Raw genomic sequence first — 144,179 nt, 5'->3', positions numbered from 1 at the left:
TTTCCCTTTCTCAACCTTACTTCTCTTTACTTAGCATGTGACTCTCATCCGTCTATTGTTTAGCTAATTCACTATGAGTAATTACTAGTGCTTATAATCAATCCTTGTAGAATCAATAATATTTTATTACTTAATGACACTCGTGTACTTGCAGGCACACATCAGTACCCACATCCGAACCTTGGAACAGAAATGATACATGGTACTCATATTGTAGATTGGTAAGCTCCTCGGAGTCTAGGATTCCCCAGATTAACACTTAGGAAGCTTCTCGATTTACCGAGACATATCCTCCCCATTCATACATAACTAATTCTATCATAAGCTTCCCGAGTTGCCGAGACATATCTTACCCATACATACATAACTAATTCTATAGTGAGCTTCCTGACTTGTCGAGACATATCTTACCCATACATACATAACTAATTTTATTGGTAAGCTTCCCAGGAGTAGGCCCCCAGAACATATCTTACTCATAGAGTAAGCTCCTCAGACTTGCCCGAATCATAACTTGGTAAGCTCCTCGGGCTTGCCCAGTGCATCACTTAACCTATAGAATAAACATGGGCATAACATAAACATGCATATAAATCCAAACATGATCATTACATAAGCATGAGCATAACATAAACATAAACATGATCACTATATAAGGAAGGACATAACATACCACAATAAGAAAAATGCCCATAGACATCGGTTTTCCATCGGTGTCTATGACAAAATCATCCAGTGTCATATGTAACCACTTCGGTGATGCTTATCTTGTAATCACTTTGCACCTTTAATAGGAAATTTTTGCTTCAAGTGTGTCATATGTTCCCTAATGAAAAATTATGAAGAAATTAATAGGATATTTTTGTTAACAATTTTATCAGATTATTACTAAACAAGAGGACTTACACAATGTAAGGATCAACCTCAGTGTCATTTTTCAATACATAACGATGTACTTGTTCCTACTCCTCATGACAATAGAAGTGCACCTTGGCACCTGACAAGGACTTAGTGAGTACTGTTTCGCGATGCTTTGATGGAATCCCTATCGTGTTCATATCAGATATAAATTCTGAGCAAAACTCTACAGCTTCTTCAGTAATATAACATTCAACCATCCATCCTTCTGGTCGATTTCTGTTCTGCACATAACCTTTCAATGTTCTCATGTATCTTTAAAATGGAAACATCCACCCATACCAAACTAGCCCACACAACTTGACCTCGCTCACGAGATGAACTGCTAAGTGAACCATTATATCAAAAAATAAAGGCGAAAAATACTTTTCAAGCAGACACAACGCCATCACAATTTCTGTTTGTACATTATCCAACTTCAAGGCATCTATCACTTTGTTACATAACACATTGAAGAAGAAACAAAATATTGTGATAGCATTTCTGACATGCTTGAGCAGAACACCACGGATGGCAACTGGAAGCAATTGTTGTATTAAGGTATGACAGTCATGTGATTTAAGGCCAACAAGTTTTAGGTCCTTCATTGAGACAAGATTTTTGATGTTGGAGGAGTAACCAATAGCTTGTGTAAGAAGCCTAACACACAAATCTTATAGAAACAACAACAACAAAAAAGAGGTAAATTTATAAACCAAAAGAAATGGTAGACAATAGAATGTTACACGATAAGTTCACAACATAAGCATCCTTTATCTTAAGTTGGTCATATCTCCAGGCCACTACAGTCATCAAATAGGAAATTGGATGGAAAGCATGTATTCCCCACCAACCCTGAATTTGAGTACTTAAATTTTGATGGATTACATCTTTCATCCAACAAGTTTTAATTGGGTAAGATTGAATAGACATTTAGCTTTTCTTCTTACCATATCAATGAAAAGAATTAGCATAGGCATAAAAGAAACTTGATAGTTCAAGGAATACAGAAAACCAAATTAGCATGATACACATATATATCACCGTAAACTTGAACACGTATATGTTTATACAACTTAAAGGGTCCATCAAGCATTAAATTAAGGCTTTTTAAAATTTAGACTATAAAAACTAAAGTAGTTATTTGATGTTACCTAAAACAATGAGATCTGAATATTGTTCCTATCTAAATACATAAAATCTCAAACATTGGACTGTTGGGATGTATACTATAAGCCTAGCTTTTGTATGAACATCTATTTTGAAATATTTTGAAATAAGAATCATTTTGGTAAAATGTTTGCATCTTATATTTATATATATGTCGATGTAGTTGTCCATTAAATTTATATTGTAGATAACATGGTGTGTGGTGTCACACAGAAGATCATGTTATCAGTTCCTTATAAATTATAAATAGTAGCTCACAACCAAGATGGATAGGGACAAACCATTGAAACGACTGTAGTATAATTTGGTATTAGTCTGTCTTGACTATAAAATTACTGTTGGGACCGAAAAGTAGCTAGAGGGGGGGGTGAATAGCTCGTCGCGTGCTCGTGTGCTTCGTTGCTTGTTTCTTCAAGGATGCGCAGCGAAAATACAAGAAACAAACTACAACAATGCTAACAAATGGATTTTACTTGGTATCCACCTCACAAGAGGTGACTAATCCAAAGATCCACACACACACATACACCTCCACTAATAAACACTCCTTTTCGGTAACTACCGAAGGCGGAGAAACCCTACAAGTTCACATTACAAGAAGAAAGGGAAAGGGGAACAAAATACAACACAAGCTTACAAGGAAACACTAACCCTAGCTTTCTTCTTCAGTCCGCCTCTTGACTTGAAAAACCTCCAAGAACCTTCAAGAACTGGTGATCTGAACTTTGTGGAGAAGCTGTGGAGTCGCTAAGATGATCGGAGTCGAATCGTGTAAGCGATTACCGAAGGAATCGAACGCCTGTGGCTTAAAACGATGCCAACGGTCGGATCCCGATCGATTGGATTGCTCCCAATCGATCGGGGAGGCTTTGGATCGATCAACGGATCGATCCAGAGCGCCTCTGTGCTCTAGGAATTTGCCTGGATCGATCGGCTGATCGATCCAGGGCTTATCACGACAAAATGTACCTTCCCAATCGATCCACTGATCGATTGGGACCTCTGGATCGATCAGCTGATCGATCCAGAGGCGTTCTGTGCACTCGCGACTTCCTCCCAATCGATCCACTGATCGATTTGAACGAAGGCTTCTCACGGGGACACCCCAATCGATCGGCCGATCGATTGGGCTCTAGCCAATCGATCGGCTGATCGATCTATCTGCTGGTTTTTGCCCAAAACCAAGTCCCAAAGCCCCCAAATCAACATCCGGTCAATCCATAACCTGTTGGTTCATCATGCCTAGCATCCGGTCACCCTTGACCTGCTAGGACTCCCTCACCAAGTGTCCGGTCAATCCCTTTGACCCACTTGGACTTTTCTTCATCATGCCAAGTATCCAGTCACTCCTTTGACCTACTTGGACTTTCACCAGATGTCTGGTCAACCTTGACCTATCTGGATTTCCCCCGTGCCTAGCTTCACTCACCAGGATTTTCCTTCTGCCTAGTTTCACTCACTAGGACTTCTCTTTTGCCTAGCTTCACTCACCAGGACTTTCACCTGGCTTCACTCACCAGGACTTTCACCTAGCTTCACTCACTAGGATTTTCTCACTGCCTAGCTTCACTCACTAGGTCTTTCACCTGGCTTCACTCACCAGGACTTTCACCTGGCTTCACTCACAAGGACTTTTACTTAGCTTCATTCACTAGAATTTTCCTTCTGCCTAACATCCCAGTTAGGACTTCCCAGTCAAGTATCTGGTCAACCTTGACCTACTTGACTCTTCTTCAACCAACCTGATCAGACTCTGATCAGAGGGGAATTGCACCAAATAATCTCTCCAAATGAACAACTGCCTTGTCAAACATCGAAACCCAAACCAAGACTCAAGCTTGGTCAACCAGGTCAGCCTTGACCTGAGGGGTATTGCACCAACAATTACACTAGTACACTATGTGTGCATTGAGCAGGACCATCTGAGGTTGTTCGATTTATATTGACTACATAAAAGAATAGAACCTCTATTATTATGAATGTGCGTTCTCTTAATCCCTATATAATAACAAGCACGTATACTTAATATTTATTTTTTTAACTTATCAATGGGTGAGATTTATTCGTTAAATCAATAGGCCCGATGAGTTCGGAGATAGTATTATTTATATGGTGTGTAATACCCACGAAATTATAAGATAAGTATATGGGTATTATTTTTCTTTAGAGCATAGAAATAAAAAGAATAAAAGAAAAGGGAAAATAGAAACCAAAATAGAATAAGAAGAGGTGAGGTCAAGGATTGAACCTTGAACCTTCCACAAATAATAGAGATAAATTGATGTATGATAACCACTAGAATAATGAATAATATATGGATAGAAAGGAATGAAAATTTAGTTAAAGGTGAGAAGAAAATAAAAGAAAACTAAGCAAAAGAGCAAGAGAAAACCAAGTGGCTTACCTCCTCTGTTGGAGCAATCCCAATGGTCCGCGGGACCATGTGTTTTGGTGTTTGGGCAAAGGGTTTAAGTTAGGTTTACCCTTGTTATTTGATATGTGTACTTGAGTTGTGCAGGACTGCAGGTGACACATGTGACTCAGGTTGACGGCTTCGGGTCCGGTGAAGGATGGAGCATCCGAGGGACCATGGACAAGGCAGCAAGGACAATGGCCGAGGGAAGCGACTTCGAGGCATACGCGAAGGATGGCATTGGAGACAAGCCGCGGGCTTGGATGCATCCGAGGGACGAGAGCCAAAGGAAGTAGGCTTGAAGGCAAGAGGTCAAGGCTGCAAAGAAGAGTCAAATGAGTCGTGAGGGTACGAGTGCATGAGAGATTGTACTCGGAGTAAAATCCTAGTTTTAGGGTTTTACTGTAGCGGCAATGTAGCAGTTACTGTAGCGCACTGTAGCAGTTACTGTAGCGTACTGTAGCAGTCGACTGGTGTATGGACCAGTCGACTGATGCACTGTAGCAGAGCCGTTGAGATAGCCGTTGGGCTGGCATCAGTCGACTGGTGCAAGGACCAGTCGACTGGTAACGGGCAAATCAGGTTCTGATTTGTTCCAAGCTCTATAAGAAGGAGCTTGGTATGGCCGGCCAAGGCGACGAAATTAGACTTGGTTAAGGTCTAATTAGTAGTCTACAAGTGCTCAAGTGTTTGTGGAATCCAAGAGGTCTTGGTGTGTTGTGGTGAGGTTTCTCCACCCACAAGGAGCGACTTGAGATAGTCGGAGTTTGCCGGGGGCTAATCCACCGACGGATAGGGATCGTCCACCTTACGGACAGCCGTGGAGTAGGAGCATCATCTCCGAACCACGTTAAACGAACGTGTTATTGGTTTGCTAGTTCTTTTCTTTGTCTTTAGCTTTCGTATTCATTGTTTTAGTATTTGTATTTCCGCTTGCGCACTAACGAATACGTAGGAAACGAGTTTTGGGGGTGCCGTCTATCCAACCCCCCTTCAAGCCGGCCACCGATCCTCCAACAAGTGGTATCAGAGCGAGGCCGCTCTCCATTGGACTAACCGCCAAGGAAGCAAAGATGACCGGCTTGATTGAACCGCCAAAGCTTGAAGGTAGAAGCTTATGGGACATCACATATTGGATGATGAAGATGGAGGTCTTCTTCAACACGGATTGGAACACCATGATGGTGGTCAAAGAGCCGTTTGAAGTCCCGAAGGACAAGAAAGGGAAGAAGCTCCGACCACGACATTGGACGGAGGAGCAAACCTCTCGGTCAAAGGCAAACGACAAGGTAATATCTATATTAATTGATATTTTACCTTATGACGTAATGAGCCTTGTAGGTAAATACGAGAATGCTCACGATTTGTGGAGCAAGATAAAGAAGGCTCAATGGGAAGAACCTATGCATACACAAGAAGAAGAAAAATCCGAAGAAACGGATGAAGAAGCTCAAGTAGAGGAGGAGCAATCGGAAGGTGAAGAGCACTCAACTTCCGAGGAGAAAGAGGAGAAGGATGAAGAAATGCCATCCACTAGTGTGGATGAGGAGACATCCTCAAAGGTTGAAGAACAATCCAAGACAAGCGAAGAAGAAGAAGTCTTGGAAATCAACCTAGCAAGCACCTCCACCGAAGTGAAGTCAAAAGACCATATAATATGCTTCGGGTGCAATGAGAAGGGGCATTACAAGAGTAGATGTCCATTGGGTAAGAAGAAGGTAACTCCTAAACCCAATCAAGTTATTTTGAATACTAACATGGGTTGTAGGAATAAAGAAGCCCAAAAGAAGGAGAAGAAATGGCACATAGTGTGCTTCACGTGTGGTGAGCGGGGTCATTACCACACCAAATGCCCAAAGAAGAAAGAGCTCAAGAAGTTGGCATATTTGAAGATGTGGGAAAAGAAGTGGAGGAAGAATGGAGGCTCAAGTCAAGGGGGAGCTCCAAAGGTAAAGGGTAAGGTAAGCCCTAATTTAAATTTGAAGTCAAATTTAAATTCCTCCATGCATGCTAGGAATAATTCTTATTATTTACCCATGCAAAATTTTGGATTTAAGTATCATGATAGGAATAGGGGTAATGTAGATAAAAACCCTAGGAGGCCAATTCATGAAAAACCTAGGAATGGTAGACCTAGGCAAGTTAAATTCTCATTACCTAAGGAGAAGAAGGTAATAGAGAACCAAGGCATTAATCCCAAGAAGGGGAGACATATGCCTAGAAATGATAGGTCTAGGAATGTCCAAGGTGGACAAATTAACTCTAGGGTTAGGAACCTAGAGAAGGAGAATCAAGCTTTAAGGGGAAAGCTTGATAAGTTAGAACAATTCCATAAGAGATTCACTATTGGATCTAAGGGATTAAGTATGGTGTTGGGTAGCCAAAAACCCAACAATGATAGATCGGGCTTGGGATACCGATCTAGTCCCTCCAAGGTCAAAAGGAGACCATGTGCTAGGGTGGCACATGATAAGGGCAAGGGAGAGTCATCTAAAGCCAATGAGAAGAAATATGCTAGGGTTGCATATGATTATGGCAAGGATGATGTGTCCAAGATCAAGAAGATAAGGAGATCTTCTAAGGGACATCATTGTGGTTTGGTCACAATAGATGAGTCACCTAGGGAGGTGACTAAGGTAAAGAGCTCTAGGGGGAGCTCAAAGAGTCAATTTGAGACCCATGGCCAATGGATCTCAGGTGGGTACTACTTGGGAGTCTAGAGGAGCCATGGAGTGTGCCAAATGGTTTGGAGACGAACTTGAGTCTCAAACCTAGGGATTTGGCACACATGGATTGTGTTTCATGCAAGAAATATGACATTTGGGGTCATATAGCATGATAATTAGTTTTGAATGTATAGATGCCATATAAACCAATGCTAGGGATGCATTATGGGTTGGTATGGGCAAATACATCAAGAGGAAGCTAAAACTAGGACTTTAGGTCAAGGTTCAATTGAACTATTTAGCTAGTTTTAGATTTTGTATCAATCTTGTGATTAGTGATAGATACATTTTGTAATGTATTTTTCCCAGGTGGACACTGGTACAATAGACCTCTCCACAAAATTTAGGAATTTTTGGAGGTCTAGGGAATTTCTGGTGCATTTCTGAAATTGGCCTGAAAAGACTGATTTTTTCAGAAATAGGGTACCAGTCGACTGGTACAGATACCAGTCGACTGGTAACAGTGTTTTTGAGCACAGAATGTTTCTGTAAGCTCATTTTGACGACACCAGTCGACTGGTACCAACACCAGTCGACTGGTAACAGTAAATTTCGACTACAGAATGTTTCTGTAAGGTTCTGTCGAAGGGGGCAGTCGACTGGCACTTAGGGCAGTCGACTGATACCAGCCTGAAAGTGTTTTTCAGCGCTGATCTTGACCATGTCAACTTGTTTAGATGTATGGGATCCAAGGGGGATTAATACATGAGTTTAGGGTCAGTTTGGATGAGAAATTTTCAACAATTGGGATATTGTTGGAGAACTTTTTGGATGTTAGGCAAAGGGGGAGAAGTAAGGTTTAAATTGGGAAAACCTTAAGTACCTTTGTGTAGGGGGAGCCTTGGGATAGGTTCTTAAAAAGCCCGTGGTAAAATCCTAGCTCAATGGGGAGCGTAGGTGTAGGGGGAGCCTTGTGATAGGTTTCAATGTAAGTCCATTCGGCGCTTGCCAAGTGTGTAGCCTTGGCAATGTAAGTCCATTCGGCGAAGTAAGTCCAAGTGTGTAGCCTTGGCATCGTAAGTCCATTGTATTAGCATGTTTGTTTTTCTATATGTTTTCCCTAACTTAAACGTATTGCCAAACACCAAAAAGGGGGAGATTGTTGGAGCAATCCCAATGGTCCGCGGGACCATGTGTTTTGGTGTTTGGGCAAAGGGTTTAAGTTAGGTTTACCCTTGTTATTTGATATGTGTACTTGAGTTGTGCAGGACTGCAGGTGACACATGTGACTCAGGTTGACGGCTTCGGGTTCGGTGAAGGATGGAGCATCCGAGGGACCATGGACAAGGCAGCAAGGACAATGGCCGAGGGAAGCGACTTCGAGGCATACGCGAAGGATGTCATTGGAGACAAGCCGCGGGCTTGGATGCATCCGAGGGACGAGAGCCAAAGGAAGTAGGCTTGAAGGCAAGAGGTCAAGGCTGCAAAGAAGAGTCAAATGAGTCGTGAGGGTACGAGTGCATGAGAGAATGTACTCGGAGTGAAATCCAAGTTTTAGGGTTTTACTGTAGCGGCAATGTAGCAGTACTGTAGCGCATTGTAGCAATTACTGTAGCGTACTGTAGCAGTCGACTGGTGTATGGACCAGTCGACTGATGCACTGTAGCAGATAGCCGTTGAGAGAGCCGTTGGGCTGGCATCAGTCGACTGGTGCAAGGACCAGTCGACTGGTAACGGGCAAATCAGGTTCTGATTTGTTCCAAGCTCTATAAGAAGGAGCTTGGTATGGCCGGCCAAGGCGACGAAATTAGACTTGGTTAAGGTCTAATTAGTAGTCTACAAGTGCTCAAGTGTTTGTGGAATCCAAGAGGTCTTGGTGTGTTGTGGTGAGGTTTCTCCACCCACAAGGAGCGACTTGAGATAGTCGGAGTTTGCCGGGGGCTAATCCACCGACGGATAGGGATCGTCCACCTTACGGACAGCCGTGGAGTAGGAGCATCATCTCCGAACCACGTTAAACGAACGTGTTATTGGTTTGCTAGTTCTTTTCTTTGTCTTTAGCTTTCGTATTCATTGTTTTAGTATTTGTATTTCCGCTTGCGCACTAACGAATACGTAGGAAACGAGGTTTGGGGGTGCCGTTTATCCAACCCCCCTTCAAGCCAGCCACCGATCCTCCAACATCCTCTTCCTCTTGGTTAAGAGAAGAAGCAAGCAAAAGATAAATTGCCTACTTCCCTCCCTCTCTCTATTTTTGTGGGAATTAAAGGAATGAGGGAAAAGAGGAGTTGAGGGAATGAATGAAGACATGTTTCATTTGCAAAGGAATAAATTGATTGGGAGAAGAAAAACAAGAGATTAAATTCTTTTTTCTTCCTCCTTCCTTCTCCTTCTTCATTCTTCACCGAAACCAAGAGCCCCTCCCTCTCCTTATTCCAAAATCTAAGCTAAGTTCCTCTCCAAGAAAACTAAATTTTGAGAAGAAACCTTCAAGATCTATCCCTTCCAAGCAAGAGAAGCAAAAGGAGGTGCAAGAAGAAGAAGCTCTCTCCTTCCTTGGCACTTAGGATACCTTTTTCCTTAAGAAAAACCACAAGCGAAAGGAGGTAAGTTTCCCTCACCTGTGGTACAATAGCTTATGTATTTTCTATGAGATTTGGTTGCCTAAAAACCTAGGATACCTTCATGAAATTTTCGGCCAAGACAAGACTAAAAAGAAGGACCTAGGAAATGTAAAGACCTAAATTTTGACATGCTCCATATGCTTCTTGTACATGTATCTTATGGTAGGGATTTATCTAATGTTCATATGCTAGAATGTTTGGTTAGAACTTAGAGTCATATCCCTAGACTCTCAGCCAAACATGAATAAAGGAAATAGGTAAGTTAAGACTCAAACCAAGCATGCTCCTTTTTGTTTTATGATATGTACTTCATGATGAGAAAGTTGTTAACATGATATGCTCATGCCTATATGATGATTGAACTTTATTCCATGCTCATAAGTATTCGGCCATGATAGGATTAGGGGCCTAGAAAAATTGTTAAACCTAAACTAATCATGCCATGATCCTCCTTAAGATATGAAATTAATATGACATGCTCATGTTGTAGTGTGGTTAGAACTTGTTTTCATGCCCCATGAACTTTCGGCCACAACAAGTTTAAGGGCCTAGGGAACTTAGAACCTAACCTAATTATGCTCATGTTGTTCCTTGTAATAATTGCTATGAAATTGATTTAGGGTTTTCATGTTTTTATGACCCTTGAAACCTAGTTCCAAGCCTTAAAGGTTTCGGCCACAACAAGTTTAAGGGCCTAGGAAACTTAGAACCTAACCTAATTATGCTCATGTTGTTCCTTGTAATAATTGCTATGAAATTGGTTTAGGGTTTTCCATGCTTTTATGACACTTGAAACCTAGTTCCAAGCCTTAAAGGTTTCGGCCACAACAAGTTTAAGGGCCTAGGAAACTTAGAACCTAACCTAATTATGCTCATGTTGTTCCTTGTAATAATTGCTATGAAATTAGTTTAGGGTTTCCATGCTTTTATGACACTTGAAACCTAGTTCCAAGCCTTAAAGGTTTCGGCCACAACAAGTGTAAGGGCCTAGGAAACTTGGAACCTAACCTAATTATGCTTATGATGTTCCTTGAAATAATTGCTATAAAATTGGTTTAGGGTTTTCCATGATTTTATGACACTTGAAACCTAGTTCCAAGCCTTAAAGGTTTCGGCCACAACAAGTTTAAGGGCCTAGGAAACTTAGAACCTAACCTAATTATGCTCATGTTGTTCTTTGTAATATTTGCTATGAAATTGGTTTAGGGTTCACATGCTTGTATGTTGATTTTAACTCAATGTAATGCTTGATAAGATTCGGCCATGATAAGTTTATAAGTTTAGGAAACCTAGAACCTAACCTAAACATGCTCATGATGTTTCCTTATGGTATATGATATGATATTGGTTTAGGGTTCACATGCTTGTATGTTGATTTTTAACCTAAGTCACAACTATATGTTTCGGCCACTATATGACATTAGGGTTAGAAATCTAAATATGATTCCCATGTACCTCACATGCAATGTTTTATGATGTGGTAAGAGCTTGCTATGTTTCTATGTTTAATTATGTATAATTATGATCTATGTATGTTGGTAACCCTTATGTTGGCTGTGTGCCCAAGTTATGCATGCTATTTATGATGAGCTGTGTGCCCAATTTATGCATGATATTATGATGAGCTGTGTGCCCAAGTTATGCATGCTATTTATGATGAGCTGTGTGCCCAAATTATGCATGCTTTTATGATGAGTTGTGTGCCCAAACTATGCATGTATTTATGATATGCTGTGTGCCCAAATTATACATGCTATTATGATGAGCTGGTGCCCAAATTTTGTATGGTATGATATGATAAGAAATATGATGTGTAAGAAATAATAAGAACCATGATATGTATGACATGCTACTTTACTTTATATGGCTTGTACCAAGGGTGGGCTCCATAAGTGCCCCGGGGTCGATGGACTAAGAAACGGGCCTCGTTAGGGATGAGCTCCTAAGTGCCCCTAGGTCGATGGACTAAGAAACGTGCCTAGTATGTATGCCTTGTAGGGTTCAAGACTTGCTACCTTGGACCTACATAGGACGCGCGCATTTATGTATGTGGTACAAGCCGGGGCCCTAATCATGTTATGTTTATGTTTAAGTATGTATGTAATAAGTTTTCAAAAGACATGTTGCATATATTTTTGCATGAATCATGTTTTTGAAAGTCATCTTGCATAACACTTTATGATTATGTTACGATATGCCTTGATGCTTATGATTATGATATGTTATGCTAGGATGCACTTTATGATTATGTTATGATATGCCATGATACTTATGATTATGTTATGCTAGGATGCACTTTATGATTATATCATGATATGCCATAATGCTTATGTTTATGTTATGTTATGCTAGGATGCACATTATGATTTTACCATGATATGCCATGATGCTTATGACTATATTATGTTAAGCTAGGATGCATGATATGATATGCCATGATACCTTACGATTATGTTACGATATGATGCTTCTATACATGATATGATGAGTTGTCTTTATGCTTTATGCCTTGGAGATTAATTTATGCTATACGGTTTTTGTGAGTAGGAAAGGATTTTACTGAGCCTTGTGTGCTCACAGCTTACTTTCCTTGTACCACAGATAAGGGCAAAGAATGGATGTACTAAGGGAGCAACAGGAGGGGGCAAGAAGGACGTGTGTAGTAGTGACTCGGCTAAAGAGAAAGACCTGCTTCTAGTTAATAAGAATTATGCTTATGTCTCTCTTTTATGACTCCATGACATTTCATCATACTCTTTAGTATTATGACTTAAATTTATGTTAAGCATGTTTTGTGACTCATATGATAGGTAGTTAGTGATGATGATTTGAAAAGTAAAGAAAAAGTTTTTTTTTTTAAAATATGCTATAGATAAGACTTCCGCTGTTTTAAGAAGAAAAGATAAGTAACCCCCGTTAGCTTGAGCAGGAAGGGGCGGGGCGTTACATGGTGTGTTGTTGATTATAGAAGGAATCTGTGTCCTAATTATTTATGTTGATGATGCCCCCTTGAGGAGCTCATAAGGATTATCATGTAATCCCTGCAGGTGGACTTAGTCCGTCATGATAATAAAGTTGAGTGGTACTATTCTTGGAATCAGATGTTAATTAATTAATTTTTCAGTAACTCATTTAATTAACGGACATACGATATCTTAAACACAGAGAGTTTAACGCACTCATGATAAGAAGGATCCCATATTGTAATATGGGATTGGTGCGGTAGTTTAATAATAACTCTTTAGTGGTATGAGTTATTATTGATGGACTTGGGTTGGGTGTTCGGGCCGAACACAGGAAGTCCAAACCCATCAAGAGGCCTAAAACAATTCCTCCTCTAGGTCCCTGTTGTAGCCTCTATATAAAGCCTCGCATCCACCCATAACTTAACTTGGTTTGGTTTAACTTAACTTGGTTATAAAAAGAGAGATTTTTTCTTAACAGAATTTTGTTAATTTTTTTTTTCTTTGTAACCAATGGCAAGCCTATAAAAAGGAGTAGGTGGTGGCCGATAAAACCTAATTTTCCTAATTCTCTTTTCCCTTGCTTGTGGCCGGCGACACCTCTCTCTCCCTCTAGGGACGACACCCCTTTCCCCCTCCTCCTTGCTTAGGGTCGGCGCCCCTTTCCCCTTTCCTCTCCTAGCTAGGGTCGGCGCCCCTTCCTAGTAATCCATTGGTGGCCGGCGGTAAGAAGACGAGGAAGAATAGGAAGAATAGGAAAGAAGAAGGAAAAAGACTAGAAGGTGCCCCATCCTAGAGCCTCCTTTTATAGCCGATGGTTTGGAAATCGAGAAGAGAAGGAGGGTAGTGTTGTCATGGTAGATCGTCACCCACACGATGTTCAAGAAGAGGAGAGGAATATGGTAGAAGATCAAGAAGTCTTTAGCTACAAAGAAAAGGTACAACTAGTTCTTTAATTCCGCTGCGTAACTAGTTTTGTTTTCTTCGTATCAATTTTGAATACCAACACAAGAGGCCAGCGATCTTGTACTTCGATCAAGGTGTGCTTTGATTCATTAAGAACTTGCTTGATTGATCAAACACATGTCTAATCGAACATGCAGGTTGCTAGGAAAAGTTCTGTACTTGTACAATTTTTTGTTACAGGGAATTTAAATAGAACGAAATTTCAGCGCCTTCAAGTGGCATCAGAGCAAGTTTTCTAGTTCTATGTGATTGGTTTTCGGTTAAATTATGTATTGTTTGTACATAAGTTTAGGTCGGATAATAGTAGGATGTGCTAGATAGATTAACTCTGTGGTTGTAGACATCCTAGATCCAACTATTATGGCTTTGTGTGTTTGTGTATGATTTGAACCCTCGGGCATGTCGAGGTTGTTTATGTGTGCATGATTGTAATAATTAAATACGTTCGGTTGCCGTATTATTATTATTTTTTTACATTCTGTTCGATCTAGATTACATGTAAATTCCTTTATGGAATATATGATCGATAAATATAAATTTTATTTTTGTTGCGGTTTGTATCCTTGCTATGCATGGTGCTATTTTGAGGACTGGAGGCACGGCGGAGAAGGAAGTGAGATAGACATGACGGCTTGATCCATTGGTGGCATATTGGAGGACAGCGATCCATTGGCGGCATATTGGAGGACAGCGTTGGATGATGCCATAATAGTTGGAAATTTATTTTCATATTTATTACCTTTATATGTTGTTTGTGTGTGATGTGATGATGCTATTTTTATGTGCTATAATGTGTGTGCATGTTAAAATTCCTTGATTTAAATAACTAAGTAGGAGAATGATTATTTAAATAAATCTCACGGTCTCCATTATTGGTTTGTAAGTTATGTATTCAAACTTACGCGTTGGCTTTAAGTGTCTTCCTCCATATCAGATGAGTTTGTTTATGGATCACTAGATCAAACTTCCTCTATGGATGATTATAGGAAATTAATTAGGTATGTGTGATCTTCTCCATCTGAAGGGGCACAATTCTAATTAATGGACTAAGTATCAAGTAATGGTATATACTTAGATGTATTTAATAGTATCCTCCCCATCGGAGTCACTGCTATTATTTGTGTGACCGAAGATGAACCAACTATTAATTTTATTTGTCATAAAGTTAGGTTGACAAGATAATAAAATTAATGGGTAAAACCTCCTCTTACAAATGTTTGAATTAGTATACGTCCACACTATTGTGGCATACAAAATTCACGGTATTTTAAGGTGTTGGTGAATTTAAATTATATTATTTAAGGAATCAATATTATTTTAAATTCTAAAGTTTTGACCAAATATTTTATTTTGTGATTCTCAGAATTTCAAAATGGCTTTCAATCCTCTTGTTGTTATTTTAAAAGAAAATAAACTTACTGGTCCAAATTATATTGATTGGAAACGAATCTTGGACATTGTCTTAACTGCTGAAGAATACAAATTCGTACTTCTTGAAGTATGTCCTAGCGTGCCTGATACGGATTCTAGTGAAGAGGAGATAGGGAGACATAGGAAATGGGACAAGGCAGATGAGATGACGCAGTATTACATTTTGGTTTCTATGTCAAATGTGTTGCAACATCAGCATCAGGCCCTACCCACTACCTATAACATGATGCTCAATCTCAAGGAACTCTTCGGACACCAGAATCGGGCTGCCAGGCAAGAGGTCATGAGAAACTTAATGACGACCACCATGACTTAGGGGGCACCCGTGAGGGATCATATCCTCAAGATGATGGCTCATTTGAATGAGATGGAAGTCCTTGGAGTTGAAATCGATAGGGAAACCCAGGTCGATGTCATTCTCCAAACAATGCACCAAAAGTTTTGAGCAATTCCACCTGAACTACAACATGAACAAAAGGATTTATTTGTTGCCAAAACTTCTGACAAAACTCCAAACGACAGAAGGGTTATTTCGTCAAAGTTCTTAAGTTCACATTGTTAAAAACATTTCTGCCTCTAATCCGAAAGGCGGAAAGAAGAAGAAGAAATAAGTTGATTCAGCAAAGAAAGTGATTCGACCTCGAGGGACTGGGTTGCAGGCAGGTGTGAAGAAGTCGAAGGGCAAGTGCTTCACATGCAAGTAGACTGGACATTGGAAGGTGGACTGTCCTCGCAGAAAGGAGAACAATAAAGGTATATCTTATTCATTAGTTGTTGAAACATGTTTAGTGGTGTTATCAACCGATACCTGGTGTTTAGATACGGGGTCCACTGATCATGTCTGCAATTCATTGCAAGGGTTCCCGGAAACCAGACGACTACATGAAGGGGAGATCACTGTCTACATGTGCAATGCTACGAGAGTGGCGGCTGTTGCAGTGGGAGATATTTATTTATCTTTTGTTAGGAATAAAACTTTGATTTTGAAAAATTATCTTTACGTACCATGTTTTAGAAAGAACTTGATTTCAGTTTCTAAATTATTTATGGATGGATATTCTGTTTCTTTTGATGACAAAGTAGTTTTCAAGAAAAATAGGATGGTTATCTGTTCTGGTACGTTGGTTGGTAATTTGTATACTCTTAATCCAATAACTCCCACGATGCAACAAATGAAAATTAATAACACATCTTCTAATTCTAATAAGAGAAAGCAACCTTCAGAAATGAACCAAACATATCTTTGGCATCTAAGGTTGGGGCATATTAACTTGAGTAGGATTCAAAGGTTAATAGCCGATGGACCTTTGAGTTCATTGGTAGTGGAAAACTTTCCGACCTGCGAGTCTTGCTTGTAAGGAAAAATGACCAAGAGGTCTTTTAAGGTAAAGGGGTATAAAACCAAAGAAGTGTTGGAATTGATTCATTCTAATTTGTGTGGGCTTATGACTATCCACGCAAAGGTGATTTCAAATATTTTGTCTCTTTTATAGACGACTATTCGAGATATGGGTACATTTACTTGCTGCGCCGCAAGTCTGAGTGCTTTGATAAGTTCAAAGAGTATAAGGCTGATGTGGAGAAACGTCATGGTAAAAGTATCAAGACACTACGGTCTAATCGTGGTGGAGAGACCTCTTAGGAGAGTTTAGGAGTTACTTGTCAGAGGCCGGGATTCAATCCCAATTGTCTGCACCTGGTATACCCCAACAGAATGGTGTGGCAGAATGAAGGAATATGACTCTTATGGAAATGGTTAGATCAATGATGAGTTATTCAGAATTACCAAATTCATTTTGGGGATATGCTCTAGAAACGACAGCGTACATTCTGAACTTGGTACCTTCTAAGTCAATACCCTCTACTCCCACAGAATTGTGGAATGGGTGTAAGCCTAGTTTGAAACACATTTGGATTTGGGGTACTCCAGCACATGTGCTGAAGGGAGACGCTGATAAGTTGGAATCACGTACAGAAGTTCGCTTGTTCGTGGGATATCCTAGAGGAACGAAAGTTGGTTTATTTTATAGTCCTAAATATCAGAAGGTCATTATTAGCACTAATGCCCGATTTTTAGAAGAGGACTATATAATGAAGCACAAGTCCATGAGTAAAATTGTTCTTGAGGAAATAAAAGAGGACACTTCTATTTTAGTACCAACGATACAAGATGAGATATCACAAGTAACTGCAACACGTGTCATAGATGTTGCACAATTACAGGTAGTTGTTGGTGCAATATTCCCTAGGTCAAGGTTGACCTGGTTGACTAAGCTTGAGATGACTCAAGTTTGAGTCTTGATGTTTGAGTTTCGATGTTTGACAATACATGGAGACTGATAATACATGGAGATTACAGGTGGAATCGTTCGTTTGGGGAGATTGTTGGTACAATTCTTCTTTGGTCAAGGTTGGCCAGTTAGATGTGAAGAAGAGCCATGTAGGCTTGGAAGAGGGATCAGGAGCATCTGGAGGAGGAATCTTGCAACAAGCCTACGCTTTTCTTCTCTATTTTTGAATTTTTGAACTTGTATCTAATTCTTCACCATCTAAATATGATTTCTGGGTGTAACTCTATATCTATAGAATAAATTCTTAATTCTAGGATTAGGGATTAACCCTTTGTGATGTGAATGCTCTTTTGATTGATCTGTTAACGTTTGATCATTTTTATTCAATGATGAGTTGATTTGTGGTCTTGATCTACTATATAAACATGCTCTCAATACCAAAAATATGATATTTATATACCACAGGGATTTTGGGATGAACTGAAAGGAGAATCCAATCCTCTGACTCATAGAAAACTGAGACGTAGAGAGTTAGCTACGAAAGTAGATCAGTATGCTGCGATAAGCAATGAGCTGTCATTGATCTTAATAGATCAATCCCAATTCAGAGTCATAAAAGTAGGAGAAGGGTTATTTAAGGTTCGTGGGATCTAGTGATAGGTCTCCTTAGGGAAGCAATCCCTAATTTCAACCAATTTGAAAGTAGGCGATAAATTGGAATTGATACGCTAGTGTAGTTTCAAATATTTACATCGGATACATATAATACTCTACCTATATAAATCAACATTTAGGATAGGAAATTAAATATAGATAAAGTGTTTACTAACATAGTTGTGAAACTAAAGTCCTAGAATTGCCTTCACTAATCGTTATCCTTTGATTTACGCTGCCTTCCTACTACCTTCTTGATCAAACTTTTCTATCTCTTTTCTTTTCACTCTAGTCTTTTGATTTTCTTGTTCTTAACACTCTACACTAGTTAATATTAGTCTAGACAATTAAATTTGATTAGTAAGCTAGTACTCAATCATCAGTCCTTGTGGGTTCGATATCTTTATTACTTGACGACGTCTCTATGCACTTGCGAATTTATCACACATCAAGAGGTCAAACTCCAACTTGTTCCTTTCCACCACCAATGGGATTTTATCATTTTTCACATCTATAATTGCTTCGGCACTGGCTAAGAAGGGTCTTCCAAGAATGACGGGTATATGAGGGTCTTCCTTCATTTCCAACACTACAAAATTAGTTGGTACGAAAAATCCTCAATTTTTTCCGAAATATCCTCTAAAATTCCTAGAGGATATCGACAAGAATGATCAACCAATTGTAGGGTCATTGTTGTTAGTTTGAGGTCTCCCAGACTTAGCTTCTCACGCATAAAAAATAGCATCATACTCACACTAACTACTAGATCGCAAAAAGATTTATTTATCTTTTTGTCCTTGATGAAGCATATAGTAGAAAAACTTCTTGGGCCTTTTAGCATTTGAAAATGCTCATTTTTAATTATAGCACTACACTTTTTAGTGAGTACAATAGTCACATGACTCTCTTTATTCCCTTTGTAAGAGATGATCTCCTTTATGAATTTTGTAAACTGTGGCATTTGGTGCATAACATCAAGTAATGACATCTCCACATAGATTTTCCTTATCATCTCCAAGAATTTCCCAAATTCTTCATCTTGCTCTGTCTTAGCCAAGCATTGTGGGAATGAAAATAGTGGTTGATAAATCTAAACCGGAGGTTTTATCAAGAAGTCTTTTTTTGGCTCCTTTTATTTACTTGACCCTTCTTCTACCATCCTAAACATTTTTGGTGTATCAATTCTCTTGGCAAGATCATTTGGTATATTCTTCATGCTTTCAGTTAAGTCTTACAACACCTTCCCACTTCTCAAGTTTTTGACATTACAATGTTCCACCAGGTTTATCTCCGGTTGTCCTAGAAATTTTTATGGAGTTTTTGAAATTGAACTTGCCAATTGATTCTCTTTATATTATTGGTAAGAGAATCAACCAAAGTCTTCAACTCTTTGATCTTTTTTTTTTTAATGAAAAGGTAAATAGGATATCATCAGAAAAATCACATACATGCTAATGATGTTAGTTAGAGCCCTAGAGCCAATCATTTGATGATTGTTGTATGGACTCGTTGTATCATATTCTTATATATATAAAGGCATTTGTTTATGGTTTGTAAAATACTGAAAATAGACGAATATTAATAAGGGAATTTTTCAGAATTTTTCGGGAATTTTTCGGAGCTCGTATGGACGAGTTAACGAGGATAAAAACGGGGCCCGGAAAAGCCTGTTTAGGCTACCCATTTAAGCGAGAAAATGTTATTTTCTTAATTCCTTTTTCTATTTTTCTTTTCTTTATTTTCTTCCTTTCTCTCTCGCTGAACCCGCGTGCTCGAGCCATCCCCGACGACGCCGCCCTTCCCTCTTCTCCTCTTTGCCCTAACCGTCGGCCACGGCAGTTCCTCCTTTTTCTATCTCTTCTTCTTTTCTCCCCCTCGCGTCTGATCACAGCCGACACTGATGCCTTAGCCTTCTTCTACACCGAACCTTTCCTCTTCCTCTTTCCTCGCGACGCCCATCTCCACTGCCGCCAGCTGACGCGGATCACCGACCCTAGCGCCGGCCACCGCGTGCCCTAGCCGAGCCCTGTCGACGCCGCTGCCCTCTCTGGACCGGAGTAGCGTCGCCTGTGCCCTAGCGCTGCCGCTACCGAGACTCCTTGGCCGAGTTTCCTCTGTGCCCTAGCCAACCCGACGCCATTGCCGACCACCTCGTGCCCAAGCTGAGCCTTCTTCCCGCACGAAGCCACCACAACGATGCCCGTCTCTTTGCCCTAACCTCAGCCCGCGACACCCTTTTGTTTCAGCTTCCTCTGCACGGCAGAGCACCCCGGCAGAGCACCACCTCTTCCCTTACTGTGGCATGCCCTAGTTTAGGTTACTGCCGTTGTCGCATTACTGCACCTCACTGTTGCCGGCCACCAGGTTCTGCAGAGCCTTTCCTCTGTGTCCTAGGTCCCTGTTGAGGTAAGATTAGGTTATTGTTGATGTATTTGTAATCTCTATCGTGACTTCACCTTGAACTGAATCATAGGGAAGGATTGCAGCAGGTTGTTATGTACTGTGCATCAGCATTCAGGGGCTGTGAGGGAGAGGAAGGCTTTGCTGTGAAATATTCTAGCAGTAAACTTTGGACTCCGGTGTGAAGCACGACTGCGAACCGAGGTAAGGGGGTAGGGACCTGATATGTTTTGTAGTTAGACGATCATGTATAGCTTGATCAAATGTATGGATTAGAAAGTAGTTTAGCTATTTGTTTATAATTAAATTAGCAAAACTGTGCGATTTAACACAGGAGTTTGACGCGAGACGAGTATCTCGATTTATCGGATTGGACCATTTCTTATCGGAGGCGGGTACTTTGACTTATGTCTTTTGATATGCATAATAATGTGTTTAACATATAGCAATGATTGTGTTATCCATTTGTTTCGGTTGGTCACTACATGATATGTTACATGTTTGCTTGTTTACTTATTATGCACTGTATGTTATTATTTATCTGATCATACATGCTTTAGGTAGTGACCCAACCATATGATATATTATGTTCAGGACATAGGGTTTATTTGATACCCTATCTGTTTGTGTACCTTCCATTTGATTCATTGTCTTGTGGTACACATTTTATATTTATGTATGGAGCATGCTATGCTATTCGTGATATTGTCATGTTTAGTGTCATGCATCATCTTGCATGATTGTATGCTGTGTGATTGTTTGCTCCATTATTGTTGAGCACATCGCCAATTACATGTATCTGTACACACCACCACTCATGGGTTAGTGGTATATCAGACAGGTGTGTGGCAGTTCTGCTGTTTGGCTCCGTTGGTCTGGTGACTCAACGTGGTAGCCGGCAGACAGTTCCGCTCTGTTTGGCTCCGTTGGTTTAGTGTAGCAACGTTGTAGCCGGCAGGCAGTTGGACTTTGTTTGGCTCTGTTGGTCCGCTCATGGGTAGTGTGACTCAGCGTGGTAGCCAGCAGAGACTCCTCCTCGTCATCGTGTACAGGGAGATGAGAGCATTGCGCTCCCCCATTTATTATTTCGGGGTAGGGGTATGTGTGTACTCCGACAGTATCCCGTCCACTCGGTCACTCATCAGGGGCAGTGATGTCAGAGTGCACGGTTGTCACAGCTCTACCCACTCGGACTCACCATTGTGTGTGAGATGGCTGACTGACGTCAGGGGTGACCATGTCATTGGCATCATATGCATGATGCATTTATTATTTGTGTTTGCTGCATTTATATGGATGCATATGATTGACATGCATACAGGATTATGACACCCTCGGTTTGACGACCCTGTTACCTTTATACCTTGGTCCTGGTTAGTACAGTTTTCTCCTGTTTCTGTTTCAGTTGCATTTATTCTTCTCGTATTCAGGAGACTGTACGCATGATTAGTATTGTCTGTTATTTACTTTATTATGCATATCAGTTGTTACCCGCTGAGCGTTGGACTCACCCCCGCCTCCGTTGTTATTTTCAGGTTGATGCTGTCAGGAGGCAGTTCCAGTCGCTAGTCCCCATTGCACGTAGTGCTAGTCCTCTGCTGATCACGAGTTGTTATTTTAGTTTTCTCTATCAGACTATGTTTTGGTCTTGTAATGTTTTACTTATGGATCTTGTGTGGATTCTTATCGTTGATGGATTTTGGTATGATTTGGATATGTTTTACTCCATGCCTGCCTGGACGGCAGAAGAGGTGAGTTTGTCGAATTTGTGTTTTACGAGTGTAGTTGAGTAGGGTTGTTTTCGAGTCATCGTATTACTGTTCTATTTGTTTACTATTAAACTGCGTGGTTGTGTTAGCCAGAGGCTGAAATTGATATTAACTGCGTGGTGATTGCTTTATTATTATTATTATTCCAGCCGCATGTGGCTGAGGTATATGGTGATTGTAGAAAGTTTCAGATTGTCCGTCGTACAGGAGAGATGCTGCCAAAATTTCTTCGGACAGGGACTCCTCCGGGGCGTGACATGGTTATTATGCTTACTTGTATTGGTGTCAAATAACTAAGTATAATAGCGTCGTTGAGTAGAAGGTTCTTACCTATATCAATCGGTTAGTTAAATCGATAGTGAGATGATATAGGGAACACTACTCTTAATCATTCCTAGTCAAGTATTAACATTCAGGGACAATGTTAATGCGACGAGACTAGCATGTAGGTCAACTTGATGACTTGATCTCACAAGTCATGGATATGGAGATATCAGGTTAACACATGGGTATGCATTGGAGAATGCATACTGAATGACCCGCCATGAGAAAGTATCATGGATCGTTATATGAGTGTCATATACTTTCTCATGTGGCTATTAGTATGACTATTAGTCCTTGGACCTGAAGTCACCATGGTTCCCTACATAAGGAGTTGCATACTTTGGCTTCGTCAAACGTCACCCGTAACTGGGTGGACAATAAAGGCGATTACTGAGTATGTAACAAATTATGTGGAGAGATGTGAGTGATGTAGATGGGATCTATCCCTCCTATATGACGGGAGTGACATCGATATTCTTGATAGAGTGAGACCACTAAGTGCATGGCCATGCCCAAATGAGTCAATATGAGATGTTGAGCTCATTTGATTGAGTGAGTTTACTTGGGATTCAAGATTTAGATTGATTAGAGGATGACACGGTCTATGCCTCACATTAATCAATCTAGATGTCGAGGATAGAAGGACACTTATCATATATTGTGAAGAGTCACAATTAGTAGTCGCAAGGTGATGTTGGATTTCAACATTCTTATAACTTGAGTAGTAATGATGTGTTGCTAGATACCGCTCATTACTTATGCTTCTAAATGAGTTTAGGAGCATTGCCAATGTTATAAGAACCTATAGGGTCACACACAAAGGGCAATTAGATGGAGATTAGGTTCATTTGATAAACCTAAAGGATTAGGTACATGTGATGAATCAAATTGGATTAAGAGTAATCCAAATTAGGCTAATTGAGTTGGACTCAATTTGGTTCATGTGTTAGATGAGTTTAATTTGGACTTAGATTCATTGAGTCAATTTAATTCAATGAATAGAAATTCATTAAATTAAAATTAACTTGAACCAATGATTAGATTTGATCAACCATGGGAGAGAAGTGGTCAAGTTTGACTTGACTTGAGAGAAAGATGAAGAGTCAAGTTTGACTTGATCATTTGCCACCTCATTGGTGAGTTGGCAAAGAGTGGACCAATGATGATGCTCCACATCATCATGGTTTCTTAAGTGGGATGCCACCTCATGGGAGTTACCAAGAGTTGTGACTCTTGGTATTCCATGGAGGTTATTAACCTCATTCATGTGGTCGGCCACTTATGATTTTGGGTGAGTTTCATTTCTTTTTGTGTAACTCTCATCTTCTTCCTCAAGCTCTCCCTTCTCTCCCTCTCCTCCACCTTGGCCGAACCTTTCAAAGGTGCTAGCACACCCTTTTGTTTGGTTTCTCCATCTCTTGCTTGTGTGGATACACATAGAGGAGTATCTACTTTGATACTCTCAAGATCCGGCGAACCTTGGACGAGCGGGATTAGCGAAGGGCATCGCATCAAGGGTAAAGCTCTTCTCCTTTATAGATCTAGTTTAGATCTAGGCTAGAAACTCGTACTCGAAGTTTTACATAAATTTTATTTCTTCGCACGGATCCGGTGGCGGGGTTTCTCGGTTTCCGCAACGCAAAAAGCGATTTTTGCGGCCCAAAAAACCCAACAATGGTATCAGAGCCACGTGCGAAGAGCGTACGAGTTTTTGTTTGTATTTTTATGAAAAATATCAGTTCTGTAATATTCTATAAATTTACTATTTTTATAGATTTTATGGGTATTTTTCTCGTAGAAGCGAAGCACAAGAGTTTAGACACTTGTAGGCTTCGACTACTGAGAAAATTTTTCTGAAACGGCAAGGTTTCGCCCCCAAATCGTTTTGGGACAGTGGGCTAAGGCGCTGTAGGATCGCTTAGGAACACTCACAGTGGTTATATCGCGGGTAGGGGTGCTGCCCCTAACCCCGTAAGGGACTTCGTTCTGCGATTGCGCCCGAAAATCGCTAAACGGGACCGGCGGGAATTTTTACTCATAAAATCATAAAAATATTAGAAAAAAATTACAGAAATTTATGGAAATTACATAATTTAGAATCGTGTATCATTTTGTGATGGTAATGGCCCAAAAGACCCCAATTTGATTGGAAATTGTGTGTTGTAATTCATAATACGGCCTGCGTGCCGTCATGTGATTGTGCGTGTTGTATATTTGATACGCGACCTGCGCGTCGTGCCTTTCTATTTATTTATTCCTATTGTAAATAGTTTATACTTGAATGTAACTCGAGTTTCACCTTTTGTAATGTACAAAATGAGGCGGTGGAAGGTTCACTCGAGACGGAGTTACGAGGAGGGTGAGAGCAACACAAGGTGGTCAAAGGAAGGAGCTTGAGAAGTTGTTGACCTTAGGTTGACCATTCGATCTTCTCATTGGCTTGAGAAGATCATAGTAGGGCCATGACTAATCACAAAATTAATTAATTGCTTGTGTGTGTATATGTGATGCATGCTAGATTAGTAATTAATTAGTGCCTTAACGATTAGATTAGATCTAAGTCGTGCACATGATGCACCTCCACGATTATATTAGATCTAAATCGAGTATATGATACACATCGTCGATTAGATTAGATCTCAATCGCGTCAACTCAAAAATACCTACCATGCCGTGATACCTATCACTACCTCGATCACATGTTGTTATTGAATCTGCCAAAGCATAGCAACACATATTATCTTGATAGGGTACGGAGGGACAATCTTGGTCCCGCCTATCAACGCATGGGTGAGTAAAAACTCAATTAGATTGAGTACAACTAGTTAAATCAAGTTTAACTGTAGGCATTTATCCAATAGTTGGAAGATGGGACAAAATCACGTTTATATTAACCCTTGTGCGTATTAGCCAAAGCTAACTCGAGTTTTAATATAAATGCAAATCTTGATCCTATATACAAGAGTTGCATAGAGATGTAATTGGTAATTAGTTACCTACCGATCATACTAAGTCTTGGGCGATTTAGCCAAAGTTAACTCAGGGCATAGTATGATGTGGATCTTATCCCACATGAATTATAGAATTCAGTGGAAGCATCATTTAATTAAAGGCCTAATTAGATAATTAATTAGAATATGATATTTATTTTCTGTATTTTTCTGTTGTAGATTACCATGTCATTAAACACGAACTCCTTCTCCCTACGTTTTGTCCTCGATAAGGACAAGCTCAATGGAGCTAACTTCATGGACTAGTACAGGAACCTGAGAATAGTTCTCACACAGGAACGAAAACTGTACGTCCTGGAGCAGCCCATTCATGAGACACCTCCTGACACTGCCACGCGAGCTGATCGTGATGCTTACAAGAAGCATCAAGATGATGCATTAGATGTGTCCTGTCTCATGCTCGCGACCATGAACTCTGAGCTTCAGAAGCAACACGAGTTGATGAGCGCTTATGATATGGTTGAACATCTTCGTCAACTATATCAAGGACAAGCGAGGCACGAGAGATTCGAGATCTATAAGGCACTGTTTCAGTGCAAGATGCAAGATGGGACTCCCGTAGGCCCCTATGTACTCAAAATGATTGGGTATATAGAAAACCTACAGAGGTTGGGATTCCCACTTGGCTAAGAGATGGCCACTGACCTGATCTTGCAATCCTTGCCTGATAGCTATAGTCAATTTGTTCTAAATTATAACATGAACAAAATTGACAAGTCACTGCCCGAGCTACTTAGCATGTTAAGAACTGCTGAGCTCAACCTTAAGAAGGTTAATCCCAACTCTATTCTGATGGTTCATAAACACAAGGGCAAGGGTAAGCCCAAAGGTAAGGGAAAGTCCCAAGCCAAGGGCAAAGGAAAGGCATTGAAACCCAAAAGAGGGGTTGCCAAGGATGCTACCTGCTTCCACTGCGGTCAGACCGGGCACTGGAAGAGGAACTGCAAAGTGTACCTGAAAGATCTTAAGAAGAAGAGAAGTGAGACTTCCACTTCAGGTATATATGTTATAGAAGTCAATCTATCTATTTCTTCATCATGGGTATTAGATACCGGATATGCTTCTCACATTTGTACTAATGTGCAGGCGCTGAGAAATAGCAGGGCATTGACAAAGGACGAGGTGGACCTACGAGTAGGCAATGGAGCACGGGTTACTGCTGTTGCTGTATGAACTTATCATCTATCTCTGTCTTCTGGGCTTGTATTAGAATTAGATGAATGTTGTTATGTGCCTGCTTTAACTAAGAACATAATTTCAGTTTCTTGTTTGGACAAAAAAGGTTTTTCATTTATAATAAAGAACAAATGTTGTTCAGTTTATTTAAATGATATGTTCTATTGTAGTGCACCTCTGAGTAACGGACTCTATATTCTAGACCTTGAGAACCCTATCTATAACATAAGTACCAAGAGGTTCAAGACAAATGACATGAACCAAACCTATCTCTGGCACTGTCGCTTAGGTCATATAAATGACAAACGCTTATCCCAACTCCATAAAGATGGTTTGCTGGACTTATTTGATTTTGAATCATATGAGACATGCGAGTCATGCCTTCTAGGCAAGATGACCAAGACTCCCTTTAGTGGACACAGTGAGAGAGTGACTGACTTATTAGGTCTTATACATAGTGATGTATGTGGCCCTTTCAATGTCACTGTTAGAGGTGATTGATTATAGGTACTTCATTACATTTACTGATGACTTCAGTAGATATGGTTATGTGTACCTGATGACACATAAGTCAAAATCCTTTGAAAAGTTCAAAGAATTCAAGAATAAAGTACAAAACTAGCTTGACAAGAGTATTAAGATACATCGATTAGATCTAGGTGGTGAATACCTTAGCCATGAGTTTCGTGACTATCTAGCTAAGTGTGGGATTCTATCTCAACTCACTCCTCCTGGAACACCACAGTGGAATGGTGTATCCGAAAGGAGGAATCATAGCTTATTAGATATAATACGATCTATGATGAGTCACACAGATCTTCCCATGTATCTTTGGGGCTATGCTCTAGACACAGCAGCCTTCATTCTCAACCAAGTTCCATCTAAAGCTGTAATAAAGACACCATATAGGATATGGACTGGGAGAGATGCTCAGGTGTCTTTTATGAGAATTTGGGGTTGTGAGGCTTACGTTCGACATCAAGTCTCGGAAAAATTGGGACCCAAATCTGATAAGTGATATTTTATTGGATATCCCAAGGAAACGAAGGGATATTACTTCTACATTCCCAGTCAACACAAGATAGTTGTGGCTAAGACTGGGGTATTTCTAGAAAGGGATTTTGTTTCTAGAAAGACTAGTGGGAGTACGTTCGATCTTGAAGAAGTTCAAGATGTGAACCATAGCACTGAAGCCTCGATGGAAGTTGAACTGGAACCACAAAGTGTTGTGGATGATGTTGTTCCACAAGGAGTTGAGGAACAACAACCAGTTCAAGTAGACCTACCTCTTCGCAGGTCTGATAGGGTACGTCGTCAGCCTGAGAGATATTCATTTCTCTTGTCTGACCATGATGACGTTGTGCTCATTGAGGATGAGCCTACCTCCTGTCAAGAAGCTGTGATGAGACCAAATTCCGAGAAATGGCTAGAGGCCATGAGATCCGAGATGGAATCCATGTACACTAACCAAATATGGACTTTGGTTGATCCACCTGAAGGAGTCAAATCCATTGGGTGTAAGTGGGTCTTTAAGAGAAAACTGACATGGAAGGACTTATTTATAAGGGTCGCTTGGTAGCTAAAGGTTTCAAGCAAATTCATGGTATTGACTATGATGAAACCTTTTCTCCAGTAGCGATGTTTAAATTCATTCGGATCATGCTTGCTATTGCAGCGTACAACGATTATGAGATATGGCAGATGGATGTCAAAACCGCGTTTCTGAATGGAAACCTGCTCGAGGATGTGTACATGACACAACCTGAGGGTTTTGTAGATCCACAGCATACTAGTAGAGTATGCAAGCTGCATAGGTTTATTTATGGACTAAAGCAAGCTTCTCGGAGTTGGAATCTTTGATTCGATGATGCAATCAAACAGTTTAGTTTCATCAAAAATAAAGATGAACCTTGTGTCTATAAGAAGGTTGTTGGGAGCACAATTGTCTTCCTTATATTGTATGTGGATGACATACTACTCATTGGGAAAGACATCCCTTTGCTGCAGTCTGTCAAGACTTGGCTAGAGACTTGTTTCTCAATGAAGGACTTAGGTGAAGCATCCCGCATTCTAGGCATATAGATCTATAGAGATAGATCTAAGAGATTTCTTGGCCTAAGTCAGAGTACATACATTGACAAGGTACTACTACGGTTTGCCATGCAAAACTCAAAGAAGGGATTTCTGCCGATGTCACATGGTGTGAGTCTTTCGAAGACTCAAGGTCCCTCTTCTAGAGAGGAGAGAGACTGCATGGATCAGATCCCTTATGCTTCAGCCATAGGATCTATCATGTACGTCATGCTATGTACTCATCCTGATGTCTCATATGCTTTGAGCATGACGAGCAGATACCAGTCAGATCCAGGTGAAAGTCACTGGATAGCAGTCAAGAATATTCTTAAGTACTTGAGAAGGACTAAAGAATATTTCTTAATATATGGAGGTGATGACGAGCTAGCTGTAAAGGGTTACAGTGATGCTAGCTTCCAAACTGACCAAGATGATTATCGATCGTAGTATAGGTTCGTGTTTTGCATAAATGGTGGTGCTGTGAGCTGGAAGAGTTCGAAGCAGGACACAGTTGCTGATTCTACAACAGAAGTCGAGTATATTGCTGCATCAGAAGCAGCAAAGGAGGCAGTTTGGATCCACAAGTTCATTACTAAGCTTGGGGTGGTTCCTAGCATAGCTGATCCCATAGAGCTCTATTGTGACAACAATGGAGCAATAGCACAGGCTAAGGAACCTTGCTCACACCAGCGGACCAAACACATACTACGACGCTTCCATCTCATTCGAGAGATCATCGATAGAGGAGATGTGAAGATTTGTAGAGTACCCACTGAGACTAACATCGCAGATCCCTTGACCAAGACTTTGGCACAGAGAAAGCATGATGGTCACACTAGGTCTTTGGGTCTTAGAGCCTATACTGATTGCCACTGGTGCTAGTGGGAGATTGTTAGTTAGAGCCCTAGAGTCAATCATTTGATGATTGTTGTATTGACTCGTTGTATCATATTCTTATATATATAAAGGTATTTGTTTATGGTTATTATGCTTACTTGTATTGATGTCAAATAACTAAGTATAATAGCGTCCTTGAGTAGAAGGTTCTTACCTATATCAATCGGTTAGTTAAATCGATAGTGAGATGATATAGGGAACACTACTCTTAATCATTCCTAGTCAAGTATTAACATTCAGGGACAATGTTAATACGACGAGACTAGCATGTAGGTCAACTTGATGACTTGATCTCACAAGTCATGGATATGGAGATATCAAGTTGACACATGGGTATGCATTGGAGAATGTATACTGAATGACCCGCCATGAGAAAGTATCATGGATCGTTATATGAGTGTCATATACTTTCTCATGTGGCTATTAGTATAACTATTAGTCCTTGGACCTGAAGTCACCATGGTTCCCTACATAAGGAGTTGCATACTTTAACTTCGTCAAACGTCACCCGTAACTGGGTGGACTATAAAGGCGATTACTGGGTATGTAACAAATTATGTGGAGGGATGTGAGTGATGTAGATGAGATCTATCCCTCCTATATGACGGGAGTGACATCGATATTCTTGATAGAGTGAGACCACTAAGTGCATGACCATGCCCAAATGGGTCAATATGAGATGTTGAGCTCATTTGATTGAGTGAGTCTACTTGGAATTTAAGATTTAGATTGATTAGAGGATGACACGGTCTATGCCTCACATTAATCAATCTAGATGTCGAGGATAGAAGGACACTTGTCATATATTGTGAAGAGTCACAATTAGTAGTCGCAAGGTGATGTTGGATCTCAATATTCTTATAACTTGAGTAGTAATGATGTGTTGCTAGATACCGCTCATTACTTATGCTTCTAAATGGGTTTAGGAGCATTGTCAATGTTATAAGAACCTATAGGGTCACACACAAAGGGCAATTAGATGGAGATTAGGTTCATTTGATGAACCTAAAGGATTAGGTCCATGTGATGAACTAAATTGGATTAAGAGTAATCCAAATTAGGCTAATTGAGTTGGACTCAATTTGGTTCATGTGTTAGATGAGTCTAATTTGGACTTAGACTCATTGAGTCAATTTAATTCAATGAATAGAGATTCATTAAATTAAAATTAATTTGAACCAATGATTAGATTTGATCGACCATGGGAGAGAAGTGGTCAAGTTTGACTTGACTTGAGAGAAAGATGAAGAGTCAAGTTTGACTTGACCATTTGCCACCTCATTAGTGAGTTGACAAAGAGTGAACCAATGATGATGCTCCACATCATCATGGTTGCTTAAGTGGGATGCCACCTCATGAGAGTTACCAAGAGTTGTGACTCTTGGTATTCCATGGAGGTTATTAACCTCATTCATGTGGCCGACCACTTATGATTTTGGGTGAGTTTCATTTCTTTTTGTGTAACTCTCATCTTCTTCCTCAAGCTCTCCCTTCTCTCCCTCTCCTCCACCTTGGCCGAACCTTTCAAAGGTGCTAGCACACCCTTTTGTTTGGTTTCTCCATCTCTTGCTTGTGTGGATACACATAGAGGAGTATCTACTTTGATACTCTCAAGATCCGGCGAACCTTGGACGAGCGGGATTAGCGAAGGGCATCGCATCAAGGGTAAAGCTCTTCTCCTTTATAGATCTAGTTTAGATCTAGGCTAGAAACTCGTACTCGAAGTTTTACGTAAATTTTATTTCTTCGCACGGATCCGGTGGCGGGGTTTCGGGGTTTCCGCAACGCAAAAAACAGTTTTTGCGGCTCGAAAAACCGAACAAATGATAAGGTCGGTCACAATCATATCACATTCGAGCAACTATCAGATCAGTGTGAGTACTCGTCTTATTGTTTAGTGGGTTGGTGTCATACATAAGGCAGAGCATCTTTCACATGGGCTAGTATATATGTAGATACACCAACCTACATCCACGTCAACACATCACAAACCCAACATAATCGTACATATGTCACAAGCGTACATATCTCGCATCAACCACACACATCCATGAACTCTATCACTGTCCGTACTATCATGTCAGTCAGGGCATCTCATCATCCACGATTCATGTTATCCATGCATCCTCCCATATCTCCGGCCATCCTCTGTCGATCTAGAGGTGATCATTAAGCATCCAAGTCACGGTGTGAGAGTCAATTGTGTACGGCTGCCACTAGCCATCCGTCTTAAACTCCTCGCCTCTCCTTGATTCCACATAACTCTAGCAGCCCATCCATGCTCTGGCCCTTCATGTAGCTCCACCTTTGATCCCCTAGGAGTCTTTGACAATCGTCCATTAAAGCCCCTTGTGCTCCGGTGATTAGATCCCGACCTGTATCATTATGACTCTCCCTTCTCCTTGCTCACTGTTGCAGCCCCCCTTCCTCCATCCTCCTCTCCGCCAGCCCATCTCACTGTCGTCTGGCCATCTAGTTGCCTTGCCGCCACTTTGCCAGTGAAGAGCACCTCTAGCTGCAACCATATGGTCCCTTCATGTCCTTCGGATTGTCCCCATCAGCTAGGGACAACGCTATGATGATCCACCATAAGATGAAGTCCATGGTTGAGGAAGCCCCTGCCACCGGCAGCTAATGCAACAGTGCTATTCACCTGTGTTGATGAGAAAGTCTAGCCAGCTAGTGGTGATGTGTTAGAGCTCAGGCCCAAGGCCCATCCCTAATCCTCCACTTTGATTTGGCTCCAAGCTGTGAGAGGGAAAAGAGGAGAGAAGGTTTGAATTTCAAACCTTTGAAAACTGCCGCCCACTTCTTGAATTTGATCATGACCTCACAGTTGGAGTGTGTTGGTTGATACACCTGGATTCTGTTCTATTACCCTGTACAAAAATTTTGTACAAGCACAGAACTTTTCCTAGCTACCCATGTGCTCTACTGAAGTTAAACTTGGATTGCAAATGATGCTTAACATTATTAATCCAAATTACTCTTCAGAAGTTAAATTTGGATTGGAAACGATACTTAACATTTTTACTTCAAATTTAACCGATGTGATCTTCCTAAGTTAAACCATATTGCAAAAGATGATTAAATATTTATTTCATAGATCAGCTTCCAGGTTAAATATGGCGAGGCACTAGACTTTCTTGGGTATGAGATCATCCACCACTTCCTAGACAAAGTCTTTCAAAGAAATTCGATGTTTAAACTTCTTACAGTAACCCTCGGTTTAACTAAAGAGACCTCAATAGAAGCACAAGATCGAAACATGAAATCGAAACACAAAATCGATAACATAAAATCGATAGCCTCTTGTGTTGGTATTTCAGGATCCATTTAAAGAATATGAACTAATTATGATGCGGAAACTTATAATTAGTTATACCTTTCTTTGAAGATTTAATAACCTCTCGATCTTCTATTGTATTCCTTGTTGGAAAAAGAAAAACTATTGGAGAAGAAATAAAAGGAAAATATGGGAGACAATAATATGGAGGAGGAGGAGACTCTCTATGTGGAAGAGAATGAGAATAAAACAGAAAACTCAACTTGTTCATTCATGGAAAAGAAGTACATATTTATAGGCTTATTGGATAAGCACTAATATGAGATAATCATGATATTTAAAAATAAATAAATAAATAAATTCTATCTCCACGAACTCTTATCAATTCATCAAGTTCTATCTCTATCCTATCTCTAGTCAAGACTTGCCACATCACCATTTTATCTCCATAAAATTTTATCAACAAAAAAACAAGTTTAATTTTCAACACCCCATCTTAAACTTGATTTTGTGACTCGAGATACCAAATTGTCGACACTGGTGCAAGCAATCATATGTGTGGGAAAAGAAACATGTTCGTAGAGCTTGATGAATCAGTTGGTGGTAATGTATCCTTCGGAGATGAATCAAAGATTGAGGTAAAAGGCAAAGGTAACATTCTCATCCGTTTGAAGAATGGAAAACATGAATTTATCTCAAATATTTTCTTTGTACCAAATATGAAGAGCAACATCCTAAGCTTAGGACAACTTTTGGCAAAAGGGTATGATATTCATCTAAAAGATGGTATGCTCATCTTGAAAGATCATATTGGTTGCTTAATTGCTAAGGTGCCTATGTCAAAAAATAGAATGTTCTTACTTAATATTCAAAATGATGTCGTCAACTGTCTCAAAGCTTGTTACAAAGACATCACTTGGCTATGGCATCTTCGATTTGGACATCTAAATTTCGGAGGACTAGAACTGCTTTCAAAGAAGGAGATGGTGAGAGGACTACCTTACATCAAACATCCTGATCAAGTATGTGAAGCATGCCTACGTGGGAAGCAATTTAGAAGAGGTTTTCCAAAGGAGTCAAGTTCCAGAGCTCAAAAGCCTCTTGAACTTATACATACAGATGTTTGCGGTCCAATAAAGCCAAGTTCACTTGGTAAGAGTAATTATTTCATTCTTTTCATAGATGATTTTTCTCGGAAAACTTGGGTATACTTCTTGAAGCAAAAATCGGAGGCCTTCGGCATATTCAAGAAATTTAAAGCTACCATAGAAAAGGAGAGCGGTCTCGAGGTCAAAGCTATGCGTTCTGATCGAGGAGGAGAATTTACCTCAAAGGAGTTTCAAGAATTTTGTGAAGCCAACGGAATACGACGACCCTTGACAGTTCCAAGATCCCCTCAACAAAATGGAGTGGCAGAAAGAAAGAATCGAACCATCCTTGACATGGCAAGGAGCATTCTCAAAAGCAAGCGGCTACCAAAGGAACTTTGGGCAGAAGCGGTTGCATGTGCAGTATACTTATCCAACCGATCACCAACAAGGAGTGTGTGGGGCAAGACACCACAAGAAGCATGGAGCGGAAGGAAGCCTGGGATTTCTCATCTAAAAGTTTTTGGAAGTATAGCTCACGTTCATGTGCCTGATCAATCAAGAAGCAAATTGGATGATAAAAGTAAGAAGTTTATTTTTATTGGTTATGATGCTAACTCAAAAGGGTATAAGCTATACAATCCAGATACTGGGAAGACAATCATCAGCCAAGATGTCATATTTAATGAAGAAGAAGAATGGAATTGGGAATCTCGAAATGAAGATTATAACTTTTTCCCGTGCTTTGAAGAAGAAGATGTGGAGCAACCAAGGGTAGAGCAAACAAGAGAGGAGCCTACTACTCCACTAGTAACACCAACATCAAGTACTCAAGAGAATTTATCTGCATCAACTTCAAGTGAAAGAGTACCATGCTTTAGAAGCTTACGGGAAATTTATGAGGTAACTGAAAATCAAGATAATCTTACTCTATTTTGTCTCTTTGCGGATTGCGAGCCTATAGATTTCCAAGAAGCTATAAAAAGAAAAAGGTGGAAAGATGCAATGGATGAAGAAATCAAGGCGATAGAGAAGAATGACACATGGGAGTTAACGACACTTCCTAAAGGACATAAGGCGATTGGTGTGAAGTGGGTGTACAAAATAAAGAAGAATGCCAAAGGAGAAGTTGAAAGATATAAAGCAAGATTGGTGGCAAAAGGCTACAGTCAAAGATCTGGCATTGATTATGATGAGGTATTTGCTCCCGTTGCTCGATTAGAAACTATCAGACTAATCATTGCTTTAGCAGCTCAAAATAAGTGGAAAATACATCAAATGGATGTAAAATCTGCTTTTTTAAATGGAGTTCTTGAAGAAGAAGTCTATATTCAGCAACCATCAGGTTATGAAGTTAAAGGACAAGTAGACAGAGTTCTAAAATTGAAGAAGGCTCTCTACGGGCCGAAGCAAGCACCAAGGGCATGGAATAGCCGAATAGACAAGCACCTGCAAGAGAAAGGCTTCATCAAATGTCCTTATGAACATGCATTATACATTCAGAGTAAGGATAAAGATGTTTTAATTGTATGCCTATATGTCGATGACTTGATCTTCATAGGAAGCAATCCAAGTATGTTTGGAGAATTTAAAGAAATGATGACTAAAGAGTTTGAAATGACTGATATTGGGCTCATGGCATACTATCTGGGCATTGAAGTGAACCAAAGGGAAGATGGAAGCTTCATCTCACAAGCAGGTTATGCAAGAGAGATATTAAAGAAGTTCAGGATGGATAATAGTAAGTCTATAAATACCCCAGTAGAATGTGGAGTCAAGCTATCAAAGCATGATGAAGAAGAAAAAGTTGATCCAACATTTTTTAAGAGTTTGGTTGGAAGTTTACGATACTTGACGTGCACAAGGCCTGATATTCTTTATGCTATTGGACTTGTTAGTCGCTACATGGAAGATCCAACTACTACCCACCTTAAGATCGCTAAGAGAATTTTACGCTATATCAAAGGTACGATAGATTTTGGATTATTTTATTCAACATCTAACCACTTCAAACTTGAAGGGTATAGTGACAATGATTGGGGTGGAGATATAGATGATAGAAAGAGCACTACAGGGTTTGTGTTCTTTATGGGAGATACAGCCTTTACTTGGATGTCGAAAAAGCAGCCTATTGTCACACTTTCTACTTGTGAAGCAGAGTATGTGGCTGCGACTTCATGTGTTTGTCATGCTGTTTGGCTCAGAAATTTATTGAATGAGTTAAGTTTACCACAAGAAGAGGCAACCAAGATACGAGTTGATAACAAGTCTACAATAGCACTAGCAAAAAATCCAGTCTTCCATGATAGAAGCAAGCACATCGATACGCGCTTTCACTATATCAAAGAATGTATTACAAGAAAAGAGGTGCAAGTGGAATACATAAAATCTCAAGATCAAGTTGCTGATATTTTTACCAAGCCACTCAAATTTGAAGACTTCATCAAAATGCGATATTTGCTTGGAGTCACAAAATCAAGTTTAAGAGGGGGTGTTGAAAATTAAACTTGTTTTTTTGTTGATAAAATTTTATGGAGATAAAATGGTGATGTGGCAAGTCTTGACTAGAGATAGGATAGAGATAGAACTTGATGAATTGATAAGAGTTCGTGGAGATAGAATTTATTTATTTATTTATTTTTAAATATCATAATTATCTCATATTAGTGCTTATCCAATAAGCCTATAAATATGTACTTCTTTTCCATGAATGAACAAGTTGAGTTTTCTGTTTTATTCTCATTCTCTTCCACATAGAGAGTCTCCTCCTCCTCCATATTATTGTCTCCCATATTTTCCTTTTATTTCCTTTTATTTTCTTTTATTTCCTTTTATTTTCTTTTATTTCTGTTTTTCTTTTTCCTTTTATAATTAGTTATACCTTTCTTTGAAGATTTAATAACCTCTCGATCTTCTATTGTATTCCTCTCCTATTCTTGGACATCGTGTGGGAGACGATCTACCAAGATGAAATCCATCCAAACCTTCTTCTTCCTTCCAAGCTTTCTGCCACCAAGGGATGTCACAACTAGAGAGCTTCCTTTCTCTTCTTCTTCACCTCCAAGTATCCAGCCACCAAAAGAACTCCAAGCTTTGATGCCGCCGGCCACAAAGAAGAAGAAGAGAAGAAAATGATGAAGAGGCCAGCCACCAAGGAAGGGAAGAGGAATAGAAGATGTGTTCTACCATAAGGCACCATCTCCTCTTCTTTTATAATCCTTGGTGAATACAAAAAAAGAAAGTTTAAAAAAAAATAAAACTTCCTTTAATTCCTTTATCATGGCTGATAAAATTGAACAATTTTCTCTAAAATGTCTTAAAATTCCACAAATCTCACAGGAGGTATTGACATTATTAATAGAATTTATATTCAATGAGTTTAAGTGTTTACTCATGACGTCCAACCTTGTTGCCATAAAATCCAAAGAATTTACTATATGCATCCCTGAAGCTTGTTTAGGGACACTTCTCTCATTAGCACATTGATGATAGTTGAATGTTACACTCTCAATGATATCTTTAGCTTCTTCTAGTGTTTTATTCATAATAGCTCCATAGCGACTGAATCGAGTGAAACTTTAGTGGCATAAAAAATCCTGTGGCTTTATATCTATCCCAGGACTCAAATAATGAATCCCCATCCTTTTGATGAAATCAATTATGAGATGTCGCATGTGAGCGGTTTTAGTTGAAGGGTAATACTTGGTCAAAATCTCAATCGCATCGAATCCATGTTGCTATGCTCTTAGTAGGAAGTGATAATAGCCACATCTTACCCTTATCTCTTAATGAGAATGAGAATAATATAAGTTTGATAGCGACCGTAGAAGCCCCATTTTGCTTTAAAGTTTCACATATTTCTAGAAAATTCTCCAAATGTAGATTTGGGTCTTCCATAAGCGCTCCACTAAATTGACATTACTGAACCATGTGTATTAAGGTTGGTGAGCTCAAAATTGTTGGCCTCAATTGTTGGTCGAGCAATGCTAGATCTTAGTCCTCTCAAACTTGGCATTGTATAATTGCCAAGTGGTCAGTTATTATTATTCGCCATGATGAGTTTCAGGGGTATTTGATTTTGATCCATTACTCGTTGTTCACTTAGTCTTCGATGAAATGTTTGGTCAATCTTAAAGTCAAATGACAACAATTCTCCTAACCTTATGGTTATGTGCATGAACTGAATTGATTCCCCTAAAAAGGAAAAGAAACAAAGTTAAAATGAGGGTAAACAAATGAAAATGAAAACTATGAAGAAAAGTAGTCTAATCCAATCAATTTGTTATTCAACTAATATTAACCAAACTAATCCCTGGCAATAACATCAAAAACTTGATGTGTGATATCTGCAAGTGTATGGAATATCGTCAAGTAATAAAAGATGTCAATCTCACAAGGACTAGTGGCTAAGTACTAGTTTATTAAGAAAATATGATTGTCTAGACTAATCATGAGAGAGAGGTTGTTCAAGTACTTGAGATCTTAGAAAGAAGAGTAAAGAATATAGTGACGAAAGAGATTTGAACAAGAAGAAAGAGAAGGGAAGGAGAGTGATCTGAGAGTATTCGATAGGAGAAAAGCAATTTTAGGATTTCGATTTCACCACAATGATTGTAAATATCTAATCTATATTTGGTTTCCTATCCTCAATAGTTTTTTATGTAGGTAGACTATTCTAAGGTATCCGATGTGGACTTTTGGAACTACACCGGTGTATCCATTCTAATTTATTGTCTACTTTCAAAGCTACAGAGCTGAGAGATTGTTTTCCTAAGGAGCTTCTATTACGTGATCCCATAACCCTCAAGTTGGCTTCTCCTACTTTGTGGTGATGAATTGGAACTGATCCATTAAGATTCATAACAGCCTATTGCTCCTCGTGGCATACAGATGTACTTTCATAGTTGACTCTCCATGTCTCAGATTTCTACGGGTTAGAGGATTGAAATCTCCTTTCGATTCATCCCTAAATCCTCGTGAGATACAAATCTCATACTTTTAGTATTGAGATCATGCGTACACAATGTATCCAGACCACAAATATACATATCATTGAATATATAAGAAACAATCTAACATAATAGATTTAGCAGAAAGGTGTCTACATATCATATGGCTAAACTCTAATCATAGAATCAAGAGTATACTCTATAAGAATGGAGCTACAAAAGGAGATCATCATTCAACCAATTACAATCAAGACCAAATTCAGCTAAAGAGAAAGAAGCTTAGTCTTGATGTGTGAGATCATCTTCAGATGCTCCCCGATCCAAATTCTGGGTGTGAAGGTGTCGAATCCCCTTGGGATCATCCTTCGAAGTCTTCTTAGGGCCCTTGGACGACTCCCAATTGAGATCTCCTTCCTCCTCAAAATTAGCTTTTATACCATTTTTCCAGGTCCTCAACAAAACCACACAGCGGCTGGCACGGCTGATTGTGGTGGGCATTGTGACCTCCGTCGAGTGGCGACATGGCTATGCCAGCTAGCATTTTGTCTAGTATGGCTAGTTATGGTGGCTTATAGAAAACTTCTGGAAATAAACCATGGCCAAATCAGCTGGCACAACCTCCCATGGTAGGGTCTATGATAAACTAAAATTGGGGCACGACCCTTCCAAATTGGCCATGACCGTGGCAGCTGGGATGTCCTCGGAAGATGGTCTTTGGCTTTGTTTTCTCTCCTTTTACACCCTATCCAAATAAATAAATGAGAGTAGTTCTCTGAACTAGAAAAGTATCAAAATGAAGTACAAAGAAATAAAAATATAAAATATATGCATATAAAATGGGACAAGATATGTGTCAAACTATAATAAAAAAATCTATATGAAATGTGCACATCAATGCCCTTTGAAACAACAACTTGATAAATCATAAAATTTACTAGTGTAATCCCTTATGGATAAACAAAGCTTGGAAACACAAGTAAACATTCTGAAGAACCAATTGTTGGTTGAATGAGATCGTTACCTTATGTTAACACAAAGGCTAATGGAATGAATCCAAGCTCTTAGAATCTGAAGGAGTTTAGGGTGTCAAAATCTGGAGTTGTCTCCTTCACACAACGATGATGTAATAAGGGCATGACAAACTCACTAAACAAGACAAAGAAGGTTTCCCCATCTTGGGAAACGAGTTTGACAAGGACATAGGGGATGCCACTACACTAACTAATTGCCTTTCTGAGGCTTAGGAAGAGGAACACAAGGTTGATAAAGAATTTGAAGCTTTTAAGTCATCTAAGCCAGATGGGCCGAAAGAGAACAACAATTGATGACTCGCCTAGAGTCCAAAAATGCCACCTATTTCCAACTAGGGTTTGAAGGAGCATTGGCTCAATTTAAGGAGCATGGATATCCCCTAGCTAGTGAATCAAATGATTTTCCAGATCAAGCTTGAGCTGTTGAAGAATTTCCTCCTGGAGCATTCTGGACTAATTTTTCATTTACCGATAGTATGTTCCTTTACTACATCCTGCAATTACTATTGACAGTATGCATATAGATGCCTATATATCTAAATGGAGTACGTATGAACAAGCAACATGTTTTAACTATTGATTTTAACTTGATACTATACTTGTATCAAGTTGATGTTGACATGAAAATTGCATAAAATAAGAGTGTACCAAATGTTTACCGACTTTGAATCTTACATTCAGAGTTGTTGGTCATCTAGGAAAAGATATATAAAATGCTATTATAGACGTTCTTGCAAAGATATCACCATAATATATATAAGGCCTTGAGTAGAAGCATAATTTTGCCCACTTCTTGATTTTCACATGTAATCAAACTTCAAACATATATATAACTTCTCCCCGAGCAATATATACCAGCCACCATAATATGAACATAGATTGTATACATTCCATGGTCTTAACAAGGGTTTTTCCTTGGCATCTACCGGTAAATAAGACCCCATTCTAACTTTGCGTACTATGCAATAGAGACCTTCCCATTTAGGTCCTAGTTTTTCCCTTGATCCTTCAAGCAAAACCTTTTGTAAAATAAGGTCACCTATCTGAAAAGAGTGGGGATGACCTTTTTATTGTATGCCTAGGCAACTTGAGATCGATATCGTGCATCTTGTGTGAATTCTTGCATTCTTTTTTCTTCCACCAAGTCCAGCTCCTCATGCCAAGGAACTCCATTGCCTTCCCATGCATACACGGCCACTTGAGCGGAATCTAACACCACTTCTATGGGCAATGCAACTTCTACTCCATACACCATATAGAAGGGGGTTTCTCTAGTAGTTCCTTGAGGTGTGGTTCGAAAAGCCTACAAGATGAAAGGTAGTTCCTCCACCCAAGTTCCAGCCACATGCTCAAACTTTGACTTCAAACTATAGACAATCTCTCGATTGGTTACTTTAGCCTAACTGTTTCCTTGGGGGTAAGCCATAGAAGTAAAAATTTATTCAATTCGAAGTTCTTTACACTATTCGAGTATCCTTTTCCCTTGAAATTGGCAACCATTGTCAAAAATTAATCATCAAGGAACACCATACCTGCAAGCGATGTTTTTCCACATAAATTTAATCATAGCTTGTTCAGTGATATGGGCTAATGCCTCTGCTTCCACCCTATTTGAGAAATGATTGACAACTATTATGATGAACTTCTTCTAGTTTTTCCTTTGAAAAAATGTCTCACTATGTCAATTCCCCATTAATCAAGCAAATAAGAAGGAATTGAAGACTTCATTAACTTGGCTGAACTAGTTTGCTAATTCTAGTGTTTCTAGCAACTTTCACATGCCTTCACCATCTGCATTGCATCTCTTCGCAAAGTAGGCCAAAAATATCTAGCTAATAATGTCTTTTGAGCAAGAGACTATCCTCCTAAGTGATTGCCACAATATCCTTTGTGTCTCTCCTCCAATACATATTTAGTTTCTTGAAGTCCCAAACATCGTAACAATGGTCCTGCACTAAACTATTTGTATAATATCTCTTATAAAAGATAGAATTTTTTACTCTATGTCTGAGTTGTCTAGCAAGGATTTTATTTGTGGGCATCGTTCCTCCTTGAAAGAAATTCATGAATTTGAGTTGTCTAGTGATACTGGGCTTGGATTATCTTCTAGTTGTGACATCAACTCTACTTGATCAATAATTTATCTTAAAGTATACTCTTCCAAGGAACTAGCAAACTTTACCAACTCATCAGTCCATGTATTGTCCGCCCGAGCAATGTTCTTCAATGAAAATTCTATAAAATGTTCCTTGGTTTTCTCCACTAATTCACAATATCTCCGACATTTGTCACCTTTTACTTCAAAAATCTTGTTTACTTGATACACCACCAACTGTGATTCCATACGCACAAAAACTCGCTCTGCTCCCACATTCTAAGCAATTTCAAAGATATTAACAAAGCTTTGTATTCAGATTCATTATTAGAAGCTTAAAATGTTAATTGAACAACTAGCTTGATTTCTTCACCTTGAGGTGGGATGAGGATAATTCTTACACCTCTGCCTTCTTTGTTCAAGAAATCGTCAGCACATATATTCTCAAGTTCATTCTGTTCTACACGAAGAGATTCCACCAAGAAGTCAACTAGGGTTTGTACTTTGATGGCTGAATGAGGTTGATAATTGATATTGTATTCATTGAGATGGGATGCCCACTTTATGAGATGCCTTGTAGCTTTAGCATGTGTAAGAATTCGACCAAGTGGTGCATCTGTTAATACGGTGCATCTGTTAATACAACTATGAGATAAGATAAAAAAAAAAAAAAAAGATTTCAAACGTTTAGCGGTTAGAGTCAAATCCGTATTTAATTTTTCCAGGCTGGTATATCGAAGTTCAAGGCCTTTGAATAAGTGGTTCACATAATATACAGGTTACTAATTTCCTTCATCTTCCTGGATGAGTACATAACTCATCGCTATATCTAAAAGAGCTAAATACACTAGAAACTTTTCACCGAGATGAGGCTTGGCTAGGGTAGGTAGATGTGCCAAATATCTTTTATTTCTTAGAAGGCTTTGTCGCAATATTCATCCCATTGAAATCAGGTAGCCCAGCATAGTATTTTGAAGAAAGGAAGACTCTGATTGGTGGACTAAGATATAAATTTGTAATAAAAAGTGTCATCCACGATAATGAAGCTTACTTTATTTTGATCAGGGGATCTAGTGATATCCTTGATAAACATCGAGTATTGAGATATATGGATGTTTTGTAGTGGAATCGACCAATTGGTCGATGCGCAGGAAGGGGTAACAATCTTTAGGACAAACTTTATTCAAATCTCAGAAATTCACACAAACATGTCGCTTTCCAAAGGGTTTAGGGACCCAAACTACATTAAACAACCAGGTAGGATGTTGTACTTCTCAGATATACTTATCGTCTAATAGTTTTTTTACCTCTTCTCTAATAATTTGATCTTGATCAATTTTGAAATGTTGTCACTTCTATTTGACTGGCTAGGCTTCTTGTGCAATTTGCAACTGATGTTCCATTACTGATTATTGCATGTATTTCCTTCACATATATAATTATTTCATACTGAAAACTTTTCCAAAAGATAATTATTGAAAAATACACTTTAACAGATATTTTCAAGTTTTAGTATTTTGAAAACATTTAGAATGATAAAATATTTCAAAATTATTTTCTAAGTACTCAAAATATTTGACATAATTTTTCTAAGTACTTGAAGATACTATTTTTAAATGGAATTTTTATAAAACATATTTCCTTTTTCAAAATATTTGAAAGTAAGAATAATTTTTTCAAACCATGAATCTTGAAAGAAAATATCAAGCTTAATTATAATTAAACATTTGAAAATGCAAAATTTACGCAAGGTTAATTGTTTGCTTATAGTCCCAACATATATATTATCATTTTTAACCATTAAATTTCCAACAATGTAATATATATATATATATATATAGATTTGCATGTATTTCCTTCACATATTAATGATTATTTGAAGTATGAATTGTTGAGGCTTAAGTTAGTAAGCCTCTTCTAGTTTATTTTATTTGATTATGCCCTAACCTAAATAAATTAGCAAATATAATTAATAATAGATTATTGTTTCATTAATGCTCCAAAGTGGTGAGCTTTGACCATGTAATTTTCTGTATGATAAATAATTTAAGCTAGTTTGACTTGTGTTTATAGCATATGTATCAATTGTGGACTTAGAACAAGGAATATAAAAGCTCAAAGAGCTTCGTGATTCAACACAGTCGAGTTGGTATGGTGGATGACTCGATATAGTTGAGTTGGTTGGTTGCCTAGTTCATTAACTCGAAGGTCAAAGATGTAGACTTGTAGATGAGGGGTGAAGGATATCATTGGTGTATTTGAGAGACTGAAAGCTAAACACTAGCTAGACTCTGAGGTAGACTTGGTAGGGCGATGGGAGAGGGATGACATATAGATAAAACTTTGAAAGCTTTGTGCATTTGAGTTACCGGAGGCCTAATGCATGTGTACTCTGCATGGCCAAGAAATGAGGTGACTTATAGGTGGAGGTGAAGGATGACGCATTGAAATAAATTTGGAGAGCTTAGTGCATCCAAGAAACTAAGGATCTAACACAAGGTGGGATTGAGGAAAACAAAAGGCAACATGGTTGAAGACTTAGAGATTATGAGAGATTATGAATCATGTGTAGTATTGGGCTTTGGTCTTTGAGAAGAGTCATTAGAGTGATCTGTGGAGCTAGATAGGAATAGATTACCTAGTGGCTTGTGTAAAGCCTTCAACTAAGGGGCAACGAGTCTTAGTTGTAGTGCAACTTAGCAAGATCTTAAGAATTTCGCATTACAAAGGTGCAAGTCAAGTGAAATAGGGATCAATGACTCAATTCAATTAACTATAGAGAGTTTAGTTGACTAAGGAGTTGACTAAACATGAGATTTTAGTTAATAAAAAGGTTCTGTTGTAGAAACAAACAACTAGAAGTTTGATCTAGTCTACTAAAGAGTGTAGCCATTTGTTACTTATTAGTCATTTGTAGCTAAGCAATCAACTAAAGGCTTTTTCCATTGGACTTTGAGGTGAGGAAATTGGTGGCATAGGAGCCTTATATAAGCTCTTCAAGAATCTAGGCTTGGTAAAGGGCGCGTTTAAATTGTCTTGATTTTTCAATGACCAAGTCATCATGCTAAAACCTCTCCAAGGCTTTCCAACCAAAGCGAAGTCTTCTTTCAACAAGTCCATGGTAATCTCTTCTTCCTAACTTTAGCATTTCATTTCTATTGAAGAGGAGTGTAAGAGGCCTGTCCTATTGTCTCTTGTAGAAGAGAGACTAATAGTGGATTGATCGGGAATGACTCATTTGATGTGTCATAGATCATGAAATAGGAATAAATTCTCCAAACCACATAAAACTAATCGTGTTATAATTTTTTACTTATTCTTATTATTAAAGTGAATAATATTCAACACAATCATCTAACTCACACACGAGCACCCTATAAAACTATCATCTACATTTACGTTTGTATGTGAAAGTTTATTCATCCTTTCTCACTAGCAGGTGCACGCATTCATATTCTTTTTTACATATTCTTAGCATCTGCTAGAGAAGGAATATCTCATTGAATGATGCTAAATTACTTGGGTTGGGGAGAAGGCTCACTTAAACTCTCTAAAATCCTAATTATTATTTTAATTTATAACTAGATCTAAGCTCTCTCACTTACATGCTCTCTCCATCTAAGATTAACTAAACCTTAAAATGTTGTAGTCGGTCCTTCTTCTCTCCCTTAAGATCCAAGACAGTAGCACCTGCTCGCTGAATGAGGGATCAAGCTACACGAACAAATTGTTAGAAATGTGAATGAAATTAAAAAGATGAATGGAAATGCTCTCCCAGGTGCACAAGAGTTTAGTCCCACGTTGAGGAGTTTGTGACTTGTGGTTGATTTATATGTTTCATAAGTATTGATATTGTGAACATATGTATGGGAGACACACACTCTCTCTCTCTCACACATGCATGGGGCAACAGGGGTGCAAATTTAAGACTCGGATTATACTGAATTAAGTTTTCTCGTGTGCAAGCATGACTTACACTCGTCGAATGTCGGATTGGTCAAGGCAAAATTTGCTTATTGATGCATGCAATGACGATAAATATTCATTTACCATGGAGGTATATATAAAGAGGCCCTCATGACCTTGAACAATCAGAAGCAAGAGAAAGAGTACTTTCTCAATTTGCCACGATTGACTAGTACTTGATAGTGATCGTGGTATGTTGTTGTATCGTAGGAAACAGATATTTATCGTGACCTCTAAGCATCAATTCGACACTTTGTAACTCGATAGCTCGGCCAAGGCAGCTCAGCCATATAAGGCAGTTAAGCTATACAAGATAATCCAGTCATCTCAAGCAACTCATCCTTTTCTACTCCATAGTTCAAGCTGTCTAGATAGAAAGTCTGAATTATTTCTATAATTTCAATTTAGATTTTTTCCTTATAATCTCCGACAATAAGATTATCTAACACAAAACAAAGGGTGTGATACCTATTGTGAATTCCACAAAGATATGACAATATAAACTTCATAGTTCAAATCATCTTCACAGAGAGCTACACTAACCTAATAAAAATTGAAATCACTAACATCCACAACGTGGTAGTGTGTGCTGCTTTCGTGGTCTTGATCTCAACATGCTATGCCATGCCATGTACTAGACGGTTTCACAAGCGCTGTAAGGAAGTTTGATAGAGATGCTAAGGATTCTGGATAGTCCACGAGACTGCTAATTAAAAGGTAATTAAGTAGCTAAAGAGTACAATAGATTATGTGACATATTATATTGTGGCCTCCAATAACTCTGTAGCGTTAGATGAAAGTCGGTTAACCATTCATTTACTAATGAGTACCTCATAGTCATTGAGGTTTTGTTGACTAACCTCAAAAATGAGGTTTTTTTAGCCTAAAAAAAGGATAGAATGACTTAGAAATTTATTATTGGTACAATGACCATTTCTCTTGGTACAGAAGCTTAAGAAAGCTACTGTCAAGTTCAATTCAAGATGGTCATAATTTAGGGACACATTAATAAATGATAAATTCATTTAATCTTATTAATTAACTTTAAAATAATCCATCTGGCCCCATGATCACTAGGATAAATTAGAAATTACATATAATGGATAGTCAAGAAGTCCAGTATCCTTTAATTACACACTCCATCTGGAGAAAAAATTTCTACAAATACATCATACCTGAGGATCGAACCGTGAGTGCTTAGGTAACAACCTGAATGTCCTATCGCGACACCATAGCCCTAGGAATAAAATAATAAACCCAGTTAGTTTCATTGACTAGCCCTAGGGGTGACCAGCCTGGCCCACGGAATTTTTCCACATGCCACCAGAGTAAATCAAGAAGCACACACAGCGAGCAGCCCAAAGCCCAGTATTCGTTGGTTGCACACTCCTTTGGAGAAAAAATTTCTATAAATATGTCATAGTTGGGGATCGAATCGCGGGTGCCTGAGTGATAACCTGAATATCCTACCACAGAACCATAATCCCGAGGACACACTAACAAAGGATCATGTAAGGAAGGTTAGATGATGTGTTGAATAGTTGACAAATGATGAAACATAACTTGACTCATGAAAACTCCCTATTCTAGGTTTAATGAGCTAGTATATTTTGAGTACAAAATATTTTGTTAGGTACCTAAATTTTACCATACAAAGGGTCATTATGTTAAAACAAAACACTCTTGGTTTATCTATCTATATCTAAATAGGGGTCGATGATACAGAACCACTTTAGGATGATATAGGACCACTTTAGGTGAAGATTATCATCGTTTACTCGAATGAGACAATATATTTAAAGAGAGAATCGAATAATTATCATCCCAAGGTAAAAGTAAATGAGTACCTACAGGATAAAGAGTGAGAGCAAATATCTTGGTCCCTGTTTTTTTTTGGATCATGGGATGGATCACTTATAATTGCGGTTGGATCGTAACAGCGATCCAGTCGCAATTAGTTACGATCCCTTTCTGGGTTCACCGTTCACTCCAGGTTATAATTTGGTTTGGAGAGAATAACCGGAGGGGCCCCCCCTCGGCATCCAGCAACCTGACCACTTGTCCACCATCGGTGCCCTCCGGGCAACCTGCGGTCGTCCTCTCCGAACCAAACTATAACCTAGAGGGGACGACGAATCCAGAAAGATATCATAATCAAATGTGACCGGATCACGACAATGATCCGACTATAATTATAAATGATCCATCTTTTGATTAAAAAAAACCAGGAGATCAGCTCTAATCAAAGTGAGCAAATTGAGTGCAGCAGCGCCAATAATTCAAGAGCTTAATTCTAAACATTCATGTAAAACATATGCACAGCCATAAATAATGCTGAGTAGCAAATTTATAGCCAACATCAAGTTTCGTCCGTCAATCTTCTTCCTAATAATCGTCTTCAGCCACTGGCATAACAATCTTCCTCTCTTCCTCCTACGAGTAGGATGGTTTCAATATAAGATAAATTTATACTGCAACATACCAAAAATTTGATATACTAAAACTTCAATATATCAAAAAATTTAATATATCAAAAAACATAAATCTCATACTAGTAATCTGAAATTGCGCCAAACATGCATTTTGTCCCCATATTTTAATATTTTTTGATATATTGAAATACCGAAAAATTATAAATTTCATACCAACACCAAAAATTTCAATACAATATTATATACCATACTAAAATTTTTGAGATACTAAAATTTTCAGAATAAATAATATATATGAATATGGTATATACGATATACTAAAATTTTTAATATTTTTCCTAACCTACAGGAATCTTCAACCATCGACGCTAAGATGGTCAAAATTCTGACTGCCTATTTCCAAATTGATTGAACCATGAGCTCTTCTTCAATTATGCAAGTCATAAAAAGACAATCTTCTTGTATTTCAAAGAAATTCATGATTGTTTATCATTGATAGGGGTACATAAAACCTTAAGAAAATATATTACAGCTTCAAAACTATTTTTGACTACATCGACAAGCCATTGTGCCAATCAACCAACTTAGAACAAAGATCATCTTGATTTTTTCCGCCAGTGTTCAGTAGGAGTAATACCTTTTGAAATCTAAGTTCAATCTAAGCTCAGTGGTAGCAAATTTCCTGGGGCAAACTAATAACATACTCATCGCTCTTATGAGGGTCCCAAAGTTTAATCAGTGTACACCGCATGTTGTTTATAGTTACAGTTCATATACAAAATGAAAAGTGAAAACACAGCGTTCCACCATAACTTACCACTCTTTTGACTATCAAAATTAATATGGAATGAGATTGAAAAATGATTCTCTTCTGCTTAGGCAGAGTTACATGCATCATTTATAAATATGGTACCGCTACAACAATGGACCTCTCCAGTGATGATGCTACAGTATGTTATTTACAATGATGTGCCGCTAGCTGTTACTGGTTCTAATCTTGTAGACTGTCAAATATCCTGTTTGAAAAGATTTTTGAAAACAAGCTGTTATTCATCGATAGAACTCTTCCGCATCACTAGAGCCAGTATTAGTACCATGGAGAAAGAAAAGCATACCATTACAATGCAAAGTCAATGTTTGACGCTAGAAAAACAAAGTGCCACTTCAGCTTGTGCTTGGAGTTCTCCCAAGGCTTTCACAACTTCTTCCCGGTTGATTATTTTCTCATTATCCTCTTTAAGCAATTTCCTTAATCTGTGCCCACGAAAAGGAACAGATATAAATGAAGTAAATCACAGAATATAGTTTCAAATAGCATTTAGGGAGATAAACATGAGAACTAAATTAACACAGAAAAGGAAGATGAGCATTAAAACAGTATATAGAGCAAGGACACGGGCACTGATCAAGCGAGCAACACTGGAATGTTTAAGTATCACTTGGTGCCTATAGCAAGTGAGGGTTATCCTCCTTTCAATTCTCTAAACCCCTTTTCAATTGTGTTAGATTATTTTTTAACATGAGGTAGTTATCCTCCTTTCTCCATTAATGTCATACTAATTTTGTTTGATTTGAGGGTTCGATTTGGTGTCTCACATCAATTGGTACAGCAACTCTCTGGTAATTCAATTATTATAAGAGCCGGACTTCTAATTCACTATTCAATACTTAGCATCCCTTGCACCATTTCATCCAAGTCTCTCCTTCAACATCCACTCCGTATTCACAAGCTACCCACCTTTGCAGCAACAAGGAATTAACATCCCTCCAGCAACAAGAATCTTCTCATGACTCCTTAAATGAGCCCTTTGATGTTGTAATCTAAGAATCTGTTGTTATTTTTACTATTTCAAAAGTGAAAGACCCTTAATTAAACCTCAACCCCTAATTGAACAAGAGGACATTTATAATCGACTTTTATCGTGGAACACTCAACTTTTTATTACAAGTGATCCCAGACCTAGGACATAAAAACCCCTAAGCAAACTCTAATACCTAACTCCAAAAGAGCCCCTTGATAAATTACCCTATTCATAAAGTATTCAACATGACCTTAATCATATAATTGCTAGAATTCTTGTTGTATTTAATGACCCTTATCACCTAAAAAGCACCCTAATGATCCTTTTCTTGACTTCCCAAAAGACCCTTAATGATCCTTTACTTGAGCCTCCCAAGGAACACCCACAATCTTTTAATTCAAGTATTCTTAAGAACCAACTAACAGTCCTTTATTTAACGTCCCTAAGACCCCTTAATATCTTTTGCTTAAGCTTTCTCAAGAGCTCTCTAATAATCCTTTACTTAAGCCGCCTTAAAAAACCTCTTAATAATCCTCTACATGAGTCGTCTCTCTAATGTAACCACCTCCTAAAAAATACTTATTTGACTATCTTTTATTTCAGTCTTCTGGAAAGCACTCTAACAAATTCATCATATTTAAGGTTTTCACAAGCTATTGACCATAACCCAAGCCTAAGATCTAAAAGAGCAAGAGTAGGAACAAAAATTGAAAAAAATTGCTGATAAGACATTGATGGGTATGTGTCCATTCTTAGTAATTTTTTGACTTAAAGCTCGTCAACATATTGATTTGATTTCTTTGTCTATTTCTATCTATAAAATTGAGTTCTACTAGGTATATGAGAGAAACATATGTCGACGCTAGGAGGAATAAGTTGAGTAATGATTGTTCCAAAAAAACATATGGATGCACCTTGTAGAAAAAAAAACATATATATATATATATATATATATATATATATATATATATATATATATTCTTTAGCCTTAAAAATCCAGTAAATAGTGCTACAAAAGCATTTGCAATCATCATTCACACTATGAAAAAGAATGAATTTTGCATGGTTATTTAATTTATCAATTTATTTTAATATTACTTTAATTTTTCAAATAAAGAGTATGGTAAATTAGTGAGAGGCATTCGAGCCTTCATCTTTCCATTTTGACTTTGTCACAAAGGAACCATAGAGAAGACATCCACCTCTAGTTGAGAAGAATACTTCCACTTAGTTTAAAGGAAGACTTAAACAGAAGAGAAAAAAGTCAATACTTAAACTCACAAGAATCAAAATCAGAAAGCGACATGGGTTTCTCACATATTGAAGACACAACTGAGAAAAACACGAAGAAATCATGATCAACAGACTTAGTATTATCATTACTACTTTTGCGGAAACGATGACAAGAAAGAAGTTGATAACTCACCTGAAGTCAATTTCTTCTCAGTTCGAGAGAACATCACACTTAACAGTTTAAATCCTATTTTAAATTATTAAGATGTTTAAATTTTTATAGTTGATTATATTTCTTGAAAGAGAATTTTGCGAACCATTGAGACTTTTAAGGAAAAATTTTTACAATTTATTGTAGGTGAAATAAGTCATATTTTTATAAAGAACAAATCTCATTGTCAATTTACTTTATAAAAGGGGTCAGAATCTCACGTATTAGATTCATCCTTTTGCTAATAATATTTACCTGTTTGGTGAATTGAGTTGTTCGGGTTTTCTTTTACGGTGCAATTTTCCATGCTACATCAATGCGCCATAAGATTAGTTGTCCATTGATCTCAACTCTACATAAAATCTTTAACTCCTGTACTTTCCTCAATTCAAGTTTTGAAGTTACAGTTTCGATGGGCCATAAGGTTATTTGTCTATCCATCTTAATTACTAAATCGCTTATTGAAATTACATTTCATATATTTAGTTTTAATTCTACTTAACTTGAAATCTTTACATTTATAGTTCTTTCAGTTCAAGTTTCAATATTATTTTATTTACACTCATCATTTAGCATAATATTACTTATGAATAGCATCTAGAAAGGAAGATTATCTCTAGTTTCTAAAGTACAAAAGCAATTATTTTAACTATAATTGGTTAAATTGAATAGTAGATATATATAGTTAATTGAGTTCAAGTCAATTATTCTACATGGCTTAATTATTCAATCCTTTTACTAATGTTAAAACTACATTTCATATATACATCATATTCAATTTTAGTTTTTAAGTTTCACCATTATCCCAGCTCGAATTTATCCTATGCACACTCTTGATTAGCACAACATCATCTGAAGATAATAAAAATTATAACTATAATCATTATAAAGTTTGTTATTTTACTCTATCAAAAAATAGAAATCAATATAAAATATGAGTACAATGTAACAAAAGAAAAACAGAGATTTTAATCTAAGAAGACAGTAGATATTACCTTTGGACAATAGCTGTATCTCCATGGCCAGTAGAAATAATTAACAGTGTGTTTTTAGGCAATGCATTGTGTAGCTTTTGTACTTTATCATTAATCCCAGATAGAATGTCAGTCAATTCTGAGCTTACTGAACCATAACTTATGGCTGCCCTGGCTGACTTTTTTTTACATGTCAGGGATGATATAACCTCAGCAACTCGATACTGTAACCTTTCAACATCCTGAGCTTGCTTCTGAAAATAAGAGAATAAGCTCGTAAAGCGGGTCCAGATAAAGCTTACTTTATCATTCTTGACCTGAAATGAGAAATCAAAATGAGATATACTTTTGATTTAACAATGTAGCAAGAATGAAGTCAGATGCAAGAACTAATATTTTGAACCTGTTTTATAGCTTTAGAAAGTGACTCAGAATCTGATGCTACTGGAATTGTATTGCATAATTCATCGGAATACTTCCTAAGTATAGAAATATCATCAATGAGAGAACAAGTTTTCCCATTTTGATGCAAAATAGAAACAAGTTTTCTACGAGTGACTTGTGGGGGAGAGCCAAAATCAGGTCCTGGTGCAACAGAAGCTAAGTATATCAGCTACTCAAAACAATAGATTATCAAAATGGAAACACCCTTTAAAAGGTAAAATAATGGACTTGGAACAAATTTCTGACATTTGTCTTTAAAAACTGAAACAATCAGTACAAATGCAATGAATGCATGACAATTCAATTATATCAACCTCAAAGGAACATAAATTCAGCCAACAACAAGCAGTTCAAATGATTACAAGCCCAAAAAAGACTCTTAACAGACAGCTCTACTTCAAAATTTACATTAAAATTTGCAAATTTGTACCAGATTATACAGAATTTGGAACTCTGGCTACAGCACATGAAAATATCCCTTCAAAAAGAGAAATTTTAAAGGTGGCTTTAACTCATAAGCAAACCAAATCATTAGCAGAACTTACCCTCATATATTAAACACTTAAAATCATCTCCTTGCATACAACAAGAAACCATGCTAGTTCCAAATATTTGGGATCTACTATATCAATCTTATCCCTTCATTGAACTCTATGCAGGCTTATAGGTTTATATCTTTAGCTATTTGGATCTACTATATAAACTATCTCTACATTGTATGCAGGCTAATATCCCTTGCTATCTTGATCTCTTAAAACTTCATGCAATTGCATAAACTAGAAATACTCAAGTAAAAAAAAGACCACTCAAAATATTGCTTGCTACAGGCACAATACAAATCACGATTCAAGTGTAATTCAGTGTCAGTCGTCATGACCATAATGTATTATTGTGATCGCTAACCAATACCAATACTAGTCGACACATGTAAATGTTATTGTAATTCCCTTGCTAACACAATTTTGAAAATACTAACTGAGGTAGAGTCTATCGCAGCTGAAACTGATCAAGATAGGCTCATCTAGTGATTCATCATTCAAGTCTATCTACAGGGTCAAATGAAGAAGATCAAACAATAAAAAGAGAAGAGGGGAAGCACCAACCAAGGCACCAGTAACAACCAAAAAGAGTGACACCAAAGTAAAATGACTTAATTTGTATCAATATCTTCTACTTGTGTCTATTCTAGCTCTAGTTGCCTAGTTCAAGTCTTAACTTTTATTGTTTAACAGAGATATATTTATAAACACATGGAGAAACCAATTTCAATATTAGATATCTTGAGATCATCATTTAAACTGGTCTTAGAAAATTAGGGTTGACCTCACTAGGATGCTACATGATCCAATATTCTCATCTAATGTGCTACCCTCATTTTGATATATATATTCATTATCAAAAATATATGTAATATTTTTGTATCTTTCTATTCTTAATTTAAATTCAATTAACTTTCAAATTTATAGGCTTGTATTTGGAGGTAACCAAGCTAAGTAGATTATCGTTCAACAAAATGGATCTTATCATACTTTGAAGCAAGGGTGCCAAGTTTTGTCACAGTACATTACTTGTCTGGACAGAGTTCAAAACGCCAACATGGGAAGCTTGATACAATTACCCAACTCCAGAATGTCATCTACCATCAACTTTGTTCTGAAAAACCACAAGTATGTCACCATACTATAGTTAACAAAAAAAAAAAAAAATACTCTAAGCTCATTATAATTGGTAGGCTTAGACCGCAGGCATCTAGTTAATGCAGTTGTTTCAACCTCAACAAGCTCAAAAATTTCCATTTTAACAGCAAATCCATGAGGCCGAGAGTACCTTAATACTTGTGGTAAGACCATGCTACATGAAACCCCAAAATCACCTTTAGTAGAGGTTATTAACCCATAATTCATACTCAGCTAGATCATAATCCAAGAAATGGAATTACCAAGAAAGGAGAAATAATAGTGATTCCTATCTAGGTGGTCTTAAGCCCCCACTATACTACATATTTGAATTGAACAACTCAATTCAAACCAGGATCAAAACACATGGAAGATAGATGAAATAACTAGCGCAACCAATAGAAGGTATTGTCAAACAGTCCCACTATCCTTTAGAAGAGATATAGCAAACATGCTTTCAAAAGGTTAACTAAAATGTACACCATTCAGTTACATAAGCATTTAGTAACTGACAAACAATACTATTTCATATAAATGATAACAGATAAGTGACTCGCTGATTCAATGTACCATTTCTAATCTTCAGAAGTGCCAAATCCATAGCAGTTTTTGCATCCTCAATACTATCATGCCCATTTCCTGAAGCCTGAATCTCTCGCGAAAGAAATTTCCGAGATAGAACTCGTAGAGCTGTCTTGTAGCCACCAGGCCGGTGCTTGTACAAAATAGCAGTATCAATTACCAATTCATGAGATATCTTCAATGCTAAAAGGTCATTCTCAAGAGAATGCCCAACAAGAATCGTTTCTTTGTTCACAAGCTTCAGGAAGTCTCCCTACAAATCAAATACCCAGCAGCTAAATCAATTTTTAAAAATACAAATAAAGACAGTAACAGTTGACAAACTTTTGAAACTGAAACAATATGCAAATCATATTATCGAAGTTAGGAATTTAACCAGAGAACAATAGACATTTCTGTTAGACCTGAATATCCCCAAGTGTTGTTGTCACACCATTTAACATCTCACCAGTAATTCCACTAAACCTGCATGAGTTAAAACCTTACTTTCTGGAAAAAGGACTAATGTCATTAAAAAGAAAATAAGTGCAGGATATAAACCCATAGAATAAGCAACATAAATGGCATATTACTAAATATTATGACTTATACAATCACAACCAACTTTAAAAATCTTCTTGAAATTTAAAAATGGTGCAAGTGAACAGCTTCTCCTTGATATAATTGGAAGTTTTTTCACTGCAGAGAAGTGCATATAAGGATCCTTTGCTATAGGAAATCTGTTAACGATGCTGCAAGAGTCATCATTAACAAATAAATAATGACTTTGTGCTTTATGCAGATTCTTTCAGATGGGTCATTATTATATATCCTTAACCTTTTCTTCGTACACCACTACTCCTAAAATATTTAGTAAAAAGCCAAGGGAAACTAAATGAGTCATTCTAAAGAATACTTTTCAAAATTCATAGAGATTTTCTTTTCATAAGGTTAATAGAACAATCCTATTGAGTGCTTATTATGTGGATTTTAGTTATAAGAAAGAATATTATCAAAATAAGCAGCAAAAGACTTCCCAATGAAAGAGCGTCGAGCTAAATTCATTGCCTGCATGAAAGTGATCAGGGTTGGTATTCAATGCTCCCAAGTGGTAAGGTATAAACACTTGGGAGCATCAAGTGTTTAGGTGAACTCGGATTGCTCAGGGACTCAACACAGTCTGGTTGTTTTGTTCCATTGGATGACTTGACATGGTCAAATTGGTTGAATTGTGCTTAATGGTTCGGAGGATGAGGTGAAATCAAATGCAAGCAAAGATGAATGGCAGAGTAACTAAGTGATTGAAGGCCTTACAAGGTGTAATCTAGAATGAGGAGTATGAAGCGGTTGTTGGTTTGATGGATTGATGCCCTAATGGGGGATAAACATCATAGGTGACGCTTGAAAGAACACTTAGAGAAGCTTAGAGAGCTTGGTGCATCCAAAGGACCAACGACCTAATGCAATATGAAATCGTGGGTGAGGCATGAAGGATAGCATGATGGAGCAAGCTTTGAGGGATTAGTGCACCCAATGGACTAAGGATTTGACACAAGGTGGGCTTTAGGGTGATGAAGAGCATCAACAATATTGAAGACTTGGAAGCATAAGAGTTGTGAGAGATTAAAGTGATGTGTAGTATGGGGCTTTCAATTTTAGACAAAATCAACAAAATTGATGTGGGTACACAGGTAGGAGTAGAGTAGCTAATGGTTTGGTTGAAGCATTCAAACGAAGAATAACAACTCAACAAATATAGTTAGAGCTTGAATGCTTTGATCAAAACTTATGTGTAGGCTTAAGGTGAGGTAATTCAAGTGAAGGAGTGATCTCTGTGCAAATTTAGTTGACTAGAGATGAGCAAAAGGGTTTGAGGGGCATAATTTTTCATTGACTGCCTAGTTATTTGTTGGTCACATATCAACTACTCTTATAGTTGAATCAACTAGAAATTATTCTTGACAACTCGAGGCGAGAAAAATAAAGCTGTTTGACAACATCTATAAAAGATTTTGGAGAGCTTTAAGCTAGAAATATTCATAAAAATTGTTGTTGTGTGCTACCAATGCTCAATGGTTTCCAGGATCTTGAACAAGGTTGAAGGCATCAACTCAAGCTTAGTAATCCCTCTTGTATTTATTAGCTTTTATTATTCGTTGTATTTGAGAAGAGTGATCCTAATGTTCAGATTGTAAGAGATTTACTCCATAAAGGGGTAATTTAGTTAGGGGTGGCACATCGGATCTGTCATAGGTTGTGGAGTAGGAGTGGAATCTCCTAACCACATAAAACTAAATGTGTTGGCATTGCTCTATTTGTTTCTATTATATTTTTGCTTAATCTAAACTTAGATGCTTGATCATATTATTTGAGCAAGTATGCTAAATTAGATGAACTTATCTAGATTCATAAAGTTTACAGAAGTCTGACTCTAAAAAAGTCAGCACATTTTTGTTCAAGAAACCTCAATATGCATTGCATCAACAAATTATTGCATCGAGATGACCTACATGGAAGAGTTACAACTTCAAAAAGAGTGCATTTATGTACTGATCAAAAGGGTAATTGAGCTACTAATATTACAAGGTTATGATTTTAATAACTATGCAAATAATCAAATTAGGGACAACTGACACAAGACACCATTTTTAGCTAAATAAAATTCAACTCCATGACATCTATGTACTACCTAGTATTATAATCCAGGATATTGTTGAAAGGTTTAACTAGTTTGTCAAGCACCACCTGGGAAGAAAAAAAATTGGGTCAGTTCATATTATTATTTGTGTAGAATAGAAAACATAGCATCAAAAATCAAGGATGGCATGACAAAGAAATTAGAGCAAAAGTACCATCCATAAAGTGATAGAGTATGACAATATGATAGTTCGTAATCACAGGATTCATGTCATTAAATCAAAATTTATATTATAAAAGACATTTTGATAATATAGCTCATATTCTTTATCTCATTACATTGTTCAAGGAAAGCATAGGTGTGAGGATTAGACACTGTGAACCCAACTCCCAACTCCTTAAAGTGAGATTATAACTATAAGGATAACAATATGATTTTCTTTTGTTCAATTCAGTAACACTCATGGTTTTTGTAAGTAAAAGATAATGTGATGGTTACAAGAGAAAAGAACTTAATATTATGCTACCATAAAGCATTTTGATAAACATAAATCTTCTTTTATGTTATTATTTGTTTTGAATCTTACAATTTTGTAAGTGCAAATTTACCTAGAAGGAAAATGAGCAGATGGATAATAGAGAGAATGAATTTCTAAAATTTTCTATCCTTTGTATTACTAACATTCAGAGAGAGGCTGGAAAACCATATACATGAGGCATCTCTCTCATCCACCATTTTGATTTTGCCAAAGCAGGCAGCAATCAAATCCCTCTTACTCAACAAGATATACCAACCAAAGTCTCCTTGTGAAACAATATCCACCCGCAACTCTAAAATGCTAACCAACCTTGCAAGGGTCAGAGCCACAAGAAATAAACCTCATCCTCAAAACCCAACACTAGACACATAAATACCAAACTTGTGGGTCGATCAGTCTAGGCAAGCAGGAAAGATCCATCAATGTGGGTCGAGACATCTCAGCCGGTAAGTCAGTCTAACAGGCTTAGTGAGCCAATTGATTCAGCCATATCAAGGCTTGACACTTCAGGCTATTTGAACTCGGAGGTCTAGTAGGTCAAACGAGTCAATAAAACAAGATTGGTTGGTTGTGTAGAATGCACAAAATAAGCCAGCAAGCCAAACAGGTAGAATAGGTCGGATACACAAGGAAGTTTAGGCCAACCAAGCAGGTTGGTCGGGTCGGACAAACCAATCGGGCAGGACAAGCAAGCCAATTTAGTTAGGGGGATAATTGGGTCACACATGCAAACTGGGAAAAATTAAATGTCCAACTATAAACCCAACGCATTAAGAACCCAACTTGAAGCCCACTGAGGTTGTGCTTATAAGGATAGCAACATGGTTTTCTTTTACCCAATTTGGCATAGCTCACAGTTTTTATGAGGATAAGATGATATGACATTTGTAAGAGCTATGAACATGATATTTAACCGCATGTAAGACATGGAAATTCATGGATAAGACATGACAATGCTAAAAGGAGATAGCAACAGGGTATTTGATGAGATGAGATGACACTTGTAAGAGAGAACATGATATTTAACCATATGTAAGCCATTGTAATTCATGGATAAGACATGACAAAGCTAAAAGGAGATAGACTCAGATCCTCAATTTGAAATCTCCCGATCTTCAAGATTTCACACAGCCGCCATTATTGCCATGGGTTTCAACTTGCCTTTGTAAATCTTCAATCGTCATCATGTCTTGAACACTACCGTCCACAGTGCTTGCCTTCCTCAATCAAAACCTTATTGCAACCGCGACCACGATCACGACGACCCTCCATTGAACCTAACGCTCGACTTCCTCAATCAGACACTGCCGACTTCGATACCAATTGATGTCGGGCAGGATAGAGAGACAAGACAGGAAGGAAAATTGGGGAGAAAGCAAGAAGAGAACCCGAAAAAATACCAAAGAGAACCCATCGTTTGCTAAAAAAGAAAACTTTATTAATAATTGAGTGATGATTCCTCATACAACTATATATGCATTTATATAGACTCTGAACCCTAAGACTAAAAAAGGAAAGAAATCCTGAAATATGGACCTCAATTTCAATCTTACAGAGAAAGAAAAGATATCTTTCCAAAAAAAATCAATTGATAGAAATTAAAATTAACATAACAGGATACTGATATAAACAAACTAGGACCCAAAAATATAAGAAATACCAAAATTACCCTAAATACCATGAAAATAGTAAAAATAGCAAAGATGCCCCTGCCTAAACGGTAGAATTTGAGTTCAAAATTTGGTGGTTACGGGTTCCCCTTATCAACCATTTGAAGTTTGGATTGATCCTGCATCAATTTTCCTCCTCTTGCTGCCCTGACAATTGCAACCACCAACCAGCTGCTTTTGGCAAAGCCAAGAACAGACCGATGGTTTACCTTCCTTATTTTCTAAACCTCCTAATATCCTTGAACGAAGATGTTCGTATATTGGCCAATTAAAGGTGAGAATTGGTGAATATGGTTGACATTGGGAAATGACTAATTATATCAGACGATATGGTGTTTATGGTTGATTATTTAGGGCTGATTTGTTAGGGTGTTTCACCTACCTTATTTCATCAATTAAGGGAAAGGGTAGATATCCTATTTAATTTTATTATATTAGTATTTTAGGTTGGTGTGTCTATTTTAAGAAGAAAAAATGTTGTTTGATAGTAGTAGATATCTCGTTTAAAAATTTAAATTATATCGAGGTAGTGGAATTTAGATTGGATCTATATTCTTCGACTATAGTTGATTTTAAGATTTTTGTGTTATTATCATTACTAGAGACTTATTAAGATTGGATCTATCTACTTCGAATATAGTTAATTTTAAGATTTTTTATGTCATTATCGTTATTAGAGATTTATTTTAAATTTTTTAAGTTATTTTTCATATTGTATTTGTAGTACACATTTGAGTTAAGCACATAAGGTAGTGGTCGCGAGGGGTCGCTTGCGGTTAGTATCTAGTTGTACGAGAAGAGTATAGCACTGATAGGACTTTGGCCCATACATGAGATGATGTTATTAATTGAGGACATTGGCTCAAGTTATTTTTTAGTGGATTTATTGGTGATCAATTTATTAGATATATATTATTGGTGATAGGTTTATTGTATGAAAATTTAAACGAAAATGATAATTAAAAATTATCTTAATTTGTGATAAAAGATGATAATAATAATTGTGATTTTAAATATTAACAAATAATTATAATAGAATGATACTTTACTATATATATATATTGAAGAACTTGTGCTTAGGGCTGTAAACGAGCCGAGCCGAGCCAAGCTTTGGGGTGTTCAAGCTTGTTTGATAAGGTAACCGAGCCGAGCCGAGCCGAGCTTAAAATGAACCAAGCTTTTGAAATGAGTGTTCAAGCTTGGCTTGGTTTATTTTTTATGAGCTTGAGCTTGTTTGAAGCTTGGCTTGAGCTTGGTTCGTTTAGATGTTATCAAGCTCTCAATTCAAGCTTGGCTTGAGCTTGATTCGAGCTTGGTTCGAGCTTGGCTTGAGCTTGGTTCGAGCTTGGCTTGAGCTTGGTTCGAGCTTGGTTCGTTTAGATGTTATCGAGCTTTCAATTCAAGCTTGTTTGATTGTTTGAAACTTTTAGTTATTTGATTGGTTATTGAGCTTGGAAATTTAAATTTATTTATTTATTTTATTTTATTTTATTATTTATTTAGCATATTGAAAAGAGTTTTATTAATGAATATGGTTCGTGAACATTGTTCACGAACGTTGTTCACGAACGTTAACGAGCTGTTCAAGCTTGTTTGTTTAATCAATCTTGTGTATATTGAACGAACATAAACAAGCTCTTACCAAGCCGAACACCAAGCTTGTTCACGAACGTTTGGTTCATTTACAGCCCTAGTTGTGCTTTACTACTTGATTTAGATTAAATGCATCTTTTCAAATTACCTATTTAGCAAATTTATGTTCATCAGAGGAGACCTTTTGAAGTTATATTTGATTTCAAATAGTATTTAGACTTGCACAGAGATCCTCGATTTGCTACTTCGTTTTATTTTGTTGTACTATTTTGTTTCATTCATATGTTCTTCAGTACTATTAGATTTTATGTACAAAAATGATAAATATACATGCCTAGTTTGTTGAACTTTTATTGAACTTCTTGATCATCTTGAGTTAATAAATGTTTATATGGCTTTTGGTTTCCCATTATCACATTGTCACCAAGTGTGTACCTCCTAGTAAGTGGAAATTATACCCTAGGGTGTGATATATTAAAAAGTACTATTGGTTTCTCTATTTGAAATTGTAAGGTTTGAAAGTAAAATCACCAAATATGTGTAATATTATTTACCTTAGTTCTTGCTGAGTGTATGATCATTGACTTATATGGTTTTTCAAATATAAAGAGCTGATTTATCCCAATTAAGTAGAGATATGTGCTATGTTAAAAGGTCTCCTAATTCAGTAGTTACACAATATGATTAATTATATTCTAAATCATTTGTTCTCGTACTAATGTCTTGTTATCTTTATTTGTTCACGTAGTTACACAATTTGCTTACTTGGGGCATCACGATAGGCGTCTTGAAATATGCTTTGATACTTGGACACTCCACTTAGCCCATACCTATTTGGACAATGACAATTCAAGTGGACATGTAAGTACTATATTGGATGTGTGAATTTTTTTTAAATGCAGAAGCGTCAGTTGTTAACTCCACCCATGGCGAATAATCTCCGTTATGGCAAGTCCCAAACTCAGATAAAGGAGAGTTGTGTTAGGTTGCTAACCAACACTAAAACAAAGCAAATATTATGTATGGAACCATCAAAGTATAAGCAATGTTAGTTGCTTAAGCAAAATAGTACATGACGTATGTGAGCCAAAACACATAATAAACTAAATTAGTAGAACATCCTATAGTGTACTTTTGATTTTGCGTGGTGAAACTTAAGTAGACCATCTTTTAGTTTAGTCATTCACGGTGTTATTGTAACATAAATAACTCACAAGACCTAATGAACTAAATCTTTAATCTTGGATTCTAAATACTTCTATTCAATATTACTCAACAAAAACAAAACATTCTCAATCAAAAAAAAAAATTTGTTTTGTTAAACAATGAACTCTCTCTCAAAACCCAATCAAATGTTCAGATGTAAACAGTGAAAAAAACCTTGTCCCAAGCAAAGCATTAATCACTCAAACTGATGGAGAGTTATGTATATGATGAATAAACAGTCTAGACGAACTATAAATTTCTACAAGGATTATTGAATCAAATGGTACATAACAATTAAAAGGATATCTGAGGATCAAGACTTGTGTGGTAATGGAAATGAGAACTGATCCTGATGAATATGTTAATACCCAATGTGCCAAAGGGAGCTTAAGGAACTACTTTAAAACATTTGTTATTCAATATCCAATGATATCAAAATCAAAGCTTAAGTTATATAAGAACCAAAGTAGCATTTGTAGATAAGCCTCAGCTAAAAAGACATGCAAATTGGTTCAGGGGAGTAGAAATAATGTAGAAATATATGAACTAATGATCCATTCATCAAATAACTCAAACCAGTCAAACATTAAGGAGAAGACATAATGAATCTGAGAAACTTCCACTATACTTATAATGAAGTTATTAATAAAGATATATTTAATATGATAAGAGTGAACTGCTGAAACAAATGTTTCTAAAATCTTTTAAGATCACTATACCCCCCAAGCTACAAAGAAAAAATTTATAAGATTGTGACATATCCATGGTTTAAAATTTTGACCCGTACTAGAATTTCAGTCGCCGATTGGAAGGATGTGGTTTCAGTATCATATCGTACCATGCTAATGCGGGTACTTTTTTTACCTTTTAAATATAAATGTACTTTTTTTACCTTTTAAATATAAATGTATATTAATTCATTTATATTTGATTATTAAATATGCTCTATATTTCCAGATGTTCAGTTCATATTTTAATATTTTCTACATATTTAAATTTTATAAAAATTATTTAAAAAATAAGTAATTCCTAAAATTCAAAACTAAATCTAAAATTATTTGAAAGGCTCAAAGATAATTAATAAAATTATTTGCAGGATTTAAATTATTTTTTGAATGTATTTGTAAAATTTTAAAATTTATTTGAAATGTTTAAGAATTATATTTATAAAAATAGATTATTTTAAATTTATATTCAATTTTCAATATATATTAAAAAATTAAATTATTTTATAAAATATTTTATTATTTTTAAAATATTTTATAACTACTATTAATAATAATTATAACTATTATATATAATTAATAGTTTATTTATAATTTTAAAAAAAAATGTCACCATAGGGTCGTCGCGACACCATATATAATTAATAATTTATTTATAATTTAAAAAAATGCAACTGGTGCAATCATATGACGGTCAATAAGGGGCCACCGAGCACCTCGACCCCCACGGAGGGTCGTTGCAGCTTGCAAGGTCTCCACGACCTCGCAATCATGATGTCGGTATGTGTCAACGTCAGTCCCATCAGAATGGTAAATATAGCTCATTTCAAACATTAGGCATAATCATCCATATTTATGGGTTAGATTGTCAACTAATTAAGAAAAAGATATTTTAAAATGGTAAGACAATGTGTGAGATTACTGAAAAAAAAATACAATGTTCCAGATCAATTAGGTGTAGCTATAATAGATGATAAAATGAGAGGCAATAAGTTAAGATGATATGGATTATGGATAAGCGTGAAGACAACAAATAGTCTATATAATTCGACAAGTTGACTTAATTAGAATTAAAGATGTGAAAACTAATAGATGCTAAAATGAGAGGCGATTAATTTTTATTGTTATGTTGTTGTTCCACTAAATTTTATGATGAAGTGAGGATGAAGAAAACCCAGAGAATGATCTTCAATTGAACAAATTCTGCAATATCAATTTTTCCAATGATAATCACAATTAGCAATTAGAAAATTGCTAAAAATACACAAGGTGTTGAAACAAAGGCAAAAAAACATATTTGTCACAGATAAAATAAAATAGTAGATGAATAATTAGACTACCTCTCCTTCGACATCCACCAATGTTATTCTTGTGAGTTCAAACCCTTCAGTTGTTACACACTGACAATAACAGCAAAAATGTCAGTTTTGAAATAAGAAACTTAAAGAAAAAAAAATTAATAGCATACACACTCACACCAGAATCAGATATTGAATTAAAAGATATAAAGGAAAATAAGGACAAAAATATTACACAACAAACAAAAAAAGTATAAGATAGGATGAAAATTTTATATCCAAGGTCTGAAAGTACCCATAGCTAATTAGGGTTCTAGGATCAAGCAGGGTCAATACTACAACAATTTCATAATTTGGCAAATAATAGGGCTACCATTAAAGCCTATACAGTGATTTCCCATCAAATGAAACAGATTCAAATTATCTATAGAAAGATAGTAAGGTCAGTTTTGAATGGTTATTCAACTTAGTAGAATATTTCCTAAAATAGTGTTGCTTTAAGTCTCACTATATTTAATAAAAGAGATAATTGCATCAAGTCTAATAAGAAGTTATTATATAGTTCCCATGTGCCCAAGATGGTATAGTCAATTTACAACCAAATTATCAGCTACTATTATCATGCATTAATGGAGTTGTGCTGATAACTTCTAGTGCCTACAATATAATTATGAACTTCACATCAAGGCTGAAAAGATCATTTCTGCAAGTTGGCACAAACAAAATATCTCATTCCAGATTTCCAGACTAATCAGAACATGAAAGGGATCAAGACCAACCCTCACATCTAAACCCTGTTTCCATGAAGAGTCAGTTCATCTGCAACAAACGAATGCAGGAGTTATCCCAATAATCACTCTCTTTCCACAAGGACTTCTACCCCAATAGATGAACACGAGACCAATTGACTCTCAACCATATTTCTTAATGAGTGAGGCTTCCTCTAGGTCAAGTAATCGAGGTGAGGCAAGTACATGGCAGTTTTTCTACTTGTGAAGCTTCTCCAACTCTAGCAATGCAATGTGAGGCGAAACAAGAACAAACTAACTAGTTTTTTTTTCTCCTTGACAAGAAGGGACATGAGATCAAGACAACTGGAATTTCCCCTCCTAACTCATGACTAGAGCCATGTGTTGGCACAACATTGAAATAGTATTCTTATGGTCGAGGACCAATACCCTTGGCTCAAGAACCTTGCTTTACTACATGGCCCATGGCAAGTCTATACCTAGCTAACCTGTTGGTTATATAAACCTACTTTTCCATTTTCTACGTTTCTTACATATCTATGTGACTGCTATCTCAAACATGAAACAAATTACAAGTGCAGTAGAATCCGCCTTGGATACACATGATAGATCAGCTCTGTAAGGTTACTATCTTATGGATTGAAGTATATTCCTAGCAAAAGGAATGGCTATAATTGCATGTGGATCTACACTGTTTCCACATAATCTTAGAGCCAAAAATTAATATTTCAAAGAAAATGTGGCAAAAGGCGATTCGCTCACCCTAGCGCCCCCACCAACCCGTCCCTAGGCTAACAAGGAGGAAGTAAATCATAAGTGGTTACGGGTGCAGTGGCCAAGGCATGGGGGAAGGCATGCTCAAACACGCCGAGTTTCGACCCAATGACCTAATGTGGCAACACCCCATGTCTCAACCACCACACCGCCCAAGGGGACAATACTTGGAGACAATGCTAGTGCAACAGATAGCTTAGCAACTTTCTTCTATAATGATATATTTATGTTACAAGAACAAAGTACATGAAGTTAGCATAAGAGGACAGTAATCTATAGTCATATAGTCATATCCAATTTCAATGAACAAGAAAATTTTAGCATAGGTCAAATTCTCTTAAAATTGATCTCAGAATATTTCAAAATGTGGAATTCATCAAATTTAAGTGTCCATAGAAGTATAATGGATTTGTATTTTGCACAAAGCTTCCTTAAAAAATCTCTACACAAACTAGTTTTCCATAGGGTAACATTGCCTGCGAAATAAAATACATCTGAAGAAGCTTAGAAATGCAATTCCAAATCCAAAAAATTTCATGAATGGAAATCTGAAAAAAGAATACAATTGAATGCCAATTTTCCATCTCCAAAATAAAAGAGGGGCGTAATCTAGAATTTAACAATTAATTAATGCTCCCAAATTTGTTTGTTACCATCTCACAGTCAAGTGCAAGAATTTCATGCAATGGAGAACCTGAAGGAGATGGAAGTGTAGTGATAACACCTGCATCACAAGTTTTTCATTAGATAGAAATATAAGCACTAAAATACACAAAAATAAATGCCTACCTGGAAGATTTAAGAAATATCCATTCTCCTCAAGTTGCTTTTTAGAAAGAGTATAATAGTGGATAGGAAAAGGCAGATCCTTTATGTTTGCCAGAATAAAATTGTTCCCTGACCAAAACAGGATAACTTATGATGTAAGAACATAACAGAATTACAGATAACACACATATACAGAGAGAATCAGATGCAACGATGTGCAAGACCCAAGGGAAACAAATTAGTATTTACCATAGGCATTAAGTATTTAGAAAATAAATGAGAAAAGAAATTGATGATCTATTTAAGAAGGAAAGGTTCTGTTTGTAAGGTGATTGTAAAAATACACAGGAATTGGTTGAAGGAAGATAAACATTCAACAATAGCAGTGGTCAAGAATGTCGCAGGAGTGCACCATTTCACAATCGGGAAGTTTGTACCATGAAAGTATCATGTTGAATGGCATCTGGGCATTCCATGTCACAAAGTATGCTGATAATAATATCACCCGAAGACAAGGACGCTCAGTACATTCTTCCACCAAATTACTCAAAGAGATATGCTGGAGAACAAATCAGATCCTTGCTTAAATGAGGCTATACTATAGAATGTGTTACAATCAACTTCCAGTTAGGTTAGATGAATAAACTTAAATTTGATATTGTTGAGACCAAACCAAATTTCCAAACCCTGAAAATAATCAAACCCAAGTTCTCAAGTATAGTTCACAGCTTAAACTTGAGTCATAAGAGTTCATACTTCTAAGGCACAGTGACGTGCATGCACATCTTGTTGGAGTGTATACTAAAAGCCTAGCTTTTGGTATAAACATTTATCTAGAAATAAGAATCACATTGGTCAAATGTCTACATTTATGATAAATGTAGTTGTTCAATTAATTTATATTGTAGATGACATGGTGTGTGGTGTCACACACAAAAGATCATGTTATCAGTACCTTATAAATTATAAACAGTAGCTCACGACCATGATGGAAAGGAACAAACCATTGGAAGGTCGTAGTGTAATTAGGTATTAGTTTATCTTGACTATATAATTACACTAGTACACTCAGAGTGTATTGAGTAGGACCATTTGAGGTCGTTTCTTTTATACTGACTTTATAAAGAAACAAAGACCTCGGTTATTATGGAAGTGTGTGCTCTTAATCCTAATGTAATAACAAGCACATATATTTGATATTTATTTCTTTAATTTATCAATGGGTGAGATTTAGTTCGTTGAATCAATAAACCCGATAAGTTGGGAAATGGTATCACTTATAGTGTGTGTTGTTGATTATAGAAGGAAACGTGTCCTAGAGATACTAGGTTGATAATGTCCTCAAGAGGAGCTCATAAAGATTGTCATGTTAAACCCTGCAGGTGGACTTAGTCCGACGATAATAAGGTTGAGTGGTACTACTCTTGGACTTAGATATTAATTAAATGAGTTGTCAAGAACTCACTTAATTAGTGGACATTCGATATCTTAAACACAGGGAGACTAACACACTCATAATAAGAAGGAGCCCAAATGTAATTTGGGATTGGTGCGATAGTTCAATAATAGTTCTCTAGTGGAATGAATTATTATTGATAAAATTAAGTTGTGTGTTCGGGCGAACACGGGATGCTTAATTTTATCGGAGACCAAAACCAATTCCTCCTCTCGGTCCCTATCGTAGCCTCTAGTATATGAGATTTATACCCACCGCATACCACCTTCTTACCCATCTGGGGCCGGCCAAGCTAGCTTGGAACCCAAGCTAGGGGCCAGACCAAGTGGATGAGTTAAGTTGGTGGTCGCCAAAACTTGGGTCCCAAGCTTAGTGGCCTACCACTAGAATATTAAAAGGATTTTATTAAAATTATTTCTCATGTGGATATCATGTTTTTAAAGAGAGTTTAAAATTAAAATTTCCTTTTATAGCTTTCTACAAAAGATTAAGAGAAGAGATTAATCTCTTTCCTTATTTGTAGTTTAAAAGGATGGTTTTAATTTTGATAAAACTTTCCTTATTTGTAAATCATCTATATGTTTAAAGAGAGTTTAAAATTTGAAATCTTTCCTTATTTGTTGATTAAAGGAGGATTTTAAATTTTAAGAAAACTTTCCTTTTTAAACATGTTCATGATTTAAAGAAAGTTTAAAATTAAATATTCTCTTTATAAGTTTCTACAAGAGATTAAGAAAAGATTTGATATCTTTCCTTATTTGTAGATTAAAGAGATTTTAATTTTTAGAGATAACTTTCTTTTATTCACATGTTTAAAGAAAGATTTTAATTTATTAAATTTCCTTTTATAAACCAATCATGAAGGATAAAATTATTGAGAAATTTTTATAAAATTCCGGAAGCAAATAAGGAAGTTTTAATTGGTGTTTAAAATTTTATTTGCTTGAGTTTTTTTTTCTTATGGCCGGCCATTATAAAATTGAAAAGAAAATATTTTAATTAAATAAATTTTCCTTTTCAATGGCAAAAGAATTAAGGAAGTTTTATTAAAATTTCCTTATTTGCCAAGATCAAGGATTATAAAAGAGGGGTAGAGGAGGCTTCAGGCTAACGAATCTATTCTATTTTTCTCTCCCTCTTTTCTTCTTCTTGTGGCCGGCCCTAGCCTTTCTCCTTTCTTCTCTTTTGGTGGCCGAACCATACATCTCTTGGAGCTCTTGTTGGTGGCCGGACCTAGGAAGGAGAAGAAGAAGAGGAGGAAGCCTCATCTTGAAGATCCCTTGGAGTATTGGTGGTGATCAAGTTCTTCTTCCTTAGAGGTGGTTCTTCTTGTGGCCGAACCTTGCTTGGAGAAGAAGAAGGTGCATGGTGGTTCTCGTCTCGGAAGATCGTTGCCCACACAACGTCCGAGGTTAGAAGAGGAATACGGTAGAAGATCAAGAGGTTTTTCTAAAAGGTATAACTAGTAATTTTTCTTTCCGCATCATACTAGTTATTTTTGGAAATAATACTAAATACAAGAGGCATACGATTCTAGTGTTTCGAATTTGTTTTCGATATAGTGTTCTTTTATTTTTCTTTTCCTTGTGATTTGATTGTTCTTTTTGGTTAACCTAAAGTTATTTTAGGAAATTAAATATTAGCTTTCCATAAAAGGTTTTGTCTAGTCGATGGTGGTTGCTCCCATATTCAAGAAGGCCATGTGCCTCGCCACGTCAGTACTGGGAACCAATTATGGAAATTAATATTTAATGGAATTAATAACTTAAGGTGACTTGGGTCGAACGTGTTAAGTTCCGCAGGAGATCCAAGTCAAAACCTAAAAGAAAAAATAGATTAAGTTTTGGATCAAACGTGTTAAGTTCCGCAGGCGATCCAAAATTTAATTTAAAAGAACACATGGTAGCTAGGAAAAGGTTCAGACCTTTGTACAAAATTTTTGTACGATGGAACCTCTAGGTTTTCCGAGTAGCAACCAACACATCTATTATGAATATTTGTGACCAGCAGGAATTTTGTAAATGGAACCCACAGAGGTGCAGAGAAAATGAACTGACATATGAGAAATTGAAGAGGATAAGTTGATAATCTGTGCATTGGGCACAAACAAGCAAGTTATTTAATCCTTAAATTATATCATTCTTAAAAATATTTTATATGATTCCAACATTATCAAACATTAAACTTGTAGACTTTGCCCAAATTTTCCATATTCATAACTTGATCTACCAATTTTATAAATTCCTATAACTTCTCCCTGCAATACTTAAATCATTTGAGCTCTAAAGTAGTAAGTCAGTATTTCCATTTATAGTGAACCTTCATAAATATTTTAGAGGACAAAGTAAAATTCTCTCTATAAATAACACAAGTTTTGATTATCAAATGATTAATTTATTTAAAACAAATTAAAGAAATACAGTTAAACAACATAGCATATACTGCAATTAAAAGACAATGATACAAGATGAAAATATATACAAATATAATTTTGGAAAAGAAATAAAATATAATTTGCTCATTAGATGATTAATTTGTCATATAATATGGTTTGGAATTATATTTGTCAATGAAAAGTGCTGCTGAAAATATGTAAATGAACAAAAGCACAGAAAATCTAGGTTCCCTAGAACCCAGAATTAGTGTCCATGCTTTTAATAATAAGTAATTCATAAACTAAACTAAATATTAATCTAAGATTTAGTGGACCAACGTGCAAGCGTTCTTCTGAGTATAACTCTAATGATTCCTAATTTCAATTATACAATCAACAAAAGTATTTAAGAAGTTATTTTAACAAAATGATGTATGTCTATTCCTCAAAGTTAGCTATGAAGGCCATGATTGGAAGTAAGATCACCATAGAGGAAGCTACTAAGTTTTGTTAGAGATATTTGAGGTAAGAATGTGGCAAGAGGATAAAGGATATAAGAATGATAATGGTGTTGAATGTTGTCCATTATGGACGAAATGAAATTTAAAGAGAAGTATATAATGCAAACATTAAAAATTACTGAGATGGAAATATGTCATCAAGCAGGAGGGATGAATTGCTTGTTTGAGAGCTTGAAATACTTAGTTGGTATGAAAATAAACAGTTGTTGAAAACAGCTTCTAAGCATATTAGCTAATACAGTTCACTCTAGCTTAAGAGATGAAACTATCTGATTGGTCCAGCAATGGAAGAACCTTAGATCACCAATTCACAGCTATACAGGTTTAATGTTTGGTTACATCCTGGAGTATTGGCTTCCAACAGGAACGAAGTACACTGAAATGAATTTGGATGTGTTGTATTGCTTCAATAATACAACAAATATGCACATTAATCGAGGAAGAGGCAAAAGAAAAGTTGTTTAGCAACAATTAAACATGATAAAATTTCATTTAAATATAGATGAGGATATAATAAGAGATCGAGCTCAATGGTATGGAAGGATTCATAAAGCCGAGATAGTTGTTATTTTATATTGCTTTGATCATGTTCCATTGGCTTGTTTACTTCCAAAAATAAACATATAGAAATTAGATTGCTAATTGTTGACTCTTGGCTCATTTTAAAGTTCAAAGCGTCTTATGAATTTAAATTGATATTATTCTTTTAAGCCTCCATTTGTTTTACCGTAGCTAATTCATGAAAAAGTTCATGCAGTTTAGGTTTTCCAAAATTTGAAAAAAAAAAAAAATCATAAAACACTAAACTAATATTCTTGAATACAAATCTATAAATAATTATTAAAATAGCAATTAGAATGAATTTCATAAATTATATAAAATATATAAACAGTATAAATTAATTTTAATTGTCTTGTAACTAATTTTAATTATTTTTTTATTAATACTTATCGAATTAGAATTAGATAACTTATTATAATGTATCATATCAATTAATAACTAGTCAATTCATTTATAATTATAAACTTTATTAAAATTCAAAATTGTGTAGGTTAACTTTATAACATAATTAAAAGGATGTCATAATGTTATAACATAATTAATATATAGCAGAAATTATAACATAATTAATATATAAATCATAGTTACCAATTAATTAAAAAAAACCTTCTAAATAGAAGTTATAGCATTAAAACTTCTTAGTTACCTAAATCAAATTTAATCCTTACATTAATTACAACTACAACTTGATGGCTTATAGTCGATAATATTGTAGTTAATGTAATTAAGTTTATAACTTTGTATTAATTAATCCCCCACCCCCTTATAGTTCCTGACTCTTCCTGAGACATCCAACTAGAAAACCTTTGTCTTCATGTGATGAGCAACAGCGCATGCTCCTTCCCCAATTGACACTACCTTCTCCTCTTTTCCAAGTATTGGTGCAACTACATCTGCACTCTTCTCCATCTTCCTATGATGAGAGATGCCGCCACCTCCATTCCCCTTGGCTGATTCTTTGAGTTTTTGATTAATAAGTGCATCCTCCTCTAACATATCCAACAATATAGCATCTTTGGTATCTTTCATTGTACAGATCAATAACAGATGATTCTAGGAAAATCTTATCCCATACAGCTGGTTTTGTGTTAGCACTGGCAAATCACCAGCATCAACTAGGACTAGGTTCCTTGTTCTCATGGAGTGATCAATTTCAACTATGTGATATGGTCATATCCATATTATCATCATCATCATGGTCAACAAGTTGTGTTTGTCACAACTAATTTGCGATTGACTACATGGATCTTCTCCCTGATTAGATCCTATGTACAATCTTTTCATCCATTGAGCTATACACAAGGGTATTCAATTAAGTCATTTTTTATTGCATTAATTAAAGTTTTCTCTGGTACTCTTTCATCCTTTTACACCTATTCTAATTTATTCTATCATATTCCTACTAGATTATTAATCTTGCTAAAAAGAAACTTACAAAGCTAAGAATATCTAATATATGCACCCATAATAGAGTAATATTAGAAACCAAATAAAATTGTTAAGTAAACCAAGTACCATATAGACAAAAACTAAATATTAACCTTAAGTAAACCAAGTGCCATATAGACAAAAACTAGACATTAACCTTAAGTAAACCGAGTAATTTAAATTTTTTTTATCCCTCTTATAGTTCAATGGACAGAGGATATTCCTTTAAAACCAGCCAAAACAAATCTTACTAAAGAAGTTATTCCATGCGGTAAATACAAAAAATTGGAGTTAACAATGACCATTCATGATAAGTGCTATGCATCAAGGTGAGATGGAAAATCAAAGTGTATATTGAAAATTGGTTTGATGCCACTCAAATAAATCCCCTATTGCTAAAATACCACATCACTTTGAAGCCAATCAACACTTCCATCCTACATAGTGACTAATTGGAACCACTAGAATCACTTGTTCACCATTCAAATGATATCCATTGGCATGCACATCTTTAGGATAAGAGCATGGATAAGACAAAAAACAACAATTGAGGGCCTGAGTTGTTCAATGACAAAGGAAATGAATAAAGGAGAGCATAGGTAATCATTTCATTTGTAATTTTATCTCCTTTTATTGTATTTCTCCCTTGTTCCTGTTTCATGCTCCATCAAGAAGCTTTCTTGTTGATAATGCATGAGGCCTATTTAGTATGTGTCATGTACCAATGCACCACTCATGCCATAAATTGAAATAATATAAGTCATTAACTGAAGCAAACAGTGATAGAGTTAATTTGTCAATGAAATTTCTCCCTCTAGTGAGAGAAAAATGAAGAATTCATAATGTTAAAGGGATTGCTTAAGTAAATAAAACATTGATAGTATAGCCTAGCAAATTTGACCAAATTAACCACAAAAAAAGTAATTAGAAATCCATAATATCCTCCAGCAAGTCTAACCCAAATAGAATTATCATCGTAATCACATACAAACTAACAGAAACTTTAATAAGACCACCCTACTCTATCAGCCAAGTGCAAAGTTGCATGCCCCATTGATCTTAAGCCTTCCGTACTTTTTAAACTTTGACAGAAGCAAATATCTCTAACACCTCATTCTAATGATCTGAAGCACAATCCACCCTTACAAACATCATAAGCACGTATTTTGAATATATCTGTGAGGAAACAAGCCTCCATTTCTTTGAAGGTCGGTTTCAAGCACAGGAACCTAGCAACTTGTTAGAAGGCACAGCAGTAACCGAGATTTGCAGTAGTTGAATCTCAGTAGTTGAAATAAGTTGTAAAGGAAAAATGGGAAGCAAGATGAACACATCATTAATTTATCAATTCAGATGGAGAGAAAACAAAATAAGCATCATATTACACTGAGAATTAGTACTTGCCTTGTCTAATAGCTTGAATGGGTGGCATGGGCCTTGGATCAACTTCCCCGCGCTTTCTTTTCACTTTGCATGTTAGGAGGGCATCAATAGTTTCCAACTCATCCAAGTAAAATTGGCATCTAAACAAAGTAAATTTAATGAACATAAAAGCTATTCAGATAGATGGGGTTAAACTATTGCGGTTAGATTTGAGTATCCAAGTCAGAGATGACCATTTGAATCATGGTTGACATTTCAGCAATGTAAAACAGTAAATAATATCTTGATTTTGTGAAGAGAAGTTGTCTGGATCTAATGGCATGATTAAATATTCAACCACAAACCTTAAAGCTAATGCTGGCTTAGGCGTACCACAATATTTCTTTAGGGCAGAAAGTAGGCCAGTGTGTGACATGTACAAAGCTGCATCAAGGCCTGGAATGTGGAGAAGAATGACTTTCCTTATAAGTGGCTTGTTCTGATAAAAGACAGATTGATTAGAGACTGGTGAGAACATAGACGTAGGTCATGTTTTACTCAAAAAAAATAAATCAATCAGCAAACAAGCACTGAGCAGAATAGTGAAAGAATTTAATGCTAGACTTCACTCAATAAGAATTTTATCAAAAGAAATATTTATCATTCCCTTATTAACCAGAAAAGGGCATAAAATACTAGGACTAATTGTCAGGTCATCTTATGGGAAATAATTTAGTTCAAATAATAAAAGAGATCTTCAACCAAACATGCATGTCGAGAGTTCAAGGTATCAAATGATATACAAAAAGTGGTAGTTTTCTGGTCAGGACAGTTACCTCAGGCTGGTCTAGTACTTGTATATTCATACCAATCAGGATAGGAGGATCCAAAAGGGAGGAGGCGACAACAGCATGTTAGAGGAGACAAAACAGGGAGCCAGTAAGGTTACTAGGAAGAAATGGAGCCACAGTATGTCAGGAGTCGTTGGTGACAATCAAGGTTTCAATTCTCATTAAATACATATAAATATAGCACCAGATTGTAAGATAACCACCTGGTACAACCATATAGATATAGCACAGATTGATTGTCTAGTCATTGTAGTAACTTCAGTGCTAATGAAAAAGAGCAGGACAATGAGAGATAGGGATGTAAATGAACCAAACGGTTCACGAACTATTCGGAGCTTGATTCGATAAAAAGCTCGTTCGAGTTCGTTTGTTTATGTTATCGAGCCGAGCTTGAGCTTAAGGACATTCGGCTCGTGAGCTCGCGAACATGTCCGTTTATAGACACGCGAGCTCGGGCTCGAGCTCGGCTCGTTTAAAGGGCTCGAGAATATGTTTGTTTATAGGATCGTGAACGCGTGCTCGAGCTCAGCTCGATTAAAGGGCTCGCGAACATGTTCAATGATGTGTTGAGTTTTAAAGTTTAATGTAATAGTTTGGGATGTTCAATGATGTGTTGAGTTTATATTATTTTAGTTGTTAAATTTGTTGAAAATTTATTCAAATGAGTTTTCGGGTTCACTTAACAAGCCTGCAATATGAGCTATAAAACAAGCCTTAAAAAGAGCCAAAAAAACGAGCTCTAAAACAAGTCCGAGCTCGTTTAACGAGTTAGGCTCGTTAACTATGATAATCGAGCTAATAACGAGCGGAGCTCGAACTATTCGCGAGCTTGGTAATTCCAAAACGAGCCGAGCTCGAGCCTTGTGATAAAAGTTCGATTCGAGCTTGAGCCGAGCTCGAGCCCGAATATAACTTAAACGAGCCGAACTCAAGCCTAATACTGTTCAGCTCGGTTCGGCTCGTTTACATCCCTAATGAGAGAAAGAAAGAGAAGAAAACTGCATTCCTACAGACACCATGCCTTCTCCTTTGCTCACTGGAACTGCCACTACCCACCAATCTCCTTGATGGTCCAAATGATGCCAGTTCTCACCAAGAGTTTGTGTTATACCAGCCTCTAAATGTGAACCAGTAGGCATAATGGAACATGGAAATTTTGGTTAACATAACCCCATTGAAAAGCCAAAAGGATCCAAATACACAAGAAACTGCAAATAATATACACAAGTATAGCCTATACCAATTCAAGATAAATACATAACAAAAATTATGAGTCCTGCAATTCCAAAAATTATAGGACATAACTTGTCTTCAGATACAACAAGAAGGAAAAGGATAGAGCACTTATACTTTTACAAAAACCCAAGATGGCATGAGACCATCCCCAATGACCCAAGTTACAAGTCCTTGAATATCCTACATCACCAGACGAAGTCAGATTTGGCAAAGTATGAGGTTTCATATACAAAATATTGTAGGCATTAACCTGAAGAGTTAATGTTGAATCTGAAGGAACTTTATATATAACATCTGCTTTTCCCTGCAAAAGGGCAGTATAAAGGATATGAACTAAAATTTGAAAAAGTAACTTTATGAGCAAAAGTTGTCAGCATCTAGATAATAAAGATATAAATGTTTGACTTATACCGAACTCCCACTCCAAACTTGATGCCAGCAATAAGAAATTTAAAATAAATATATCAATGCATTTTTAAACAGCAACTTCTCAACCAGGCATGTGCCAAAAAAAGAAAAAAAAAATATCAGTTCATTTAAATTAATTTAGATAGACCAAAATGACTTACAAACCCTAAATTACCCTATTTGGTAGCTTGTAACTCGTAGGTCAATCACTTGCTTTACAAGTGGTAAGCATTTTAGATAATAATTACATGCATCTTACTATTTTATTAAGAATCTGGACCCTTTACTGACTTTGGTGAAACCCAAAATAAAATTATGTTAATGTCTTTTTTTCTATTCATACAAAAAATAATTCCAAGACTTATTAGTAATTTCCACAGACTCATCAGGGATCTAGAGTTCAAGACTTAGCTGCGTTGTATTATTGAGAATTTTCTCATTAATCAATCAAAGATTTAGAGTTCGAGACTCAACTGCGGCGTATTATTGGGAATTTTTCTAATTAATCAATTAGGGATTTAGAGTTCGAGACGCGGCGTATTATTGAGAATTTTTCTCATTAATCAATTAGGAATCTAGAGTTCAAGACTCAGCTACGACGTATTATTTAGAATTTTTCTTATTAATCAATCAGGGATTTAAACTTCAAGACTCTGCGGCATATTATTGAGAATTGTTTTCAATAATCAATTAGAAATCTAGAGTTTAAGACTCAACTGCGACGTATTAATTGAAATTTTTACTATTTTATTAAGAATCTTGATACATTACTAACTGACTCTCAATTAATTTGGTGAAGCCCAAAATCAAATGACGTTAATGTCCTTTTTTCTTTTCATACTGAAAATAATTGTAAGGTTTATTAATAATTTCAACAGACGCATCAATGAGGCCGCTAGAGTTCGAGACACAGCTATGATGCATTATTGGGAATTTTTGTCATTAATCAATCATAGATTTAGAGTTCGAGACTCGGCTGCAGTGTATTATTGGAAATTTTTATCATTAATCAATCAGGGATTTAGAGTTCGAGACTCAGCTGTATTATTGAAAATTTTTCTCGTTAATCAATCAGAGATCTAGAGTTCGAGACTCGACGTATTATTGAGAATTTTCTCATTAATCAATAAGGGAATATGCACTGTTTCTTTTTAATCCCACATCTTAGGATTAGCAACACCGCGAGCGGAGAAGCTTCTATAAATACCTTGGGTCAACAACATTAGAAAGCATATTTTTCTTGGCTTTTTTGGCTAAGATCAAGTGTCATATTAAATTAATTTTTTACGAGGGAGAGTCCAATTTAGATCGTGTAGAATTTGTTATTATCAGTTTAATATCTGATATAAAAAATTAAATTATTTTTTTATAAGGGAGAGTCCGTTACAGTAGCTTGTTACGAGGGTTCTCGAGTGTCGCCTTTACATTGCACTACTGCATGGGTCTAGCGCACCCTTATCAAGTCCAATTTATGGGCCTGGGTTACTAATTTAGACGTATTCATGTATTATATTACACATGCAACACGTGTGCGCGATGGCTAGTATTACTTAAGTTTAAATACATAATCTGTTATACATTGTCGATTAATGTAAATCATTACATTTCATGTGTTCTACAATGTGCGATTCACACATTTTTTCCTATGTTGATGTATTATTTTAATGTATGTTCATTAGTCAATTTTACCAACATAAATATTTTTAATAATTTTAGTATCAATACCATGCATGTGTGCATACAACATTTGCCCTATGCAGTGAGTTGATTACATACCACCTACATATGTTCTTTTTTAGACCTTTCATCTCATTATACTCAATATGGGAAATGTATTACAAGAGACATGCATGGTTGATTGGTTGAGAAATTATGAAGATCTCATCATGCAAATCATTAAACTCTCTGGTGCAAGATTTGGCAAAGTCAAATAGAATAAAAGATCAAACAGTAAGAAGTAGAGAAAGAATGTAGCAAGGATGATATGATTTGTGTTGCAATGTAGAAGGTTTGAAGCAAACTAAAAGAGGTAAACAAACAAGCAGCGTCAAAGTAATATGTAGAAAGAATAGAATATTCCAACAATTAGATTTGTCTTGTTCAAGCATATGGACAAACAGGTTACTTAGAAAACAAAACAATGAGGAGACAATCTTTTCACAAAATAAGACTTAGATACTAGAATTTATAGCTCAAACAAAAGTAATTGATTCAAGCAAGGTTTAAGTATTACATATAGTTCTTTGCAGAATTTCAATCAAATGGAAATGATACAATTATGGTACAATGTGCCAACACTTGGCTTGCTTCAAACGGTGTCAAGATCAACTTAAATAAATATCAATTCTATAATCCTTTTCCACTTAGCTTGTTTAGCTCCAATAAAGGACTATAGCAATAGGAAGGTCACTTGAATTAAAATGTTATATCAAGTTGCACCAAAAATATCATAGTAATGACTTTACCTTACAATATCAAAACAAGTGTCGTGCATTGATGGAAGTATTGGTTCTTATATATCCTAGCGACACCAACTGCATAATTTTTCAAAATCCAAATTAAGTAATGCTCTCATGACATTAAGTATATTAATAAGTTTCTCCACAAAACTATGATACATAAGTGTATCATAGTTAATCATTAGGAGTTGAACATGGACTAAAAGGGCAGGTCGGTGCACGAAACTCCCGCCATGCGGGATCCCGCGAAAGGATCTATTGTACGCAGTCTTATCCTACTTTTTGCAAGAGGTTGTTTCCAGGATTTGAACCCGTGACCTTTTGGTCACAAAGCAACAACTTTACCATTGCGCCAAGACTCCCCTTCATAATGAAAATTAAACCAAATTCATGATATAGATGCATATTGACGTCTTCAACACTGGCATCACTCCTCCCCTCTAGTGCTAGAACAGCCCATTTTTTTATATTCCTCACCTCTCTTTTTGTTGTGTTTCATATTCTCCAATAATTGACTTCCAAAAAAATTGAATAATGAATCATGAAAAGATAGTTTTCCCACATAAGATAATTTCCTTGTCTCAACCAGTTTCATCCAAAATGGCTAAGACAAGTCAAAGCATGTTAGTTTTGGACGGTACCATGACCTATGTCAACAGTAATGACACATTGACATTTACACTTGCTGATACAGTATTAATGAGAGTCAATGGCTGAAACAATACATCTCATTCATGCAACCAAACATTGATGAGCACTAGAAACCATGGGCTCAAGTAAATCTCCAGCTTAGATTCCAATCAAAGAGGTATACTAGAACCAACCTCTCTATGGAACATAGTTATTTAAGGTGTGAGGTGCCTAAAAGCGCATAGGCGCATACCTTACCGAGTTACCGAAATAAGGCACTTCGGATATAAATTTTTACAATTCAAACATATATAGGGAATTTATGCTAAAATATTTCAATAATAAAATTCAAATCTTTCACAAACTATTAAACAATAATGTAAATATACAATTCACTAACATTCAAATATTGAAATAGTTTATCTTCATAATCAAAATCAAACTTCAAATTAAACTTGTGAGGAATAAAAACATACCGTTATGATGAAACAAAAGGAGAAAAGTAAGAAAATATAGCCAAATCCAAAAGATCGATGTTGATGTTCATGTTGTAGGCGAGAGAAGAGTTCACGTTTGACGAGAGTAGGGAAAGTTGATGTTGATTTTTTAGGGGAGATAAAGAGTCACGCAAAGAGAAAATCAATGAGTTTGCAAGGGACTAAGGGAGGTTGATGTTCATTTTCTAGGAGAGAGGAAGAGTCACGTAAAAAAGATGTGTCGCATGCATGCATGCAACCAAATTAATTTAAAGGATAATTAAAGGTATGGATTGGGCTTTTAATTTTTATTTTTTTTTTAATTTCAATAAGGCAAGGAAAATCGTGCCTAAAGTGTGCCTTAACCTTTCAAAAGGCGTGCGCTTAAGCGCGCTTCATTCAAGTACTGCGCCTAGGTCACTACCCAGGCGCAAATGGCGCTCCTAATTGTGCCTAGGTGCAACCATGCGCATGCTTTTCACAACTATGCTATGGAAAATTTGACAAAGTATCATTTTCTACCTAGTTTCACAAACAAGAATTAATAGGAGCATAGTTAAAGAGCAAATTGAGACTATGACGCAGATTAATCCACTCAATTTGAACTAGAAAAACAAAAACTCTGTAGCAAGCTCGAATGATCCACTTGAGAACAGCCACTACTATTGCTAAGCCAAAAATAAGACAAGAAGAGAAGAGAGGGACACAGTGATAAATTCAAGTTGTAACTTTCTGCCTGTTTGTGCTTGTGTCTTGTTTTATTGATCTCTCGATATATGCATACATATGCAAAACCGGCCACAATCAAGCCATACGACTCGACACTTTCTCTGCTAGTGAGAGTTGTGCTCCCTACTAATAAAAACATTGACTCCCCAGTCACCACTACCATGTACAAGTTAATTGAATATAACAACCACTATCAAAATATAAAATTTTATCTATTACTCTCTATCATCTTGAATGCATAACTCCAATGAGTAGATCCATTTCTTTGCATACACATCATTGTTGTGAATAGAGAATAATATTTCTGACACCAAAAAAAAAAATTAGAATAATACTTCGAACTGAGTTGATCTCCTTCCATCCATGAGTTTAGCGTTTGGAAGGATGCCTCATATATCCATAAACATGCATATATCCATGTTGTAAATTGCAGGGTTCTTCCTACACTTGCTCATGTGAGACTGAAGAGTCACATACTCACATATTGCCTTCCCCAACTCAACTCTTCAACTTGTTTGAAGAAATTGAAGGTACCTATGATGGGGCGTGGAATCCTTGGGTCCCAAGTTTGATGGTAAGGAGTCAAATTCACATCAATTAAAATCTACATCACTATATTCCACCAAAATTGTAGCTTGACTAAGAGCTTCATTTACATCAGCATTTTGGGTCTGGGCATATGACCAAGGGCCCAGAAATTACTTCTGCTATCCGCATGCACCGCCAAATGATGTAGAAGGTCAATCTCAATCCCAAATAGCTAGCCAACCACTAGGTGGAATGTCACATCTATTCTAAGCATGCCACCATGTCATGAACTAACCATGTAGGGATTAAGAGACACCGTCTGCCCGCCCTATCTTGACTGTCGCCTAGTTCAGTGAATCTAAGATTGCTAGATAATGTCACAAAATAGGAGTACAACATCAAGCCAAATCTAAAAAAAAATACACAAGAGTTTCCAAATCAACTACGCACATAAGGAGAGAGAAGTAAATCAATCAACCTTCCAAGAAAAAAGAAAATCAAACAAAAAGTGAATATTACTGAAGTAAACAAAGAGTAAAGTCAACCATAATCACCATTAGATTCCAAATCTAGCTTCCTTATAATATTTTCTTAATCTTGTCATTGAATTGAAAATCATATACAGATGAACATGAAGAAAAAAATTGAACCCATAGAAAAATAGAGCTGAAAGGAATAGACCAATCCAGTTATTGGGTAAACATTGTAGTAATCTAAATGCTATCGAATACTTCACGTAATACATAGGCGATCCCGTCCTAAAGTTTATACTGCACACCAAAAAAGATGCCTCGTACAAAAAACATGAAAGCCGTAGTTTTCCACAAGCTAGTACGGAGTAGCTGATTAGTTTTTTTTTTTTTTTTTTGGTTCACACGATCTGGAAAAGCAAAATGAGCCAATCAACACATCAAAACCACACATCGGTCTTTTTGTTCAAACAATGGTAAGAAGCCTATCAGCTCAAATCAAACCAAAATTTTTTGAAGATGTTCCGCGTTGGAAGATGGAAAAGGAAAGGAAAACAAAAAAAACAAAAAGAGGAAGTAGAAGAAGAGAAGAGAAGCGTACTTCAGGGCCATAGACGTCGAAGTATTGGGCGGCCAAGCCGCCACCGCTGTCGTTCTGTCGCTTAGGGCATTCGGAGCATTTGGAAGAGGAAGAGGCCGAATCCATACGTTCTCGATGGCGACGAGAAGCCGGGTGGAAGAGAGGGTTTTTGATTGTTCCGGGTCTGGTTAATTTGGGGTAAGTTCCCATTTAAAATTGGATTCAGATGAACCGGCCAGCATGGAATGTTGCAGGTCCAGTGGGCCGGCCCGCAGTGGGCTCGGATTGGCCGATGGTTGAGAAGAAACCCGCGTGTGCGAACGGGCGCAAGCGTCGAGCCTGACAGCGGAGGGCGTGGTGGACGTGCTGGTGCTCGCGCGGCAGTGCGACGACGCCTGGCTCCACCTCCGCTGCATGAAGCTGATCGCCGAGGACTTCGATGATCGTCGACTGATTCGTGCAGAGGCAGAAGCGGCGGCGGAGGAAGAGGAAGGAGCAGCGCGTGTACCCGGAGCTGAGCAAGGCGATGGAGTGCCTGCAGCACATCTTCTCGGAGGGCTTCGGCACCTGCTATGGCCTCCAGAAGCTCGTCCACCACCTCGCCATATGCGACCGGAAGAAGAAGCCGCACTTCTTCCTGTGATTCAAGCGCCTCTGGCAACTCCTCCACCTCCACGCCTCCATCTGCCTCCAGCCGGAACCCAGCCTCGCCCCCCTCTGCTCGTGAGCACCAAAAACAACGATTTTTCCCCTCTTTCCATATCAACTAACAGGTGACATTTGATTTTCTCCCCCAACGGAAATGAGTATCATAGTATTATGGAATAAGAATGGGTATGAGCTTTGGATATCATTCTTAAAAATAATATTTGGTTAGTTAAATATTTTCAATCAGAATGAATCTAAATTTTCTATTTTACTCTTAAAAAAAATAAAAAAAAATAGATAGAAAAAAAAGTTGAATGTGACAGAAATATATGATGAGAGAAAGTGTGATAAGAAAAAATGAAGAGAAGGAAAATGTGATGAGAGAAAATGAGGAGAAACAGCGTTATAGGAGAGATTGAGAAAAGAAAATGTATGATAAAAGAGAAAGTGTGATCAGAGAGAAAGAATTATGAGAAAAAAATGAAAAGAAAGAAAAGTGTGATGAAAAAAAAATGACAGATTAAGGAGAAAGTATGATGAAAAAATGTGATGAGAGAAAGTGTCATCGGAAAAAAATGAAGAGAGAGAAAGTAGGATGAGAGAAAATGAGGAGAGAGTGTGTTATAGAAGAAAATGAAGAGAGAGAAATTGTGATGAGAGAAAATGTATGATGAAAAAATGAGCAGAGAATGAAGAGAGGGAAAATGATAAGAGAATGTGTGTGATGAGAGAGAATATATAGAGAAATGATAGAGAATGTGTGATGAGAGAGAATGAGAAGAGACAAAGTATATTGAGAGAGAAAGTGGCATGATAGAATGAGGAGAGAGAAAATATGATGAGAAAAAACAAGGAGAGAGAGTGAAATGAAAGAAAAATTGAATAAATATACTAAGGGTATTTCCGTCCAAAACTTAATTCTCATTTTCATTCCATCAAAACCCAAGAGAGGGGTAGGTTTCATTCATACCCAAGTTTTTTTGTTTCATTCCAAAATCTTGATTACATTCCGATCAACCAAAAACAAGATTTGGGAATGAATCCAAACATGAAGAATTTGATCGGGAAGAACTTCAGGCAAAGGTAGTGGCAATAATAAGGTTTTGTCTTACGGATGATGTGATATACCATGTCATGAATAAGGAGTCACCAGTAGCAGTTTGGCAAAAGCTAGAAAGACGGTACATGTCAAAATCATTGACAAACAAAATATATCTTAAACAGAAATTATTCGGGCAGAAGATGATAAAAGAAACCGATCTGAGTCAGCACATTAACGTATTCAACCAAATTGTGAGCGATCTGAAGCGAGTTAATGTGAAAATCGAAGACGAAGACAAGGCGTTGATATTGTTGAATTCTCTATCTTCATCTCCTACGTACGAAAATTTGGTTACTACTTTGATGTGGGGTAAAGAAACTCTCAAATTGGAAGAGATCATAGGTTCGTTGCTAGGTTTTCACCAAAGGAAGAAAACAAGTGATGGTGTTTCTCAAGGAGAAGAATTTGTGGTAAATAGCAACCAAGAGCATGGCAGAAGTAAATCTCGACATGGATCTAGTAACGACAACAAGGCTCGTTCTAAGTCGAGAAGGAAGAAGGTGATCACGTACTACAAATGTGGAGGCAAAGATCATATCAAGAGAGATTGTCTAGAGATAAAGAAACATGTTGCAAAGAACAAAGGTAGTTTGGCAAAGTCTGCAAACATAGTTGAAGAGGAAAATTTAAAGAGCGGTGATGGAGATATGTTATCAGTTATATAAAGTTCGGAGCAACTAACGGATGCATAGATTTTAAACTCTGCATGTTCATATCGCATGACTCCAAACAAGAATTGGTTTGACAACTATAGGACAGTGGATTCTGGTTCAGTGTTGATGGAAAATGACGCGTCATGAAAAGTTATCAGCTTAGGGAACATCAAAATCAAGATGTTTGATGGTGTGATCAGAACTTTATGTGATGTCAGATACATCAAATCTAAAGAAGAATTTGATCTCACTAGGCACACTGGATGATATTGATTGCAATTATAAATCAATGAGTGGGGTGATGAAGGTCAGGAAGGGAGCTCTGACGGTAATGAAAGGACAAAAGGTAGCAAGGAATATCCACAAGTTGATAGAGACTATAGTTGTAGGTGGAGTCGCCTCGGTGGATCAAACAGTACAGTCTTATTGCATATGCGGCTAGGACATATGGGTGAACATTGTTAGATCGTAGAGTTCGCTAGAGGGGGGGTGAATAGCAATCGTTAAAAAATTTGTTATTAAATCGAGTACGCAACGGAAAAAGGCACAACGCTAACACAAACCAATTTTACTTGGTTCGGAGTCTTCGTCAACTCCTACTCCAAGGTCCGCACATGAGAGTGCTTTCGGTGGACAATCACTAATAGTTCGCAAAAAATGATTACAGAATAAGTACAAGAACTATGAAAAGAATACCGACAACAATTGAAAAGAAAATCGAGCCGCAGGTTGTTGGAGAGGCTTCGCAGCGTCGCAGGAGCAGAGCGCAACAAAGCAGTCGTAGAAGAAGTTGTTGTTTGTAGCTTTGGAGGAAATTTCCTTTTATAGGAGTGCTCCGGGCACTCGGATGCCTTCCGGGCGCTTGGACTATGACATTGGCCCAGCCAATCATCGCGCTTCACTTGGCGACAAGATAAGTTTTTTGCACTCCGGACGCCCGGACTACCATTTTCCAGCACATCAATTTCCTATAAGAAAATGTTAGTTCGAGTTAAATACAAATTATACTACCCTGCAAAACAAAGTGACCGAACAATTATATTAAAAAGGGTAGTAATTGTTGGAACCTCAAGGTTGTTTTGGTATGATCAACAAGTTAAGTTTGGTCCTGTGTGTGTTTAACCTTGTGTCTAAGTGTGCAGGAGCTTAGGAGCACAGACAGTCAAGCGGAAGACGCAGCTAGCGAGAAGGACGGCACGCGGTGCGTCCGAGGGACGAGACGCTGCGGAAGAGTACACCGACGGACGAGAAGGAAGCGTGTGGTGGTTCCGAGGGACGAGAAGCCGGAGCGGAAGACTGCTCGAGGAGCAAGAGACGCAGCTAGCGATAAGGTCAACACGGGATGCGACCGAGGGACAAAGATTGTGGATGAGTACGCTGGTGGACGAGAAGGAACCACGCGGCGATTCCGAGGGACGAGAAGCCGGAGCGAAAACCTGCTCGAGAAGACCGGAAGTTGGGTTCGGGTAAGCCTTATTCCGGATGGCAGAGATCACCCAAGCGAACGGAAGACTCGGTCTGAGGTAAACGGAGCCTGAGCAGAAGACCCGGGCTGGAAAAAGTCAACGGGGTTGACTTTTCCCTCTGGGCGCCCGGAACCCTTCCGGGCGCCTGGAGTTGACTTTTTTACCAGATCGTGTCAAATGCGATCTGAACGTTGGGGGATAAAGTTTTATCCCACAGGGCACCCGGAATCCCTTCGGTGCGCCCCGACCAAGACTATAAATACAGTTTTGGTCCAGAAGTTTTTCAACAACTCAAGCAATTCATTCTTTCTACATTTGTACGTTTTCTCTGTAGTTAAGCTTCTATTTTCTGTGCTTCATCGTTGTAAGAGGCTTCTCCGCCTAAAGAAGTTTTTAGTACGATCATTTTCCTTGGATTAACAACCTCCCCGGTTGTAACCAAGTCAAATCTGGTGTCTCGTCTTTTCTGATTTACTTTCTGTTTAGCGAATTTATACAAGTGTTAGTTTAAGAGTTTGAGAATGGTTTGCTTTTTATTTTCAGGCTATTCAACCTCCCTTCTAGTCGGCCGCCGCGATCCAACAGTAATTAGATTCTGTCTTACCGATACCAGAATCTAGTCACGATCTCAACTTAGATTTCCGAAATGGTTCTAAGTTGGATCGACGCCTACTGTTCCCTCGAATGGGGAATGCGTCCTCATCAAGTCACTCCCCTCCAGTGACTTACCTTAACCTACCTACCAGACATCCGGTCAGTCCGTCGACCTGTTTGGACTTCGTACCAGCTATCCGGTCAGCCCGTCGACCTAACTGGGTTTCGTGCCAACAATCCGGTCAGCCCCTCGACCTAGCTGGGCTTCGTGCCAACTATCCAGGCAGCCCGTCGACCTAGCTGGGCTTCATGCCAGATATCCGGTCAGCCCGTCGACTTTTCTGAACTTCACACCAGCTATCCTGTCGTCCCGTTGATCTAGTTGGATTTTTCCTGCACACTCAGTCAAAGTGTTAAATTATAACATAACTAACTTAATCTACTTTGTCATTCATCAAAACTTGAGTTAGACCGTTAGTGCTAACCGCATCAACAATCTTCCCTTTTTTGATGCAATGACAACCTGGGTTAAGTTAGTGAAAAATATGTAAAAATAAATAAACATATGATATGGTTTAAGTTAGTCGGATTTTTAAGTATCATTTGATTTTTTTTACTAACTTAATTCATCTAACTCTCACCCTTTGATATTCATAAAAAAAACATAGAAAGGATAGAAATAAGCGACTAAAAAATTACAGTAGAGAATGCTAACAAAATCCAGAGTTACTTGGGAGAGTTTTAACCTAACAAAAGCATAAGCTTTCAACTTTTATATCAGAAATAATTTTCAATATCTACTAAAGTTTTCAAAATAGCTAAGTTTTTAAGTTAACTTGAAAAATATTTTCAAAAGTGATTTTTGCAAAATATTAATGCAAAAACCTACTAACTTTGTAAGTTAACTTATTTTTGTAAGTTAAAGTAATTTTCAAAATAAGTTTCAAAAATAAGTTTGCAAAAGCAAGTTTCAAAACAATTTAAAAAAATGAGTTTGTAAAAGTAAAACAATTTTCAAAAATAAAACAAGTTTCAAAACAATTTTTAAAACTAAATTTGCAAAAGTAAAGCAATTTTTAAAATAATTTTAAAAAATAAATTTACAAAATTAAAGTAAGTTTCAAAAATAAGTTTTGCAAATTTAAAATAATTTTGTTAAAGTATTTTTAAGGAAATGAAAAATACTTTTCAAAAATAGTTTTGCAAAAATATTTTCAAAGAAGAGAAAATAATAATTTGAAATAATCCTCCCCTGAACTTGACATTAAAAAAATCCTCAACTGTGTAACCATTAGTTACTTACTGACTAACAGAAAATAGTAGTTTTCACTTGGTTAGTCAGGTTAAGTTAATTGTATTCAGTTAGTGTTTGAATGGGCTGAAATAATTAACCTAATTACTATTTATTTGATATTTTAACGCTCAGACTTTTGTTGATGCACTGATATAAGCATCTTAAGTGTAGACAATCTGTCTATGCATCTTACCTCTTTCTAAGTTTAGAAATACACAAACAAGGTAGTCCTAATATGTTGGTGAGATGCTCAAGTCTTAGATCTATAGGAACATGCATTCTAAGGATTTGATCTAGACTAAGGCTAAAGTTGATTTTAAAAGTCTAGAAATAGGGAAGTTTTAGAAATATAAATAAAAAGTTTTACCCTAAAATTTTAAAGAAAATTTTGAAAACAATTTTAAAAGTAAGAGTCATAGTCTATTAAGCATAATGTGACAACTCAATATCTGAAGTGAAAATAAGTCAATATACAAGGACAACGATCAAGACAAAAATACACGGAGATAATAGCAACCTAGTCTACTGTGATGATGAGGGTGGTCCGGAACCCAAAGATCGTAACATCTCTATCAAATCAGCGTGACGAGTCCGGTCATCCTCTCGAGAGCTGGATATGTCCCGTCGAAGATCGGAGACATCCTGCCGTATATCTCGTCCAAGATCGGAAATCTCCTGCCCCATGTCTCGTTGAAAAATAAACACCTCATGTTGGAGACTAGTCATAGCTGTCTCAAGGCCGGTAACTCAATCAGCTAGGGTGCGAGGGGCGGGACGTGGTGCTCGAGGTGGAGGTGGTGCTGGAACAGGGTGATTACCAAAAATCACATCCATGAACTCATCTACCCCTGCCTCCTCCCCCTCAACATCTGGTTCGTCGTCCAAGTCAGGCTAGGGCTGGGCCCCCCTCCGCCAAGACAAAATACCCTCATCATCTATATGAATGCCTCCTAAAGAAAAGTTTCTAGACCCTACCATGTCAAACTTAGTCAGGGCTCTCACATCACCTCTAGTGACATCAATCTCTAATGATGCAAGGTATGCGGTCAAGATGTGGCAGTAGGGCATATGAACCCGTCTGCTCGTGATGAGTCCAGCTGAGTAAATAATGACATGAAAAATATGTAGACTAATGTCTATATTGTTAGGATCGTTCGTACTCGGCTAGAGAGGGGGGGGGGGTGAATAACCGACCCCTAATCTTCGTTTCTTTCTACAAAACGTGTTAGCGCAGCGGAAAATACAAAGAAACGAAAGAGAAGAAAATCAAACCTTAACACAAGGATGTAACGAGGTTCGGAGATTAGGGCTCCTACTCCTCGGCGTGTCCGTAAGGTGGACGAGTCCAGTCAATCCGTCGGTGGATGAGTCCCCAGAGAACCGGCTAATACAATATACTCCTTGTGGGTGGAGAAACCTCGCCACAAACGTTTGCAACAGCAAACAAAGAGTACAAGAACAGTAAGAAAAGCAATACAATATGAATACAATAGCACTCTACCAATTGCTTGCTTTCTTGTCGACTGGAGGTGAAGCGACTCACAACCCAAACGCAATGACTGTCGACGATCGGAAGCTCACGCGAAGCTTGAGGCGAGCTCAATCAAAGCTCGATTGAGGCGAAGCTTTGCGCGGAAGAAAGTGTTCTAGGAAAGAGAAGAAGTCTTTTTTCGCGGCGACCTCGACCCCTTTATACCGCGAAGAAGATGAAGAAACTGCCGTTGCGTCGCGGCGCTAGAACCTCGATCGCCTCCCTGGACCGATCGTGAAGAAGCCCATTCGTCTCGATCGGTCCGCCCATGGACCGATCGAGGGACCTCCTGACGGCGTGGGGACCGATCGGTTCCTGCTGATCGGTCCCCGATCGATCGAAAGCTTCAGAGTTGGCCAACTCTGCAGTGGAATGATCGGTCCCCGAACCGATCCCGCGTCCTGATCGGTCCCGGGACCGACCGATCAGCTCAACGATCGGTCCCCGGACCGATCGAAGCCCACGTAACCATGATCACCTTACATTTGTCATCGATCGGTCACCGATCGATCGGATACACGTACATCAGGGATCGATGCTCACAGACCGATCGAGCTTTTTTGCCCAAACCAAGTCCCAAACCTTCCAATATCCGGTCAACCTCGACCTTGACTGTTGGTACATCTGCTAGCATCCGGCCACTCCCTCGACTGCTAAGACTCCCCACCAGTGTCCGGTCAATCCCTTCGACCCACTTGACTTTCCTCTTGCTCAAGCATCGATCACTCCCATGACCTACTTGACTTCCCATCACCGGATGTCCGATCACCTCGATCCATCCTGGATTTTCCTCGCCGGCTTCACTCACCGTGACTTTCACCTAGCTCACCACTAGGGTTTCACACCGCCCAACATCCGCTAGGACTTTCACTGGCTTCACTCACGGGACTTTCCAACCGCCTAACATCCAGATTAGGACTTTCCCTTCTCGGCTTCACTCACGGACTTTCCACACCGCCTAACATCGGTTAGGACTTTCCCATGTCGCTTCACTCACTGGACTTTCCACACCGCCTAACATCCAGTTAGGACTTTCCCATTACTGGCTTCACTCACTGTGACTTTCCACCGCCTAACATCCACTTAGGTTTTTACCTGCCCGGCTTCACTCACGTGGACTTTCCACCCTGCCTAACATCCCAGCTAGGACTTTCCCACTCTGCCAAGCTCCTACTTGGACTTTTCCCCGTGCCAAGCTCCCTGCTTGACTTCTCCGTGCCAAGTCTCCATACTTGGACTTTCGCGCGAAGCTCCCTGCTTGGACTTTTCCATGCCAAGTCTCCATACTTGGACTTTTCAGTCAACCAGTCAATCCTTGACCTAGGGTTGCACCAATAATCTCCCAACCATCTATTCTTGTCTCACATCAAGAATAGAACTCTCTCACGAGTGTCAAACATCAACATGCAACTCAACTAGGTCAACCTTGACCTAAGGTTGCACCGACAATCTTCCCAAGTCAAACATCAAAATACAACTCGAGTCAAGTCACCTCGAGTCGGGTCAACCAGGTCAACCTTGACCTAAGGTTGCACCAACAATCTCCCCCTTTTTGATGTTTGACAAAACCCATAATCAAGTTAGGTTAACCCGATAACTTAACTTAGGTTTTCCAACCATCTTCCAATGTCCAATGTTCTTTCCTTGAACATTCTCTGGACATTCTCCCCTTAGGTTAACCCGATAACCTAACTTGGGTTCTCCAATAATTCTCCTCCTTTTTGACACACGTCAAAAAGAATTCTAATGTTCTTCCTCGAACATTCCTTGACATTCTTCCCCTAGCTTAGGTTAACCCGATAACCTAACTTGGGTTCTCCAATAATTCTCCAATGAACACTCTCCCCTTTTTGACACACATCAAAAAGAAAAAAGGAGGGTATCAAGGTCAAGAGTTTCTTCCTAATGAAAGTCCCATACTTTTCATTGAAACTCTTAATTTCCCCTTGATACTAAACTCAACAATCAACTTAGTGATAATCCCATATCACTAATCCTCAAAAGTCTTAAGGAGTAAAAACTCCCCCTAAAGGTCAACTCCCCTTGACCATTGCACCAACAATGTCTTGGAGAGTTTCAAACCTTTAGAAACCCGAAACTCACTCCCAAAAATTGAAATTTCAGACACCTGCTGAAAATCAGAAACTGGCACGCACTGATCGGTCCTCAGACCGATCAAAAAGCCCCCTGGATCGGTCCCCAGACCGATCCATGCTTCATTGATCTTTCGCCACCGACTGCATCAGCATTTGCACGCCCTGATCGTCACCAGACCGATCACGGATTCCCTGGATCGGTCCTGGTGACCGATCCAGGAACCCCTGGACCGATCAGGACTTCCTGATCGGTCCACAATTCTGATATCAGAGTTTCTGAATTTCCTTCCCGAAATTCAGAAACTCCTAGAAAATTCCAGAAAATTCGAAAAATTGTGAAATTTTGAGGATACATTCCTCATATCATACACTATCATGGAAAAATAGTTTTCTATGAAAATAACTTCCATTTTTCAATCTTGATATAAAGTTCAAAAACTTTGAAATAGTTCAAGTTTAACTCAACTTTGTATCACAATGTTCAATGATGAATGCAATCACTAGGAAAGCTTCATCAAGGTTTTTCAAATCAATTTTGAAATGATTTTAAACCCTTTAATTTAGGATCATAATCTTAGGACTATATGTACATGACTTGTACACAAGTTTTCCCTATGATCCTCCATTTCTTGAATTAGGCTCATCTAGGTACAAGAACTATGCACCTTGATCCTAACTCATGATCCTAATATCTCACACACATCTAAAGTGTATCAAACACATCCATGTCAATTTTGATGTGAGATATGAGTTTAGGTATCTTAGACTAAGGTCTCATGCATTTTCTAAACACAAATTTGATCTCAATATCAAAATGTGTTTTTCATCCTTAAATCAATTCAATTGATTACTAATGCAAGAGATGATGACATGGCATAAAATGGTATCATAAATGAAAACATGTGACAATGTCATGATGTCATGGCATAAAGTTTGAAACTTAAATAAACATGACATAAAAACTAGCCTAAGCATTATCATGACATTTCAAATGATAATAAAACTAAACATGATGTCATGACATGTGAGGGCAAACAATCATGGCAAGATTTAGCATAAATAAATATACCTAGATTACCTATCTAAGTATCCTTAACCACTTGGCTAACTTCAAATTTAATCCTAGATTGCCCCAAAATGCCAAAATCCTAATTTTGACACTTCTTGAACTCTAGATTAATTCATGTCACTTAAAGATCAAATTTATCCTCAAAACTTGGCATGTTTCATTTTTCCTCGAGAGTTCTCTAGATTTTCCCAAATTGTGCCAATTGAGATTAAAAATGAAATTTCCAATCTTTAGGCACATTTAACTCTTCAAAGGAGTAAATGATAATTCCATTTCATTTTCAAAAGTTCTCAAAACCTTGAAAATGCTCCTTGAGTGTCAATTTCCTCAAAGTTGGGTTAACTACCCTTCTAATCGGAGTTGACACTCTCTAACCCATCTATGGGGTAGAGAAGATGCTCCTAGGAACCCAATACCTATTTGAGCTCATTGGGTTCACTAAATATTCACTAGGGATAACTTCCCTAGCAACCCTCCTAATGACCCTCTTAGGCTTTAAAGCCTTGGTCATTTGGGACTCATCAAGATCAACTCTAGGGGTGACTCCCCTTGTGACCTTGGTGGTGGTCTTCCTAGCCCTAGGTTTTGTTCCATAATCGAATGGAACATTGTGGTAAGTGGGCTTGACCACTTGGGACTTAGATTTGTGACCCAAACCTTTCTTGTCCTGGGACTTTTGACCCTTAGGCCCTAGAGTTGACTTCTCTAAATTTTTAAGGGCCTTTTCTAGGGTATCAAGCCTTGACCTCAAGACTTGATTCTCCTTTTCTATTACCTCAAGTTTTGATTTGTCATTCTTTCTTGAGGTGTTCCTAGGCATGTGTCTAGTTGATTTAGGGTTTCTACCTAGGTTTTCCTTAACCTTAGAAGTGTTAATCCTAGGGTTAGCATTCCTAGTAGTATCCCTATCTAGGTTGACATGTTTAGCACCTAAGCACATGTATTGATTTCTAGTGTTAACATGCTTATCATTATTGACTAATGCAATAAAATTACTAGCATGTATCCTACTAGAATTGCACGAATGAGCCTTAAAAGATACCTTAGGGTTTGCCTTAGCTCCCCCTATCGATGTGCATCCCTTGTCCTTGTGAGGTTTCCTCCCCTTCGGACATTGGCTCCTATAGTGTCCCCGTTGCTTGCATTGAAAGCACACCACGTGCTTCTTGCCTTTGCGTGTTGGGACGCCGGCTTCCTTGACCTTTGGTGCCGGTGGAGTCTTTCTAACCCTCTTTGGACACTTGCTCTTGTAGTGCCCAAATTCCCTACACTCGAAGCACATTATGTGTAATTTGCTAGAAATTAAAATGCTTGAGTTACCTAGGGTTGAGGATGGATGAACGCTCTCATCTTCATCCCTTCCGGAGGTAGAAGCTTCTTCTTCTTGCTCCGATCTTGAAGAGGAACTCTCCTCCTCTTCTTCTTTAGATGTTGAGTGGCCCTCAACTTCTAAATCTTCTCCTCCATGATGTGAGCTACTTGGCTCACTTAGCTCCTCTTCATGGCTTGAATTTGAGCTTCCCTCATGGAACTTGGCCAAGTTATCCCATAATTCCTTGGTATTGTTGTAACCTATCTTACACAAGATGTTAGTAGGCAATGAAAATTCAATTATTCTCGTTACCTCTTCGTTGATTTCGGATTTGTGAATTTGTTCTCTTGTCCACTCCTTCTTCTCAAGTGGTTTTCCTTCCTTATCCACCGGAGGAGTAAAACCTTCTTGTACACAAAACCAATTCATTATGTTAGTCACAAGAAAGTACTTCATCCTTACCTTCCAATACGCGAAGTCGCCACATTCGTAGAAGGGTGGAATGGTGATGTCTTCTCCATAGAGATCCATTCTCTAGCTTTGCTCCCACGGGTGTTGATCCGTCGAAGAGCGGCCTCGCTCTGATACCACTTGTTAGGATCGTTCGTACTCGGCTAGAGAGGGGGGGTGTGAATAACCGACCCCTAATCTTCGTTTCTTTCTACAAAACGTGTTAGCGCAGCGGAAAATACAAAGAAACAAAAGAGAAGAAAACCAAACCTTAACACAAGGATGTAACGAGGTTCGGAGATTAGGGCTCCTACTCCTCGGCGTGTCCGTAAGGTGGACGAGTCCAGTCAATCCGTCGGTGGATGAGTCCCCGGAGAACCGGCTAATACAATATACTCCTTGTGGGTGGAGAAACTTCGCCACAAACGTTTGCAACAGCAAACAAAGAGTACAAGAACAGTAAGAAAAGCAATACAATATGAATACAATAGCACTCTACCAATTGCTTGCTTTCTTGTCGACTGGAGGTGAAGCAGCAACTTCACAACCCAAACGCAGCAGCTTGTCGACGACTGGAAGCTCACGCGAAGCTTCGGAGGCGAGCTCAATCAAAGCTCAGTTGAAGCAGAAGCTTTAGCAGCAGAAGAACAGAAGTTCTAGGAAAAGAGAAGAAGTCTTTTTTTTTGTGCAGCAGCAGCCCTCGACCCCTTTATACCTGTGAAGAAGACAGCGAAGAAACTATCCGTTGCGTCGCAACGGCTAGAACCCTGATCGGTCTGTGGATCGATCAGGGAAGAAGCCTCGCTCGCTGCCCCCGACAGTCCATAGATGCGATCAGGAACCTCCGACGGTCGTGGGGACCGATCGGGGCCGATCGGGTCCCGGCATCGATCGAAAGCTTTCCGCAGAGTTGGCCAACTCTGCGTGGAACTGATCGGTCCGGACCGATCCCATGCGTCCCGATCGGTCCGGGACCGATCAGGCTCAACGATCGGTCCCGCGACCGCAAGCCCATGAACCATGATCACCTTACTTTGTCATCGATCGGTCACCGATCGATCGATACCACAACGTATCACTGGATCGATCTCGCAGATCGATCCGAGCTTGGTTGCCCAAACCAAGTCCCAAACCTTCCAATATCCGGTCAACCTTGACCTATTGGTACATCTTGCTTAGCATCCGGTCTCCCTTGACTGCTAAGACTCCCCACCAAGTGTCCGGTCAATCCCTTGACCCACTTGGACTTTCCTCTTCGTGCAAGTACCGGTCAACCCTATGACCTACTTGGACTTCCCATCACCGGATGTCCGATCACCCTTGATCCATCTGGATTTTCCCTTGCCCGGCTTCACTCACCGGGACTTTCACCTAGCTTCACTCACTAGGGTTTTCACACCGCCAACATCCAGCTAGGACTTTCTCACCGCACCGCTTCACTCACGGACTTTCCAACCGCCTAACATCCAGTTAGGACTTTCCCACTGCCTGCTTCACTCACCAGACTTTCCACACCGCCTAACATCCCAGTTAGGACTTTCCTTCTGCCTGCTTCCCACGGACTTTCCTCGCCTAACATCCAGTTAGGACTTTCCCATTGCCTGGCTTCACTCACGGGACTTTCCACCGCCTAACATCCAGCCAGGACTTTCCATCTGCTTCACTCACGGATTTCCACACTGACTAACATCCCAGTTAGGACTTTCCCACTGTCTGGCTTCACTCACCAGGACTTTCCACACTGACTAACATCCCAGTTAGGACTTTCCCACTTGCCAAGCTCCCTGCTTGGACTTTTCCCGTGCCAAGCTCCCTGCTTGGACTTCTCCAGTGCCAAGTCTCCATACTTGGACTTTTCGCGTGCCAAGCTCCCTGCTTGGACTTTTCCAGTGCCAAGTCTCCATACTTGGACTTTTCAGGTCAACCAGGTAAATCCTTGACCTAGGGTTGCACCAATAATCTCCCAACCATCTATTCTTGTCTCACATCAAGAATAGAACTCTCTCACGAGTGTCAAACATCAACATGCAACTCAACTAGGTCAACCTTGACCTAAGGTTGCACTGACAATCTTCCCAAGTCAAACATCAAAATACAACTCGAGTCAAGTCACCTCGAGTCGGGTCAACCAGGTCAACCTTGACCTAAGGTTGCACCAACATATATCTAGTCTATAACATAGGGCATATAGTAAGAATGAGTGAAAATGACACATTATTATAATGTCGCGAGTGGTCAGTGGCAAAATGTAAGAGACCAAGACCCTATAAAGGGCATAGTCCTGAACTATAAGGGAGACTAACCTAAATAGGGTAACTGTGGGTACTCGTTCTTCCCTCAAAAAATACGAGTAAATCGTATCAAGTGTAATGTGTGAGTAGGGATCACCAAATGGTGAATCCCTAGGGGGATAACACTGAAAAGTGCATGCAGAAGGACGTAAATCTAGAAAGGTACGGATGACAGGGGGGATACCATGATATCAATACCAGCTACTCTAGTGGTGTGTATAAGGTCATCTACTCTAACTAGGTTATTGTACAGTTCAGCACATAACCTATATTGACTGAATTGGTACAATAAACCAGATGATGCAATCTGTAGTACTCAATGACTTCTACAGCAGGAATGCATAAACATGTAAAAAACTGTCTATCTAAACACCTAGTCCAGATAAGCATGTAGATAATATTAGAAAACCTAATCTTAAGTTCCTCAGTCGGAAACATAGGGTCTGTACTAGCAGTAGAGGGTCTAACACCAAATCTAGAACATTTCCTAATTTATCAAAGAAAAACTAAACTAAACAAAAAAATATTAAAATAAAGCAATTTAGAAACTTAGGAAAAGAAGGAAATTTTATCGAGACATCATTAATGAAGATAATAGAAATAACGACCTCGGTTGTTTCGCAGCAGCGTAATAACTGAAGGAGAAAGTAAAATTTTAAATTTGATCCCTCTTGAGTTAAATCTGGTGAGAGCCTTTGCAAGAGTGGAAATGAGATGTGCAACGAATTGGGGGGGCCCTTGCCGCCCCTTATATAGGGTGATCCAGGTGCCCGGATCACCTCCGGGCGCCTGGAGAAGGGTGTCGGGGCAGGGCGCCCCGAAGTGCTTCCGGGCGCTTGGAATGCAATACAAGGGGCACCCGCCCCTAGTTTCTGATTGTTTTTTTTAAAGTTAAAATAATAACTTTTTAAGAAAAAAATAATTCTAAAAAATTTTTAAGTTAAAATAATTTTTAAGAAAATTTTAAGTTAAAATAATTTTTATGAAAATTTTAAGTTAAAAAAATTTTTAAGAAAATTTTTACGTTAAAATAATTTTTAAGAAAATTTTAAGTTAAAAAAATTTCTAAGAAAATTTTTAGTTAAAATAATTCTTAAGAAAAATTTAAGTTAAATATTTTTTTTAAAAAAAATTTAAGTTAAAATAATTTTTAATAAAAATTTTTAAGTTAAAATAATTTTTAAGAAATTTTTTAAGTTAAAATAATTTTTAACTTAAAATAATTTTTTAAGTTAAAATAATTTTTAAATTAAAATAATTTTTAAGTTAAAATAATTTTTAAGTTAAAATAATTTTTAAGTTAAAATAATTTTAAAAATAAAAATAATTTGTAATTTAAAATAATTTTAAAATAATTTTTAAGATAATTAGTTATAATAATTTTTTTAAGTTAAAATAAATTTAAAATAATTTTTAAAATAATTTTTAATATTTTTAAAAATAATTTTTAAGTTAAAATAATTTAAAATGATTTTTAAGTTAAAATAATTTTTAATATAGTTTTAAAAATAATATTTAAGTTAAAATAATTTTTAATATAATTTTTTAAATAATTTTTTATTTAAAATAATTTTTAATATAATTTTAAATATAATTTTTAAGTTAAAATGATTTTGATCCTGTCCGAATGCTGAACCAACGGACGATGGGCACGTGGCGCTCCCCTGCTGCTAGTGTGGATCCTCGACTGGTTGCACGAAGCTCCGGCGAACCTGCACAGAAGTCGGGCCGGGAAGGGGTTCCCGACGGCGACCCTCCGACGCTCAAGTCAGGTAAGCAAACAGTGGAAGCGGCTCTCGAAATGTAAAAAACGCGTACCTCCGGCGAAGGATGAGGGCCTTTATATAGGGCAGCGGAGAAGCGAATGCACACATATCGAGGTGTACACGTGTCCGTGGCCATACCCCAGTAAGGGCTTGTCAGTGAGCTTACCTGACCCATACTGCCACAGTCCAAGCATGTCCTCGATGGGACAGAAGAACCCCACGTCGCGTGACTTGGAGTATGACCATATCACGAAGCATGCCAGCTGTCAAAAGATGTCCCTTGTCTTTTTCCCCGGACTCAATCCGTGCGCCCGACCGGCTCACGTCCGCCTTCCGTCCGACCGGTCATGTATGATGATACACTTGGGAGATTATCGGTAATGTGCTTTGTGGCGCCTGTTAGCAGTATTCTTCATATCTTCGGCCGAGCGTGCTATCTCAAATTGATCCTGCCCAATGAGCGTCGGAACCCCGACTTCCATAGGGGTGCTTTTTGCCCTCGGCTAAACACCGGGCGACCGCCCGGTCGATCAGCCCCCTTTCTCCGGTCGGCCTAGCTGGTCCGACCTTCTTCTATGGACCGTCCGGCTCTTTGACCTCCACGCGGCGCTGACCCCTTACAACGAGGGTCCCCTGTTCTTATCGCCGGATCACTTGCCTCCCCTTCAAGTCTAGTCGAAGGAGGCGATTAGTCCGACTGACTGGACTGCGAGTTTGGCCGGGCGGCCAGTATTATCCGATCGGCTTATCGCAGAGATGGCCTTGAGTGAATCACCAGTGGCCTTCATCGGATCTCCTCGTAATCTGCGCCAATCTTCGACATTAAGGCTGAGCACGCGTTCATTAAATGCTTTGAATGGTCGAATGCCACGTGGCGCAACGCCATCATCGTACGACGGCGATGGCATGGTGCTTTGATGTGATCGAAGCGATTCGAAATGGACGGCCCAATGCACGCGTTGATTCCCGTGACCTGGATCCGACGGTGGAGACCGCCCGGCCTCCCCCCTATAAATCCTTCGTTTGATCCGCCACTGCCTCATTTCTCCTCATGCGTGCCCCCAGTTGTTCGTATCGTTTTAGAGCTCCGACGATTCCGCTTCTGTTTTCCGACGACCTCCGGCGTCTTCTTTCCGCTCCTTCTCATCGTAAGGCCATCTTTCCTTATTTCCGGTGCTTTCCTTACATTCCTTTTCCATATTTTCATCCTCGGGATATCCTTTCGTCCGTTGTCTTCCTCCTTTTGCCTTTCTGCCTTTTTGATTTCTCCCGCCCGGCTCATGGCTAGTTCTTCTCATCCTGAAGACCAGTCCCTCGGCCCATGGTACACTACCATGCAGTCCCGATTCGAACAGCGGGACTTCGATATTTTGACAGACAATTTCGAAATCCCATAGGATTTCGAAATTCGCTTAGCTGGTCCTTCCGCTCGGCCTCACAGGCCGCCGCGCGGAGCCTTCTGTGTCTTCCGCAACCAATTTACCACCGGTCTGCGGTTCCCTGTACATCCTTTCATCGTAGATGTTTGTAATTTTTTCGGTGTGCCGCTCGGCAGTCTAGTACCCAACACCTTTCGTCTCCTCTGCGGTGTTGTTGTTTTGTTCAAGATTCACAACGTCCCCCTCCGACCGGAGGTCTTCTTTTATTTCTACTACCCCAAGCAAGCCGAGCCGGGCACCTTCATGTTCCAAGCTCGACCCGACTTAGTCTTCTTCAATAAACTACCTACTTCCAATAAGCATTGGAAGGATTATTTTTTCTACATCCGTATGCCCGATCGGGCCAACTTCCCGACTCAGTGGCAGGTCAGCCTACCTCCCACTCCCGAGCTGAAGAAATTCAAGACCCGACCGGACTATCTCCACGCTGCAAATATACTAGCCGGTCTGCGACTTGACATCAACAAGCTTCTTCACGAAGGAGTGATGTACATCTTCGGCCTGAGTCCTATACGGACTCCTCTTCCGACCGGATTCGGTAAGAATTTTGCTTGGACATTTGCTTTAATTGCTAACTGATTTCTTTTCTTTCTCCTGCAGCTGACATCGTCATGGATTCGGTGATGGCCGGCGTTCTGAAGAGAAAGGCGGCGGCGCTAGAGGCCGCGACGGCCAAGGAAATGGAAGCGCTGGGTATTCAGCCGGTCGGCTCCCATGAAGGAGAGAGCGGAACTCAAGCTGAGTCGGCCGCTCAAGCTTCTCAACAGCACGTGGCCAGCGGAGCCATCTCTCCCGGAGAACCAACTGCCCCTGAGAAAGGTTCCGCTCGGGAGGAGGAGCAGCCTCTGCAAAAGAGGCGCCGAGTGGAGACTCCCCTGCGGTCGGCTACCTCCGCGGTCCAACCATCCGAGCGGGTCACTGCGACTGCTCGGGGCAAGGCGCCAGAGGCCGAAACCATTTCATCCGACCGGACGCCTGCTGACTGGGACGAGCCAGCTGCTCCAGTTGAGGCTACTCCGATCAGCACTCTTCCGCCTGCTTGTCATTCAGTCCAACGCTCGACCATTCATTCGCAGTTTTCTGCGCCGGCTTCTGATCCCCTTCCGACTACCGGTTGGACGACCCCCAGCCACGGCCGTACTATACGAGTATCTCTTCACCTCCCGACTGAAGAGCTGCTGCCCGAGGCCAACCGCCCGACCGCGCCCGAGCACACCATCACTTTGAAGGGCCCTCTAGCCGAGATGTGGGCCGACGCTCGGGAGCATGTCGCGCTGATCCCCCTTCGCAACTTAGCCAACAGCCACATGCAAGAGGCCACGGGGGTAAGTTCGTTCTCTAAAGTTTTGCCTGTATTTTTCCGATCGGCTGTTAACAATTTTCTTTTGCCAGCGATGGATGGAGGAGATCACCGTCTCCAATCGCCTAGCCATGGTGGACGAGGAGTTGAGACAACTGAAGGCGGCTAGCGGTCCGTCCGACTCTCAAGGCCCCTCGTATGTTGAGCTGCAAAAGGAGCTGAAGAAAGCTCAAACTCTGTTGGCCGCCGAGCAGAAGAAGACAGCCGATCAGGCCCACGCCCTGGCCGAGTCTGAGCGACAAGTCAAGTCGCTCGACACAAAAATAACTCTGGCCACCACTCGGAAAAATACAGCTATCTCCGATCTGGAGAAGAAGAACGTGGAGGCTCGGGGCCTGGAGCTGAAGATCAAGGAGTTGACAGAGCAGCTCGACCGGGAGAAGGCGGGCCGCTCGGCCGACGCAAGCATCAGACGATCTGAAATTTGAAGGAGGCCCTTGCCGCTCTCTGGCTTTCAAAGAATATCAAGATGCCGAGCCGAGCCGGATCGCTGCCTTAAGACAGAGCTACATCTGCTCGCCTGAATTCTCGGAGAAAATATGCGAGCGGATGTACACAGCCTTCGACTTGGTTATGACCGCCACCACCACTTATCTGAAGTCCAAGGGCCTTCTTCCGGAGTCTACTACTATTCCGGCCGACGATCAAATGGCACTTCAGAATAACATCCCCCGGGACCTCTATGATTATATTGAGTAGTTTTCTGTAATTCGGCCATTCGCCCGGATATTATCCTTTTTGTAATTGGGCCGCTCGGCCTAAAGCTTTACCTTTAATGCAATGTTTTCCTTGTATTTGCTGTCTCCTTTTATAACCAACATGTGTGTTCATCCGCTCGCCCATTATTACTTCTCGTGCTCCCCCAAAAGGGATTTTAACAAAGTAATCGTCGTGATTTCCCCGCTCGGCGAAATATACCGTGTTCTTTGATGGCAGAGCTCGTTTACCAAATGCCAAGTAGTTTTGGACACTGGGCCAATCGGAGCGTAGAGACGATCGAACGGCATCGAAACTGCGTTCCTCGGGACATTAGATGCTTTACTCCGCTCGGATGATTTATAGACGCCGGCTCGTCTCTCGATATTTAACGTCGGAACTCGACGGTCTTCCGCTCGGATGATTTATAGACGTCGGCTCGTCTCTCGATATTTAACGTCGGAGCTCGACGGTCTTCCGCTCGGATAATTTATAGACGCCGGCTCGTCTCTCGATATTTAACGTCGGAGCTCGACGGTCTTCCGCTCGGATTATTTATAGACGCCGGCTCGTCTCTCAATATTTAACGTCGGAGCTCGACGGTCTTCCGCTCGGATTATTTATAGACGCCGGCTCGTCTCTCGATATTTAACGCCTGAGCTCGACGGTCTTCCGCCCGGATTAGACGTCGGCTCGCCTCTCGATATTTAACGTCGGAGCTCGACGGTCTTCGGCCGTTTATAGACGCCGGCTCGCCTCTCGATATTTAACGTCGGAGCTCGACGGTCTTCCGCTCGGATTATTTATAGACGTCCTCGTCTCTCGATATTTAACGCCGGAGCTCGGCGGTCTTCCGCCGATTATTTATGACGCATTGCCTCGATATTTAACGCCGAGCTCGACGGTCTTCGCCGGATTATTTATGACACCGCCGCCTCGATATTTAACGCCGGAGCTCGACGGTCTTCCGCCGGATTATTTATAGACGCTCGTCTCTCGATATTTAACGCCGGAGCTCGACGGTCTTTCGCCCGGATTATTTAGACGCCGGCTCGTCTCGATATTTAACGTCCGAAGCTCGACGGTCTTCCGCTCGGATTATTTATGACACCGCTCTCTCGATATTTAACGTCGGAGCTCGACGGTCTTCCGCTCGGATTATTTATAGACGCCGGCTCGTCTCTCGATATTTAACGTCGGAGATCGACGGTCTTCCGCTCGGATTATTTATAGACGTCGGCTCGTCTCTAGATATTTAACGTCGGAGCTCGACGGTCTTCCGCTCGGATTATTTATAGACATCGGCTCGTCTCTCGATATTTAACGTCGGAGCTCGACGATCTTCCGCTCGGATTATTTATAGATGCCGGCTCGTCTCTCGATATTTAACGTCGGAGCTCGACGGCCTTAATGGCTAATCTTTAACACAGCCGCTCGGCAGGAATGCTAGCCATCCTTTTAATTCATTTCTGCTTCCTGCATTACAAGGACATGGGCGACTAGAATATACACAAATATGAGTTACAGCAGTGCACCTTTCATCCGGCACGATAAGGCTGGAGATGATTCGCACTCCATGGCCGATCCAGCTGCCGTCCGTCCTCATCTTCCAGATAGTAAGCGCCCGAGCGGAGCCTTTCGATAATCTTGAAGGGGCCCGCCCACGGAGCTTCAAGCTTGCCGACGTCGCCAACCGGCTTGACTTTCTTCCAGACAAGGTCGCCGACCTGGAATGATCTGGGGATTACGCGTCTGTTGTAGTTTTGCTTCATCCGTTGACGGTACGTCATTAGCCGGACGGACGCCTTGGCTCGGTCTTCATCAACTAAATCCAGCTCCATGTTCCTCCACTCGGCGTTGCCTTCATCATAATTCTGGATCCGGGCGGACTCGACGCCGACTTCAGCGGGAATCACCGCTTCGCCGCCGTACACCAGATGAAAAGGCGTGACGCCCGTTCCTTCCTTGGGAGTCGTTCGGATGGCCCATAGGACACCCGGCACTTCATCCACCCAGCTTCCTCCCAAATGGTCGAGCCGAGCGCGCAGAATGCGAAGAATTTCCCGATTGGCTACTTCGGCTTGACCGTTGCTTTGGGGATAGGCTACATATGTGAAGTGCTGCTCGATGCCGTAGCTTTTGCACCAGTCTTCAAGCAACTTTCCTGTGAACTGCCGTCCGTTGTCGGAAATCAGTCGGCGAGGGATGCCGAACCGACAGATGATGTGTTGTCATATGAACTTTTTGACCATTTGTTCGGTGATCCTGGCTAGCGGCTCGGCTTCCACCCACTTGGAAAAATAATCCACCGCCACTAGTAGAAATTTCCGCTGTCCGGTCGCCATAGGAAATGGACCAACGATATCCATTCCCCACTGGTCGAACGGACATGAGACTGTTGATGCCTTCATTTCCTCTGCCGGTCGGTGATAGAAGTTGTGGTATTTCTGGCACGAAAGGCACGTCGACACGGTCCTCGCGACATCTGCTTGTAAGGTCGGCCAGAAGTAACCGGCCAACAGGATCTTCTTAGCCAGCGATCGTCCGCCCGGATGCCCCCCACAGGATCCTTGATGCACTTCTTGGAGGATGTACGCCGCGTCTTCCGGGCTCCCGCATTTCAGTAACGGGCGAGAGAAAGCCTTCTTGTAGAGTTGATCGCCGATGAGTGTGAACCGACCGGCTCTCCTCCTCAGTAGCTGGGCCTCATCCCGATCGGACGATATAGCACCCGAGCGGAGAAACTCCATGATGGGAGCCCGCCAGTCGCTCGGAGATGTGAGACCCTCCATCCGATCGACGTGCGCCACCAAAGATACTTGTTCAATCGGCTGCTGTCTGGCGATCGGCGTTATTGAGCTTGCGAGTTTGGCTAACTCATCAGCCGCTTGGTTCTCCGCTCGGGGTATCTTCTGGGTAATAACTTCTCTAAAGTCGGCCTTGAGCTTCTCGAAGGCTTGAGCGTAAAGCTTGAGCCGAGCGTTGTTGATTTCAAAGGCACCTGTCAGCTGCTGAGCGGCCAATTGGGAGTCTGAATGGAGCGTTATCCGTCCGGCCCCTACATGCCGGGCGGCCTGTAAGCCAGCTATGATGTTGATCTCGCCTCGGGAAGTATTACTTCTATTTTCTTCTTCCCGAGCGGACGGTCGGGACCGTTCTCTAGACATCCGCCGATCGTCCCGCCTTGGAGAGCGATGCCGATCGGGAGTCTGTTGTTGTCGCCTGTCAGCTGTCGCCCGATCGGCTTCATGAGTTCTCTGTCGCTTGTCGACTGAGGGAGACCGTCGACCGCCATTCCGGGGAACGGGATGAGCCACGAAGGGAAGACTTCGACAATCCCTTGTGTTGTGCGTATCCGTCCGGTGGAAAGACCAGAACATCGGGGTCCATTTCTTCTTTGGCTTGGGCCGGGCGGCATCTACCTCTTGCACGTGAGACCTGGCATGGGGGGAGCGGATTGCTTCGGCCCTCGGTCCTCTGGGCGACTGATGAGCTGCGTGCTGTTTCCGCTCGGCAGGTGGAGCCCGCTCGGTTGGAGTTTCTTTTTTCCTGGCTGCTTGCACTTCTTCCACGTTGATGTATTCGTTGGCTCGGTGTAGCATGTGATCATAGTTTCGGGGCGGCTTCCGAATGAGCGATCGGAAGAAATCCCCATCCACTAGGCCTTGTGTGAAGGCATTCATCATTGTCTCCGAGGTGGCCGTTGGAATATCCATGGCCACTCAGTTGAACCGCTGGATATAGGCTCTGAGCGGCTCTCTGGGCTCTTGCTTGATTGCGAACAAACTGACGCTGGTTTTTTGATAGCGCCGACTGCTTGCGAAGTGATGGAGGAAAGCCGTTCGGAAGTCCTTGAAGCTGGTGATGGATCCGTCCGGCAACCTCCGAAACCATCGCTGAGCTGATCCGGATAGGGTGGTAAGGAAAACCCGACACTTCACCCAATCTGTGTATTGATGCGGGGTTGCCGTGTTATCAAACTTGCCCAAATGATCGTCCGGATCGGTGGTTCCATTGTATTCGCCGATCGTTGGGGGCACGTAGTGCTTTGGCAGAGGATCCTTCAAGATGGCTTCTGAGAATTGGCGATTAATCGGCTCAGGCGATGCGTCCGTTTGGGGGGCTTTCCCTTTCCTGTCATCTCGTCTCGGCATTTCATCCAAAGAAGATCCCCTATCTCTATGAGTGGGTACGGCTTCGGGGGTGCGGAATAGGGCCCGGTGGAATGCAACGGTGGCTTGAGGTGCTTCCGCTCGGCCACCAGAAGTAGACGTTGCTTGCTGCTCCGGCCGCTCGGCCACTGATTTCTATTTCTGCTCCACAAGCTTGGCGGCCCTCAACTCGACCAGGGCGTCGAGTTCCTCCGTAGAGAGCGTCACTATGTGTTGTCGTCTAGTCTCGTCCATTGCTTCCGTTCGGATGCAGGAGCGTTCCCACCGACGGCGCCAAATTGATCCTGTCCGAATGCTGAACCAACGGATGCTGGGCACGTGGCGCTCCCCTTCTGCTGGTGTGGATCCTCGACTGGTTGCACGAAGCTCCGGCGAACCTGCACAGAAGTCGGGCCGGGAAGGGGTTCCCGACGGCGACCCTCCGACGCTCAAGTCAGGTAAGCAAACAGTGGAAGCGGCTCTCGAAATGTAAAAAACGCGTACCTCCGGCGAAGGATGAGGGCCTTTATATAGTGCAGCGGAGAAGCGAATGCACACATATCGAGGTGTACACGTGTCCGTGGCCCATACCCCAGTAAGGGCTTGTCAGTGAGCTTACCTGACCCATACTGCCACAGTCCAAGCATGTCCTCGATGGGACAGCAGAACCCCACGTCGCGTGACTTGGAGTATGACCATATCACGAAGCATGCCAGCTGCCAAAAGATGCCCCTTGTCTTTTTCCCCGGACTCAATCCGTGCGCCCGACCGGCTCACGTCCGCCTTCCGTCCGACCGGTCATGTATGATGATACACTTGGGAGATTATCGGTAATGTGCTTTGTGGCGCCTGTTAGCAGTATGCTTCATATCTACGGCTGAGCGTGCTATCTCAAATTGATCCTGCCCAATGAGCGCCGGAACCCCGACTTCCATAGGGGTGCTTTTTGCCCTCGGCTAAACACCGGGCGGCCGCCCGGTCGGTCAACCCCCTTTCTCCGGTCGGCCTAGCTGGTCCGACCTTCTTCTATGGACCACCCGGCTCTTTGACCTTCACGCGGCGCTGACCCCTTACAACGAGGGCCCCCTGTTCTTATCGCCGGATCAGATTTAAAATAATTTTTAAGTTAAAATAATTTTTAATATAATTTTTTTAAAAAATAATTTTTAATATAATTTTTAAAATAATTTTTTAGTTAAAATGATTTAAAATAATTTTTAATATAATTTTTAAGTTAAAATATTTTAAAATAATTTTTAAGTCAAAATAATTTTTTACATTTTTAGTTAAAATATTTTATAAAATAATTTTTAAGTTAAAATAATTTTAAATTAATTTTTAAAAATACTTTTTAAGTTAAAATAATTTTGAAAATAATTTTTGAGTTGAAATATTTTTTAAAATAAATTTTTAAGTTAAAAAATATATATATTTTTAAATAATTTGAAATTGAATTTAATATAATATTAATTTAATTGGATTTAATTTAATTTAATTTAATTTAATTTTAATTTAATTTGATTTAATTTGATTTAATTTAATTTAATTTTATTTTATTTTAATTTAAATTGATTTAATTTAATTTAATTTTAATTTAAATTGATTTAATTTAATTTAAAATTTAAGTACTTAGTCATCTCACCCGATCTAAATTTTCAATTAGAGAATCCTATAATTTTTGTAAGATAAAGTTAAGTTCAATTTCTAGAGTTTGGTTTAACTTTGTGTTACATTCAGATTTAGTTATGGGCTCAACAAATAAGCATTCTTTATATAAACTTTTCGGCTATGGTGAGTCACCTAGATATCACTAGAGTAATCATATCTTCGAGGTTTTCCAAATAGTCCTATCCACTGAACTTAGTACAAAACCTTGGTCTAACTAGTTAGGATCTGTAAGGGGTAGCTTCAGTTAGTTCCACTCAACCAAATGCACCAGGTCGAAGTTATATCTTCCTGGACAGGCATAGACTGAGCTTCCATAACCTACTATCATCCAAAACTTCACCAGTACCATAGGTTAAGTTAAACTTAGTCTCTTTTTAAGCTAATGCTAATTACCCTGCCAGATAGGTTATTTTTGGAGGTGTTAACTAATTTGGAACCTCCCCCTGAATTATTGATTTGGATTTAGGTTTTAGTTTTGGGTTTATGTCGATTACTTTTATAATTATAATATACTTGATTATAATCTTGATTTAAATTGGTTTTATGGTTATTTCTATTATTTGATTTTGGTTTAGTTGATTTAATTTTATAGTTAGAATTTAGAATTGGGTTTTTGGAGTTTACATAATATATTTTATTTTTAGGTATATAATATTGATTAATTCCTACATGCATGGTTAGACATGCTTTCGGAACCTAAGCTTTGGTTTGTTTTTTTTTTATTTTAAGATACAAGTGAAATAAACAATTTATTTGTTGAGCTAGACTTGTATCCAAGTCCAGATTTGTTGTATACTCCTTTTTGATTATTTAATATTAAGTCCAAATTTTTAGATCTAGTTGTGAACTTTTCTAATAACCCTTTAAGTTTGTTAATTTTAATTTTTAGTGTTGAATTTTCCTCCTCAAGTTTTACGCCTTGATTTGGATTTAATTTTTCAATTTGTTCCTTGAGTTGTTGGTTTTCCTCAAGGAGCAATTTATTTTGATTTTCTTGTTTAGTTAATTTTCTATTTAAACATGCAATTACTTAAAAAAAAACTTTTTGCTTAAATTAAAATTTACCTCCTCGAAACCTTCGGAAACGAGTACGAACTCGTGGCTCGATTTAGGTTCGGACTTGTCTTCTGATTCGTCCTCCGATTCTGATTCGCGGGCCATCAGGTGCTTCTTCTCTTCAACTTCCGATTCCTCTAAAGATGATTCGTCCCACGTTGCTTTGAGTGCCTTCTTCTTAGTTGTCTTAGTTTTGTCGTTCTTTAGTTTTGGGACTCGTTCTTGTAGTGACCCTTCTTGTTGCATTCGAAGCAGGTCACATTCTATGGTTCGGTAGTGGAGTTGATCTTTTGTAGGTCTTTTCTGCTGAAGTTCTTTTTTCTCCTGGTGAACATTTTTCTTACCAAGTTCACCAGGTGTTCTTCGTCTTCTGAGTCTTGATATGACTCACCTTCATATTCAGGAATGGTTCTTGACTTTTCCTTGGAGGAACCTGCAAAAAGAGCAACACCTTTCTCGGTTCTGGCGTTAGTTTGCTCGTGTAGCTCAAGTTCGCAAAACAATTCACCTAATTTTAACTTTGAAAGATTCTTCAGAATTTTGTAGGCATCCATGATCGATGCCCACAATGCATTTTGAGGAAACACATTTAGGGCGTACCTTTTAAATCGCGATTATCCATTTAGTGGTCGATAATATGAAGCCCGTTGAGGATGTCTTTGATCCTCCCGTGGAGTTGACTCGCGGATTCTCCTTCCTGCATCTTAATGTTAAACAATTTATTTAAATAAAGATATCGTTTGATTACCTTTGCATCGCTAGTTCCTTCGTGCAGTTCGATAAGTTTGTCCTGCAGTTCCTTCACATTTTCGTGTGAGGCCACTTGGTTCAGCTCCTCCATTGTTAGGCCGCATTGTAGAGTGTTGAGCGCCTTGAAGTCGATTTGGGCTTTCTTCTTCATTTTTGGATTCCAATGTTTCGGGTTTATTGGGTTTCCAAAGTTGTCGACAAGCGCCTTGTAGCCTCTGGTGATGCTAAACCACTGGTTGAAGTCGGTCTTTAAGTAGACTTCCATTCGTTTCTTCCAATATGGGAAGTCGTCGCCACTGAATAGGGGAGGTCGGACGATGTTGTAACCCTCGGTCTGGGCCATGAATCCTGCACACAAATAGAGAAAAAGAGAGAGGACCCCAAGACTTGGTCTTAGATTAGTAGTGTGAGAGAAAGAAAAATAAAAAGTAGATCCAATTGAATGTGTGTGTATGTCAATGAATCAATTTCTTCAACTACAATTACAATAGTAATTGAACTCAAACTCAACTACTTTTAGAAACCAAATTTGCATCCAATTCATTATCACAGTCTAGTTCAACAATTAGACATCAAAAGCTCAAACGAAATAATATCGAACAGAGGTAAACAGTCAATAACTCAGATTAAACTTCTGATATTAAACTTCATCACAATCTCCACATAAGGTTCATTTAAATTCTTGAATTGAAAACTAAGCAACCTTGTTGTAACGTAAACGTCTAATTCTAAAACAAAACAATATTGAAAACTAATTAAGTAGACAATCAAGATTCAATTTGCAAAAGTTCCACAAGTTCAGGATTGCAAGTGGGACCATTAGAAATGGGATTTGAAAGAAAACTCAAATAAGAACTAAAGTAAGAAATGCAAACAAGAATTAAGTACAATCTATCTATCAGATCTGAAGATCTGAGCAAGTTCAAGCATAATTCATATACAAAAACAAAGAAAGTAAAACCCTAATATATAGCATTCCACAACCAAAATCCCGGAACTCAAATCCCTTTACTCTGTTGTAAAAATAGAAATGCCATCGGAATCTCCCATCAAACATTCAACAACCAATCTCAAACCTCCAACTATTACCAGGGAATGATCACAGCTCTTGGAAACTTCCCTCAAAACTCACATCCAACTGGCAATCTCACCATCCGAAGAACAGAGCAAGGATTCTGTGAATTTACAAACTGGATCGAATGGCCAAGTCGACACAGCCTTGCTGCGGAATGAAGATCGGAAAGGGATCAGTAGCTCCGGGAAACCTCCCTTGAAGCTCTAGTGGAAGTGAATAATGTCGATCTGGAACCTCCCTCGATCGGGTATGCGACGATGAAGCAGAACCCAAATCGTGATCTGGAAACCTCCCTCGATCACTCTCTGATCACCGGAAGATGAATGTTGGCAGCTGATTATCGTCGTTGTTGAAGAAGGTAAGCTCTCGGATCTGATATGAGGAATGGGAACTCGGCGTCACGGCGGAGAAGAAGACGCTACAGTGGAGGAAATCACGAACGCCAGCCCAGGAAGCACTCTAGCTTCTCGCGGGTTTTAAATCTCCTCAGATCTGATCCAACGGCTGAGATTCTTCAGAGCTTGATCAATGGTAGAAAATTGCCTAAAATATGATCCAGAAGTACTGATCTTCATCTACGGTCCAGATCTACTCCTCATTACGTTGGATGGACCAGATTCTCAACGGATGATGTAGATCTACTCCAATCTTGAATGAACGACTATGAATGTTCTGGAGCTTGATCGTCTCATTAAAACTCCGATCCGAGCACGAATTCGTTCAAATTCATCCAAGTCCAAAAACCCTTGATGCCTACAAAATAATAAACAAATATTAGCATCAAATACCATGAAAATAGACTAATTTACAATTAGATCCAAAATCATATGCAATTATGAAATATGATGTAAATACGAGATTAAGCTATGAATAGACCAATACAAATATGCATTATGATTCAAAATAATATAGCCAAAATCATGGTTATCAAATCCCCCACACTTAATCTTGGACATCCCGTTCAAGTCAAGAAAACTAAAAATCCTACTTAAATGGCACCCCCTAAACAAATTCCTAAACATAATTAGAAAATAAAGAAAGTAAACCAACTAAGATTATCACATTCCAAAATCTCAAGCATTCATGGACTTCAAACGTTACTCTTGATTAGCAACCTAATAATTTCCATCAATCATGAGTCAATTAAAATTGATTTCACACTAAAAACCTCACAAGATAGAATTGTGTTGCCCTCATCCTATTTAACATGTAATCACAAAAATGGAGGGCGCTCATGCTACTTGTGCTTCTTGCACTACCATATGCTTGCTTGTCTTCTACTCTCCACCATGATCATAGATATCAATCACATTCATAAAGGTTAATCATGGAAATGAAAATCTAAGAATATGAATTAAGTACAATTCAAAACATTAGTTGCAAGAAAAGAAAGAATTAGCAACAAGGAAAAGATAAGAAAGAAAGTATGAGTTTTAGTTCTAGTGGAAGACATTGATACAAAGAATGCTATATAAATGGATACTTGGCCGTACTTCCTTCTTCCTCTTCATTCCTGAACTTACTTCCCAATAAATAGCAACCTGAATTCAGTTCAAATCAAATCTCGAACACAAATTACAGCTTGGCACAGAATCTAGCAACTTTATTTTGGTTTTTGCATCTTGATATTTTCAGAATTTTAACCTTTCTTTCCTCTCACCAAGCCTTGATCATTAATCCTTCTCAAATGTCTCATTAAGCATCAATTTAACGCAAGCTTGAATCCAAATGTTTGCTGATCAGAAAACTCAAAATTAATACAGCCACTAATATTTCAGAAACTAAATTCATCTTCTCTATACTTATTCACTTTTGCTGGCTTAATTCGTATTAAATTAATGAAACAACATGGACCATACCTCCCCCACACATAGATCTTTGCTCGTCTCGAGCAATGAGACTCAACAAATGCTCAACCAACTTAACAATTTCAGTAATTTCACAGAATTTGGCACATTGCTAGATTTCAAAATTAATGCATTTCATTACTCGTTTAATCATCAATGGATCAAGATAATGAATCTGTAACAGCCAATATAACGAGTTAACATTCAAATACTAACAAAATCCTTCCCAACAAAAGTTTAAAATAAATCTGCAACTTCACATTAAACCTGAATTAAGTATCCAGTTCCTGATACAGAGTAAATTCTGCAAAATTTTCCAGAAAGTTGAGCTTAAGAAGATGGTACAATTGGTATTGAGTCAAAAAAACTTGAGTTCCATTAATTACTAATCAGAAATATCAAGGAAACTTATTCCAAAACTGTCTTCATGAAATCAGAAACAATTTCTTGTGTTAATGAATTTCAGCTTCTTTTCCATCATTTTTACATTCTCCATATCCACAGCTTTCCTATTACATTTAATCCTTAGCAAGACCTAACCCAATACATCTCGAATTGTACCCTTAAAGACTGCAAATTCAGAATTCTAACACAACTGCAGAATAAATAGATTCTGATTTTCAGCTTCAACTTCCTATTTCCAACTTTTGTCACTGTTCTGTATCAAATAATCAGCTCAAAAATCTTAGAAACTCTAGATAGAATAGATTAGCTTGTAACAAGACAAGAACACTAACTGGAATTCAATTTTTCAGTGATTAGCTTACTCAAACCCCCAATTAGCACAGCAACTACAGGTTTCTAAATTTCATGTACAACTTCTAGATATTATCAACTAATCATCACTTAAGCTCCAAAAATTCCCATTCCTTTCCATCCAGCTTCTTAAGATCCTTATCAATTCATTCTCCGAAGATTTCCAGGTTTAAACAATTCTAGCTTGTCATTCAATCACTTCTTTTCACTGGATACCATGTCAGCGACTACAACAATGTCTATGCTTGTTTTTTTTTATTTAACATATTTTTCTCTCCTAACTTGAAATTCATACTAACATGCTGAATTCTGCACTGTAGTTTTAACTGTCATCCTGAATCTGATTTACTCTTACTGAAATCCAGAATTGAATCTTCATAATGATGCCAACTTAAGCTATAAAGATTACAGTTTACAAAGAAGTTTCATTGGGTGCTAAAATGATCAAATACTAAATTCATAGTAGTACTAACCAAGAGACAAATAATTTGGCACCACACAGGATTTGCCTTTCAGTATTCCTGTTCCAAACTACGACATTTCAGGAACTTCCAAACTCCAGTTTCCTCTTAGACCAACACAACTTGATCCTTCACTTGCTCTGGTTCTTCTATATGTGATAAATGTATCATGTGTCAATAAGGTAGCCATTCAGCTTCCATTTGTTGCTTAAAAATATATGTTCTTCACTTGGCTTCCACTGATTTGAGTACTGCTATTAGGATTTTGGTACAAACTTGATACATCATGGTCAAATTACAGCAACTACACTCAATTCCAGTTTCACTTTCTGCATTGCACTTAGTTCAATTATTTGCCAAGTATACTCCAATAATCTCATTAGCATTCCATAATTTCTTAATGACATATATCATCAACACCTCAAATGCTCAAATAACTTCTAATATTCCTGCTAAACAGCAGCCTCCAGACTTCAACAAGTTTCAAAATCTGCTTATTCAGTTTAATCCTTGAATGAACTTGTCATTCTTTCCAAAATTATGATGATCAAGCCCCTTAAATGTTTCTTCATTAATTCTAATAGAATGTTGAATTACAAGATCAAGGAATACTTGGATTCCATTGTAAATTCGACATTCATAAAAATCTGAATTTTGAAATCAGCTTATTGTTGATCTTACTGTTCTCTGATCAAGCTTTGACATTTAACCCCTATAAATAATCTTGTTTACATTCTCTTAATACAAGCTTGAATACCTTTGATTCAGATCAAAAAAATCAATCTAAAACAGATCTGTTACATCTTTAGCGAATTGGACAATTTCAATTTCTGTAATGCTTTCATTTCTGCTTACTGTTATCAATATTCTTGAACCAAGTTACTGCCATTGTCTCCTTTCTAGTAAGAATAATATTTCAATTTGAAGTACTTCACAAAGGGAATGGTGCTACTATTTAAATTTTGAATGTTGATCCATAACAATCAGTTTCCAGTGGCTGCACATGCTCATTGTCACCAGCAGTTTCCTTGCTTTCAGTTTCTACATCTCTGTCAGCTGCACACTGCCACAACCAGATTTCCATAGCTCTATACAAGATCTCCATAGTATCAATTTCTGGAATTCCAAGTTGTCTCATTAATCCTCACTTGAGTCTAACTCAAGTCTCCTCACTTGAGTCTAACTCAAGTCTAATTCAATCGAGTCTTACTCAATTAATCTCATACAATTCAAATTCAATGGATCATATTTCATTAATTTGAATTAACTCTTTGAGTCTAGTTTAAATTGGATTTAATCCAACAATTAGATCCAATTGAGTCTAACTCAATAAGTCCAATTCGGATAAGACTTAATCCAATGATTCATCATATGAACTCATCTCCAAATCTACTTGTTCTTTGTGTGTGACCCAATAGGTTCTTGTAATGTTGGCAATGTACCCAAATCAATATTTAGATACATAAGCAATGAGTGGCATCTAGCAAGGCATCATTGCTACCCAAGTGACGAGAAGGTCAAGATCCGACCTAACCTGTTCGTGGCTATTATCTTGTATGACTTGGTCCCTCTATCCTTGATATCTAGATTGATCAATGAGGCATAGACAGTGTCATCCTCTTATCAACCTTTGTGTTTCTTGATCTCTAAGTAGACACACTCAATCAAATAAGCTCAATATCTCATATTGACTCATTTGAGCATGCCCATGTTTTCTTTGTGTCCTACTAATCAAGGGGTCCACAGATTTCGCTTCCATCATATGGAAGGGATAGATACCATCTACATCACTCACATCCCTCCGCATAATTCATTGTATACCCAAAGATCGACTTTATTGTCCACCTTGTTACAGGTGACGTTTGTCGATACCAAAGTACACAACTCCTTATGTAGGGAACCGTAGTGACTTCAGGTCTAAGGACTATTCATACCAATAGTCACATGAGAATGTTTATGACTCTCATATAACGATCCATGAAACATTCTCATGGCAGGTCATCCAGTATATATTCTCTAATATATAACCATGTGTCAACCTGATATCTCATATCCATGACTTGTGAGATCAAGTCATCCGTTGACCTACATGCTAGTCTCAACGCATTATTATTGTCCTTGTATATTAATACTCGACTAGGAATAGTTAAGAGTAGTGTTCTCTACAATATCTCACTATCAATTCAACCAATTGATATACTATAGATAAGAACCTACTACCCAAGGACATTATTATACTTATTCAATTGGCACTGAACTGAAATAAATATAATAACCAATTTTATCTTTTATTAATAATGATATATGATATAAAATGAGTCATTTACAATCATCTCATAATTGATACTAGGGTAATACTAACAAAGTGGAACTAACCGAAGCTACCCTTTGTGGATTCTAACTAGTTAGACCAAGGTTTTGTATTAAGTTCAGTGGATAGGACTATTTGGAAAACCTCGAAGACATGATTACTCTAATGTTGTCCAGGTGTGTAAGATATCGGAAAATTTAATTAATAAGGTTATTTTGGAAATAGCTTTATAGAATTTTTTCGAAATTTTTAGAAATTTTCTAGCAATTTTTCGAAACTAGTACGACGGGTTTTGAGGAGACAGATTTATGGGTCCGGAAAAAGCCTGTTTGGGATACCCGTTTAAGTGAGGAAAAATTTTAATTATAAATTCTTTCCTTGTCTTTACCCAAACCTATCGCCGAACCCTTTTCTCCTCCTCCTCTTCCCCGATCGCGAACTCTCTTCCTTCTCTGTTCTCTCTAGCAGAAGAGCGATGGCGATGGGAATGGAGCTTCGATCTTCGACGATCTTCCTCTGTTGGCATCGGCATCCTAAGCTTAGATCCAGCCGGTGTTTCTCCTCTCTAGACTGTCGTCGGTAGAGGAGTTGCTGTTCGACAAGTTTTGCGAACGATTGCCGAAGGTGCTGTGGCTAGGGCATGGTGAGGAGCAAGATTGCGTCGTCTCCCCGCCAATCGACCTTCCCTTTCCTCTCCTCGCACTGCTCACAGAGGGATTCACCGTCGGATCGGACCAAGCGACGCCATCGGGAGGTGATCAAGAAAGGTAAGGCATCACCAATTCTTACTCCCTATTCCTTGTTGTGTTCTTCTTCCGGTTTTGGACTAGGAGGGAAGTGTCGGATCTATGTCTTGTTGTATCCCTTGATCAGATCTCGGTCCTCCTCTTCTTGCGGCCGATTGGGGGATTTGGTTGAAGAAATTAGGATCAGTGAGGCGTTCTTGAGCTGTCAGGCAGAGGCTAGAAGGATTGTTGTGTGATCCGTGATCTCCACTTGTTGATTCCTCTACCTGATCCGATTGATTCCTTCTTGATCCGAATTGTGGAGTGGAATCCAGCACCTTGCTGTTCTGTGGACTTTCTGGTTCCGACAGCAAACCCATCAAGCAGCCATAGCCGCTGTGATTTGAGGTAAGGTGTAGGAATTAGGTATAATTGGATTATTAGATGGTTAGTTGAATTTAGAATAGCACATGTGTAGATCATAGTGTGATTTGATTATTTTAGATGGATGATTATGTGTTGAATTCGGTATGATTTGGATTATGATTAGTTAGGGTTAATGACTAGATTGATTTAAGTTTAGATTTCTAATCTAATTGGTGATTAGGGATTAGATAACTAATCTTAATTAACCATTAGATTTAATTAGATAAATTAAGGTTGTGTTGATTAGGGTTTTTGCCCTAATTTAGTTTTAGGGATTTTATTTAACTATTTATTTGTATTTAGCTAAATAAAATATGCATATATTGTTTGACGCAGGATTCTGATTCGAGACGAGCGTCTCGACTTTGGATTGCTTGACAATATCTTTTATTTGAGGCGGGTACCCTTTGACTTATCTCTTGATAGTGTCTTATGATATATGTAGTATATATATAATTACTAGTAATTGGTAGATTTATCACTTCCCTGGTTATAGTTTATTTGATACCTGTTACCTGCTTCTACTGTTAGCTATTATACATTAGACTTATATGCTCTTAGTTATTGTTATATGTATCGATGCTCTTAGAGGTGATGATATGTTGTGCTTCTGTATACTGGATTAATTGCTAGACATATTGAATATGTGATCTTGGATTTATGTTGCTTATATCATGGTTATATATGCGTTTATTTTTCTGGCATATATATATGGAGGAGGATATGTTCAGGTATGACATACTGTAGCATCATGCACCATTACGCATGATTGCATGTTGAGAGATTGACGACTCTATTATTGTTGAGCTCATTGGCCAGCTACATGGGCCTGCACACAACGTGACTACTACATGGGTAGTGGCACATCACCCAGGGTGTGTATGGCAGTTAGCTATGTAGGGCTCCGTTGGTCCGCTCATGGGTAGTATGATGCAGCGTGGTAGCAAGACAGGGATCCCTCCCCGTCATCACGTACCGGGAGATGAGAGCATTGCGCTCCCTCACTATATTTAAGATAGGAGAATAGGTGTACTCCGACAGCATCCCGTCCACTCGGTTACTCTTCAGGAGTAGTGATGACAGAATGCACGGTTGTTACAGCCCTACCCACTCGGTCTCACCATCGTGTGTGAGATGGCTGACTGCGTCAGAGGTGACCAGGACATGTCATTTGCATCATATGCACAGATTGCATTTATTGTGATTATTTCATATTAGATGATGTATTTTGATGACTGCATATGATTGACATGCATACATGATACATGCTTATTTGCTCTGACTATTTTTATCCATGTATGTTCACAGTCATATGCTCAAGCCTCGCAGGTGAGTATAGTTTATTTCAGTTATGTATTTCTTATTATTCTTGATGTAGACTGTATTACATGCTTATTGTTAGTTACTACAGTTTATTCAGCTATGCATATCTGTTATACTGTTAGGAGACTGTACTATAGGTTATTAATGGTAGTTGTATGTTACTGTACATATCTATTGGTTATCTGCTGAGTTCTTTGAACTCACACCGTTACATTACTACTTTTCAGGTTGAGGCCGTCGGGAGATTCCAGTCGCTAGCCTCTTTTGTCGCGAGGATTTTTGGCTGTAGACTTTCGTATTCGATTTTATGTCTTTAGGCACTTATGATGTGGGTTCTTGTATTGTGGACTTTATATCGACTATTTGGGTTTGCTACTTTTGTTTTTCCGCTGCAGGTGTTTTCATTACTTCGTGGATTTTATTTCTTCGTTGTAGTAGAGTAGGATTTATATATATCTACGATGATTTCTTTATCGTCTTTTCTTTTAGTTATATTTGTTGTCAGCCAGAAGCTATATATTAAACTGCGTGGATTGTCTATATAAACTGTGTGGATTGGTTATATAATTGCGTGGATTGTTTGTTATTTGTATTGTACTATTCCGGTCGTGTCGGCCGAGGTATGGATATATGTATATCAGGATTCATATTGTCACCCGCACAAGGGAGATGCTGCCGAAATTTCATCGGTAGGGACTACCTAGGGCGTGACAAGGTGACTCATCATACCTCAGAAGTTTATCCAAAGAATGTCTATTTGTTGAGCCCAAAGCTAAACCTGAATCTAACACAAAGTTAAACCAAACTTTAAAACAGAACTTAACTCATCTCATAAAATTATAGGATACCCTGATTGAAAATTTAGATCGGGTGAAATGACTAAGGACTAAACATTAAATTAAATTAAATTAAATTAAAATAAAATAAAATAAAATAAAATTAAATTAAAAATAAAATAAATTAAATTAAATTAAATAAAAATAAAATAAATATTTCATTTAAAAATTATTTTAAAAACTTTAAAAAATTATTTTAAAAAGTCTTTAAAAAAAACATTTAAAAAATCATTTTAAAAATAATTTTAAAAACATTTTAAAATTTCTTTAAAATATTATTTTTAAAAAAACTCTTTTAAAAATTCTTTAAAAAATCATTTTACAAATTCTTTAAAAATTATTTTAAATTTTTTTTAAAAATTCTTTTAGAAAATCATTTTAAAAATTATTTTAAAAATCATTTTATAAAAACTTTTAAAAAATAATTTAAAATTTCTTTAAATATTATTTTAAAAATTCTTTAAAAAATCATTTTAAAAAATTCTTTAAAAAATCATTTTAATTTTTTTTTAAAAATTATTATTTTTAAAAATCATTTTTAAAATGCTTTAAAAATCATTTTAAAAAATTCTTTAAAAAATAACTATTTTAAAAATTCTTAAAAATACTTTTAAAAACTATTTTAAAAATTAATTTAAAAATTCTTTAATTATTATTTTAAAAATTCTTTAAAACATCATTTTAAAAAATTCTTTAAAAAATTATTTTTTAAAAAAAAACTCTTTTAAAAATTATTTAAAAAATCATTTTAAAAATTATTATTTTTAAAAATTCATTAAAAATCATTTTAAAATATTATTTTTTAGTTTTTTTTTAACTTCTTTAAAAAATTATTTAAAAAATTTCTAAAAAATCATTTTAAAAATTCTTTTAAAAAATATATAAAAAAACTCTATGAAAAAATTATTCTTTTTAAAAATCATTTTAAAAACTCTTTAAAAATCATTTTAAAAAATTATTTTAAAAAAAATGCTTTTAAAATTCTTGAAAAATTATTCTTTTTAAAAATCATTTTAAAAATTCTTTAAAAATGATTTTAAAAAATTCTTTAAAAAATTATTTTAAAAAAATTGTTTTTAAAATTCATGAAAAATTATTATTTTTAAAAATCATTTTAAAAATTATTTAAAAATTATTTTAAAAAATTCTTTAAAAATTTTTTTTTTAAAAAATTCTTTAAAAAATCATTTAAAAATATTTTAAAAATTATTCTTTCTAAAAATCATTTTAAAAAATCTTTTAAAAATTCTTTAAAAAATCATTTTAAATATTCTTTAAAAAATATTTTAAAAATTCTTCAAAAATCATTTTAGTTATAAAATTATGTCAAGTTTAAGGAAAGATTTAATTATTTTCATACTAATTTTCCCTTTATTTTGAAAGTAGATTTTTAAAAAAAATATATATTTTCCTAAAAATATTCTCAATGTATTTAAAAATCTGACTTATCTTTACAAATTTAATTTGATAAATCTATTTTTAAAACTAACTCTTATAAAACTAAGTTTTGAATATTAGATTTTACTTAGTTTTAAAAATTAAAATTTTCAAACAGAGTTTTTGAAAATTAGATCTTACTTGATTTAGAAAATTGATTTTGAAAATTAAATTTTACAAAATTAGTTTTGAAAATTGCATCTAACTTAATTTTTAAAATTAATTTTATCTACTTAATGTTGATTTTATAAACTTAACTTTGATACTTGAAAATTAAATAAAATTAGTCTTGAAACTTACAGACTTAGGTTTAAAAAGAGTTTCAAGTTCAAACTTAGTTTAAAATTAAATAAAATTAGTATTGAAATTTAATAAACTTGGTTTGAAAATTTTACTTTTGTAAAACTTATGTTTAAAAATGTGTTTTAAGTTTACAAACGTATTTTGAAAATTATATTAATTTTAAAAAAACTTTAAAAAATCTCTCAAATTTTATTAACTCATTATTAAGTTATCTTGCTAAAATTAGCTATTTTTTCAAAACTTAGCTATTTTCAAAGGCTAAAAGCTAAAGTTTAAAGCAAATTGTTAAATGTTTTATATGTTTAGACTCCCCCAAGTCAATCTGACTTATATTTGTAGACTTCCTTATATTTTTAATTATCATTTATTCTATGTTTATTTTTTTATGAATGACAAAGGAGGAGGGTTAGGTGGTTAAGTTAGTTAAAACAAAAAAATACAGAATCAAGACTAACTTAAAAACCAAATTGCTTGTTTTACTTGCATATTTTTTACTAACTTAACCAGGTTGTCATTGCATCAAAAATGAGGAGATTGTTGATGCGGTTAGCACTAACGGTCTAACTCAAGTTTTGATGAATGACAAAGTAGGTTAAGTTAGTTTCATTTGTGTTCTAACACTCTGACCGAGTGTGCAGGAGAAGCCCAGACAGGTCGATGAGCTGACCTGATGTCTGGCATGAAGCCCAGCTAGGTCGACGGGTCGACTGGATAGCTGGCACGAAGTCCAAACGGGTTGATGGGCTGACCAGACGTTTGGCACGAAGTCTAGCTAAGTCGATAGGCTGACCGGATAGCTGGCACGAAGCCTAGATAGGTCGAAGGGCTGACCGAACGTCTGACAGGTAAGTGAAGGTAAATCACTGGAGGGGAGTGATAGTGAGGACGCATTCCCGGGAAGGGAACATTAGGCGTCGATCCGGACCACTTGCTTTTCCTTCAACTTTCAGGTTAATAGATAGAGGGAGTGTTGTGTCGCTCAGAGATCCTAACTACCAGTCTCACTCGAGTTTGGATTTCTATATGAGTTGTTGGTTTATTTTCTGCTACTTACAGTTTTGGTTTTCTTTTTGTATTGAATGTTTATGTTGTTGGTTATGCTTTTGGTTAATTTAATATGTTCACATGTACATGCATACATACGCATCAGTTGTTATGAGTTGTGATTTTATATTACATCGATGTTTATTTTGCTTGACCTGAGTTCGATATTGTATTTCTCATATTATCACTAGAGGGTACCGTCTGATTTGGTACATAAGTATATCCTCGGGGTGTGACACAACCAAACCGATTGAATTTTTCTATGAAAACTGAACAAATTGAACCGATTAACTATCGGTTAATTCAATTTTCGACTAAATTAACTAAAATTTTAAAACCAAATTAATCAAATTTAGCTTTTATTTAATTAATTATATTTTTAAATAAAAAATAATTAAATTAATATCCTTATTTAGTTTATTCGGTTTAACTGAATTATGAATTTTAAAACTAAAACTGAATCAAATTAATCAAAAACCAACCCGAATTAAAAAAATAATTGAAAACTGAATTAACTAAACCAAACTTCTAAATTTGGTTGGTTCAGTTCGGTTAATTCATTTTTAACAAATTTTTGCTCACCCCTAATGTTGTGCAAGCGTCACAAGTGAGGCTGTGAGGGTAGCGGTGGTGACGAGCGATCAAATGAAGAGGGGAAGAGGTATCGGGTAGCAGCAGGCAGCGGGCGGCAACATGGATGCGCGATCATGCAGGTGAAGTCGTGAGGGGAGTAGTGGTGGCGAGCAACGATCGATGAGCGACGAGCGCGGGTGAGGCATCTCCCTCGCACAGGTGAGAAGGTGAGAAGATAAGAGATGGCACAGTAACACATAGTTTTTAATTGAATTTTATTTTATTAACTCAAACAATTCTTAATTTAAATGAGATACTTTAAAGAGACTTTTATAAATCCTAATCAAATTATCACACACACACACACACACATATATATATATATATTAATTATTGATGCAGATGTGATTAAGGGGTAGAGGAGGGATTTAGAGGAAAGAGGAGGGCATTTTGGACATTTGACAACAGTTAGGTTTTGGTTTTAAAGCTGGGCACTGTTCACCCGCAGCGGGGGGAATCAGTTCGTGCTCCTAGCTATCGCCCGCCAGGGAGAGGTTTTCTCCCTCTCAAGCCCTCCGCCAGTGCCGACAAAGCAGCCAACGCTCCCTTCCCCTTCTACACATGTCCTCTCCTCCAGTCTATTCACACCAGCACCGCTACTAGGATGGGGAGAGGGGTCGTCTTCGGCTCGCGGCTTCGCCGCCATCAATCCCTTGCTGCACGCCACCGCGATCCAGCCGACAACATCGCCTACTCCTTCGTCGCCAGCGGGCCGTCATTCCCTTCCCTGCTTCCCTTCTCCTACGACTACGCCAGTGAGGAGCATCGGCTCCGCCTCCAGCGGCCGGCGCACCCGCCAGAGCTGCCGCAGCCTCCCACGGCCACCGCCGCTGCATCCAGAAGTCATCATAGCCACCAATAGCCGCCTCTGCCCGTGTCTGGCGTTGTACAGCGACCGCCGTCGCCTTTCCTAGCCGCAGTGGCCGCCACCTATGACGGCTGCGGCAGTGGCAGCCACTGCCGCAGCCATCATCACCCTCCGAGCAGCCGCCATCCGAGAGCCCAGGTATCGTACTATGCCTATATGCCGGCCTGCGAGCCGAGAGTGTGCTCGACCTTCGTGCCGCTATTGTATGTCGACCTGCGAGCCGAGAGTGTGTTCGGCCTTCGTGCCGCTATTGTATGTCGGCCTGCGAACCGAGAGTGTGTTCGACCTTAGTGCCGCTATTATATCCCGGCCTGTGAGCCCATGGAGTGTTCGGCCTTCGGGCTATAGTTGCATTCCGGCCTACGAGTTGAGGCGGTAGTCGGGCCGTACGTTGTCCGGTGGATCCATATCGTGTCCGGCTTCGAGCCACCGGAGCCAACTACTCACCTGGTGGACATTTATCTACTATTCAGAGTCACGACGACTCGATCAGCGCTGCAACCAGCTCATCCATTCTTCCGAGGGCGCCCCCCCGGGCCAAGGTACGTCACTGTGCATATCTTGCATTTATGTCGCTATTCTATTATTATTAGGCTGCTTACATATTCGTGGGATTTACCTCAAGCACCGGGGTACCGGAGACCGGGGCAACTCGGTCCCTGGCTACAGGTACTGTTGACCAGAGGACTCCGGGCGACTTGATCAACACAGAAGACAGCTCATCAACCGGGTCATAGAGATGCGGTCAACCTTCCAGACACGTCATATCGGTAGGTCCGTCTTCTCAGCTTCCCGACAGGATCAATTATATATATTTTCAACTCATTATTATCATTAATATTATTATTTTTAATTTATTTAAAAGAAATTTTAATCAAATATCAAATTAATTAATTTAGACTTCATAAATCAATTTGATCATCCTATCAAATACTAAATTAAATTTAAAGATTTTTTTGATAGGATCACATGATTCTATAATCCGATCATGACCGATTCGATTCTAACCCTAAATCGATTCTATAAACATGAACAAACTCTCCTAAGTACTATCAATTCAATCAGCTCTGATACTATTTAACAAGATTCAATCCTATTTATCTTTTCTAAGCTAAGCATTAACATATGAATAGAATGCATAACATGTGAAGATGACATATTGCAATTAAAGAATATGCATAAAGAGGACAAGTCAAACAATATGTCAAGTGAATCATAGTAAAACACATCACAATATTGGTTTAAATACACATTCGTGTTAACCCTTGAATGTATCAATCCATTTTGATATTTTTTAATTATTATTAGGTTTATTATTTTCTCGAGTATGATTTTAGATTGTGCTATAGAAGTACATTTGCTATGATACCTAATTTAACTTTGTGCCTATGCATTAAATGTAAGTAGATGACGCTCCAGGGGCTTAGGGCATTGGTAAATGGACGAACGAGTTTTGCATGCAACAATGATTCAATTCCCACACAAAGCAAATACGCCTGCGACGCTTGCATGACTCGTGGTACTGGATTGTCCCTCGTGATTCATCTGTGCTTTTTAAATTTATCCAGTGGCCAAATAGACGTCTATGACACTTGAACAACTTATGGTGCTGGGTCGTCCCCTGACTCATCTGTGCTTCCTAGATTTATTCAATGATTGATAGAAAATTTTTCTGAGATTAAATCGATATAAACAACATATGGAAATAGAGACACCTCATTTTTTTTAATGACAAATGGTGTCACTAGTAGGTAGTTGTACATTGTCTTAATATATGTGATTATACATTCTTTTATATTAGTTTTTTCTTTCAAACAAATTCAATGTATAACGAGAGAAATTATGTATACTTGAATAAAATTAGTGTGATGGATGCCTTCATGCGAAATCATGTGGCACCCCCTTATAAGCATTGCCTGATCTAACCTTATTTAATGCCGTACAGTTGTGCAAGAGGCCTTTATATAATTTTGGCACAATAGGTACGTGATTTAGCTTTGGTTCATTCCTTGAGCATTAAATGTTCTCTCATGAGTCCGTTCGATATATAATTTATCTTCGCCAAATCAACTTTTAGTTCCATTCACAATAGGTCCGTACATTTAATGTTTTATTCAATCCAACTATACAAATTTAAACTAACAAATTAAAGTATTGTACGTAGGAAATTTATCATTGGAGGCCATATGAGGGTCATGATTCAATGGAGGAAGAGGAGGAGGTAATGGTGAAAGGAAGAGGGAGAGGTGCCACGACTAATTGGTGTCTAATTATTGGCGTGAGAGGGAGAGGGAGTGTTGCTTGAGAGAAAGGATAATTTAAAAAAAACATAAATATATATCATAGAAATATAGTATATGTGTCTAAAGATAACTATTTATTTTCGATGAAATAATGGATCTGAATAGATATCAACCAACCCACCCAACTAAATACAAACAAATTGTTGGACACAAATAATCTAATGTCGGAGATTTATGGGTATTAGTTGAATTTAAACTACACTGAATTAAATTCAACTTACAGTCGAAATGACCTGAGCGAATAATCTTAGGTTGTCAGCAGGGGCTGGTTTCTGTAAAGTGCAGAGCGAAAGACCAGGTCTGCAGAGCGGAACACCAGCAGAGCAGAAGACCAGGTCAGCAGAACGGAAAACCAAGTCAGCAGAGTGGAAGACCAGGTCAGCAGAGCAGAAGACCAGGGCAGGTCTGCAGAGCGGCAGACCAGAGTGGCAGGGCAGGTCTGCAGAGCGACAGACCAAAGCTACAGTGCGGAAAATCATAGCAGTAGGGCAGGTCTGCAGAGCGGCAGACCAGAGCTGCAGTGCGAAAGACTAGAGCAGCAAGGCAGGTCTGCAAAGCGGCAGACCAGAGCAGCAGATCAGAGAGGTAGCGCAAGTCTGCAGAGCGAAAGACCAGAGCTGCAGGGCAGGTCTACAGAGCGGCAGACCAGAGCATCAGTACAAGTCTGCGGAGTAGAAGACCAGAGAGGTGGAGCAGGTCTGCAGAGCGCCAGATCAGATCTGCAGAGCGGAAGACCAGGTCTGCAGAACGGAACGACAGGGCTGGTCTGTAGAGCAGAAGACCAGGTATGCACTTGATCTGGCAAAAGACAGATCGGGCGAGGAGACTGGCCGATCGAGAAAATTGACCGAGGCCTGCGAGAGTCGTAGTTTTCTTGAAACAGATTCGCCCACCTCCGACTGTGCTTCGAGGCTTACAAGGGTCGTCTGTTTCCTAGGATACAACGGTAGACCGTGAATCCGACCAAGCACTGGTGGTCACAGCGAACTGGGTGACACCCGATTGCTATCACGGGCACTCTGCTGAGCAGGAGCTGCACGACAGAGGAGGAGGAAGAAAATGGAGAGCCTTTGCTATGCTGTGTGCGTAACCATTTTGCCTGTAGTCACAACCTCCTTTTATAGGAGCTCAAATGAACGACAAAATTAATGATCGATTAATGATCATTACTCACCAAGCTACGAAACGTCATGTATTAATCTTCCTTTAATGCATCCGCTACACAAGTAGCAAAAAGGTTTACGTGGCAAAATGTTGGTTGCTCCACTTGAGCAAATTTTGCCCCCACCGGTCCAGCATTCGTGTGCGCAGGTCGCGCTCGCACACGAGTCAACTTGGTTCAGTGCAAATCTGAGCCCTGGATTTGCACCCCCCCCCTGCGCACCCACGCGTGAGAGTGAACCTCTCCTCATGCATTTATTCACAAACTCAATGTATGTGAATCAATATAAACCAACAAAAGTGTCTTGAAACTATTGGTGCAATATCCTTAGGTCAAGGATGACCTGGTTGACTAAGCTTGAGTTGGTTTAAGCTTGAGTCTTTATGTTTGGGTTTCGATGTTTGACAATGCAGATAATACATGGAGATTGCAGGTGCAATTGTTCATGTGGGGAGATTGTTGGTACAATTCCCTTTTGGTCAAGGTTGGCCAGTTTAGATGTGAAGGAGAGTCAAGCAGGTCAAGGTTGACTGGATACTTGACTGGAAAATCCTGGTAAGTGAAGCCAGGTGAAAGTCCTAACTGGGAGGTTAGGCAGAGTATGGAAAGTCCTGGTGAGTGAAGTCAGGTGAAAGACCTAGTGAGTGAAGCTAGGTAGTATGGAAAGTCCCGGTGAGTAAAGCCGAGCAATTGGAAAATCCTGGTAAGTGAAATCAGGTGGAAGACCTAGTGAGTGAAGCTAGGCAGTTTGGAAAATCCTGGTGAATGAAGCCAGGTGAAAGTCCTAGTGAGTGAAGTTAGGCAAAAGGAAAGTCCTAGTGAGTGAAGCTAGGCAGAAGGAAAGTCCTGGTGAGTGAAGACAAGCATAGTCCTAATGAGTGAAGCTAGGCAGAAGGAAAATCCTGGTGAGTGAATCCAGGCACGGGAAACCCAGGTGGATCAAGGTTGATCGGACACCTGGTGGAGATAAGTCTAAGTGGGTCAAAGGGATTGACCAGACACTTGGCACGAGGAGAAAAGTCCAAGTGGGTCAAAGGGATTGACCGGACACTTGGTGAGAGAGTCCTAGCAGGACGAAGGTGATCGGATGTTAGGCATGATGTACCAACAGATCATGGTTGACCGGATGTTGGTTTAGGGGACTTTGGACTTGATTTTGGGCAAAAACCTTGAGCTGGATCGATCAGCCAATCGATTGGCTCATGCCTAATCGATCGGGTGATCGATTGGGAGAGTCCCCACGACTACCTTGAGCTGGATCGATCAGGTGATCGATTTGTTGAGTCCCCGCGACAAAGGCTTCCCCAATCGATCGGGCGATCGATTGGGGAGAATCGCGATCGCACAGAAAGCCTCCCAATCGATCGACCGATCGATTGGGAGCCTCCAATCGATCGGCTGATCGATTGCGAGCTACGATTTCGCGCGATAAGCCTTGGATCGATTGGCCGATCGATCCAGGCAATTCCCAGAGAGCACAGAGGCGCTCTGGATCAATCGGTCGATCGCTCCAAAGCTTCCCCAATCGATTGGGAACAATCCAATTGATTGGGATTCGACCGTTGGCACAGATAAAGCCGTTGGCGAGCGTTTTTCTGCGTACTTTTTCGATTCTTCTCCACGGGCGATCACAACAGCTCTCCATAGCGATCTTTTCTTCCTCACCGCCAGTTCTTGAAGGTTCTTGGAGGCTCATCCAAGTCAAGAGGCGAGTTGCAACAAGAAGAAGAAGAAACTAGGGTTTTCATTGTAATCTTGTAAGATTCATTTGTATTTTGCTTCTTTCTTTCTTATTGTTGTATTGTGAGGTTGTAAGGCTTCTCCGCCTTTGGTAGTTACCGAGAAAGAGTGTTTTTATAGTGGAGGGTGCGTGAGTGTGTAGATCATTGGACTAGTCAACTCTTCTTGAAGTGGATACCAAGTAAATCCCTAGAGCTAGCGTTGTTGTTTGTGTTTCTTGTATTTCCGCTGCACATCATCCCAAGAAGCGAGCAACGACGAGCACGACGATCGCGACGATCGCGACGAGCTATTCACCCCCTCTAGCTATATTTCGGTCCCAATAAGTGGTATCAGAGCAAGGTTGCTCTTCACCAGAATCATCGCCGGAAGGGGCAAAAAGCTAGAGGGTGAAGAAGTTGGAGCAATTCTACAAGTCAAAGACTTCATTCAAGAAGCTCAACTTCAAATGGAATTCCAAGATGGACTTGGATTCGATACAAGAGTGCCTCCACCGTTCACAATGATGCGCTTCGATCTTTGGAAATCAAGGATCGAAAATTTCTTGATGGTGGAGATAGAGCAATGGTTTGCTCTCATGGAAGGCTTCGAAGCTACAACAAGTTTAAAGGGCAAAGTTCTCAAGTGAAGCAAGTGGAGCCAAGAACAAATTCAAAGGAGCGAGGCAAATGATAAAGTGACCAAGCTTTTGGTCAATCTATTACCGAGCCACATTTTGGAGCAAATTAGAGAATTTGAAGATGCAAAGGAATTGTGGAGCAAGTTGGCCAAGCTTCATGAAGAACCCTCCACTGTACCAAATCAAGAAAAATCCAAAGAGAGCGACTCAATGGAGCAAGATCAAAAGGAAGAGGATTTCGAAGTTGAGAGATACTCAACTTCCGAAGAAGTGGTCCAAGAAGCTTCATCTTCAAAGGAATACAATGAAAAGGGCAAAGAGGGAGCATACTCATTGTTTCATGTACAAGAGGAAGATGAAGAAGCCTCCACCTCTAGGATTGAGAGGGAGCGACCTTTGTTGACATTAGATCAAGAAGAAGGAAAATCTTCTACATCCGGGTCAAATGGAGAAAAAGATGATGTATCCTCCAAAAATCAAGAGACATCAAATGGAGGATCAAGTGTCATCCCTACATGTGAAGGTATAAATATTTCATCTAAAAATAAAGATCATATCATATGTTTTGAATATAGGGGACATGGGCACTACAAAAGCAAGTGCCCTAAATTGGCCAAGAAAAAGGGTCAAGTGGCACCAAAGGGCAAAGAGAAGCCCAAGGAGATCGCTCCGGGAACAAAGAAGAACAAGGAGCACATTATGTGCTTTTCTTGCAATCAAAAGGGACACTATCGGAGTCAATGCCCCAAGGGGAAGAAAGCGGTCAAGGCTCAAGGAGGAAGCACAACTCAAGGGGGAGCCTCCAAGGTAAAACGCAAGGTATCATTTGTTGAGCCTACCCTTTAAATAATGGTAAAAAACATGCTAGTTCTAATTTATATCATTTTAATGTTATTAACCATAAAAATAGGAAGCATGATAAAATAAACGAAAATCATGTGGCTCTTCATGCTAAAACTACCAAACCTAAGGTTAGAAAGATAGAAAATAATTTAGGCAATAACTTTAAGGATTCTAGGTATTTGCCTAAGAAAAAGAAAAATCAAAGTGTAAATGAAAAATCTAAGGTTGAGGAGTTATGGAGAGAAAATCAAGTCTTAAGGTCAAGACTTGATAAATTGGAGAGGACTCTTAGAAAAATCACAAATGATACACAAGAGTTCAAGAGTCAAAACCTAGGTTTAGAGAAACAAGGGTCATCCTATGGTCATAAAGGTTTAGGATACAAACCTAAGGCTAAGAAGGATGCAATTTCTTACCATAAGATTCCATATAGTTATGGAACTAACCCTAGGCCTAGTGGTCAAGTCAAAAATACAAGGGAAGTTATCCCTAGAAGTATTTTTGCAACAACAAACGTGACTAAGACTTCTAAGAAGTCTAAGAAAGTCACTAGGAAGGTCACAAGGAAAGAAATCCTAAGAGTTGATCTAGAAAAAGTGACCAAGGCTTCTAAGAAGCCTAACAAGGTCACTAAGAAGGTATCTAGGGAAGTTATCCCTAATGAGTACCTAGAGCATCCAAGGAGCTCTAATAGGTTTTGGATTCCTAGGAGCATTTTCTCTACCCCTTAGATGGGATAGAGAGTGTCAACTCCGATTAGAAGGGTAGTTAACCCAACTTTAATGAAGTTGACACTCGAAGAGCATTTTCAAAGTTATTGTTAACCTTTGAAAATGAAAAGGATTATGATTTTCTCTTGAAATGAGTAAAATGTGTTATAATTTGAGAAAATTGATTTTAAATTAAATTGGCATAAGTAGGAGAATCATAAAGAAATGTCAAGTTGAGATTTTGGCATTTTATTGGGAAGTTAAAGGCAAATCTAAGCCTTATTTTAATTTGTTACTCTTTAAAAGAGTAATTTGTGCCAAAATTTGAGGAATATGCTTAATTTAAATTAGCACAATGTAAGAAAAACAAAGGAAATGCTTAATTTTACTTCTTAAATGGAGTAAAATGTGTCATAGTTTGAGTATGTGGATATAATTTTAATTGGCACAAGAGATCAAAAGTAAAAGAAATGTCAAGTTGGGGTTTTAACATTTTCTTGGGAAATCTTGGGCAATCTAGGTTTAAAATTTTAAAATTAGCTAAGGTTTAAGGATACTTAGATAGTTAATCTAGGTATTCTATTTATGCTAATTTGCCATGCTTTGTTTGTTTATAATATGTCATGACATCATGTTTTACATTCATATTTTATTATGAAAAATATAAAAATATCATATCATGTCATACATACATCATGTAGTTATAGGAAATTTTCTTTTGAGAATTATTTATCTTTGATGTATGTCATAACGCATCATACATTATTTTAATTCCTTGCAAATTAAGGACAAATGACATTCATTAACAAGTAACATCCTTGGTGGATGTTCATAACCTCAAAATGCCTAAATAGATATGTATGCTCCCTAGATTAGGGCAAAATCAAAGTTTACATTTCACTAAAGAACTATAAGGTGACTTGTATATAGTTTTGTACACATTAGATACAAGTGAGATGTTAGGGTGATGAACAAAATTCAAGGTGTTGATTAGTGCATTCTTTTGAGTTTACGTTCATCAAAACAACACTAGTTATGTGTTTTCCAATCATTGGGAAAGCTAATGTATAAGTCATGTGCATTGAGCCCAAAGAATATGGTTGGATATTGGTTTTGAAAAAGGTTTTGAAATGCTTTTAGAAAACCTTGATGAAGACTATCTTTTGATAGTAATCATCATTGAAAAGTTAGACACAAACTAGAAGAAAACACTAAAGTTTTTACAAGTTTTCAAGTTTGTATCAATCTTGAAAAATAGAAAGTATTTTCATAGAAAACTATTTTTTCTTGATAGTATATTCCCTAAGGAATGTCTACATGAATTTTCATGATTTTTCGAATTTTGTAGAATTTTTGAGGAGTTTCTGAAATTGGCTGAAAGTGAATTTCAGCATTTTCAGAACTTCAATCGATCACCCAATCGATTGGAGTGCCTCAATCGATCGGGCGATCGATTGAGAAGGCATTTCTCGCGAGCAGAAGCTCGCTGGATCGATTCACCGATCGATCCACGCAGTCTGAATCGATCAGTGGATCGATTCAGCTGGGTTCAATTGATTGGGATCCAACTCCAATCGATTGAAATGCTGATTTTGACTGGGTAAGCTAGAGTTCAGCATTTTTTTGTCTATATAACCCCTCCTTACCCCTCAAAACACATTTGTATATATTTAGGGGGAGTTTTCATGATGAAAACAAGGATGAATTGGTTAAGGAAGACTAAGTGAAGGTTTAGGCTGAGATTTGGTTTCAATATTGAATTTTTGAACCTCAAAACTTCTAAATTTGGGTTTCCTATATGTTTAGGGATTCCAAGTCATTGTTGGTGCAATGACAGAAGTTACGTGCATGTCTTTAGGGGGAGTTACTCTTTAAGGACATGAAAATCTATTTTTTATACACCTTGGAAGGTGGTTAACCTTCTTTCGTGAAAATGTTCAAGGTTGGGCATTTGAATACAATGGAGAGTAGATTTCTTCATTGTTCAAGTGGTGTATGCTCAAGGATGAGCATGTTAAGAATAATGAAGGGTATGAGATCTTCGTTATTATGTTGTGAACAATGAGTGAAGTTGTGAACAACGTTGGGTAACACTTCAGGGGGAGAGTTTTTGATGTGTGACAATAGGGGGAGAATGTAGGATTTAAGTTAGGCCTTCATTACCTAAGAGGGAATTTGCCCTCTAGGAAAGGGGGAGAATGAAGAAAACCCTCATTCATACATTGGCATGAAGGAAGTTGAGGTTATGAGATTAGTCTAACTTAAAGGTATTGTCAAACATCAAAAAAAGGGAGATAGTTGGTGCAATATCCTTAGGTCAAGAATGACCTGGTTGACTAAGCTTGAGTTGGCTCAAGCTTGAGTCTTTATGTTTGGGTTTCGATGTTTGATAATACAGATAATACAGATAATACATAGAGATTGTAGGTGCAATTGTTCATGTGGGGAGATTATTGGTACAATTCTCTTTTGGTCAAGGCTGACCAGTTTAGATGTGAAGGAGAGTTAAGTAGGTCAAGGTTGACTGGATACTTGATTGAAAAATCCTGGTGAGTGAAGCCAGGTGAAAGTCCTAACTGGGAGGTTAGGTAGAATATGGAAAGTCCTAGTGAGTGAAGCCAGGTGAAAGACCTAGTGAGTGAAGCTAGGCAGTATGGAAAGTCCCGGTGAGTAAAGCCGGGCAATTGGAAAATCTTGGTAAGTGAAGTCAGGTGAAAGACCTAGTGAGTGAAGCTAAACAGTTTGGAAAATCCTGGTGAGTGAAGGCAGGTAAAAGTCCTAGTGAGTGAAGATAAGGAGAAGGAAAGTCCTAGTGAGTGAAGCTAGGCAGAAGGAAAGTCCTGGTGAGTGAAGCCAGGCAGATGAGAAGTCCTAGTGAGTGAAGCTAGGCACGGGAAACCCAGGTAGATCAAGGTTGATCGGACACCTGGTGGAGATAAGTCCAAGTGGGTCAAAGGGATTGACCGGACACTTGGCACGAGGAGAAAAGTCCAAGTGGGTCAAAGGGATTGACCGGACACTTGGTGAGAGGGTCCTAGCAAGACGAAGGTGACCGGATGCTAGGCATGATGTACCAACAGGTCATGGTTGACCGGATGTTGGTTTAGGGGACTTTAGACTTGGTTTTGGGCAAAAACCTTGAGCTGGATCGATCAACCGATCGATTAGCTCATGCCCAATCGATCGAGTGATCGATTGGGTGAGTCGCCGTGACTACCTTGAGCTGGATCGATCAGCCGATCGATTGACTCATGCACAATCGATCGGGTGATCGATTGGGTGAGTCCCTGCGACAAAGGCTTCCCCAATCGATCGGGCGATCGATTGGGGAGAATCGTCGATCGCATAGAAAGCCTTCCAATCGATCGGCCGATCGATTGGGAGCTGCGATTTCGTGCGATAAGCCTTGGATCGATTTACCAATTGATCCAGGCAATTCTCAGAGAGCACAGAGGCACTCTGGATCGATTGGTCGATCGATCCAAAGCCTCCCCAATTGATTGGGAGCAATCCAATCGATTTGGATTCGACCGTTGGCACAAATAAAGTCGTTGGTGAGCGTTTTTCTGCGTACTTTTTCGATTCTTCTCCACGGGCGATCATAGCAGCTCTCCATAGCGATCTTTTCTTCCTCACCGCCAGTTCTTGAAGGTTCTTGGAGGCTCATTCAAGTCAAGAGACGAGTTGCAAGAAGAAGAAGAAGAAGCTAGGGTTTTTATTGTAATCTTGTAAGATTCATTTGTATTTTGCTTCTTTCTTTCTCATTGTTGTATTGTGAGGTTGTAAGGCTTCTTCGCCTTCGGTAGTTACCGAGGAGTGTTTTTATAGTGGAGGGTGCGTGAGTGTGTGGATCCTTGGACTAGTCACCTCTTCTTGAGGTGGATACCAAGTAAATCTCTAGAGTTAGCGTTGTTGTTTGTGTTTCTTGTATTTCCGTTGCACATCATCCTAAGAAGCGAGCAACGACGAGCACGACGATCGCGACGAGCTATTCACCTCCACAATGTGAGACTAAAGTCCCATTCACAATGGAGCCTCTTTCCTATTTCATTTCTTCTCCATTCACTTATTCAACAATCCCCCACATGAATGGAGATAGGGTAAGTGATAGCATTCAGCAGTTGAGTCAAGTATAGGATTGGTAGGTTTTACCCTTTGAACCTTCCCTTATGAAGATTTGGTTGCTTGCTAGCTGATAGTAGACACGATGTCCTTGAACTATACTGTCGTCTGTGTAAGTAGTGACAAATCTCACCCAAGACTCTCCCTGATACAACTTAGTTCTCATGAGTGTGTTCGTTCTTGGCCATGAACACGTCTGGTTCTGTGAGAAGCTCTAAAAATTGTGCCTCCAATTCTTTTCGAAGTGGCCCCACTTCTTTCTCATATAGGTGATCCCTCAAGAATTGTCATCTACTCTTCTTGATCATTAAAAGCCCATCGGCTTACCCTAGTCTAGCTACTATTTCATTGGGCTATCCCCCTACAGTGTGTCTAGTCAGTGCAGATTAGTTGTCCCTTTGAACCTAGTTCTTGGGATCTCCAGTCAGCATAGGTTGGGTATCCTCTGCACTGATCGCTGACAACGTCATCAAGTTCATTCCTCTTGATGAGCTTGCAACTAACTCTCGATTTAACCCCTTAGTTAGCGGATCCACTAGGTTATCTTTTGACATCACATAGTAAACAGTGATAACTCCCGTTGAGAGTAGTTGTCTAATGGTATTATGTCTATGACGTATATGTCTAGACTTACCATTATACAGATGGTTTTATGTCCGACCGATTGCTGATTGACTATCGCAATGTATGCAAATCGTCGGCACTGGTTTCGACCATCGTGGAATATCTTCTAAGAATTGTCGTAGTCATTCAGTCTCTTCACCATATTTGTCAAGAGCTACAAACTCATATTCCATCGTGGATCTGGTTATTACGGATTTCTTAGAAGATTTCCAGGAAATGACTGCACCTACTAGAGTGAAGATATATCCACTTGTAGATTTAGAGTCTTTTATATCAGATATCCAACTTGCATCGCTGTATCCTTCGATCACAACAGAATATCTTGTATAGTGCAGTCCATATTTACGAGTATACCTCAAGTACCTCAGTACTCTTGTTATCCCTTTCCAGTGCTCAACTCCGAGATTACTCGTGTATCTACTCAGTTTGCTTACTGCGTAAGCCAAGTCTGGTCGTGTACAACTCATCAAGTACATCAGACTTTCAATTACTCGAGAGTACTCTATTTAAGAGATACTTTCACCTCGATTTTTCGATAGATGTTGACTCGTATCTATCGGCGTTCATGCTAACGCAGTATCACCCTTGGTGAATTTCTCAAGAATCTTATCCACGTAATGAGACTGACTAAGAACAAATCCTTCTATCGTTCTAAGAATTTTGATTCTTAGAATCACATCAGATAGGCTCATGTCTTTCATGTCAAATCTTGAGTTCAACATGTCTTTAGTGGATTTGATTATCTTATCATTACTCCTAATGATAAGTATGTCATCTACATAGAGGCACAAGATGACATAGTCACTCTTTGTGGCTCTCATGTAGTCACATTTATCACATTCATTGATCTTGAATCCACATTCTTTCATGGCATTATCAAATTTCTCATGTCATTGCTTTGGTACTTGTTTCAAGTCATATAATGACTTCACCAATCTACAAACCTTGTTTTTCTGTCCTGGCATAGAAAACCCCTCAGGTTGGTCCATGTAGATTTCCTCATCTAAATCTCCGTTTAGAAAGACCATTTTTACATCCATTTGATGTATTTCGAGATTCTATAGAGCGGCAATAGCCAACAATACTCTAATGGAAGTTATTCTCAACACCGGAGAGTATGTATCGAAGTAATCAAGGCATTCTCGTTGTCGATATCCTTTGATTACCAATCTGACCTTGCATTTATCGATTGTGTCATCTGATTTCATTTTCTTCTTGAAGATCCACTTGCAACCTAGTGGTTTGCTTCCCGGAGGAAAATCCATAAGTTCCCAAGTGTAATTTTGCAAGATAAATTCTATCTCAGATGTAATTGCCTCTTTCCAGTGAGATCCATCAGAAGAGCCTACAGCTTCTGAGTAACTTCGGGGCTCACTCTCCAACATGAAAGTGATAAAATCCGATCCATAGGTTTTTTCTACCGGAGTTCTTTTGCTCCGTCTAGGCTCAACCTCCACGGGTTCCTCGTCATCATCATCTTCTTCTTCGCCTTGTGTTTCGTTTGCCCGTTTTGAGGAGTTAGCATCCTCTCAGGTCTTATATGGAAACACGTGCTCGAAGAACGAGACATTTCTCGATTCGATTATCGAGTTCCTGTGTATCTCTGGTATGTGTGACTCATACACACAAAATCTATACGCAATGTTGTTTTGTGCATATCCAATAAATATGCAATCAACAGTCTTTGGTCCTATCTTAATCCTTTTTGGATCAGGCACCAACACTTTGGCAAGACACCCCCACATTCGTAAATATTTGTAGGACGGTTGTCTTCCATTCCACAACTTATAAGGGCTCTTATCTATTTTCTTCCGGGGTACCTTATTTAAAAGGTAATTAGCTGTTAACACAGTTTCCCCCCACATGGACTCTGGTAATCCAGAGCTCAATAGAAGAGCATTCATCATCTCCTTTAGAGTTTGATTCTTTCGCTCAGCAACTCTGTTTTGCTGAGGAGTATAAGGAACTGTTGTTTTGTGTCTGATCCCATGTTCAGCACACAACTCAGCGAACGGTGACACATATTCACCGCCTCAGTCACTTCGAATCACCTTAATTTTCCTATTAAGTTCGTTTTCAACCTCATTCTTATAGAGAACAAATTTCTCTATAGCTTCATCCTTACATTTGAGAAGATACACATAACAATATTTTGTGTTATCATCTACAAAAGTGATGAAGTATTTATTATCACCACGTGTTGGTGTACCTTTTAGGTCGCACACATCAGTGTGGATTAGGTCAAGTGGTTCATTACTTCTTTCAATATGTTGAAAGGATGACCTTGTCATTTTCGCTTCAACACAAATCTCACACTTGTGTTTTGGGTCAAGGTGGAATATATGTATGCTTTGCATATTAATTAATCTACGCAATACATCATAGTTAACATGTCCTAGTCTACCATGCCACAAATACGAAGACTCAAGCATATAAGTGGAAGAGCTTTCAGTTTTATTTATCTTAGGCCTAATCGTCATTATATTGAGCTTAAACAGCCCATTAGATACATAGCCCCTTCCTACAAACACTCCATTATTGGACAATACAACTCTGTCCGACTCAAAGACAATGCGAAAGTCATGCTTGCTTAACAGTGATCCGGACACTAGATTCTTTCGAATCTCCGGAACATACAACACATTGTTCAGAGTGAGATACTTGCCCGAGGTCATCTTCAGCACCACTTTTCCTTGGCCCATGATGTCCGAGGTTGCTGAGTTCCCCATGAACAGTTTGTCTCTAGTGACTTCCTCGAAGTTGTGGAGCAGCTCCTTGTTGCAGCACACATGTCTGGTGGCTCCAGTATCGATCTACCATTGCCGCGAGTTTAAACTGATCAGGTTCAACTCAGAGACCACAGCGCAAAGGTTGTCCATTTCTGGTCCCTCGTTCAGGTTGGCCTCTTGCTTCTTCTTTGGCTTTCTGCACTCCGAAGATTTGTGACCCACTTTGTCATAGTTGAAGCACTTCCCAGAGAACTTCTTCTTGCTGATGCCTCCTCTGGGTCCCATCTTGGAAGACTTGGGGTTCTTCTATTTCGAACTTTGACCGTGCTCGACCACGTTGGCTTTCACAGTAGCCTGAGAGAACAATTTCCTCTCTGAACTCTTGTTGTCTTCTTCGATGCGAAGTCGAACAATGAGTTCTTCCACATTCATCTCCTTTCGCTTGTGCTTCAGGTAGTTCTTAAAGTCCTTCCAGCCGAGAGGCAGCTTCTCAATGATAGCAGCCACTTGGAAGGTTTCACTCAGAATCATCTCTTCTAAGTGGATCTCATGCAAGATCACCTAAAGCTCCTGGACTTGGCTGATCATTGTCTTGGAGTCAACCATCTTGTAGTCCAGGAATCGACCTACGACGAACTTCTTTGTCCCTGCATCCTCCGTCTTGTATTTCTTGTGTAGGGACTCCCACAGCTCCTTAGCTGTTCTCTTCATGCTATACACAGTGTACAGCGAGCTGACAATGCAATTGAGGATGTAGTTTCGACAAAGAAACTCAGAATGAGTCCATGCCTCCACTGTACTAATGGTTTGCGCATCAGCATCCTCAGCTCGCTTAGGAGGGTCCTCCGTCAAGAACCGAGCCAGGTTGAGCGTGGTCAGGTAGAAGAGCATCTTCTGCTGCCACCTCTTGAAGTTCAGTCCACTGAACTTCTCTGGCTTTTCCCCGTGGTTGATTAGCATAGTTCCAATCGGGGCGAAGGGGGTCTGCTCGTGTTGAGTCTGTTGCACCTCAACATTCTGTTCCGTGGCCATCTCAACAAAGTCGAGTTTGTTTCAAGATTGTTGGACACAAACAATCTAATGCCGAAGATTTATGGGTATTAGTTGAATTTAAGCTACACTGAATTAAATTCAACTTACAGTCGAAATGACCTGAGCGGATAATCTCAGACTGTCAGTAGAGGCTGGTTTCTGTAAAGTGCGGAGCGAAAGACCAGGTTTGCAGAGTGGAAGACCAGGTCAGCAGAGCAGAAGACTAGGGTAGGTCTGCAGAGCGGCAGACCCGAGCGGCAAGGCAGGTCTGCAGAGCGACAGACCAGAGTTGTACTGCGGAAAACCAGAGCAGCAGTGTAGGTCTGCAGAGCGGCAGAGCAGGTCTGCAGAGCGGCAGAGCAGGTCTGCAGAGCGGCAGAGCAGGTCTGCAGAGCGGCAGACCAAAGTTGCAGTGCGGAAGACTAGAGCAGCAGTGCAGGTCTACAGAGCGGCAGACCAGAGCAACAGATCAGAGAGGCAGCGCAGGTCTGTAGAGCGGCAGACCAGAGCAGCAGATCAGAGAGGCAGCGCAGGTCTGCAGAGCGGAAGACCAGAGCTGCAAGGCAGGTCTACAGAGTGGCTGACCAGAGCATCAGTACAAGTCTGTAGAGCGGAAGACCAGAGAGGTAGAGCAGGTCTGTAGAGCGCCATACCAGATCTGCAGAGCAGAAGATCAGGTTTGCAGAACGGAACGACAGGGCTGGTCTGCAGAGCGGAAGACCAGGTATGCACTTGATCTGACAAAAGACAGATCGAGCGAGGAGACTGGCCAACCGGGAAAACTAACCGAGGCCTGTGAGAGTCGCAGTTTTCTTGAAACATATTCGCCCACCTCCGGCTGTGCTTCGAGTCTTACAAGGGTCGTCTGTTTCCCAAGATACAACGGTAGACCATGAATTCGACCAAGCACTGGTGGTCACAGCGAATTGAGTGACACTCGATTGCTATCACGGGCACTCTGCCGAGCAGGAGCTGCACGACAGAGGAGGAGAAAGAAAATGGAGAGTCTTTGCTATGCTGTGTGTGTAACCCTTTTGCCTGTAGTCACAACCTCCTTTTATAGGAGCTCAAATGAACGACAAAATTAATGATCGATTAATGATCATTACTCACCAAGCTACGAAACGTCCTGCATTAATCTTCCTTTAATGCATCCGCTACACAAGTAGCAAAAATGTTTAAGTGGCAAAATATTGGTTGTTCCACTTGGGCAAATTTTGCCCCGACCGGTCCGACATTCGTGTGCGCAAGTCGCGCTCGGACACAAGTTAACTTGGTTCAATGCAAATCCGGGTCAAAATTAACCGAGGCCTGCGAGAGTCTTAGTTTTCTTGAAACAGATTTGCCCACCTTCGGCTGTGCTTCGAGTCTAACAAGGGTCGTCTGTTTCCCAGGATACAACGGTAGACCATGAATCCGACCAAGCACTGGTGGTCACAGCGAACTAAGTGACACCCGTTTGCTATCACGAGCACTCTGCCGAGCAGGAGCTGCACGACAGAGGAGGAGGAAGAAAATGGAGAGCCTTTACTATGATGTGTGTGTAACCCTTTTGCCTGTAGTCGCAACCTCCTTTTATAGGAGCTCAAATGAACGACAAAATTAATGATCGATTAATGATCATTACTCACCAAGCTACAAAATGTCCTGCATTAATCTTCCTTTAATGCATCCGCTACACAAGCAGTAAAAATGTTTACGTGGCAAAATATTGGTTGTTCCACTTGGGCAAATTTTGCCCCGACCGATCCGGCATTCATGTGCGCAAGTCGCGCTCGGACACAAGTCAACTTGGTTCAATCCAAATCCGGGTCAAAATTAACCGAGGCCTGCGAGAGTCGTAATTTTCTTGAAACAGATTCACCCACATCCGGCTGTGCTTCGAGTCTTACAAAGGTCGTCTGTTTCCCAGGATACAACGGTAGACCATTAATTCGACCAAGTACTGGTGGTCACAGCGAACTGAGTGACACCCGATTGCTATCACGGGCACTCTGCCGAGCAGGAGCTGCACGACGGAGGAGGAGGAAGAAAATGGAGAGTCTTTGCTATGCTGTGTGCGTAACCCTTTTGTCTGTAGTCACAACCTCCTTTTATAGGAGTTCAAATAAACGACAAAATTAATGATCGATTAATGATCATTACTCACCAAGCTACGAAACGTCTTGCATTAATCTTCCTTTAATGCATCCGCTACACAAGCAGCAAAAATGTTTACGTGACAAAATATTGGTTGTTCCACTTGGGCAAATTTTGCCCCGACCGGTCCGGCATTCGTGTGCGCAAGTCGCGCTCGAACACAAGTCAACTTGGTTCAATGCAAATCCGGGTCCTAGATTTGCACCCCCCCTGCGCACCCACGCGTGAGAGAGAGCCTCTCCTTATGCATTTGTTCACAACCTCAATGTATGTGAATCAATATAAACCAACAAAAGTATCTTGAAACTTCCAATGTGGGACTAAAGTCCCATTCACAATGGAGTTTCTTTCCTATTCCATTTCTTCTCCATTCACTTATCAACACAAACAAGTCCCCGAGGTTATGGTGCAGCGGCAAGACATTTAGATTATCACCCAAACATTCACGGTTCGAGTCCTCTCCTCCAATCCTCCACTAGCGATGTTTGACCTGCTCGTATCCACAGAAGGCAAACATGTATCATGCTATCGTATCAGGGTCAACAAGGTTCTCGATAATGTATAGTTGATATATGCTATCAACTTACATTTGAAGAGGTAAGATTTTTTTTTCATACCAGAGAACCAAAAGTATAGTGTACGATGCAACTAATCTAAATGCTATACCAAAATCCCAAATGTTTAGGATGTTACAGAAGATCCGATACCTATCCCTAGAAAAAAGAAGCATACCTATCAAAATGTATACCCTCACAGCTTATAATGCCATGACCACATGTCGACCCAGATGCCAACAAAATAAACTGCACGAGGTTCTCCACTGAAGAGAAACTCTATATCTATCACCATGACAAAAAATATACCCTCTCTAACTCACAAAACAAAATGTATACCCTCAAATCTCACATCCTCAAAATGTATACCTTCACAATTCACCCTAAATCCTGGAACTCAAAATGTATACCCTCTCACTCCCTCAATCAAAGCCGACCATTAGCTCAAAAGGAATGCCATGCATCCACCAAGGTGGTGGGTGAATAATGAGAGGGAGGATAATGTGACAAATCATCACTGAGTATCAACTATGTTATGCCCGTTGCAGCATGAGAGAGGATAATATAGCACAAAGTAATGATCCTCACCTCAAGAACCCCTCTAGGACTGTCCTACGAGATCTAGAAGAGAGGTAAATCATGAGACATTTCGTCCATCACAACG

At 38.8% G+C, this 144,179-nt stretch overlaps 1 protein-coding gene, 1 long non-coding RNA gene and 1 pseudogene across 4 annotated transcripts; 2 read left to right on the top strand and 1 right to left on the bottom strand.

Moving 5' to 3' along the window:
* Positions 1 to 49,302: 49,302 nt before the first annotated feature.
* On the bottom strand, positions 49,303 to 84,112 carry LOC121975043 (small RNA degrading nuclease 5-like). Of its 2 annotated transcripts, XM_042526407.1 has the most exons (15): positions 83,523 to 84,112; positions 77,472 to 77,525; positions 77,336 to 77,401; positions 75,500 to 75,633; positions 75,177 to 75,295; positions 67,454 to 67,561; positions 67,318 to 67,388; positions 65,184 to 65,243; positions 58,163 to 58,218; positions 55,899 to 55,959; positions 55,483 to 55,747; positions 53,196 to 53,377; positions 52,814 to 53,109; positions 49,688 to 49,826; positions 49,303 to 49,588 (listed from the first exon to the last, which is right to left on the bottom strand). In XM_042526407.1, exons 1-14 carry the CDS (start codon positions 83,709 to 83,711, stop codon positions 49,703 to 49,705), a joined length of 1,785 nt encoding a protein of 594 aa, XP_042382341.1. In that variant the 5' UTR covers positions 83,712 to 84,112; the 3' UTR covers positions 49,303 to 49,588; positions 49,688 to 49,702. The 2 variants fall into 2 exon arrangements, with proteins under 2 accessions (XP_042382341.1, XP_042382342.1); XM_042526408.1 differs by lacking the exons at positions 77,336 to 77,401; positions 77,472 to 77,525.
* LOC121978935 lies at positions 78,905 to 79,087 on the top strand (annotated as a pseudogene).
* Positions 84,113 to 84,125: 13 nt separating the features above from the next.
* Positions 84,126 to 120,309, top strand: LOC121975044. Of its 2 annotated transcripts, none has more exons than XR_006110199.1 (2): positions 84,126 to 84,224; positions 120,045 to 120,309. It is a non-coding gene; the product is annotated as an uncharacterized LOC121975044 (long non-coding RNA). The 2 variants fall into 2 exon arrangements; XR_006110198.1 differs by having other exon boundaries at positions 84,177 to 84,274.
* Positions 120,310 to 144,179: the final 23,870 nt, after the last annotated feature.

Source organism: Zingiber officinale, chromosome 4B (genome assembly GCF_018446385.1).
Source record: "Zingiber officinale cultivar Zhangliang chromosome 4B, Zo_v1.1, whole genome shotgun sequence".
Lineage (NCBI taxonomy): Eukaryota > Viridiplantae > Streptophyta > Magnoliopsida > Zingiberales > Zingiberaceae > Zingiber > Zingiber officinale.
The sequence above is the reverse complement of the archived record's forward strand: the minus strand, read 5'-3'. Positions and strand labels throughout refer to the sequence as shown.

Coding starts and splice junctions, on each gene's coding strand:
- LOC121975043 (XM_042526407.1), bottom strand. CDS start 83,711: ATGGGAACTTACCCCAAATTAACCAGACCCGGAACAATCAAAAACCCT. Junction 67,562..75,176: donor CATTCAAGCTATTAGACAAG/GCAAGTACTAAT, acceptor TGTTTTGGTCAG/GGAACAATTTTATTCTGGCA. Junction 49,827..52,813: donor GATACAGCTATTGTCCAAAG/GTAATATCTACT, acceptor TCGTGGGCACAG/ATTAAGGAAATTGCTTAAAG.